The sequence below is a fragment of the Brachionichthys hirsutus genome, chromosome 7 (assembly GCF_040956055.1).
Source record: "Brachionichthys hirsutus isolate HB-005 chromosome 7, CSIRO-AGI_Bhir_v1, whole genome shotgun sequence".
NCBI lineage: Eukaryota > Metazoa > Chordata > Actinopteri > Lophiiformes > Brachionichthyidae > Brachionichthys > Brachionichthys hirsutus.
The window spans coordinates 11641603-11781129 of record NC_090903.1 but is presented as its reverse complement, the minus strand read 5'-3'; the positions used below and the strand labels follow the sequence as shown (position 1 = coordinate 11781129).

The following is a 139527-nucleotide window of genomic DNA, read 5'->3' as shown; positions in this document are numbered from 1 at the left end:
CCTCTACCAGTGTGTGTGTGTGCGTTTTATCCTGTTCATGTTTCCTCAGAATGAGTCTATTGGTGTGCACGTGTACATGTTTATAGGGGTATGTACTGTGCATGCCTGTGTGCTTTTGACATTCAGCGTTGCTGCAGAGTGTTTGTCCCCCTTTGCCTTCCCCACTTATCTTGACACGCAAACCCCTCTGTGTGGAGAGGCGAGTAGCGGCGTCTGACTGCGAGGAGATTTGAGCTGCAGTAATATTCAGGTTTGGGATCCCTCTCTGTCTGCAGGATTAACCTCAGATGGAAAAGATCTGGCCCACACACTGTCGAGAAAGCCACAGTCATGTATGATACAAGAGCTCAGCAATCGCATGCAATGCTGAGGTCAGGCCTCTCAGGTATATCAGAGACGCTGCATAGTCGACTTCATAGATCAATAACTGCACATCAGTAGTTTGTGGATAGGAACTGTATGAATGTTGCAGCTATTATTCTGTCAGAATAAGAAATTGACTTGAAATAATATCCTTTAGCTGTGCTTTAATATTTGCTCCTTCGGTTAAAGGTAGCAAAACAGCATACAGTCCCTCATTTATCACGACTTTACATTCCGGTTACGATCCAGGAATAAAATAATGAAATAATAAAAAATAATGGAAATGTAAACACTTATACGTACAGCAGAATTTCACGATATATGAATACATATATATTCCGCGATACAGTGAATCTGTGGAAAGTGAACCGCGATATAGCGAGGGACGATTGTATTTTTGAAAATGTGTTCCCAGGTGGAGACTTTGAAAACGCCACCCTGCTGTTGTTGCAAATCCCCAAGAGATGATGACGGCACTTATTATTGTTCTTCCTAACCTTATTTAGATAGATTTTAGTCACACCAATCCACCACCGCCTTGGCATAAATGCTACATACAATCTCTGTCTGTTGGGATTGCTTCAAAAATATTGCCGGGTGAACAAAAAGGTGAACAGTTGTTTTTTTTAATGCAAAGAAAAAACTTACAGTGGGGCCCAAGATTCCGTCTGAAAGAACTTGTGTTTGTTTTGTAACGTTCACACAACTTCTACACACTTACAAAGGAATGACAAAACCTCCCGAAACTGAATTTATGACATGAATTGTAACTGCACAAAGAGAGATGACAGAAAGAGAGAGCCAGGGAGAAGAATTATTAAAAGTAGGTAACAACTGTCCTGAACTTCATTCACTATCTTGAAGAAGCCCTGTGATTTATACAGTATATTGTGTGTGTGTTTGAGAGTGTATGCGAGAGAGCGAAAGAGAATGAATAGAAGGGGACCACTATGGGTCATCCGTCCATCTGTCCAGCCAATGGTCAATTTATAGCCAGAGAATAGAGATAAATGGGTGGCAAAACAGAAAGTCTGTGTGTATGAGAGCTGTACCGACGCCATCGCCGCGGATGAATAGGAACACCCATGGATGAACAGATGGAAAGAATAGGAGAGGGGATGCGGAGGAGGAAGAGTGGCAGGTGGAGGTTATCTGGCCACAGACAGAGAAGACGGCGGGCCCGCATGAGAGTAAGCTGCTGTGCATTATCAGCAAGAAAAACCTCATATATACACAAACACACAGAGAATGAGTCCATCGCGGCGGTTTCCATACAGCCGGCGTGAGGAAAGTCCTGCTCACCGTTTCCTGTTGAAACGGCACCTCGAAGCAGGTCGTGTCTGCGACTTCTTCTTCAGCCATTGTCTTAATATCACTCCTTATTTTTATGCAGTGAGCAAAACAATTCAGAAGTCAGCTTTTTTCAAACTATTTGCTCGCTCCTACTTCTTTATCATTTTATCATTCGGATATGCAAACAGTTTCTTCTGACACCACTTTAGGTGGAAGAAGACGAAAAAAGGCACCTGAATAGTGCGCTGTTAAAATGAGCAGCTACAAGATGGCTGCCAGGACAAAGAACAGAAGCAGCGCAAGGAAATCCAAGGAAGATAAATAATGATGAGGGTTTTGTTTTTCGCAATTCGGCCATTATTGGAGGAAACATTGTCGAGAGCGGAGTGGGACATGCAAAACAATTTTAAACCAAGTTTATTGAGACCTTCCTCTTAGAATCTTATATCTGCCCCATCCACACAAAAGAGATTTGAGGAGGAAACAACCATTAATGAGCACGATAAAAGATCCTTTGGTGTATAACCTGATAAGTATAAGGTCTGCCGTTAAGGCTGCTAGCAGAAACACATAGATATGATAGATGATCCCTCAGGTTCAACATGCTGTTTTACTGCATGCACATATAAACAAGTTCAGATAAGTATTGTGGCATGCATAAATATAGCATATATACACACAAATACCCCAAGGTGATTAAAACAGTCCTTGTTTCATTACGCTTCTCAGATAAACCCGAAAATAGACTTGCTTGCCATCTCTCCTGTTCATTATCTGCCTGGCATTTCTTTCAACAATTTGTGGCCCACGCTTGGATCTTCCTTCATTTCCTTCATCCCCTGCAGGGTACTAACTGTTCATCTCTGTCATCTCTCTCTCTCTTTCCGTCTCTCTTTTCATCACTCTCTCTCCCTTTCCCTCCCACCTCAGGGCCACTCCAGTCTAAATGGAGTGATTAGTCTAAAGTGGGTGCTGTCAGTGAGATCATCCCAAGATAGTGTCCTATCTGGAATGACCCGAGCCGACAGCAGACCAGCTCCAGAGAGACAGAAAGAACGAGGGACACTATTAAATGTTCTATTTGTGACAGCTGGCTCCAGGCTCCTCTCCTCTGCCTCCTCTCTTCAGAGCTCCGTCCAGATCCAGCTGAAGCTCTCGCTCCGAGCTGAATCTACGGAGGAGAGGAGGAGAGTTGAAGCGAGTTGAAGCGAGTTGAGGGTTAAACCAGCCTAACGCCCAGCAGATTAACTCAATAAATTCAGGCATATGATCTTAAATAAATATGATGGCTTAAAGATTGAAAAGCTTTGGCCTACACCTGTCTCTCTCTCTCTCTCTCTCTCTCTCTCTCTCTCTCTCTCTCTCTACTCCACGCACACAAGAACAAGGACAAAGCATTGCAATAAGCTGCAGAGGGCACCGACTGACAAAAGCCATTTCATAATGGGTCAACCTCATTCACGCATCAATCTGGCCCAATAGCTTCCTAATCACATAATCCACAGAAATTATACAGACAACACCTTTAAATTCTAATTGCACAGATGGAAAGAGGGGAGATTACCCAACAGGAACGAAAGGTGACCGTGTGCGTTTGTGAATGTGTGTGAGCTCACGCAACTGACGTAAAGCTGAGCGGCCGGCACGGAGCTGCTTCTTGATTTACCAAGTGAGCATCAAACGCTGCCTCTCAACATCCTTTGCGGGGTGCGTTGTTGTTATTGTGCATGTCGGTGGGTGCGAGTAAACAGCATTTTGTTTATGACATTTTAGAAATGGAAGTCATTCGCTCCCACTTGACAACTCATAATTGCACTAATCATGACGGTGTTAAAGCACTTCACATAACGTATGATCTGGAACACACACACATGCTGGGGCATGGACACAAACGCACACACACATCTGTGAAGCAGCCTGAATGATGAACAACTCGAGTGTTTTGTTAGACGGAAAAGCACCCCTGATTAAGGCTGTGTTACAAACAACAATTGACCTGCAGATGAGTGTGGTGCGTGGATGTGTATGTATGTGTGTGTGTGTGTGTGTGTGTGTGTGTGTGTGTAGCATGCATATACTGTATACAGTAATACAAAGACATAATGTAGTTGTGGATGAAAACTGAATCCTCAATATTTGTTGAACTGTTCTACTCCAAGTGGGCATAAATACAATATTAATGTGTGTGTGTGTGTGTGTGTGTGTGTGTGCGCGCGTGTGCATCTAGGCTCTTCAGTTAGAAAAGGTAGGATTAAGAAGAAGGGATAGACTTTCAGAGGGAGAGAGAGATGCTTCAGAGAGCCCATCATGTATGCATTGAAAATTTCTTCCCCACTGCAATTATTCAAGAGCTGATGTTTGCCAGAAAGGGATGTGGAACACGGAGAGGCAGAGGGGAAAGTCAGATGGTGGATTAACAGGAGGTTAGATGGTGTGGGTAGTTTATCTGAGCAATGAATTCGGAATGCTGGGATGACAATATGTGTGAGCGAACGTGGCGTAGGCGGATGAAGTGAGTAAAAGGCATGAAGATAAACAGAGACCCGGCCGCTCCGGCGGTAGGTAATGAAACACAACCGGAGAGACAGGAACAGAAAACAGGGTCATATTTCCTGTAAAGCACAAACTAATAATGTTCCACTTCATCTAAGACATGTATGTATGATAGCGTTCCACCGTTTTTGGGTTTGCTTCTGTCACCATGAAGCATCTCATCAGTTTACGCAGGATGAGAAGAGAATAAAATATTGTATATTCATTATATTTTTTATTTTTTATTATTTATACTCAAAGTTCATGCTGAATAAATTATAAAAACATTTTAGAACCAGACAAATCTGCCTTGATAGGTGTGTTTAAAGTACACAGAGAATAATGATATGCTTTAGAATTAACAACAAAGGTCTGGACCTATTGGCAAAGACTAAAACAATTAGCTGACATTAGGAGACGAGTATTTTAACGTTCTATTGAATAAACAATTAATCAACCAATTATTTTACACAAGAAAACATTACATATTTACTTGGAAATAATGAAGCCGAGGAGGTGAAAAATGGAGCAAAGAAGCGTATGAGGGTCCCTTCTTGGCACCATTTACGGCCAAAGCAAGAACACAATACTGCTTTGTCCACTTGAGTTGTCGTGTATGTATGTGTTTCTGTGTGTCACAGGTCTGTGCTATGCAACGTGTGTGTGTTTGTGTGTGTGTTTTAGAGGTGCTTCAGTTCCTGTGAGAATATCCAACCGAGCCTTACCTCCCAAACACTAGAGCATCTTTTGAGTCGGTGCTCGGAGTCACACTAGAGGATCAAAAATAAAAATCAAAACAGGAATCTAAAGAAGCACAAAAGTCTGTAACCCGAAGAGAAACACCAACGGCCGTCCTCAACACTCCCATTCAGCACATAATTACTGCACCATTTCTCACTTTTCACCCCCGTTCGGATGATTTGAAAAGCAGGGACGGATCTTTTATGATGCCACACATACACTTTAGACAGTATAAAGAGACAGACACACACAGGAGCGCACAAATAGCAGAGCAGTGAAAGCTCTTGCTTGTTGGATGATCAGATTGTTCTTGCTGCAGGCTTGCCTCTAAACATAAAGCTTGCACCGCCTCATGCTAAAAGCCTGACTTAGTCCTGCTGAATATTGCATGGCAGTAATGTTTCACAGCCTGGCACAGATTGGCAACACGAAGTCTCTCGGGTGAGGTGTGCCGGTACGGGAGGAAGAGGGAAGTAGTATGAAGGAAGAGGAATCTTATAGGTGTCTCACGTCCTGTTTCTTTGTCATTTTGTGTTTGTAGTCTTTTGATTTCATCTGTGGAGACTTTCTGTCATGGACTTTGGACCCTGCTGATCTTGTCTTGTTAGCATTATTTCTGCGCCAGATCTCTTTAGCCCATTGTGTGGTTGTCTGCCCCGAGAGTTAACAATGCATGACCGTTTACGTGCGCTACCAAATGTGTGCGTCAGTAGGAGAGAGAGAAAGTCACAGAGACAGTAAAAATAAAATGGTGTAAAAAATAAAAATGGTCCTGATTGGTTCAATTCACTGCGCAGTGTTTTAGAGGGAAACACCAGAGAGAGCGAGAGTCTCATCTCTGTATAATGGGACAGCGGGATCTTGACAACGTTGATTTGGACCCCACAGAGGGCTCCTGCGTTGAATACCCACAACTACACACGCGCACACACACAGACACACACACCCACAGACACCAGGGGGAGGCCCTCATCAGAGGAGGGTGTTTTACCAACACAAATCACATCAAGTGATTAGACACAGCAGACTCACAGTAGAGAGTTGGAGTGACAACAGATAATGAAACAGGGCTTCCATCAACAAGTAGGAAAACACACACACACACACACAGAGAAATCCTATATGCAAGAATGTAATAACAAACACGAAATACACAACATCGGCTCTTACACACACGGACACAACAGCACCATCAGGAAATCAGCAGCCAATCAGAATAATTTGACTGTGGTGATGACAGGTCTGTCCGTGGAACAATCTGTAGCTGATGTCACCGAGAGAGACATCATTATCCACACACACACACACACACACACACACTCGTCCTTGTACTGTATGTGTGACATTAAATCTGTGGGTTCAATATTTACGACGACTGGTGGACTTGACTGGACATTAGTCATCACCTAGCATATAGAATACTTACATTTTCTATGTGATAAATAAAACTAATTGCTGTCAATCAGTCGACAGGAATACAAATGACATTTGGGAATAATTCAAAAATAGTTTGATCATTTGAATTTTGTCCACTCAGCACAAGGAGACGACATCAGTAGTCAGTAGTGAACAGTGTTTCCATGTGTTAGTGTGACATGGTGACCGGAGGTGTGCATCGTTGTGGAACAGCGAAGATGATTCATGAAGAACGGCACGTGATTTCGAAGGCCGACTTGCAAAGCACATCGTTATTCCCACTGGCATCGATGTTTGTGTGTCCTTGTGTCAGATTTTCCAAGCACTTGGTAGTAATTTCATGTGGGAACGCCGCTTTTCCGTCTGCGTTTGTGTCGTGTTGTGTGGAGCCTGTGGCTGACCGCTCAAGTCTAGGGGAGTCATTTTTGCATGTGCAGGTTGCTCTTTCATTCTCCGAATACAAATCAAGCGGCGTGTCAGTCAAACATGGCAACATTGGTCTCCATGCCAATTTCCATGAGATTCGATTAGAGGGTTAATGTATAATAGGCCCTCAAAGGAAGGACGACAGAACTAATTGAGACGGACTGAGTGAGAAAGAGAGAGAGCGGGAGGAGGAGAGGAAGTGGCACAAGGAGACGGCTGCAGTGACTTTAAGCAGAGAGTGAACTCCAGTGGATGCTGTCACTCTCACAGACTTCACCACGCACACACACACACACACACACATTCTTACTGAAATTATTTTGGAAATTATTTTGCTGAATTTGGTCTCAAATGAGATGAAACAATGGAAATTCTTTGCGATACTGAGCAGGAATGTTGGTGATCTCTCTAAAAATAGTAAAAGGTGACTCGACGTTTGGCAAAAGGTTTTTTGAAAAAGCTTTCTAGGCAGCATCAGCAGCTCCTCCAGCTGTTTTTGGAAGTCTTTATATATATCTTCTCCTTAAATGAACATACAGCAGCCACTTACAATAGGAGAAGTGTTTGTTAATAAAGCAGCTAGGTTAAGGCAACGGAGCGTAGATGATCAATAAACAGTCAGAAAAATTGATCTGCAGCTATTTTGTTATTATTAAAGCCTCCTCTGTCTCCGCCCACTTCCATTTGTCATTTATAACATATTTAGATTTTTCACAATCTTTGGACATTTTATAGATCAAATTACTAACTGAGACTACAATCTCCAGAGGGATCAATAATGAAACTAATCATTAGTTGCAGCCTGAGGACCTTCCACCCTTCCAGAGGGGAGGTCACAGTTCAGGGTCGCAGACCAGCCATCACCACACCTGGCAGGGACTCAGGATCTTGCTAACGTCTTCACCAAAATTGTAACATTTAATTTAATTAAATTGATGGATGATCTATGTAGCGTTTAGGGGGCTCTAAGACAGACACAGAATGTAATATTAATATATAAGGGAATATAATACTGATAAGTATATAGTAACCAGACCAATCGCAAAAATATTAACAATTTTCAATTTTTTCTAGTTTGTGTTTAAGTTTATAACATAATTTTATACACACATGATGGTAAGAAATGGTTATGTTGCCGTGTTTCCATATTTAGTTCTGTAGTAACTGCATGGTGAGTCAATGACAGCGTCTTGCTTTCTATGATCATTGCCATTAAGGTTATTGTTTTATTTACTCTTTCGTTTCTGGTACTTCTTCTCCTCTGTGTGTGTGTGTGTGTGTGTGTGTGTGTCTCTGTGGGTCTGATCGTCCCTACGACCACTTTAATGCACTAAGATGTTGTCAAGCAGGAATGTTATTGATGTTTCTACGGCAACCTAGGGCTTTAGCAGAGGATTATGTTGGGAGAGAGGGACAGGAAGACAGCTAGTGAGACCAGGAGAGGAAAATACTAAACACATTGCAGACGGAAGTGACTGCTAGGAAGGCATGACAAAGAGATCATTTTCTTTTTGGGGGGTTTTGTGCACTCACAATGTCTTACTCAAAATATGTGATGGAATAATGGAATGATGGAGGATGGATAAGTAGGAGTTTAATGCAGGTTATTTGAATGGAGATTATTTGGGATAAAGAGAACAAAACTATCAAGTGCCATGATGATTTATTTGATGGTTCATTATTCCAAAATAATTCCAGAAATATATAGCTGGATATAGAAGACCATCGTCTGTTATGACCTGCAAAAACCTATATGAAACATATATATCTGACAGAAAATATTGATAAGCAGCATGTGAAACATTTATGAAACTATGTGATGCCATAGGTAACACGAAAAGGGATGCAAAATCAGGAAAATAGGAACATGTGATTGGCTAAATGAGAAACAAACAGAGAGAGGCTGAGGGATGGAGAAAAATCCCAGTTGGAGCATCATTTAGATTCCAGTTGGCACAAAATAATGTTCTGCATCATACATATCCTTTCAACTTCCTGCCTTCCTCTCTCTCTCACACACACATCTGCTTGAAAAATATAGACATTCTCCCTCTTTTTCTTGTTCTTTCTCTGCTTGCCCCACATCAATTAAATCGACTCCCATAATGATCATCTGTTTAAGGCAGATTATCTTAGGGAAAGCCATCGCTCGAGTTACAATAGCACTACTTTATCCACCTAGCCAGACATCATCCCAGGAGTGTGTGTGTGTGTCAGAACAATATCCACTGCCTCTATTTTTGTTTTGCATGCCAACATCCATGTGTACACACACACACACACCTCTGATTTTCCTTAAGCGTTTCTGCCAAATCATTGGTGTGCAGTTTGTTTTTAAGAGCGCATTAGCATAATTGTATGGTATCATTGGACTCTGGTTCAGGTTCACTCACTTTTCATATCAGAAAATATGTAGTTTCCCTCTGAAAACTCCGTGAAACCACAAATACAGACGCATACGAACGAGGGGTTCCCACAGGAGGCCTTACAGTTCTGCATCTCATATTAAATGGAAGGCTTTGAACAGAGTATTTAAATGTAAAGGCTGGACTAAAAGTCCCTGCATCTCACCTTGATTGTAAAACTGTGTGTGAGAAACAGTCAGGGTACAACATTCACTCAGTCTATGCTATTTTTATACTAAAGTGACAATGTGAATTTTACATCACTATGAAATCATCAGATCAATTAACTGAAGAAGCTCTGAGAACCGTGCAACTCGATGACACCCTTAGTAGCTAATTTCTTGTTCAAGTAATTTTCCACAAAACAACATCCGTATAGTTCGGCCTGAAGCTGATCAAGCCCCCAAAGACAAGACGCGTGTAAACCCAGATTAGTGGTATTGAGACATTAAGACATTCATTCTAAAGACAGAAACTTATTCTGACTAGTAATTAAAAGAATTTTCATTGCTGTTGCCAACACCACTTAATAAAAACCAGGGGAGAGCAAAGTGACTGGAAAGCAGCGAAGACTGAATGCAAAGACAAGCCTGTGTGTGTGTGTGTGTGTGTGTGTGTGTGTGTGTGTTTACACGCACGTCTCAGCCGAGGGGCCTTGTGCTGCCGGCACTCTCAGTGAACAATCAAAACAGCTCAATTTAGGCTTTATCTGCAGCTCAAGCATGCAAGCGCGTGCACGCAATCACACACACACACACAGATACACAGATACACATGGGCATGAGACAAAAGGACAGTGAAGTGGCAACGGCAGGAAGAAAGCAGAAGAGGAATGAACATCAGCACTGCGGTGATGATGCCATCAGTTTGGAAGGTCAGGCAAACTTGGGATTCAATGTGCACAGCGCCTGATCAATATTTTCCTCCTCTCTCTTTCTTTGCCCATCATTCTTCTTCTCTCCATCTCCCCCTAGCAAAACTAAGACTTGGCGGTATCGACTGGTGCCGACCACAAGGCGATCCATAACGACGGGTCAATCAATTAAGAGTATAAGAGTAGACAGAAAAGCGCACATCGAGTCAAGTCAAATTCATAGGAAGTGACAAGATGGGATAAACTGTTAGTATCGTTAATATAGAATAGAATAGAATAGGTTCCCTGAAAAACACAAATAAAAGAAATCACAGTCCATTACATCCATTGATATCTCACACCAAAAAACACACTGCAATAATAAATGCAGCATTTAATGCCCTTCATATCTGAAGAAGACTGTCGGGCTTTGTAATTCCCCCCCGCTGTTTGTTTTGTTTACTAAAACAAGAGAAGTAGATTGTTGTTCTGGGGCTGCACTGCGTGCTCTGGCGTTGCTGTCAAACTGCAGCCACTACTCCCACCTTCAGGCCGGAACAGGTACTGCAGGTCACCGGGGCAGCATTGTGGCCCTCTGTACTTGCACAAGGCCTCAAGTTGTTGTTTTCACATATATATCATAAAATGAATGCATTTATAATGATGTATGCATTGGGACAAGTTATTTTGTATTAGATAAATGTTTTATTTTTATTCGTGACCCATGACCTTTTGTGAAAAAAGTATTGTTTAAACTAAAGTTTATTCAAACAGATTATTATTAATCAATATTAAACGTGCATGTTTTAAGATCGACTAATAGAAAATGTATTTTGTACAACACTGATCAGACATTGCTTTATTATATTTTATTCTGACCATTTAAATTTCATTAAACAGCGGCAACCCTCAAAAGCCAGTTTCAGGGTTAATATTTCACATGCCAGTGCTTTCCTTCTAATATCATGTGTTTTAGCTGACAAAAAGTATGTTCTATAAAAATTAACACCAAATACATTCAACATTGTTACAGCATGAAGATGGAGGAGATATTTGTACAAGTTCAATTTGTATTCAGCAGAGAGAGAAATACATTAGAACTAGAAAATAAAGGTACATAGTATAAAAGTATAAAGGCGGCAAAGACACAAAGACAGACAAAGAATATACAATGGCTCAAATCCTTATATCAATAAACCAAGCCTATTGAGAGTTTAACACTAACAATAGTGTTATTGTGTGTGTTCCATGTTTGTGTAGCTCTGTATGTATTTTCGTTCTGTCTTGGCTGAAAGTAAGGGTTGTTATGGCGATGCTGGCATTTCTGGAGGCTCCTGGTCCGTTCCTGCGTGATTGTACTCTGCAGGAAGTGACATCACCTGTTTGTTCTTGTTCCCTCCCAGACACAGGAAGTGGACCAGAGAGGGATATCTGTCTCTCCGTCTTGTCAGCAGTCCAACGCTGCAGCGAGGATGAGTATCATCCTAGAAGGGTTCCTGGGTGTCTCTGAGGTAGCGGAGGGTCAAGAGCCTCAGTCTGATGGATCAGGATTCAATCAGATGTTTGTGCAAAAGATATGGTGCATGTGGTTGGATCAACCAATCAGACTGTTTGACACACTGATGTGATTAAAGACAGGTGGATGCATCGGTTTCTCTGACCTCCAACTTGCTTTTACATTCTCTAAAGAGGCATCACTCAAGTGTTAGAAAGAACCTCATTGTAAAAAAAAAAAGGAATCATGATCAAAAAAGTCTATAAAATATATACATAGTGCAAATAAAACTTAAAACACAAGCTGCGGTCAAACTAAGACAGAATATTTTTTTTCCTTGTAAAAAACATTTAATGACAAGATCAAGATGCTCCATGAAGTCTTTTGACATCATTTGCCTTTCAGAGGAAATTAACAGGCAATTGATTTTCAGATTTTACGTAAATATGCATTCTTTTGGGGTTTGGCTTCTTTTGCTTTCAACCATAAATGGATCCTAATTTCAGTGCATCTTTTTACAGCATTATATGAGACCGCTAATAATAAATTGAGCAAGGTAGGAACTGAGCAAAAAAAAACAAAACTTCACAATCACAGTAGCCACTCTGTGCCCTTTTGTATTTGTATGTGTGAGTTTGTGTTTTTGTGACGGGCTCAACAAATGACAGCGCTGTGGTTAACAAGCACTCCGGCCCATTTTGACTGGGCAACAAGGGCTTAATGACAAGTCACATAACAATAGAGAGGAGATCAGAGTACAGTAGAGCACTCTAGCCGAACTATCAGTATGTCAAACAATGGCTGGTAAACCCTCATCTTCTCTCCTCTCTCTTCTTGTTGTGTCGTGGATAAACAATTCAAAGACACACTTATGTGCTTATTTCTCTGCACAACCAGCCGACATGTACAAAGAAAAGAACACCCATGCTCAGCAATATGCATTAGCATACTTGACGATGTAAAAGCACAATAAAGCACAAACTCTTTGTCTCCCACAACCCCCCCCCCCTACACACTCAGGCAGTATAACTGTCTGTACAAGCAGGGTTTGATGACAGCTCTCATACAATGGGGAGCAGAACAGACTAACTATCTGCCTGTCACACAATGAAGGGGGTACTGCTGAAGAGGTTGTCACCACCTATACATGTAAACGCACACGCACAAACACAAACACACTGGGAAGAAGAAAAAAAAATCACAAAAATAAAAACAAGCTGCAGAGTATGGGATGTGTGCATGTCAGCAGGCACGCACACACACACAGATAGGGTAATTCAGAGCGCTGCCATTTATGTGAAGAGCGCTCTGTTTTCCAGACTGTGAGTGGAAGTGAATTTGCTTTTTCTGTCGAGTGCAAGTCAGTTCGGATTAAACAACACTTGGCCACTGCTGATGGGTTACCACTGTGTCTGTGTGTGCATGTTTTTTGCATGTGTGTGTGTGTGGATGTGGTGTGATGATGCCCACAGGCGCCTGGATTTGATGAAGGCGAATCTGTAGACGTTCCCTTCTCCTGTCAGGACCCATCGCTCTCTCTCTCAAGGTGTCCTCTGACTGTTTTCTCACTCATCGTTTTCATCTCTTCTTTCTGCGTTGCTCACATCCTCTGCTCCCCATCCCCGTGTTTTCGACTTTTCTTTGCTATTGTCTGGAGAGCAGGCTTCGTGAGCCATTTCATTGTTTTTAATCAATAGAGGAAGACATGGAGGCAAAAAGACAGAATGAGAACCTACATTTCTAAGAACTCTAATTATTCTTTTCATCTGAGGATATACTCCAAATACCCTCGAGAGCTTTTTCTGCAACTCGCCGTTTCCCCCTTATGTTATTATATTATGGGGCATTTGGATTCTCACAGCTCGAGAAATGAGTCGCTGTGCTGTATTGTGCTGAGTCAATCAAACGGGACGCAGTAGTAATTACTCGCTGTAATGAGAAATTCAGTTCAAATCCATCAATATTGGAACAAATCCAGACAAAAAAAAGAAAGAAAAAGGAAAATGTGATCATTTAAAAATTTCACACCATGTTTTTAACAAACGTATTAATGTAATTCAAACCGTGCTTGTTGGTAAATTGACAGTTTCTTGTCCACTCGAAGTTTGTAGCTACATTTATCTTGATCAACTAACCAATTGATCAATTAACAGCTCTATCATTGTGTGTCCAATGTTCGCTCATGTTAATTCTCCATTAAAGACATTATTCTCCGTACTTTTTTTTAAGGATGGCCAACCTGGACCCGACACACCTTTGAGTTCTAGAAGGCTAAAACGGTGCAGTGCTGTGAATAAAAATCCAGATTAAAATCTGCATCTAATTCATGTATTTGTGTTTGAGCCTGCAAGAGTGAGTGCACGATGTTTGTGTCCGTCCATCTGTGTCCCAGTGTGTATAATGGTCCCTGGAGGCAGGGCAGTGTCCATCGGCTGGTAGCAGGCATTAGCGCGACAGTGATGCCCCACCGATGTCGGATGAAAGGCTCCTCCCTACGGTCACAGGACAGGATGAGGATACGCATGGCGGCGAGTGCGTGCGTGTTTTCTATTGACAGAGAAAGCGTTTTTGATACGTGCAAAGTAGAAAGGGAGAAGTCTGTGTTTGTCTGACAGACAGATATGATGGAGTACGACCCCTGACCTCAGGGTACGTGTCATAGCCAACGGTGTGTGCTTATGTGCGTGTGGGAGTGTGGATGGGGGGCTGCCTGGCTGTCATCGATCTCACACACACCAGGCCAGCACTTAACACTTGGGCTGCAGCGACTAATACACTCACACCCTCTATTACTGCCCCACTGGAGGCACAGCGTGGCCTGCAGCCAAACTCATGCTGCTGCTGGATAATGGCAGCACAATAGATCGCACACATAGTGTAATGATATATCTCTACTAGAGATTAGTCTGAACCCATCCGTTTGCTGCGTTTGTTCACACATAGACCGGCATCTTTGTCACGTTCTTATTTATGTAACTGAAAGAACAGAAAAAAAGTCCAGAATTCAGGATTCAATGTATTTACTACCTGCTATAGTGGAAGGCTGAATCCCTGAAATGATCAGGGGTTAAAACATCCACTGATAAGAAGACACATAATGGAGCCTCATGTCACGCTAGTGCAGAAGAACACCTACGGGATACAGTAAAGGTGTATAATCAACTATAAAAATATAACATGACTAGTGGGACCAAGAGATTAAACATTATTAAGATAAAGGGCATCAATCGAAGACAAGAAACAAAACACAAGGTCATGACAATATTGATTAACGCAACAACATCAAGACCTCGCTGCAAAATTAAACTTACGCTGCTCATAATTATCTGGCTAAAACAATTCCAACATGACAAATTTCTCCAGAGGAAAAATAAATATAGGAGCGAAATCTACAAAGATCGGTTTAGCTTAAGCCTTGAAAACAATGTCGGCACTAAAGGAATCATTAGTGCTGCTTTGAAATGGGCTGAAGAAGACCGTCGGAAAAACAAAGAAAGTGAAAAGGCGAAGGATCTAAAGCACAAATTACTGTAAAATAACATGTGGAAGAATACATCCCAGATGCAACATGGATTCATGGAATCAGATTCAAGGTTTTTACAATCAAGCTCATCAGTATCACCGGGACCTTAAGGGGCTAAACTAAACTAAACCTACTCCGAGTCTCTGTGATAATGTTGTCATTCCAGAGCACGCATGGATTGGCAGTCCACTAAGTGTGTTGTCAGACTCAGAACTCTCACACACACACAGACACACACACACCAGGAATCTTGCATTACCCTCCTCCTCATTTTTTCCACCCCCATAATGGCTTGTCAAAGCAGCCGGCTAACTGAAGCTAGAAAATACCTTATATACACAATTGGGCATTATCCACAAGGCTGGCTAGCCTCTCGCTGCAGCTGCCCCGGGGCTAATGTCCAATGAGAAGGTTCAGTTCAGCTCTCTGTCTCTCTCTTGTCTGTGTTTATCGTCATGACCTTGTATTTATTTCCCTTCATGGAGGTAAAAGACAGAAGGCAGGAGCGGTAGAAAAGAGAAGGGACAGGGTAAAGAGAGAGACGATAAGGGGTGCTGGGGTTGAAGGGGGGCATAAAGGGAGAGAAAGAGAGAGAAAGAGAGAGATACAAGGAGACAGGCAGCTTTAGGCCACAGACCAGACGATCCAGTCTCTTAAGTCGTCTGATGACTGCGCTCAGAATGGTTACTGATAATGCACCTCTACTTAGAACGTCCCTGCAATCACACGCGTGGGACTCCCTGCACAGACACATGTACACGAGCACACAATGAAAGAGACACACAAACAAACTAAACAAAAACAACTAAACACACACAAAAGTCTAAAGAGAAACAGAGATTTAACATCCTGGCTCCGTCAGGCAGAAGTGAATGACACTTATTTTCAATTGATCAGCTAAGCATCGTGTGTGTGTGTGTGTGTGTAAAGCCTGAGAATGGGCTTAAATGACAACCATTGATTAGCTGTAAGCCTATGGCCCACTTAGGGCACGCCATGTGTTTGCACTCACACAGAGGTACACACACACACACACGCACACACAATAAGTGGATGGTGGACTGAGAGCTGGACATACATAGTAAGGCGGGAAAGTAAAAAAAAAGAGAATAGAATATATAGAAGTAAGAGGAAGCCATAGGAAGTGGATGAAAGAGCAGGTTCTGAGCGTGGCCAGTGGGCATTTGTTTTATTTGTTCCAATTTTTTTGACTTTTTGTTTCTCACTCTTTGACGAGAGATGTAGATCAAGGAAGAATCCACATAAAGCATCACAGCAAGGCGTCAGGGATTGAGAGGAACTCTGAATAGAATTTTACCTAGAAGATATTTGTGTTATATTTTGATGATGGTGGAGAGCACCGACTTAACAGCTCAGTCCTGAGCTCTCACAGACAGCCACAATGAAAACCGTTACTCCTGAATCTAAAACCTGCGTTTATGTAAAACACATCTGCGTGAGTTTAGTGTGTCTTTTTAAAAAACGGCCACATGCATTCCAGGATGCAGTATTACAACAGGGATATAAAAATAGCCAGGCATCCATACCCGCCCACGTACACACAGGCCATAAACCTGCAGTCGGGTAATACAAAGACTTAGAGCACCCCCAACTGGGGGACGAGACCATGCATAAAAAGAGAGGGAAGCAACGTACAGATACACGTTGGCACTGCAGAGTAGCTTATAGGCCCGCTATTCATGTTTTCTTCCTGTGCACTTAGACTTCACAACCCGTGTGTGTGTGTCATGCAGGGTTGTTTTTATAGTACAGTTATAGTAAAACCAATGTTTTCCCACACACAGCCCAAATAAAGGCCAGGTGACATTCCTGTTTGCACACACACAAACACACACACATCGTGAAAGAGGTGCAATTAGAGCATCCCACTCCAATTAACTAGCTCTCTAAGCAAATTCACATTAGGCCCTCCATTGTGGCTGCGCTGCAAAACAGCCACTTGGAAAAGCAGCATAAAAGCTCTAACTGTATTTCTCCTCCAGGAGGACGTGTGTGTGTTTAGTAGAGTTGCTAGATGGACGGATAGACAGACAAGTAGACCAATAGTTTTTCTGTATGTTGTGTTCACTTGGGTTTCCTTCGTTTTGTTTTTCTGTTTGACTTGTTTGTTAGAGTTTTTTTATTTGAAGATCTGACACGATGCAGTATTAAAGACACGAAGAGGCGGGATGATACGACAGTGTGGACAGCGCATCACCTCGGTATACTGGACTAGACGGTGAATTCAAACTACGAACCATCAACCTGCTGCTTCAGAGGAAACGGCACCACCATTAAGCCGACCTGCAACGTACCTTGAAATGTGTGCGTGTGTGTGAACGGGAGAATGCTCATTTGCTTGTAAAGGGCTTTCAGTCCATTCATCAAATACAGAAGTGTTATTGAAATTCTTTGTCCAGTAATAGTCTATAATGCAAGCGGCAGCACAATATGGCAACTGACAGCTAGAATAACTGGAGCTCCTTCAGTCCGGAGCCCAAGAGATGCTAGTTAATGATTGTGGCGGTCTCTCAGGGGGCCTCTTGAAAATCAGTTAGCATTCCCTTTGAGGGCCATGCTAGCTAACATAGGCATTTAGCAACCCCATTAGCGTCAACACCCATTTTAGCGTTAGCAGCGCCAGCTGACAGTTAAAGGCCCCCGTGGGGCTATTTAGGGAGTCTCTGGACACAGAGAGACTGACAGAGTGGGCCAGTGCCGTAGCAGTTATGCATTTAAGCTACTTTACAACGGATCACTAGGCAAATAATGGCTTAGCTAAATAGCAAACATATTAGCTGTTTCAGCAATGACATATTGGCAAGCTGAAGGCTGACAGGAATCTGTTCCACCTCTCTGCTGGGGTTATTTTATAGGATTTAATCCCAGGAATTAAGCATCAATTTATTGACAATTGAAAATGCAACACATATTTCCGATGTCTTCAAAAGAATATATGTTCAAATAAAAAGTTATGTGAATGCCACTTCCTGTGAACTGGCTACGCCACCATCCCGCTGTTAAAGTATGTCTTTATAATTAGCTGAGTATTAGCATTGGTGGCAAATTGCAATGCAAGAGCAGAGAGCAGGGAAGCACTCTCTCCTCATTTCCTGAACTTAATCCCCACCGCTTACTCATAATAGCACACATGCATGTGGACACACACACACACACACACACACACACACACACATACACACACAAATTCACATAATCAACTTCTGGCTTTAATGGGAAAAGACCCCTTGAGCAAAGCTACTCCCAACAGCTCACCTTTAATCCCCATTGTACTCAAAGTCATAATGGCAGTCTACTGCAGGGAACTTCAGCATGTGTGTGTGTGTACGTTTAATTCTTTAACTTAAAATTAGCTTCAAGTTGTAACTCGACTGTGGCGACTGTTCCAACACCCAACAACACTTGAGGCAAGTCGCTGTTTCTCGTTTCCTCCAGTGAATGGATGAAGGAGACAAGGCCACAGAAGCAAAAATCAATTACACTCAATTAAGTCAACCGGTAACTCAGAATGTGACCTAAGGCCTCTCAAGTCTCGCTGACACTACCGTCAACCCACAATCTTATACCACAAAGTGACACACAAACACAGGCTTTGCACACATTTGTGCGGCCGCTCTGAAAAGCCGCACCCACTCAATGTGTAACTGTCCTGTTGTGTTCAGTAGTAAAATTACTGACTTAGAAACAATTACTGTGGCAGCTACGGACTCATGTTTCATTGAACCTTTAAGAACGTGCAGAAATGATAGTTGTGGTTAAAATATAACCTCTATAACTGTTCCAGAGGGATAAACACTTAAAGTAATTTACAATCAACAAATTCATTAAAGTGTGTAGTAGTGGAAAAATTACAAAAAGAGTGAGAGCAGCCAGTAAAGGCCAAATTCACTGAGCTCTCTTTACCACTTAGCATATATTAATGAAAGAAAATACTTCATCGTAAAACCCACAAATAGCTTCTTCTTTTCTTTTACACAAGATCTAGGAGGCAAGTTTGTTTATTGTCAATAGTTTAAGCCTGAATTCATTACTTTAATGCGAAAACAGAAGCATTTCAGTTGATTTAAAATGTTTGCATTAATTCATGTGGTAACATTTCTTTGTGGGATCTGAGAAAACAAAGTACTGTGATCTAATATCTTGAAAACAACTACAAAAATCAGACAAATCCTCTATTATGATTAGTTTTATTATTAATAATTATTACCATTATTAGTTTTCATTCAATTAAACAGTGTCAGGATTAGTATGTGAATTTTTATAGGGATAACTGTTAGTGCATAAGAAAGAAAAACGTCTTTTTTGAAATGCAGGTTGACTGGCTCGAAGTCAAATAAAATCAAAGACAGTTGATAATCAAAATGTACAAGGATCAATAAGCAGAGGTTTGAGAAAAATAACAAACTGCTCCCAAGGACAAATTTACAAAAGCTTGTAAATACGAATACGAATATGAATACGAGCATGGACAAGGTTATCAGCTATAACAGGACCATTGAGGTGTATTCTTGTTCGTCATTGATTTCTGTTCCATTAGCTCAAATCCAAATCATAAAAGACACCTGAGCTCGGTGCAGAGCGTGCCGGTAGAGAACACTTTCTATGGAGAGCGTGCTAGAAATGGCGCAGAGGGGGATCGCAAAACTTGTCATTGACACAACAGTCTGAGAGTGTGTGTGTGTGTGTGCCAGCTCCCAGTCTATAGCTATTGTCTAACAAGGTCTAATTAGCACTAGGGCAAAATGAATTAGCATAATTATCCAAACAGAGCTCCGCTAAAGGCTTGGCACAAGGGGTGGCTGGGGGGGGGGCTTACAACACACACATGCATATGGTTCACATGTGCATGTACGCACATATGCATGGACAGATTAGAAACACTTGCATGACTGTGACAGATGCATAAAACACACTCACACACCTGTCCAACTCTGCAAGGCGGTCGTGGGTAACACTCAAATGTTCTGGCTTTATTGGATTTAGCAGCAGGGGTGAGGTTTATTGAAGATAATAGGGATGACTGAATGTTGAGAGGTGGGCAGCGATTCAAATAATGAAAGCTATACTGAACAAGGCTCTATTAGTTGTCATTAGGATGCCTGGCTCTTGATTGCACGCACACACACACACACACACACCACACACACAAAGACATACACTAAATTAAGGAGCAGGGGCATCATTGTTCGAAATGAGTCTGCTCTTAATCTATGGCGTCCAGACGAAAATTCTAAACCCAACAAGCAGCAAAGATCGATTGCTCCTGTTTGTATGACTGCACATTTTAATGTGTGTGCGTGCGTGTGGGTGTGCACAACAGTTAATCACTGCGACCTTTGTCTACAACGTGCACACAACAAGTAACCCTTCAACCCAACAAACCCACTCAACAAAGGTTCTGCAATGTCTACCTAAACCCACTCAAGCACACAACAACACACACTCGCTCGCACGCACACACACACACAAACACACACACACACACACACACCTCCTCTGCATTCTTAGTCACCCAACCCCAAGGTCCTGCATTGTGTCCTGAAATCCTTCTCCCTAGCAGGAAACAAGCACCCCTAGAGCCCCAAACAAAGGCAGCACAAAGCTCTCTTACAATGACAAACCCAGCTGCCATCCAAAGGACAAGGAAGGCCGGGCGTTCAGAGTTCAAACAGTTCAAAGTGATCCGGACCCGTCTGAAACAGGTCAGATCGTCACCGACAACATATAAAAGCTTACCAATGTGACTGCAGAGCCATGATTCTGGATGACAACAGTAGGGGGATGTTCTATTCTAGGCAAAGCATCTTTTAAATTCAGCACTTTCCTACAACAAAGTAATGTAAAGTGCTTGAACACGTCAAGACCAAACAGGTGAGGATGTCACTAATGTGTAAAAGATTCATTTATGGAAATAACAAAGATATTTTACTCCACTGTACCAACACTCATGCATTCTTTTAGCAGATGAGCAACAGACAGGCGGACTATACTAACACACCAGATTTATGTTTAGTATTATAATACAATAATGCAGAAAGATTTTACAAACTTTTATTCTGGTATAGTAAAATTCAGGGTTCTTCAATTCAGGGGAATTTTGATTAAAGTGTTAATTTTAAATTAGTTTCGTTGTTTTACTTTTACTTTACATTTTTTGTGATACACTTTATATTGGAATTTTTTTTTTTAATGTATAAAAAAAAACACTCATTGAATTTAGGCAGCAAATTTTCTGATGCCCTAGATTGTTCGTCTATGACGTCATATCTATGATAAATTCTCTATTACGTGAAACATCTTAATTGAGAGCTCTTTCCTGATCCTCTGGTCTTGAAATGAAACCATTGACTCCAGTTTATCATCACCAAAAGAAACAACATGTTGTTCACATATATGCACAGTGGTGGGACAAACACAATGGCGGCAAAAGAGAGTCATGCTGAGAGGGGGCAGCAATTTTAAGCTGAGTCCACACATTTTAGAGGTAGCAGGCTAATCCGGCCAGGCTTTTTAGCCCACTATTCAAGACGACAAGTACCCCTAGGATTTGGGCTTGTCGCCACCTCAGGGGTTGGGGATTAATGAGATTCCACGAACAGTGGAGAAGGTGTTATGGTAGGCAAAGTAAAATTAGCAAGACTAGATTTTTTTTTGTAAGCACGTCTACTCAGTTCTGTATGCTCTGTATACCTTGGTGAAGCGCACACCCAAGTAGGTGTGTGCATGTGTGTGTTTAGAGGGGTTGCTCTCTGAATAAGACCCCAAAAAATATACCCCAGAACTCTCTGACAGGGTCACCTCTGGGCCTTTCAAAGCATCCTCTCAACCAGTCCTAATTGATCTCACGCATTACTACTCCCATACAGAGGATGGAGGACAGAGGGGAGATGACTGGCTCCTTGTCTATAGTGGCTCCTCTCTGCTGAAACACACACACACACACACACACACACACACACACGCTACCTTTGGCATGCCCACCCACTGTCTCCCCTTCTCCTCTCCCCTCCTCTATGCTCTCACTTCCAGCTGTGCTAATCCACTGGCCAAGTCAGGAACTCAGTTACCCATCTGGCCAAGCATGACTCCAGCTGGGAGGAGAAAAGGACGGAGGGGCGGAACGAAGAAAGAGGAGACATTGTAATAGGAGTACACAGAGGCAAAAGGAACAGGGGTGTGTTCTGCCAGTAGTCTGGAGATGTCTGGCTTGGAGGACATTTTTAAACCATTGTTTATTTATTTAAACTTTATTTTACCCGCCAAGACATTAAAAATGATTTCTCATTTCCATTTATGCTCTGGTAATTGCCAGAAGACTCTTTTTTTCGGTCCCCGGATTTAAATGTATTGATCCTATTGTCTACTCGTAGAGAAAAGGGATTATCTATTCTAACTGCTAACAGTCATGATTTATATAGAGTGATCCCACCGTGCAATGAAGTACCCCCCCCCCCCCCCCCCCCCAGCCACAACCTCGACCCCTGAGCCTGACTCCTGTGGCCTTTTCTTGCTCAAACCCACAGCCTTTGTTTTACCCAATCACATGGCTGTTAGGGCAAACTTGTACAGCAGTTGCTAAATAAGTGTAAGGGTGTCTGTGCGGCAGGTCTCTCAATATCGTCAACACTCATCTGAGGAGGATGTTGTCTTCTACTGATTTGCAGTTATACTTGTACAGATGCCATTAACTTAACAATCTATACTGGTAATGGATGAAACGCACACGCAATATACAGGGGCGACGGTGGCGCAGTGGTTGAGATTGATCCTATGATCGAGAGGTTGGCGGTACGATCCCCGGCTCAGGCGCACGTACGCACTGTCGTGTCCAAGACGCTTCACATTGCCTGGGCGCTAGCCACGTCCTGTGACCAGCATGCGCACGCTGCGACCAGCGGCAGACTGAAAACCAAATTGCCCTCCGAGGGACAAATCTGTAAGTTAATTGGTATTACATCCACTTGATATAGAACACTTTAAAATACTCTTAGAAGAGTCCAGTTGTCTGCAATGTCATTACGAATCCTACTACTTTGCAGGATTGCCTCAAAGATAACAGATTGTACTATATTCACTCATGTATGACCCGACTAGCTGAAACACCTGCATGAATGGATTTATGTTGTTAGAAAGCTGGGCAAAACCCAAACTGAGAAAGAGTCAGTCGTGCCTGCATCCCCCCTCGACTAAAGGACATTTGAAGGAGGAGAAGCAACCATGAGACATTCTCCCATTCAAAGAGAATCAAGCTGCCTCCACCAAACCATCAATCAAACACTAATAGCAGTCAGCATGATGCCAAAGCAAAGGTGTGTGAACAGCAACATAGACACACACACACACACACGCACGCACACAAAGTCCCTGTTTGTACTTACAGACATTACCAGTGTTGTCAAAACTGTTGAGCACTTCATTAACTTTAAGAGGTCCCAGGTTATCCCTACATGACAAACAAAAACATCGAGGATTATACAGCAGTCTGGTAGAATGCTGTATTTGATCTTTTTGTTACAGACAATGAAACAAAGTAAATAATGTTGTTGTTTTTTATTCCACAAGGAAATGTCAGTCAAGCTGATGAAGGTTTATCAATGATCCACACCACAGATTCCATATACTTGAGAAAAGAAAATATCATCATCCATGTTTTATACCCAAGATGATAAAAGCAACCCGATACTGCAGACAACTGGACCGCATCCCATACTGACTTTTATCTAACTAATCTGATGTGCTGTGGCATAGAGGAATGGTCCTTTGTGAGATGCACTGTCACTCCACTATAGCCGTAAGTGAGTAAAGGCAGGTGTGCGTACCTGAGTAAGGCACTATACTCAGGAAAGAAGACGCTTCTGTACTCCACCCATTGGTCCTCTGAGGTATCGCTGGGATTTTGCATCACAAGCCGTTTCCTGCTGAAAAGGTTGAATGTGGCAAACCTGCGAACGGACGCCTGTTTGACCGCGGGACTGTGTGCCTGCTTGTGTTGCAACACCTGAGAGAATGAAGAGTGGAAATAAAATGGGGAAAAAAACATCACATAGTTGACTGGGAAATCTCACCGGCTGTAAATACTCAGCATTTGAATTAGTTGATTTTTTCTGTTACCATTATATGTTTTGAGCGCAACAGAGACAATGTCCTAGAGATTATAACATGTTAAAAAATAAATAAAAAAATTGAATTCAATAAATTGTAAATATTTAATTTCGGAAGGGTTGTGTTTTGGTATTCCACATACTGCAACAGTAAAAGTTAAATGTACCGGTTCTTTGCTGCGGTGACCAAAGTATCTCTTTAAATGTAAACATGAATTTGCATCAATTTATGTTGTTTCAAAACCTAAAAGAACTCAGGAAATTATACTAATTTGTTATTTATCCATTTGAAAAACAGCACCAGCATAGAGGTCATTATATTCTGGATGAAGAAATGTAGAAAACAAGCATGTCCCTGTTACAGGGAGCTTTTCATGTCAGCTGAGTGCAACAGAGGTGTTATAACCATGTTATAACCATCTATGGGAGAAACTAGAAGCTCCAGTTTGCAGGCGCTCCTCTACCGTTTCTTGTGTATGCGAGGCTAACCATGTCCTGTGACCAGAACACGATTGGTGACATACTGTTATAAATCTACGTCATGATAAAATGTAATAACGTAACGACTCAAGTTATACCCTATAATATTAAATGAGAGTATTAATGAATCAAGACTGCTCAGGAAACAGACCAAATTACAACAACAAGTTATCAAAATGTAATTACATCGACATAAATAGATTTCAAAGTCAAGTAAACAATACTTGTGCAGTTAAAATTAAGTAAAATGACAAAAACACAAGCTGATTCTAATGTCAACATCATTCTTACTGTTCTCAACGAAAAACAAATTATACATATTTCCAAAAAATATTTCAAAATAAATACAGCATATTTTGAAAATAATTTTTTGGGGGAAAACACTGTCCAAATTATAAGACGCTTGTACTTTAATTCGACTATTAATAATAATAATAATAATAGCAATACCGTTTTCAGTAGAGCCCACCTGGCTCTTGCGACACCCGAAGTACCGTTGCTCCCTTCCCGGGAGGTGTGAGAGTTACCTACGCAGGTGTCTTCATTAGTACCGTTGCTCCCTTCCCGGGAGGTGTGAGAGTTACCTACGCAGGTGTCTTCATTAATACTTTTCCTCGAAGACGAAATCTGCTCTGCGTTTTCGGTGGTTCCTTTACCGGCAGAGTGATTCTCCATTTTATCTTGGAATTTATGGGCGGAAACAAATGCGTAATCGATATTCCTGGCTATATGGTTGTCACAGCTGTGTCGCAATACAACAATTTTTTTTTTTACCTAAACAACACCATCGTAAATGTTTTCAACACGCCTTTTAATGCAGACACTTGTTAAGCTCCACAATAGAAACATGTTACTTCCGTACGTCCGCGGTCCTTCAGACATTAATATAAGATTATCGAGACAACCGTGTTCGATTTTCCTTTGCGGTACAGGCGTCTTCGTAAATCTGAATTTGATTACTTTAGCCTGGTGCAGCTCCTTACGTCATCTTCAGTGGGCTTTGTTTCGGAAGTGAACCGCCTGCGTGTAACGTTCTCGTGGCTGATTATGGATTGCTGTAAACATAATTACGAAACAATTCATGTTTTAATTAACGTTTTAATATAATGTTTCTGTGTGTAAAGGTTTCCTGTCGCGATGACCTGGTGTGATAAAACCAGGTTACAGCTATCTTGTTAATTGAGCGGATGCGTTTTATATCTCATTAATGGCCCTTTTCCTGTCCCTGCTGTCTCCCTCCGCTCGTCGCTTCGCACCATATCGATTGAAGGCATGGGCGCAGGTCGTTCGCAGACGGCTAACCCGTCTCTCCACAAACGCCCAGCGGTGCTACTCATCGGTAAGGATATCCGGTGAAAGTAGATATTATCTTGGGCTAAATACAAGACCATGTCTGTTAGCTTGTTTTACATGGTGTAGCTGACAAAGATAGTCTTTTAGAAAGGCCAAGGATCTGAGATTGATCCTCTGGATGTGGCTCACTGGGTGTTACAAAGAATGGGCACCGAGTTGCAACTTTAAAGATCCCATATTATACTCTTTTTTTTTTTCCACAAGGTATTGCAGTTCCCAGGCACTTATGAAATATCCGTAAAGGTTTTTGTCAAAATAGCAAACAGATGCTGCAAGACAGCGTCCATCTTTTCTGTCTCAAACAGCTCTGTCTGAAAATGCAAACATCTGTTATTTCAAGCTTTGATTTATTACAGATTTTTGTATTTTTTGACATTGCCAACCTAATAGCTTCACACCAGTTCAGAGAACGGTTGACTGACATCACTCAGGGGCGTCCAGTATTTTCTTTTTTGTTTCCAGTCTGGGTCTTTCTTTTTCAGGAGACGTCAGACTCATCCGTTGACAGTTTCATCTCTGGATTTGAGAGGTACAGGGACTTGAAGAAGTATTTCAACAGGACACTGAAGGCAACATACCGCCGGTTCTACAACACACCCGATCACTCGGAAGTAAGGCCTTTCTTCTGTTTTCGGTTGGAAACTACTTCACTATGATTGGAAACATTTCCTCGATGGATAAAAAATATTTGGCAGGAAAGTAGAGAGTTACATTTGAATGACATGACGCCTGCATGTCAGTTATTTGTTGGAAGTTACTTCCATTCAACAGGCATGTATGAATTTCCCTTTTTTTCTTTCATACAATTCACTATACCTCTTCTGGATGCAGGTCTGTGGACATCATCATGTATATTTCATTGAAAAGGATGGCATCTGCAGAATGGACAAGAGACAGAGTAAGAAGAAAACCTGAATTTTCCTCTCTTAGTTTAGATTCCAGACTGACTAAAGAAGCCTATTAGGACCAGTGTCTTCCTGCTTTAATGAAGGCTCCTTCCCTGTTTGTAGGTAAACCAGAGCCAGAGTTGGTGCTAAATCTAGAGCGCGTCTCTGAACTGGAGATGTCAGGACTTGAAAATGAAGCTTGGAGACATCAGTGGACTGTCCTGAGAATACGCCTGTCCCCACAGGAAAAGCATCTCGCTGCCACACTAAAAGCTGATAACAGCAAAGAGATGAGGTGAAAGACAGCAGATGTAAACATGCAGAATATCCCTTATGTAGCCGCTTTGTTTGCTCTTTTTGGTTCGGTTGTTGCAGTAAATACGCTGTCGTCCTATGACAACGCAGGTGTGTGGTTGTGAGGCTTGAAGAGGAAAGTTCCCCTCCTCTGGACCCCCATCACGTTTTACTCACTCTGGACAGCGTCTTCACCTTCGGTACATTTTACAACCTGTACATTGAAAACTATGTTTCAGCAACAATGAGATGATATAAGAAGAACACTGGCTAAAGACATGTCTGTGTCTGTGGTGAAGAGTGGGCCACAGACGAGGTCCTGTTTTACACCACCCTGGAGGGTTTACGCTGCCACAGAGTGTTCCGTCTGGACCTGACCTCTGGCAGGAGCGGCATCCGCTGTGTTTATGCAGGAACACGTCCTGAGTAAGTGTTACCAATGTGGCGTATGAGCGCTTCTCCAGCACCGTTCTAAGTTAGACACTGTCGCGCCATCAGCGTGTTTGTGGAGCTGTCCCTCTCCAGAGACCGACGGCTACTCGGCATCAACTGCAGCAGCAGAACCGCTTCAGAGGTGCTGCTAATTGACGCCTCGTCCCATCTAGAGCCGTTCCTGGTTCAGCCATTCCAGCCAGACCTCCTGTACCATGTGGAGCACTGGAGAGGGTGGCTGATCATACTGGCTAGTGCTGGGCCTGCTCGGGAATATCAGGTATGTAATGTAAAAATGTAATGTTAGTTACGTTTGCTGAATCCTGTTTTTTGTTGATGTTTTGTTCTGATTTAATTTGGTCCTTTATTAACTGCAATTTTATTTTAGCTGACAAGCTCATCAGTAACAAAAGCGGCATTAAAAATGTAGTCATAAATTTCCAAGGTGACTCAAATGAAGTATACAAAAGTTTTAAAAGCTAGGTAATTAGTACTTTATATCCCCCATTGATCACAGCAGGCCATTTGTGATTAATTTGAAAAAGATTATTGCGGCTGTTTCTTGAAAAACAAAATCAAACAATTTATAATTGAAAATAAATAATAGATGTGTATTTTTGTCGTTTTTATCTTAGAATGTGTGTATTGATTCTTCTATATGTTCACTAGGTTATGCGGACCCCTCTCTCAGAGCCAGCAATGGCCTCCTGGGATCCCTTGTTTGTTCCTGATCCTGGAACTATTGTCAAAGACATGGACGTGGTCGGAGATCACTGTGTGCTTGTTGCTACAGCAGCAGCTGGGGGTCTCTTCCTGATTGTATTCCCACTGACCCGTCCTGAAGACGTATACACGGTACAGGTGTGTGTACCAGACAACTATATGAGGATCGCCTTTGGGCTCCTGCTTTCTTCTGTTTTGCTTGCTGTTTGTCATGAAACTAAATCCCTCACCCTTTTGCTGTTCAGTCTTGTGTTGTCAGAAATCAGAAGTCCCCTTTAGAGATCTTTTTTAACTTGATATTTGCTAACCTTTCCTGGATTTTTATATATAAACCTTTACCATCATTCTTACTTTCATGAGTGCTGTTGACCACTAGGGCACAAAGATTATCTTCCGGTCATCTTTAATGTGGTTGAAACGGAGTCAGTTACACATTAACAAAAAACCCAAAGACACACACACTTGATCGCATCTACTTGTGTACGAATTACTCTATGATGTAATTATCTGTTGTACTTTTTATATTCCCAAGCTCCCCTGCTGGGCCTGCGCCATCAGAACCACGAAACCAAGCATGGCAGACCAACACAGTGTGTTCGACTTCTTGATTTCGTCACCAGTGCGTCCGCCGGAGCCTTACCGTCTACACCCCGAAGCTGGGCTGCTTTTATCTGGCGCCGGAGATGAGTGCTCCGTAGAACACCAGGGCAATTATATCACCTCTCGTCTGGAAGCCAGGAGCCAAGTAAGAACTCTTGACACAGAATCTCCGTCTACCCGTTATGGCAGGGGTCCCCAAACATTTTCCCTTCTCTGATGGAGGGCCGGGGTCAGTTTGTACAGGAAAAGTGTGACGATGGCAGGGGTGCCTAAACATTTATTGTTTTCCGGACAGCCACCAAATAACCCTTTCTTCACAGAAAAAAAGTCAGGAAATAAATAATAACACTATTAATAAAATAAATAATAACTAAATAACCCTTTCCGGGTTCGTCACAGAAAAAAAGTCCATGGAACATTAACTTTCTGGTCGTGTGTGATCATCATTAAAATCTTAAATGCACCCCATACCATTATTGATCCTCCACTGGCTACTGATGTTGTATGGAAAGGAAAATAATAATAATAAAAAAATATATATATTTATTTTGTCTCTGGTATTGTTCAGGGGGCGGGCCCAAATGTGGAGGCGGGCCGTAGTTTGGGGACCACTGCGTTACGGTTTCCAGTACAGACTTTCTGTCCCCTCTGCAGGACGGGGCCTCTGTTCCAGTGACGCTGTTTCATACGCTGCCTATAGAGGATCTGAGACGGGTGCCGCTGCTGGTCCATGTCTACGGAGCTTACGGCCGCGATCTCAACATGGAGTTCTGCCCAGAGAAAAGACTGCTGCTGGAGCGCGGCTGGGCGCTGGCCTACTGCCACATCAGGTAACCAATCACATCTGGTTTGATATTGTGGGGGGGGGAATGAACCGATGTCGTCTTTGCTCTAATTGGTCATGAAATACAAATTTGTGTTCCTTTTGCTCCTCCTAGAGGCGGCGCAGAGAGGGGTCTTTTCTGGCACAGGCAAGCTCGTGTGGAGGGGAAGCCAAGAGGAGTGGAGGACCTCCGATCGTGTCTGCATCGCCTCTCCTCTTCAGGGGTCTCCTCCCCCTCCCTCACCGCCCTGACAGCCTTCAGCGCCGGCGCCGTGCCAGTGGGAGCGCTGTGCAACACACACCCACACATGATGCGGGCCGTCACACTGCAGGTAAGATGTTACGTCACTGACGGCGTGCGTTTCTGTGAGTCTAAAGAGCAAAACCATAGAGAAGCAGAACGCTATTTAAGCTTTGAATATGGTTACCTTGCTCACTGCAGGAATGCAGATTACTTCCGGGTCTACACGCACGCACACACACACACACACACACACTCAAAGTCGTGTTGTTTTCCATCATCAGGCTCCTTTCCTGGATGTGTTAGGAACCATGGAGGATCCCAGCCTCCCTCTAACTTTGGAAGACAGAGAAGAATGGGGGGACCCAGTAGGAAACCCAAACCATAGACTCACCATCTCCTCCTACTGTCCCCTTCGCAACATTACTCCCCAGGTATGGAGAGGAGGAGTGTGTAAACATTTAAATGCAGTCTTTTTTTGTGTGCATGTTTTGCTCCTTTTAAAAATGGAAGCATTTTGGCTTTTGATTCCTCTGGTACCTCTGCTCGGATTAAGATCAGACTGCTGTGTCGTTTTCCTCAAAATAACTTTGACCTCGCACTGTGATTGTCCCTTACTTCTACTTGTCCCGTGAGCGGCCGCCACACAAATCAACGTTCTCCGCTTCACCCTGTCCTTTGCATCGTCCTCCCCACCAGCCGCTCTCATGTCCTCCCTCACTACGTCCATGTATCTTCTCCTGGGTCGTCCTCTAGTCCTGTTCCCTGGCAGTTCCATCCTCAGCATCCTTCTACCGATATAGTCCCCGTCTCTCCTCTGGACATGTCCAGACCATCAAAGTCTGTCCTCTCTGACCTTGTCTCCAAAACGTCTAACCTTCACTGTCCCTCTTATTGCCTCATTTCTAATCCTATCCAACCTGGTCACTCCGAAGGAGAACCTCAGCGTCTTCATCTCCGCCTCCTGTTTCTTATTAATAATTCAGACTGTGTTGAAAAGCTGTTTTTAATTCCCGTGGCACACACTTTGGTCCAGAGCCAGGACTTTGTTCTATTAGTGGCTTTCAGGCTCTCAAAACAAGTAGCTTAACATCCAACAGAGGCGAAAGCACTGCTCAGACCCGTGTGTGTGTTTTTGCCTTCAACGCCTCTCAGTGCTGCCGATGACCTTCCGCAGAGGCATTATGGTTTCACATTAAGGCAACGCTGACCCCATGAAACGCATTGGTGGCCATCGCTCAAAATTCTAATTAGGACATTTCTCAGCCGGGACACAAGTATCAGTATTATTCATCGCCAGAAGACGCCAATATTTAATCATTACGTTTGTTTGTTTGTTTATTTGTTTGTGCCAGTGTTACCCATCCATTCTGCTGACGGCCTACCGCGGCGATGCCAGGGTTCCCGTGTCCGGCGTCCTTGAATACACGGAGCGGTTGAACGATGCCATTCATACACACTTTGCCATGAAGCCAGAGACGGGTATGAGAACACACACATTGTCCCATATGTTCATCCCATCTGCTGAATTAGGCCGCTTTATTGTTTGACCATGTAGATGCATCTGTGCTGTCGTACAAGTGCACGCTATTGTTTTCATTGTGTGTGTGTGTGTGTTGCACCGAGGACTTCCCAATTGTCCCACATGTCATTGGAGGTTTTAATAGTTCGGGGTCAGTGTGTCTGTCTGGAAGCGCAGGAGTTAACGGACTGCCAGCCATCCGGCCGTCTGTCTCGACAGCATTTGAAGTTCACAGCTGAATCATAGGTCACCTTGTAGTCTTGCTCGTCTTCATGTGTCCGCTAATTGCACTCACCCCCCCCCCCGCCCCCGACCACTTTCTCCCTCACTTATAATCTGCCTTCAGCACATTAGTGTTACTCTTCTTTACACCCCTCTCTCTCTCTCTCTCTCTTCCTCTCCAGCAGTATATCTCCGCCACTCCGGTTTCAAACCCTCACACTATCTGTCATTCAACCACACATATAGAAGGCACTGTGTGTGTGTGTCTCCCTAATCTGTTTGTCTCTGCTCTCCAGAGCCTTTGATAAAAGTGCCGATGGCATAGACACATGCAAGCCCATTAGCGTGGTAAAGAGATAGTGTATCAGAGCACGAGATTACCGTGCCTGAGCCTGGGAGCTGTCAAGGTCAAGACCGCAATTGTGAAACAGGCCGTGCCAAGAGGGAGGAAGATACCGCATGAGAGCGAGAACATTACAATCCGTGTCAGAGAGGAAGAGAGATCTTCCTCTTCCCCTCCTCTGCTTCTGAACTGTTTTGTTTGTTTTTAAGGTGAACCGGCACCAAGAATAGTTCTGAACATCCAACCCGGATCGGATCACCTTGGACCGGAGGACTTTGACTCGAGGCTGGAGGAGGTAACACAATCTCATGCAAGGCTTTCCAACGATGGCAAATTAGCTCCATTTTGCTCAATGAGTAATTACCATCCAGTCTTAATTGAGTTCAAATGCATATATGCTGTTTACATTGTTTTTTAAATTAAACCTAAAGTTTATGCATCTATTTTTTTTCTTCAGACTTTTGAAGTTCAGGTCATCTGTTCCACAAAGGTTTCCTATAGAATGTGGTTTAACCCAAATCACATGAAATAAAGCATAGCTTTGTCAGTAGAGCTGAGAATGTTGTCCTCTGTTTCTTCTCCCCAACACAGGAAGCTCTTAAATTAGCATTTCTCTACGCTGAGCTGGGCTTGGATCGCCCTCGGCCTCCTCGAAAGAGGAGGCGATAGCGAGGCTGTGAGGAATCAAATGGCAGTGACCCAAAGATGCAGAACCAGGATGACAACATCTCCAGCAGCACCGGTGAAGGAGACTACCAGCTGCGAATGTGCTAGATTGTATTTAATCATTATTATTTGACAAATTCCCTGCAGAGGAGACAACAATCTTTATTGCGACTTTGATCTTGGACACCATTGACAGTCCATTTTAGCATTTATGAAGTATGTCCATGGCCTTCAGATAACAGGCCTTCTCAGAGACGTAGCACTGTCCGCGGTGCGTGGCGTGGAACCGTCTGTGGGTGGAGTACTGAATCACCAAGCCTTCACCTGCTTCGGTCGGAACATGAGACTTTTGCAACACCTTGCCGTCGTTGACCCGATTTGTGCTCATCAGCACCCTCAACTGGTCTGGCAACTCGAGGACAGAGGAGAGATCTGAGTCGGCAGATTCTCTACCAAAGTTGAGCACCATTAGGAAGGCTCGGTCAAGCCCGTCCATCTCCCTGAGGTAGGCGAAGACGGTGGCGTCGGCGTGGACGTGGCAGAACCACCCACGCTGGAAGGGGAGCTCTGACTGACGCAGGCCGCTCAGGAAACCGTACTGAGCCAGAACAGAGCCTCTGTCCTGCTTCTGGACCTAGAATAGAAAGATCGATGGGGCAAAACATTAAAAGGATCTAAAATAAGAAGAATGTGTGCCGGGTCAAAGTACCTCCACGTTGACGCTTCTGTAGTTGGGGTGTACAGGCAGCCATGTTGCGTTGGTTTTGTTGCTAAAGCCTGCGTTCGTGCCGTTGCTCCACTGCATCGGAGACCGCTGCGGATCCCGACCGGCGCTCTGCAGCGAAAGGAGAAGAATCGCTCCGACACTTCAGCGGCAATCAATTCTAATTCTGTTGAAACTGTCAGGAAAAAAAAGAAATAAAAAGCTGTGGTTTCATTTCCTAATCTCTTTCCAAGCTGTGTCGTGTTCTTTCTACACCTCCCTAAATGTTTCCTTTCAGTGCGTGCACTTTACTGACTGCATTGTATTTGCCGGCGGGGTCCTGCATCTGACTCTCTGTGACGTTAATGTTCTCCATGCCGATCTCCTCGCCGTAGTAAGTGGTGGGCGTGCCCGGAAGGGTCAGCAGCAGCATGTTGATGGCGCGAATGTAGGTCTGGCCGGCACTAGAGGCAATTCGAGGCTTATCGTGGTTCCCAGCCTGGCACCGAGGGATAGGGAAATAAACAAGAGGCGAGTGAAATCAGTTTGGAAGGAAGGAGGCAGGGTTGGCATAAAGCGCTGGGATCATGAAAGAGAAGCTGAAGGTACAAGGAGATGTGAGGGCGGGCGGCTCAACGTGGCTCATGAACACTCACCACCCAGTTGGCCCATCGTCCCTGGGGCATATTGGCCATCCACAGGTCGACCAGATGTTGAACCCACAAGCCGCTGGTGTTCTGAGGCAGGTCCAGCAGGTAGAAGTTGAAGGGGAAGTCACTTTCTTTGACCAGGGGGGTGCTGTAATACATCATGGTCTTGCCCACCTCTTGGTAATCGTACGACTCCGTCACCATGAGCCTGGAATGCAGCAAGAACTGATCATCCAAGCATCAGTATGGGAGATTCATACTTGGGGGAGGTATTTCGGATGTCTTGAGTAGATGAGAGCGTTACCGGTCCCAAAGTGCACGACATCGTGTCGCAGCAGGCCGTACCTGTGTCTGCCAGGCTCACGGCTGTAGGTGTCCATTTCAGCCCGCCATTCCCTCAGCAGGTCATGGAATCCCAGCTGGCTGGTGGTGTAGTCATGGTGGAGGTCCCATTCCGACGTTACAGACTCCTGGAGTGTTGCGAGTATGAAGACATGAGGATTCGTAGCTTAAGCGTTAGCGTGGGGTTTTCAAGTCAGTAATATAGTTGTCCACCCATCCATAGTCATTTTTAAAAAGGAGTATATCTCGTAATCTGTAGATTCTGGTGTCACCAAATGTTATAGATATATAGTTTTAGTCGTACCAAAGTACAGAGATGTACTGTGGAAAAAGAAAAAAAAAGGATACTACTGTAGCGATCTATTCGGACCCTTCCCCCCCTTCAGAGCATCATCTACAGTAGAGTAAATCAGTTTGGCTGCGTCTTTCTTTGCCCACAGGAAGGTAATGTGAGCATGGGGTGTTTGTGTGTGTGTGTGTGTGTGTGTTCTCCATTGTCAAACAGAACCACAAGGTCCGGTCACAGGCCAGGCATTTGGAAGGTAAGTAGAAATAGATACCCAGAGAACAGAGGCCCGGGGATAACGGACTGTACGGGTCAGTGTTCAGCGGGGTTACAGAACACAGTAAGAAGGTCCACAAGCAGAAACGCAAGTCGTCTTGGTTGGTTGGTTGGAACTGCTGGGCCGTAATGTGATGGCAAAAACCAGGAACCACTTTAAGTATCAGCTTGAATTCACACAGAACGGACCAGGTCATCAGCATAGCAACAAATGAGATAAGAGCAAACCCGCACAGCATGTAGCTCTAACCCACTCGACATTCCACGGTACGATTGGTGGGATCATTTTCAGGGTCTGGGGAAAAAAACCTCAATAAAACGCATGTGATTATCACGAGACCGCCATTCTACTTTTTCAGATATGCATTGTTGTCCTTAAAAATTATTCCAGTGGCGATAATAAATTCCAAATGCTTGATAATCCAACAAAATATGCCTTTTTTGTTCTAATCCTGTGAGAGAGAGAGAGAAAAGACGCTTCGGCCTCTTTGGAGTACAAATCCTTAACTTCTTTCCTTTAAACTCAGCTTGAATCAGGACCCGCTTGAATTCCAAGCCGCAGATAAGCGATTAATGAGACAACATGCGGGCAAAGAAGTCGCCCACTCAGCTGATGCTTTATCCTCCACAAGGTACACTGGAGATCACTGCTTTCTGCCCACAGTTCAGTTCCTCAGATCATTAAAATATGGACTCTGCCATGTGACACATTGGAGAGGTTATCAACAAAATAAAATCGTGTAATTATGTAAGTGGGTGTAAAAGCACAGGTTGTTAAACTGAGCTTTGGAGGTCAGAGGAGGTGGCGAGTTTATAGCCCTTGTATGTTTCTGATATGCTTTGTTCAGCTGCTAAAAGCAAACAGCTTGAGGGTATTGTCACATTATCAGCCAATCACCTGCCGGCTCCTCTGTCTAAATGAAATGAAGTTCAGGCGCATCCTCACCAAGACCTATTCTGAGATGGGGGGGGGATAAAAAAAAAAAAGTGCGGTTGTATCTTCGTGGCGAAAATAGGAAACTCACTGGAGGTTTCTCCGGGTCCACCTGTGGTTCGTCTCTCAAGTGTGCGGCCTCCAAAAGGTGCTTCACAGCATCCACCCGGAAGCCATCCACTCCTTTCTTCAGCCAGAAATGAATAATGTCCTAAAATAATGAACATCAGATATTTTATACTTGTATCAGTGTTAGTTAGGCCGGGAGCCATCTGTTCGATCTTACAATCATCTCTTTGCGGACGTGAGGGTTCCTGAAGTTCAGATCCGGTTGCTCTTTGAGGAACTGGTGCAGGTAGCATTGCCCTCTGACCTCATCATAAGTCCAGGATGAGTTCCCAAACACACTCACCTGACAGGAAGGAGGAGGGAAAACGCAGGATTAGGATGTGTGGGAAACTACCAGATGATGATTTCAGGTCAGGACGAACAGAAACTACCGACCCAGTTATTTGGTTTTGGCTCGGTCGCGTTGCAGTCAGCCCAGATGTAATAATCCTTATATTGAGAATCTCCAGTCCGGCTCAGATTGAACCAGCGGTGCCGGTCACTGGTATGATTGGGAATGAAATCCATGATGAGTTTCAAACCTGGTGGAAGCAGACCAAGGTATTAAACCATTTATCCCCCCCCCCCAAAAAATAAACAATGTGCTGATCCACCGTCACACCTTTGTTATGCATTTCAGCCAGGAGCTCTTCAAAATCTTGCATGGTCCCAAAGAGTGGGTCAATGGCCCGGAAATCTTCCACGTCATAGCCGAAGTCCCTCATGGGAGAGCGGTAGAAGGGACCGATCCAAACCGACTTGATGTTCAGATACTGGAAGTGATCCAGCTGCTCCTGAATCCCTGCCAAATATCGTCAAATCCTGGATACTATGACGAGGAAAACCAAACCGCACTGATGCTGTTCATGTATGCACCTTCAGAATATTCCACTTTTAACACAGGGTTATAAATCGCACGGTAAATTCTAGGTTAGCCGTAAAAGTTCTAATCAGAACTGATCCGATCCAGTCAAGAAATTCTGAAATGCACTTTTTGCATTTCTATTATTTCCGTTAACGCCTCGACTGGGTCACAGTGAAGAAACTTGTACAATAAAGCTGTAATAAATTACAAGTTTCATATTGATTTAACCTGTTTTAAGATTCATTTTTGACTCGCGTCTAAAAGCAGCACATTGTTGAGGAGTGTAACGTTTTGTTTTTGTCCAGTCATTCATTAAAATGTTGGCACCAGCATTTCTAAACGGCAAACTTTTGTCTTGTTTCATGAATTACAGATCATTGACTCGATTTACGGTGCATTCATGTAGTAAAAACTGTTGATCATCTATTGTGGTGACAAGAATCCGTGTTATCACTCACTAGATAATCTGATTACCTACGATGAGGAGGTTATCGCTGGCGTTGGTTTGTTTGTCTGTTTGCAAGATAACTCAAACAGTTACAGACAGATCTTGATTACATTTTCAGGAAATGTTGGGAATCTTACCAGGAACAGTTGTTTACATTTTAGTGATGGCCAGCGAGGGTCATCACTAAAAATCCTGGATTCTGGATCGCTTTGAAATTTTCGGTATCATTGCAGTCAATGGAGCTTCAAACTCTGTTCGTCAATATCTCGGTTGATTATTGACCAATGTTTACTGAATTTGACACAGCCGTGTAGGGTGGGGACCTCTATCTCATCACCAAATTCCATCTGGATCGGATCCAGAATGAGGTCAGGAAAAATATTAAATTTGACCGTTGAAAGCCTAATTTACGGATTTAAAAATCAGCGGATATATATATCTATATATAATATATATATATAATCCGAAGATACCAAGAACAATCTAGAACCTTTTGACGATGATCCAGATCACCATGTGGACGGTGTAAATCCAATCAGGAGGGGAATGAGCTGCTCGGCGGAGGTCTGCGCTCTCTGAGTGCTTTTCTAGTTTTTATATTAGTGGTTTTAAAATGATTATTAAATGTCATATTGCGCATGAAAGAATCAATTACTTAACTAAAAAGCACTAAAACAGGCCGATCGATGGAAACCGGAACCGGTCCGACGGATCTCACTGTACCTTTGAGGTCTCCGACCCCGTCTCCGTCCGAGTCTCTGAAGGACCGGGGGTACACCTGGTACACCGGGGACGCCTGCCACCAGCCCACGCACCGCGGCGAGAGCGCAATCAGCGTGACCGTGAGCGCCACCAGCGCCACGGCGCACGCCACCGTCAGCCAGAACAGGACCTCCCGGGGGATTCGGTACCGGGCCTGGGAGGAGTACATCAGCAGCACCTCCTTCGGCATCCCGGCGTATGGCTTGATCTGCGTGTACGGCTCGACCGGGTCCGGGGCCACCGGCACCGGGTGGGAGTCCTTGTCACCGGGCGAGGCGGTGCCGTCCGCCACCCCGTCGCCCTCCGGGTCTTGGAAGCCCGGGTTTGAGGTCCACTTCCCCAGATCCATGCCGTCAGGTTCGCTTATGACCTGGTCCCGAGCAGGAAGCACAGCGGGTTAGATCTTCTTCAGGAATACCGAGTCCGGGATTAAACCGCAGAGAGGATCAGAGTACACGAGATAATACCGCTCCTCGTTAACACACGCGCGCACACGCACGCACGCACACACGCACGCACACGCACCTGTGGAATGTAAGACACTGGATGGGACAGGAATGGCCAAAGATTAACATTTCTGCTGTCAGTCCTCCACGAGTGACCAGAACCCCCCCCCCCCCTACAATCAAACTCAATAACCCAGAACCCGGATTAGAGCTTCCAGGATTTGGAACAGCAAACTTCTTACATTTACCAAAGGGGGGGGGTAGCCTTTAACAAATCCAGTCAATTTAAATTACCGGCATGGGTTTTTTGCTTAGTTGAGATAAGTCATATGTTGGGGGGGGGGGTTGTTTATTTACCAACAATGAAAGTAAATGCAGAATAACTCTTCTTGCAACGTTGAGAAAAAGACATTTGTTCTGAATACACAAAACATTGTCGCAGTTTTCCTTCAGTCGCTGATCAGAGTCAGACTTCGATACTCGATATAGCAGTTATCATGCAGCGAAACATCTTAATCTTTAACCCACTGGGATAAAGACAATTCTACACACAAATATTATTAACAGGTCATTAAAAAAATAATAAAAATAAGGGTGCTATTATTGATGTTCCAGTCCAGACTGGTTAACGGAGCTCAAACCACCTCACTCCCCATTTCATTTAAATGTCATCATATTCAAATCCGTTACGTCTCGAGTTGCAACGCCTTTTTTCCCGCGAGGCCCGGTACAGAAAGTACCGAGCCGTCACCAGATAACGCCAGGGTCGTAGTGCGGAACTGAACAAGAAGTGTGTGTGAAGGAACGGAGAAAAAACAGGATGTTTCTCCAAGCTCAGCCTCCTTTATTTTTCTCAAAGCTTGAAGGTGAGTGGGCCGTACAGTACTCGCAAATCCACACCATTTCATCATCTCATCTTCAAAATACAGCACGGAAATAAATAAGAACGCGTTGAATCTACCACTGCCTTCGTACATCCATCTATAGTGGGAATACAGAGCAGACGGGGATTTAATCCCAGAGAAAACCCGACGCGGGAAAGTCAGCCGCGTTCGGTTTCCTCCCAGATTCTGTCCCGTCTTTTGGAGTCATCCGGGTCACGGCACCAAAGTCAGCCTCAATCAACTGACAGGGTTTAGGAGGACATACACGCTGGAGAATGACTTTTACTGAACGCGTCCTGAAATCAAAGCAAAAAAATAAAAAAATAAAAAGAGTCAGGGACCAAACGATTCAGCCATCAAAGCAAAACGGTCTTCAGGGCGAATTCTTCCATGTTCCGTCATTAAGCGGTGAATACGACGCCAACGTCCTCTTTGTCTTCAGTCCACGCAACAGGATCAGTGTGTGTAATGAAAAGACCCCACCCCCCAGTCTACATCCAAAGTACTGCCGAGGTGCCCTTGAGCAAGGCACCGTCCCACCCCCCGTCCCTCTCTGCATGCTAGGGTGTGTTTCAAGGGGCCGTTGTACTTGGGTGTAAACATAACCTCGTTGTGTGCTTGCAGTGTCGCAAAGTAACGCTTTCTTCCTTTGTTCTTCTGACTTTAACCTTCGTGACTCGGGTCCCACCACCTGTAGAGTCCATCTCCACCCCAGCAAAACAAATAAAGTCACTCCTTCCGTCCCAACAAGAGGTCCCCAACCCTCCCAATCAATCAACCACAAGGACAAATCGGCCAAAACAGATGCAAAATAGAAATAACACATTCAAGTACCTATTTGTCACATGGCACAAAGAGCCCACAGAGAGAGAGAGAGAGTACCAACAGAGAGATGAGCAAAACCACCTCTTAGCTCTGACCTGTGTCAATGCGGCTGAAGAGTACAAAGGAATCTGCCACTGACTGACTGCAAAATAAGTACATCACAGGTACTGAAGTGTGTGAAGCGTCACACTGTTAGTGTTCAGGACTTGACCCAGGAGTATCATCCACCTGGAACAGAACCACAGCACTCCGAGACGGCATGGCAAAACATTTACATAAAGCAACTCTAGTCCAACTGAACAAAAGGCATTTCCTTTATGAAGTACAGTACACAATTCTAGAGACGGAAGGGGGAACTCATTGCAGAAGCAGGATTCTGTGTGTGTGCATGTACCGAGGGGGAAGAAGAAGATGACGGTGAGGCCGGTTTTCCTTCTACCTCCAGTCATGTCTTTGGGAATCTGCTACTTTGGAGCATTTTGCATGCGACTCTCTTGTCTATACATGCAGACCTTGTGATTAAAGAGGTCAAAACACATACCATGGCTGGGAATTAAGATAAAACAAATAATATATATTTAATATACCATTTGTATCTTTCTATATCTGAAAACGACAGCAGGCTCAAAAGCTTATGGTTCTGGTGAAGTCTCTTCTGCCAAATGAACAAATGTAAAAAAAAGGGAGACAGACGGGAGAATGAGTGAGAAATCAAAAGTTTGGGAATATCTTTTAGGAATCAGGAGTACAAGAAGCCAGCAGGGACATGCAAGAGTCACCACATTTATTCTAAATGTTATTCCTGTCCACAACCCGGCCCACCGGTCCAACGTCCTGTCCTACATCTACCAACTGAAATCGGGCTTTGGAACGACTGGGTTTGTAAGAGCGCCACCTGTGTTCTCTGGCTCTGAATTGGAGGCATTAACGCAGAGGCCATTTTTTTGGCAGTGAGGAGGACTTTGAGTCAGTTCAAAAGATCGGCAAGTCACTTTCAGAGAGCCGGTTGCATGGCCAGACGACAGGTGAGGAGTTCGTTCCCCTTTTGAGTACAGGTAGTACTCCAAGTTCACCCGACACGGAGAGCACACTGCAGCTTTAGGGGCGTTGGAGTCGTCAGACGACTGTCAGAAAGTTCACACATCAAAAGAAAAAAAATCAATCGAACTATCTTGAGCCGACTCAGCACCTCATCCACGAGTGGCTTGGTTGGTACCTTCAGGCCGGACCACCCAGTCTCTGGGTTTGCGAGGAAGCGCTGACGGGGCGGAGCAGGGTTGGAACTCCGTCAGCCAAAAATCAAAAACAACCACCACGAAGACCGCGAGAAGACGGGCAAAAGGACAATGTGCTTCTTTGCTTCTCTCTCTGATGCATCTCCTGTATGTGGAGTTCTGTTCCGAGATCATCAATCCAGTTCTTCCCGTTTCAAGATGTACAAATCAACACAATCTGTTTTGTCGTCCTCCATGCCAGATCATCGGATTTTAAAAGATTTCTGCCTCCGTTGACGGAAACAAAAAAAGCAAACAGAAATCCCAAAGGAAACCAAAAAGCTATTATGGATGAGATCCTGGTCCTTATTCTTTTTTTTTTCCTTTTCCTTTTTTGATCAGATAGTTGTGATGGACAGCTACCAGTGGTACTCCACCTCAGGTTCACTCTGCAAAAGGAAAGACAATGAGAGGAGGAAGAGCAGAGCAGAGAGATGCAACAAGTCGAAATGAGGAAGAGGAAAACGAGTAAAAGGAAGAACGGCAGAGAGAATGGGAGGACAAAGAGAGAGAGAACAACATCAAATGCGTTACGATAAAAATAATACTGCAACATTTAAAGAAGTTATACTAGCACTGTAAACCAGGCTGTGGGGGTCTTTCTGCAATAATTCATTTGTCTCATACAGAAACAGAGGTTACTTTTGCATGCAGGTTGTGAATGAGACAGTAATACATGTATGTAAGGTCAGTGCATGCGTGTGCGTGCGTGCGTGTGACATGACAGAGGGAGAGTTAGGACCAGAAACAACCATTCATCCCCGACCTATCTGGACAGTCATGTCTGCACACACGCTCTGAACATTGCACAGAGTTCAACATGCTTGAAAGTAAATCAGAGCACAGATTTGGTGTGTGTGTGGGGGGGGGGTGAAGTTTGCTGCTTACATGCCTGCAAGAATGCATTGGAGTGGTGTGTGATCAGAGGTTAGAAAGGAAAATGGGGGGGGGGGGTGTAACAGTTATACATGAGATCACTTACCAAATGAAACAGGAGGGCTGCATTAATCAGAGGCGAACACACAATTAGACAAATCCATACAATCCTTCTCAGGTGTACTTAACCACACACCTTTATTAATCAGGTGTTGCTACGACAAGAGGGGGGGGGGGGGGGGGGGTTCACTTTAGTTCGGAGCTAGTTTCTTTATGCTACAGGTACACTGCTGTAGCAGAGTACAACTTAACCTTTGAATTTAGCCAAAAATGACCAGCGTGAAATTCATTCATCAGTTTCATCCCGAGTCAACAAATGTTTGATCCAAATATTAAGACATTTCCTAAAAAGGGGTTTTCAGGAATATAATGGTCCCGATAATGGAAAATACAGACACATTAACCCTCATGTATGTGGGAACCCACCACACTTCCCAGCCCCCCCCAATATCTCCAAAAACACAAACTGACAAAACAGACAGAAGAGAGGAGAATGATTTCACTTCATTTGGTTGAAAAGGGGAAACATTTCTCAGCTCCAGTAGAAAAATGTCTGACAAAGCTGAATTGCCATGCAGACGTAACCATGCAACCATGCATAGAAAGAAAAAGATGCTTATCCTAATCTGTGTGACTAATATTTCATCTGCTCTGTTTTTGAGTGAGAAAATAAATTCAAACAACACACAAGGCTAGATTACTAGATTGTGCTCAAAGACCGGCAACACCGTGTGTGAAAGTATAACTTAATAATACAGCTGATACCACAGCTGTATTATGTAGGTTAAGACTTGAAGCTTGAGATTTGGATACAGCTATTGTGTAAATGAACATAAACACCACATGTTCTGATACCCACCCCATCTTCCTCCTTGTACGGGTACAGACGGTTGTACACCGCTTCAATGACATTTTGTCTGCAGGGAGAATCAAATTATTATTATTTTTAAATGAAATTAGTCATAAAAGTCAGTACCAATCCACCTGATGTGTTCTGCACACGCATGAAAGATCATATCAATAAACATAGACTGGATAACTTAACACAACTGATATCAGTAGAGGAAATTAGAGACAAAGTATAGCTGGGTGTAGTTTTACTTCTATAGTCTTGTAGGTAATACTACAAGACTCTATATACTGTTTGCCAGTGTGGTGCATTTTAATTCATTATTATCATCATCCGGAGGATCAATGGACATATCCTCTGCAAAGAGAAGAAACTCTGGAAATCCTTACTTGCTGGCAAGACCTCCCCCTGGTGGCAAAGCGGGCATGCCGCTGTCCGTGGACAGGTTCCTCATCACCGTCACAAGGTCCGGAAACCCAACTTCCTCCGGCCGAGAGAGCATCTCTAAAACCACACACAGATACACAAGTTGGTACCAGCAGAGCCGGTGATGGCCAGCAGCAGCTGGTAAAAGACAGGAGCACGAGTGAATTTAGAAGAGCCGGTCTCTAAGCGAGATCGAGACCCAGACAGAGACAGAGGCCTGCAACTGAGACGAGAATGGCAAGAGGCCAGACCAATGTTCAGCCAGAGCATTCCTCTCGGTTTATTCTCCTATCTGCCCTGCAGACAGCGCCTGATGCCAAAGTTCGGCCTCGCTTCGCCCCAACTGTGCTCTTCCATTAATTTGACACGGTTGTTAATCCATCTCGGACTTCCTGTCAAGCCATCCAGCATAGATAATTTCATTACGTGCAACAACTTGTCATCCAAACAGGATTTTCCATTCTGTCAATACAAGCCCGCTTCCAGAGTTGTAAAAAAATAACACGAGGAACGATTCATTTTAATTAGTCTCAGAGTTCAAGAATGCACTCTTGAGCACTAACAAGGAACAACAAATTCATGAAAGAAACCGTAAAAGTAATGTTTTGCCCACATAACTAATAATAAAAATCACAAGCAACAATTAAACGCAACCGTTTAAAAGAATACTCGTAGGTTTATTGCCAGCTGCAATCCCTTCGGCAGAACATCCAACTTCAAGCTAACGTATCCTGTCAGAGAGCTCAAAGGACGAGCATGCACAATAACGTTGTGTTCTTCAGAATCCCATTCTGTGTGAGCAGACTGTCTCGGTCCACGAAACTCACCTTCCACTCGGGACTCCAGGTATTTGTTGAGCTCTTCATCCTTCTCCACAGCTTCTTCAGACACTTTGGGAGCGTTTGGCAAACACACTAGCACGACACTCATGTTATCACGACTCCCCTAAGATGGACAGAAAGAAAAAAAGAGATTCATTTCTGACAAACCAGCGTCTCAGAGGACTTCATTCCGCCACAGTGCACATCCTGTTTGAGTCCTCAAAGGCCCCATATTATGAAAATCTCACTTTTCCCATGTTTCCACACCATTATGGTGGTGTGTGCGCGCATGTGAAATGAGTCTCCCCCTTTTGCTACCATTTCTGAGCGAGGCTGTTTGAGACAGAAAAGAGGGACGCTGTCCTGCAGCATCCGTTTGCTATTTTGACCAAAAGACTGTCACACATATTTCATACAAGGGCCTGGGAAACACGTCAACTTGTGGGAAAAGGGTAGAATATGGGACCTTTAAAAGACCATTCATTAGCAATGGTGTTCATCAGAAGAAAAAGAAGTGTCATTGCTCAAGAGTATTTTTGTTCACACCTTGTGCAGGCAGGTGTCCACCACTTCATTGCAGATTCTCTCAAGGTCATCAGACACCTCGAGCCTGGATTTCACAAACTCGCACAGCTCCTCGTTGGACATGACATCCCAGATTCCATCACAGGCCAGGATCACAAACTGATCCTGTTCTGGGGCCCGAACCATCTCGCACACTGCAGGCTCGGGGCTCACCAGCTGCTCCGTCGGGCCCTTCCCATCCACACACTTGTAATCGTAGTCCCCCAAGGCCCTTGATACCGCTAGTGAGCCATTAACCCTCTGAATCATCACTGAGCCGCCAGCATTCTGGATGCGCTCCCTTTCGCGTGGATTGCAAGGCTTGTGGTCGAGCGTGGAGAAGCATACCTGTGAATTTCTGTATAAAACTGCTCGAGAATCGCCGCAGTTGAAAAAGAAAAAATGAACAGGCGACACAATGATTCCCACCGCTGTGGAACCGCTACGGTCCATTCCGTTTCTCAGGTCAGAGAAGCTGCGCATGTGTTCGTCGATCCTTAGGAAGCCTGTCCGGATGCCAGCTTTCACAGCCTCCACTATGGAAGGGACCGATGATGGGGGGTCAATGGCGGAGTCGTCAGAAACAGCCTGGGGTCCTCGTGTCCCTCCAGCCCCAAAGCCAGCGCCGATTATGTGTTCTAGAAGATGTTTGGCGCAATAGTTTGCAACCTTCGAGCCGGCATGGCCGTCGTACACGGCGAAAAAGGACCAGTCACTCATACCCGGGGGCGGAAGCCCCAACACAGCTGTGTGAGCGTCCTCCATCTCCACCCGCCAGCCCTGCATGGAGCTCAGTGCATAGCGCAGCTGGTTCCCTTCACCATGGAAGTTGTGCTTCTCGGTCTTGGGCTTGTCCAGAAATGCACCCATGGCTCTTCCCTCGAGAGACCTGTGGAGGAGAGAGGTGTGTGTGTTTGTTTCATAGGAATAACACAACCCAACATTGATTACTGCTGGTCATACGCAAGAATCGCACATGCACTTTGGTTTATGCTGAAAGAGCCCGAGGAGCAAGCTTAAAAGCCCGTTTTCCCCCAATCAAGGGCATTAACTGCCTCTGCATTAGGTCAATGAACAGCAGCATTAGGCTGCTTGATGAAAGAAAGTCTGTATCCAGCCCATGCTAACTGGTTACATAATGTGAGAACATGAATTTACAAAGTCTTATTGATTACCATATAACTTAATGTCCTCTTAGCATTGGAAGTTGCAATCGTAAGTCCCAAAGTTATCAATATATGCCACTTAAAATATATACCGGTAAGTTGCAGGAATATGCATAAGGTTCCGGTCTCTTAAGGTGGAGATGCTGAAGGCTGAATAAAATCCATGAAAATTAAACATCATTAGCTACGCAAGAATATCTTCGATCATTAGAACGCTACTGCAAATTACACTCGTAATTGAACAGTTTACTTTATATCAATGCAGGTAAGCATTCATGCAAAAAAAAATTCTTCTACTTATTATATTCTGCACCGGGTTAAGAAGGGTCTTCCAGGTGCCCCCCCCAACAACAGTTTCAAGCCCTTTCACGGGGACCCTAGGATTCCCAGGATAAATTAAATATATAATCCCTGCAGTGAGTTCTGGGTCTACCCCAGGGCCTCATCCCAAATTGGACTTTCGCTGAAAATTTTGAAGGACAGGCATCTGAACCAGGCGCCCAAACCACCTCAATGGGGTGGTTGCATTCGACGGAAAGAGACAGCACCTCTACCACGAACTCCCCCCCGTATGTCCCGTGCCCACAGAGAACCCACAACAGCACGGAAACAGGCTCTTCACCGCACCGCCTTTGTGTATGCTGAACACAATGCCAATCTGATGTGTGATTATAAATAGTGAAAGAGGTGGGACCTCCATCTGAAATCGGCTACGGGTAAGAGTTGGAATGTAGCCCAACCGGTAAATCAAGACGCTGGCCTTCTGTCTAAGTGGACTTTTTGCCTTTACGACTGCACCACTACTTTCATCGCTTGTGAACAAGACCCTGAAATACTAATGGGTATGAATTCATCAAATAAAGATTAAAAAACACAAATACAGCTGTCACCAACTCAACCTAATGTCAAAAAAAACATGGGCTATTGAGGAAACATGTACTTTAGGTTTCTGAAGGTCACACTGCCTTGTAGCACCAAGTGAGTCGGACAGAATCAGCCTAAACACACATTTTGTTGACTTTAACGTGTTTGATGACTTTCTGTCTCTCAGTTAATTTTAGATAAACACAATTGGCCGCTGCACACACACCTATTAAGGATTATTATCAAAACCGCACACCCAACCAGCAAATTTAATTTATAATCCATTTTAAAGCCCATTTTTGTCAGCTAACAGCAATAATACTCTATATCCTGTTGATTTTCTGAAGGAGGAAAACATGCCAACATGCATAACTTGTAAGCACTGAAAACTCTGGGGAGTGGATGTTACCCGGTCTGATGTCTCCATGGTTACTCAGCTTGCAAGAGAAGCAGTAGGCAGTGGTTGCAGGATGTGACAAGGGGACTGCGAAGCCATGCCACTGTGTGCATGTTTGCATACATTCATGGGGCATTAGGTCTCAACAATGGTGGCGAGACTGATCTCACTTTTACCCACACCTCATGTTTAATTTCTCTCACATGGCAAGATGAGAATGGCAGTTGCTGTTTGAGAGCGAATGGTGAAAGCTGCCAAACACACAAGCCCACAGGTTGCAGACTTCAAACATGCAGTGCAGCTTTAATAAGATAACTCAATTCAACAGTCAGTGGCTTATGGGATGTACACAGGCCCAGATTAGCTCATCAAATACAAACGACAGATTACACACAGCAGCGACCTACCGCTAACGCAACAGGCCCGTCTCTCCTGACCATCGCAGTTCATCGCAGGGCCACACGAAGACCAACAGTCACATTGCGTTTATTACTATTCGAACAGCGTTTGAATATCACAGAGTGAAGATCAAACGCCAATTTTGGTAGAAATGGCCATCCCTACTATTAACATCTGTCATCAATGATCCAAACACTAGTGAACTGCTCAAAGGACAGGTGGGAATGAAGCCAAGACCCACTGAGGATCTGACAACCGAGAGGCCAACCCGAAGGCCCACCTGCACAACCGACGTCCTCCGCCAAACAACATGTAGCCACAATAACAGGCACGAAGACACACATGCGGTCTGCTTTCAATTTGGTTCGCTCTAGCGCAGATTATGAACGGTTTGTCATAGGTTCTCCTACCTGCCAAGATCAGCAGCAGATGTTTGTGAGCTCACTGTTCAAGTATCCCTCAAGTCATTGTAATGCGATTCAGCTATAGAACACTACCAGTACTGCTGGCTAAGCGTACATCACATTGTCTCTTTCTTTGTGTCCATTTATCCCAAGGATGTGTGTGTGTGTTTTCCTCGGGGAAGCAACAGCAATGAACCAGCTCAGTGTGTAAAATCAACATGACAAATAGAGGATTCCACATCAAGGTGCCAACACAAATGTGAAATTAAGGACGTTGCCATTTCTGACACACACACACACACACACACACACAAATCTGCATTCTCATGAGCCACAAGAATGAACTCATCTCACTTGTACTTGATACACACCATGATGTAAATAATTATTTATCATTCTGAAGCAAACGTTCCATTACAATCGCAAATAAGTGACGCAAATGGCTGGCTCGACATGATTAGAAGCATCACAACCAAAATATACACACAACTATGCGCTGATCGTTCTTTTTCCGCGATAACCCCCAAATGATCAGCTGACAAGTCCTGACAATCCGGACGCTTGCTCGCTGGTTCACTAGTGAAGTTTACGCTTGCCCAAATGCTATCTGTACGTTAACGGGGGACTTTTAGTACGAGTCGATGCTACCAGTGACGTCGCTTAGGATCACACATGACTTACTCTGGATGAAAAGACCTATCGCGTTTTCTCCTTACGTCCCTCGGGTGTCCTGGAGCACGTCGGCTAGTTGCGATAGGCTTATCGCAGGTTGATGTTAGCCACTTTGGTCTCACGGCCCCTTCTCCTCAGCTAGCTTTGAGAAGACTAGCACGCATTTCACGCGATCGGCTGTCCGCTCAGTACGTCTCTGCATCGGAATAAGGCTTTTATAAACATGTTTGGCACCGTAACTTTTACAAATAAAGTATACCGAATAAATACGTCTTACCCAGGCTGCCCATTAACGAGAACAGCGATCGCTCCTGTAAGATACGCGAACGATTTGAGCACCGAGCTAATTTTGGTTTCAAGCTAATCGTACGAGGCGGATGACGTTCGTTTTTCAACCTCACAGTTTGTTGGAGGGGCAACCTCTTGTTGTCTTCTGTGATTGGACAAACCCTAATTCCAAGATGAGACATGATTGGTCAAATCACGAGTCATTCAAATTTCGCCTCTGACTTATTATTCCAGCAACTGTCCACATAAATGACTCCATAGGTTTATCACAGACGCCTTTATTCTTCCCTTTATGTAATAGAATAGAATAGAAGAGCACTTTATTGTCATTGCACACGGTGATGCAATGAAATTAAACAGTGCAAAAATCAGTCAAGGTGCAAAAGTACAATACAAAGGACAGATCAAGTATGAGAAATGAGTACAAACAGGGGTGACAGGTCCTCCCCTGTTTGGTAAACAGTTGGTTAGTGGCTCTAATCCCATTATTTTGATGACATTGCATTTCAATGCATATTTGCATCCTCAGTGCAATGGATTAATTGGCTGATGGGTTAACAACTCCTGCACCAGGCAATTGGTAACCTAGCAATTATTTTTTTTAAATGAGGTGAAACACACACGTTTATGAGCAAACAAGGCCGCGCATGGGTGGACACACTGAATGTTGGGTATCTTATGTCACCTGTTTAAGACACAAAGGAGATTTTTGTATTGTTATTGTTGTCTACAGATCTGTAAGTAAACACTGAGATAAGTATCGTTCCTGCTTTTGCACGGCATATGTGAAATCACTCCATTTCGGATCCTCTGCCGAGTGCAGCAATCACGCCTTGTCTGAGCCTCCGCACTTCAAACACAAGAGCACTCGAAAAGCTGATTTCCTGCTCCTCGGAGGGAGCAGGCTTCTGATGTCATCTGCAAAGCAAGGTCGAAACAATAATTCTCATCAAACAGCGCAAGAGAATGTGCAATAATGTATTTATTTGCCTTTTCTTTACATTTGGTGTTCCAGCCTCCTTAACAGATCATTGGCATTTTGTTGAATGTTTATGAGGGCAAGTCAGTTTCGTTTCCTCTGTATAACCTATAGAATATATGCCTGAGAGTGTGTGAAAGACAGAGTGAGACAGAAAGTGTACACCCCAACTACACCTTTACATATACATATTACTGCATGGCATGTGCATGGGATTAGAGCCACTAACCAACTGTTTACCAAACAGGGGAGGACCTTCTCTCTCTGTCTGTCTGTCTGTCTGTCTGTCTCGCTCTCTCCAACTTCACTTTTGTTCTCGCTCGTTTTGAGCCATAATCAATTAGAAAAGAACAAGCAGCTAATTCCCCTCCTAATTTGATTTACACTGTCCACATGGGGATCTGGATCATCATAAAAAGGTTATAAATTGTTCTTGGTATCTTTATACACCAATCATGAAAAGTAAAACTGAATCTGAGTTAATGTGTGTTCTTAACTGACTTTTGAATCCATAAATGGGCTTTTCAATGTTAAAATAATTCAATATTTTTTCCTGACCTCATTTTGGATGAGATCCAGAAGGCATTTTGCATGATAGTGAAAATCGGACCCCTTTATGACTGCAATTTTTGGTGATGGAATTCAGTGCATATTTTACAAGATGTTTTTGAAAATCCTCCAGTAGAAGTAAATCAGGAACCAGATTTTATCTTATTTTTATCCAGACGGGTATCCAGATCGCTCTCAATATTTAATGGCATCTAAATTAGACCAAGACCCATCTTCATTTTGTTTTTTTATCACGATCCATTCAGCAGTTTTTCCATAATCCTACTAAGAGACAGACAGGCAGACAGACAGACAAATGCTGTCAAAAACATAACCTCCTCAGTGGAGGTCCTAACAAGACATCTTAGAAGTGCCCGGGGGCTGAATATGAATGAGCACAAATGTCCAGTCTGAATTACTGTCACACACAGGCTTTCACTGGACGCACAGATTCACACATACACACATGCTTGCGCACCCACACACCCTTTTCATGGACATGTTTCAATCACATGCATGCCCAACACTTGCTGACACATTTATTTTCCAAGCATATGTCATACTATGAATACACTTCACACATGCATGGATACACACATGCTCAGAAAGCCACACACAGACTGTTCTGATCACAAGCCTGCAACATCCAGTAGCAGACATGTGCTGGGACACACCCAGAGGAACATGTGTGCACACGGCGGCTTGTATTTTAGGGTCGGGGAGATGTGCTGCAGCCATATGTCACCAAACATCACCAAGCAACACCGTGAGACCAGCTTTGTTTTGACGCACAAATGATGAGATGCATGTCATGATGGTGGAAAGAATTCTTGCAGTATATTTCATATCACTGAATTCTCATAATTTAACCACTATATAAATATATATATACTGTATTTACATATGACATATATTTACATTGTAATTTTTTTTAATCACGTGGTAAAGCACCAACTTTTTTATGTGGGGCGGGGTGGGGGTAGGGATCATTTTTGTATATGTGAGGAATCAATTCAAATATGTACGGGCTCATTTCTGCCACATGTCCAACCCTATAAATGTCATGAAAATCCATCAAATAGTTTTTTGTGTAATCCGTTTAAAAGACAACCATAAAGACAAGCAGGCAGAAAAACCCAACCACCTCGGTGGAGGTGATTACAGAGGTGTTAAAATGCCCTGCGAGAGGAAGGTTGGCCTGACTTGGTCATTTGGAGATCTGGCTGAGCGCACCCACTGCGTTGGGTCAGAGGTGAATGGCTGCTGGAGATAGTCAGTAGTATCCTATCGCCATCTAGTGGCAGTGAAAGGTACAGCTGGTTTGAGTAACTAGGGGAAAAAACTGGTTCTGGTTTTACAACCTAAAAAATGTTTGCGCAGTAATACCGCGACACACGAGCGTTCCGAGATACGAGCAGCCTGCGAGCACTATTTTGCTTTAAGATGTGAGTATAAATTTGACGTACGTCGCTAAATGGCAGAGCGCCATTTTTTCTATTATTTATATGGGAAAATTTGATTCTGACATACGAGTGATTTAAGTTACGAGCTCGATCCAAGAACGACTTATACTCGTATGTCAAGGAATTACTGTATACTGTTATCCCTCCATTTATGGTGAATCTGCTGATGAATTAGGTTATGTGTAGAGTCAGAAATCTAAGCTTTGTCCAACTTAGGGTCAAGTTGGAAAAATATCAAGGTCATTGTTGTATGAGAGTGAGACTGCAACTTTGTCGGTGCAAAGCACAGAGTCAAGAGCCATTGAAATGCCAATAAACGGATCGATTTACCAAGTGAGCTGTCTGCCAAGGTGACCCAAGGAACTCTGGGAATGCAATCTTTGTTTTCTCTGAGGTCTCTCACTGATCGCTCTTTTGACTGATATTGGGAGGAGAGTTCAACTGGAAGAAATCATTTAACAAAGCAAGGACGATCTTCTCCCTGAGGAAGCAGAGCGAAGGCTACTGCATCTGTTTTGACTTAACAAATCTACTTTATATCCTCCTGAGACCCAGCCCGTTGACATGTCCTCTGTAGTGGACATTTTGTCACCTACAGAGGACGCATGTCAACGGGCTGGGTCCCAGGAGGATAGTACAGCACTATAGTAAAAAAAGACCCACACATAAATGATTGAGGTGGTGATGTCTAGGGATGGAGCTCAGAACCAAAACACATTACTCTGTTTTGCATTGTCATGGAACCAGAGGGGAGTCAGAAATCAGTGGTAGAATAATCTTCACTATTAAGCTAATTTGATTTTTTTTTTTTTTTTTTTTTGCTGAAACTAATTATAGAGAGCATTTGTTCCAATCACAGTGAGGCTCATCATTAACAGGAAATTAGTTAATTAACATAACATGCAAGTGCATAACCATTAATTTCAAGACTTGAATTGAACTGACACACACACACACACACACACACACACACACACAGCTCAACAGAAGCCTGCTCCGTTAGCCTTTCTACATTTAACATGAGTAAAGTCTGCAGCCTCTTGATTTATTCATCCTCTTCACCTCATCCTCAGCCTTCTTTCCCCTCCACCAGGGATCAGCAACCTCTTTCATCACGCGCGCCACTTTTCCATATGCTCAAGCCCAGAGTGCCAACACTTACTTCTTTAATCAAATTATTTGTAAATGATCTGTTTTTACAGGTTTTTTTTGCAGTATTTAAACTGCAATACCGGCCCTGATCCATCCATCCATCCATCAGCCCTTTGGTATCTTGTCCATCCTTATATCCGTCTCCTGTTCTGCCTCGAGTCAGTTCTAGCCCAACCTCTGGACCATCAACCACTCTTCCTCACTATCCTTTTGACCTGCCTAAGTGTGTGTGTGTGTGTGTGTGTGTGTGTGTGTACAGTATATTGTGATAGGGGTGTGAAGCCAACTGTCAAATTGTCTTAGCATCATACGCTGACTGTCAGATATGCTGTTCAGAAACCCCAAAAACACAAACACACACACATTTTTTAAAGCTGTGTGGGGACGTCTGTGTGAACACTGACTTGGTGGTTACACTTGGAACCGCAACTTTCTAAATGAATCTAAGGTCTGGTTTTAGCTTGTAATTTTTTTTTAATTACCCTGGAACAATAAACAACAACTCTCTCTCTCTCTCTCTCTCTCTCTCTCAGCAGCATCACACAACTGTTTGCTTCATCAAGTCTCAGAACTAGTTTCTCCCACATCACCTCCAGGACAGATTTTCACAGGCAAACGCCCCACAATCCTCCCCTCAAGGAGAGCCTCTTGATTATTAATTTTTTTCGGGGGGAGAGGGAATAAGGTTAGGAGGTGGCTTCACTGGAGCGCGATGGTGTCTTCTTCACCTCTCCTTAATCTGATAAGACATGCCTGAAATTCCACACTCTATGAACCAAAAGGAAGCTCAAGTCTTTAGACAAAGACACAAACACATACACAGACGCAAACATACCAACACACACAAAAAGCATGACGAGACACACGTATGAATTCTCTCCCTCATTAGTTTGTTCTGCATCGTTTTGTTGTCCATTTTTGTCCTGTCACGGGCGAGCGAGCCCTATGGGTCTCGTCTGATGATGGCAGTCGTGTTGTTGACAAGGGAATTTAGTTATCTCCATTGTTTGTTTGTTTGTTTGTGTCTATCTGTCCTCCAGTCGGCAGAATGAAAATTGAGGAATATAAAACTTGATTGGATTTCATTTCCGCACAGCCAGAGCAAATAGAAGGTGAAGACAACAACAGATGGGGGTGAAAATAAACCGTCTGAGGTGGAAAAAAAACAAAAACTTGTGCTGCAATGCTGTGATGCAAATAAATAGGAGAGAAACGATGGGTTCCTTGTCTTCACATTTTTGTTTCTGGCATCAGCAGGCGCTTAAAAACAAGTATGCTTTAATTTCAACAAAGGTTACAACTCTGTGCTAAAACGACTCACGCATGGAGAAGCCATGCTGTGCTAGAGGGCAGGCTAAGCGGAGGGCTTTTCCCAAAGCAGAGGTGATGTGTCCTGGCCCACTAATGTCAATACAGCCAGCGCCGGAGCGCTGTCAAACACGCTAACGCACAACCTTTTCCATCTAACATTAACACAAGTGTGTGGCTGCGATGCTCCAAAATGCCAAGTCGCCCCCACCCCCCCCTTTTAAAATATTAGATAGCAGTCCTTATTGTTTTTTTTCCCTTGCCTTGCGTTGCCTCCGCTTTTGGTTTTTGCTCTCCTGTTGTTCGGGATGCTGTTAAAGGCTGGGCTGGTTTCACCATCGCTGCCAATTGTTGGACATTTAGCAAATAAGAACAGCCCGGTTTGCAGTGGATCTGGATAGAGGGTCTAGGATTCTTTTTTTTTTCTCTCTTAACATTCCAAGACAGAGCTTTTTTCAATGTCAATGACAAAATAATGGTCTGCACACATGTGTCTGCCCGATCACAAGAGCCTTGGCTTTGTTGATCTGCATGAGGATTCTGTGTGACTCACAGAGAGCAAATTAAAGGCAGATGGAGACAACAAGAGATAGATCGAGGTTGATAAATAAGAAAAGACAACAGCTCGTGTGTTGGCTTGACTATACTGTGAAGGCAGGAAGCACACAGTGAGCTGGCCTACATTCGTGTGGTTTCATATGTGACAGAAAGGGCTTGTGTCTGCATTAGGGTCCAGACAGAACAGGGGACACAGGTCAACTTAATGGCGTTTACTCTCCAAGGTTCTGAAAGTGGTATTAATCTCCATCAAATGTCCCAAAACACACAGCCGGCATATTACAGCACAGCCATCGCTGGCATTTCAGTGATTTAGAGCATCATCCCTGGTTGCCACTAGAGTGAAGCTGTGATCTTCACATACAGGCACCTCAGTGCAACAAGGTCTGCACACACGCACACACACACATGCACACACACACACACACACACTGAGAGGATGTCTGCCTCTCCTGCTGTCACGTTCTCACTTGCTGATTCACACGGATAGAAACCAATCCGTTGGGATGCAGACACACTTCTCTCTTTCACTCCCTTGCTCCTCACTCTATTCCTCCCCCTTTATTGATGCATTGCTCCATGTCATGGGGATGGAAGGAGGCGGGGCCTGACGTTAGCCAGATGGAGGTGGGTGATACTCCGATACAGTCACTCTCAGGTTTGCTCCTGTGGGGAATGGTGTGATGGCGACAAGGGCAGAGAAGAGGTGGAAAACATGGAAGCTTCACTTCCACTGTTCTTTTTTAGCAGCCATGACAAGACAAAGAGAGCTAAAGTTTAGTTAGTTAGTTAATTGGTTAGTTAGTTAGTTAGTTGGTTAGTTCGTTTTTTTGCCAAGATAAAATTAAGACACAAGATATGTTCGAAATCTTCCAAACAATCGTGAAAAACTTTAACAATAAAACTTGATCAAAGTTTTCACCCTTTAAAACGCGAAATGCACACCAAAACATCCAAGGTTCTGAAACCACCACCAGACGAATGAATATAAATAAAGAAAAAAGAACGAAGCTGCTTTAAATTCACCCAGTGAAAGCTTGCAATTTTAGATCTAATCTTCACAGTGCATCGTGCCTTTATGTTAGTATGTTGAATGGGGGAGAATGGAGCAGAGAAAGAAAAAGAAGAAACAAGCAACTAAGTCTGAAGGTGCAAAATAACATCATGGGTGTAGAAAACAAACGAGGAATAGATGTAGTAACTAGTTAAACTGCTTTGAACTGCTTGAACCTCTTTTTCCTCTGCAGTTTCTGCTTAATGTCACTGTCATTAACAGCCGTTTCAGGTCACCGAGAGGCTGCCGCTCCATCTACCTGGGCTTTAACATGTCACATGTTGCACTGAACCAGGCACCCACTCAGAGAGACAAACCTACTGCTCAGAGTGCTGCAGAGGAAATAGGTTTGTTTACATGGACTGAGTGATATCCCAAAGGTTGTTGTTTGAAAGGAGGAGGACAGAGTGGTGGCAAAAGGAGGAGACAGTATGAGATGCCTTTCCTGAAGAAGACATGGAAATAATAGGTAAATAATACATCCTGGACATTAATTATTGAAGGTTTACATTGATGCTTTCGTGCCGGGGAGCTGACCATACAGTTGTTGGTTCATTGATAAAAAAAAAAACGCACAAGAAAGGAAGCAGGGTAAGAGGGTTAGGAGGAAAAAGGATGCTGTTGCCATGCTGGGTTGAGTTTGGTGCTTCCATCACCACAGACAATCTAACATGCACTGACTCAATGGTGCATCAGCACATCCATTTTGATTGTACATGTTTTTATTTCATTATTCCAACTAATGTTGAGAGTCAAATTGTTATTATATTGTTCTCCTCCTTTTCCATCCACTGAATTGATACTGAATCCACATCGGCTCGACACGAGACACTGATAAGACATTACACACACACACACAGTTTCCCTTTAGTTTTGTAACATCAGATTGTTTTGAGGTGACAGGTGACAGAACAGTGAACATCAACATAGGTCTACTCTCTGTTGCTGCACCCCCCCCCCCCCCCCCCCCCCCCCGCTGCTATACAGTAGGCAGCACCAGACATACCAGGGGTGGACATGCCCAAAAGGCAGAGCCTGTTCGCTGTCACCTATCAGCTGGTGGCAGACAGCAGGATGTATACATGCCGTGTGTGTTGTGCGTGTGTGTGTCTCTGTGTGTATCTGTGTGCGTTCATGCTTATTCTGTGTCAAGCAAATGTCATTATGTCTTTAGCTTACCATTCTTGTAGGTGTGTTTGTGTGTCTAAGGATGCCACGTGGAACATTGGAAGATATATGATCAGCTAGATGTGGTAATTGTTAGTGAATAAATATGATAAAAATACAAAAGACAGTAATTAATCCACGGAAGTTTGTAAATGTCAGTGTTTACAGCAAGGAATTGTTTCATTCCTGGTGGTTATGACGTGCCATGTACTGCACACTTAGACTCACGCAAGGAGGACAAAGGCATTTTCAAACCTTCCCTTGCAGGATGAGACGGCTGACACGGCAGCCAGGGATGGGGCAAAGACAGCATGGTACACGTCAACCTCAGACCCCTCTCTTCCACTCCTTTTCCCCACAGGCGCTGACAGGCAGCACAGGAAACCCTTGTCCCAGTCAGGGGTGGACAGCCATCTGACATCCCCCCACCTGCGTGACCTTTACCATGCTTGACCCCCTGCAGGAGATACTCACATCATAGGAAACAGCCACAGGAGACACAGACACAGACACACAGCACAACCTGGATAACAGACAAATTGATAGATAGATGGAGGGACAAGTAGACTGTTATATGCATACATGCTTGTCATGAATTATAAAACAAATAAACAAACAAACTGGTTATCATTATGAGGATTATTTCTATATGATTATTATGATTATTATTATTAGTAGTAGTGTTAGTAGTATCAGTATCATTAGGACTAGTAGTTGTAGTAACAGTGGTTATAATATTAATAGATTATTTTACAGTCACATGAACTCGGACTAGTAGACTATACTTTTGTCAATTTTATTAAATGTGAAAGTGAATAGTAACAACAAAGACAGTCTTTACATACAAAACAGTAAATTAATGATGCCAGGGGAGAAGACAAATACAGTAAAGATAAAGACATCCATCTATAAATACAAATAAATTACAAAAAAGTATTGAAAAGCAATATTTATTTAGCAGGAAATGGAGGCGATGAATGTTTCTCATCAACAGAGTTTAATAAACGCAAGCGTTTTATTTTGAAATTTTGATTTATGATTGTGATACTTGGTTAAAATAATAATCGCATTTATTAAATATAACTTAGAGGTGAGGCTTTTATCATGTTAACAAAACCAAAAAGGACATTTTCCGATTTCAGTGTAACCAGTAGAGTACTCGAGTACGAAAGGTACAGATCATAAAAACGCGACTTTCCGTCGCCGTTACGTCATCGAGAATCGACACGGTCTCTTGACTGACGACAGGCGTGCGACATTGGTTCCGCATATGTGCAGATTCTTGGAAGTAAGTGCAGTTTATCATTTAAGATATAAATCCCGGTAGAAGTTAGATGATTTTTGTTTCGTTGTATCATTAAATGAAGGCTAATGTGTAAAGTGCACGCTATTTGTGTTTATAGCAAACGTTTGCCCTTCGAACCTATTTAAAAAACCATAACATAATTGTGTTCCCGTAACTTTCAGGTCTTCGGTTGTACTCGAAAGATCAAGTTTTATTTTACTATCTCGTGCTTTGGACCAATTCAGCTGCTCCATGAATATTCGACGGAAAATTCCGCCTTCATTGAGGAGTCTGCTGACGGACATCGGCCCAAAGGAGGAATGGACCGACACCGAGCCTGATGCAATGACCAGAGATGGCATTAAGCTCCCAACCAAAGGAGCAGCTTCTGGACAGGAGGCGTATCTTAGTCCAGCCGAGACGCGAGAGAAAGAAATAGCGCTGCATTCTCGTAAAACACAGAGGAGTGCAGCCTGCATGTTCTGTAAATGCAGTCCCTCTTGTTACACTTGCCCTCGTTGCAACCTGCATTACTGCAGCCTGGCTTGTTACCGGAGCCCAGATCACTCGCTGTGCTCTGAGGGGTTTTACAAGGAGGCAGTTCTGCAGGAGCTAAAGGCTATAGGGACGACAGAAAGTGAGGGAAGAAAGAAAATGCAGGAGGTTCTTATGAGACTCAAACGAACGGCGGACGAGACCGATGGTGGCATGGAAAGTTTGCTAAAAGAGGCTGGCATTGTGTCAAATGACACAGATGAGGAGAAGGGAGAGGCAACAGGGAAGGTACAGGTTTTGGATTACCTCTCTAAATTAGCAGAGCTTCAGCAGTCTGGAGAAGGGAGTACAACAGAGATGGAGGCTATTTTGAGAAAGCTTGAGGAGATTGGAGGTGGGGAGTCAGTTTCTGGGGAGCGAGATCAGGATGGTGAAGGTGCAGAAGAGGAGCTGGATGTGACCGATTGGCTTTCAGGGCTGGATATTGACAAACTTTCAGAAGATGAGCTGTGGGACTTGCTTAACGGTGAAGAAAAGGAGTTGTTTAAGGGTATGATGAAGGGCGGCACTCTCGGTGGGCTTGTGCCCCTCTGGAAGCCGTGGTGGGAGGACCATGACGAGGGAGGGAGAGCACTGGTTGAAGTGCTTGAGGAGGAAGTGGAAGGAGGGAATTCAACAACTACTGAGGGCCTGGATGTTAGTAGGGTGAAGACATCACAAGAAGCGGTTCAGTGTCAGAGTGAATCGGCGTCAAATTTGAAAGAGGTGAAAGGACGAAAAATAAATGAAATAATCAAGGGCAAAGGATTCTCAGCTGTTTCCAGTGTTCCTCAAATCTCTGCAAAAATTCCAACATTGAATTCCTTGTGTGCAGAAACATCTCCGCTGGTATGCTATGGTTTGATCAATGCACTTTATGCTTACGCATTTACTCTCTGCTATTTAAACAATGACACTGCTTCACTGATGTTTGAGTTCTGTGACATTATTCTTGCTCTGTCTGAGTCTCTGAACTCAAACAGGGTCTTCAACTCTGTCCAAGAAGCTTTAGACTGTGGAGAAACTCTCATTTTGCGTGGAGGTTACCTAGACGGAGAGGATCGGCTCGCCCCGGCCAGAGCGCTGGAAGCGGTGGCTCACATCATGACTGGCAGAGGGAGGAAGGATGCTGTGGGATACTGCCTGGCAGCCTTGAGCCAGCTCCGCTCGGTGCTCTCTCGGGCCAGGAAAGCCCTGTCGAAAGAGGCAGGGGAAGGGGAAAGGAGACAGAAGTTCTTCTTGGCAAGCAAGAAGTGTGAATTCTTTCAAGCCTGGACGCTGGACAATGGACACCGAATTTGCACACTTGCTATCGAGTTGTGGCATGAAAAAAGTAAAAGAGAGAGATTAAGGAGCGACATGCAGAAAGCCAAGACTGTTGTGGGGGAGAACATAATCAAAGAGAAGAACAAAGGGAAATTAATTCAAGAACTGTGCTAATTGACATTTTGTAAAGTGATATAATAAAAATATATGGATACCTAAATTGTTGCACTCATTGTGAAATTCATCTTGTTACTGGCTTGGTCTTTATATACTGACTGTTTGAGGTGAGCTGAGTAATATGAATAAGTAAAATAAAATAAAAAATTGATGCCTCCTTAGGTTAAAGACATCTTACATTAAATATTTAAATTGTATTGTAAGCATTTGATAATGACAGAAGATAGTAATGAGCATTCTAATAAATTGGATCAAGGAAAAATGTAAAAGTTAAACTTTATAGAAAAGAACAAAGATGGAAAAAAAAAACAAGGAGGTATAAGTATGATATAACTGGGACAGTAATCTTTCATTGGGCGTTGTGGGTTTTTGCTTATGAGAAATGAGATATGAATAGTTCTTAGGAGTTTTAAGATCCTTATTGGGTGTCTCCTGGACTTCTATGACCTTGTGGGCCCCCTCCATAGATATCATGGGGTGATGTCAATAATAGATTATAAATGCTTATTCCAATAGTCCACCTGAGGACAACCGTATCGGGAAGGCATAGACAAATCGTGAAGTGGATATTTTTTTAGAACCAATGTTGTGAAGGTCAGTAAAGAATTCACAAAAAACACACCATACATGACATATTTTGTCATTTTAATATTTTTAAAAATTACTTTGATGAATTTACATCGTGTACCAAAGTCTCAAAAAACCCTTGATTCAATGATGTTAATTGTATTATCGCTGTGAAAGGTGAAGCAACCAAACGCAGACATTAAAACAACATCTCGCGGTATTCTCGCGATGCTTTCTGTAACCGGGTCACGTGTTGCGGAAGCGCTTCTGGTTCTGGTGTGCGACGGAAAACATGGCGGCGCTGTTGAGGTCGGCTCGTTTACTCAAGTTTTCGCCTTCGGGCTCGCTCCAGATCACGGGAACCAGCAGGAGCGGACCTCCGCTCAGCCGGCTCTTTAGCAGGGTTCTCTGTGGCAGCAGGAACGGAGTTCGTCCTCGACAAATAACTCCTGGTTCCGAAAACGCGCTCAGGTATCATGTCTGCTAGCCGCTTTAGCTGTGGTCCACGCGTGGACGGGCGCACGGGTGTCATTGCTCAATGACGAGCAGAGACACAAGTGTTGACGCTGATATAAGCTTTGCCTGTGTGTCTGCTGGCGTTAGAATCACGACTCGAGTCGTTAACGGGCTCTTAGATTGTGTAACATCGACACAGACGTTTCATAACCATCAGCCGAGAGTTCCGTCATCACAGTTAAAACAAATAGCTCAAAGTCAATCATGAATTGTTAGCGATGAATGCTGACATCTTGTGAATGTTCCCAGTAATTTAATATTCGCTCATCTAAAGTTTCGTCTTTGGAGACTGAATAAAATGTTACCTTGTAGTATTATATGTTTATTTGATTTGTATCAGCTGCTTTTAATTTTATAATGTGAATTACTGCAGAAACTCTGACCTTATTTAATGAGAAATTGACTGATACCAGACATGTGCTTCTCCTCAAGGTCACGCCTGTTGACAAAGTGCAATATGGAGATGAAGCTTCTGCCATTGTGCATTAAACATATTCTACGCCAGCCGGGCAGTTTCCTCTCAGACACATCCTCGTTTACGCTTCTTCGGCTTCGGCTTCACTGTTCCTCTCCGTTTCTGCCCCTCTGACAGCCGAGTGTGGCCGTGTACGGTGGGGTGTGTGCGCACCTACACCAATGCCACGGAGCAGAAGGATGAGACCAGCGTTGTGGAGTCCAAGCAGGCCGAGATGTTTGACAAGGCTCTGTCCCTGCTGGACAACTCTGCGAAGAGAACCGGTCGCATCACCCGAACCCTGCTGCTCCGCGTCTTCCAAGATATCTGCAGGACAGGCAGGCAGACCGGCTCACTCTTGGACGCTGTTCTATGTGTTTTTCTCAGCTATTCTCACCTTTTACCCCCCCCCCCCCCCCCCCTCCCCCTTGTAGATTACCCCAGTAGTAATCATGCTCTGTTACTGCTGCGGAGCTGTGGGTCCCTTCTGTCAGAGGTGCCCCTGGAGGAGCGGACGGAACTGGCTCATCGTATGTGGAATAAGCTAAAGGAGATGGGTAAGAGGAGCAATGACAACAACCTAACCGACTTAACTGTCTAACTCAGACATGGGCAAACTAAGGCCCGGGGGCCATATACTGCCCGTTAGGCTTTATAATACGGCCCCCCAAATAATATCATTAAATAAAATGTTATTATAAACCTCATTAATTTTCCCTTTTCCCTGTAATGCTACCTGGAAAAGGCCAAATCCTTTCATGTAATGGCTTTAACATGTCATTTATATTAGTTCACGCAAATACTCCATTCATCTGTTCCTGGCCCGGCCTCTCTGTCAAATTTTAGGACCCATTGTGGCCCGCAAGTAAAAACTGTTCACTGATGCTGAACTCAAAAGGGTTTGACCTTGGTTAGGTATATTTAAAGTATTAGAAGTGTCTGATTCACGTCAGTTTAGAACCAAACTGTTGCTTCTGTGTTATATTTGATACGTTTCATGATAATTACCAGAAGCTGTGCCACAGTATTAACATCCTGGTGGTTTTTTGCAGAGGAATTGCTCCGTTTCAGTTTGTTAGTTTGCACATCATCGTGTTGATGTCTTCTCCAGGTGTTCGCTATGATGTTAGTCATTACAATGCCTTGCTGAAGGTTTACCTGCAGAATGAGTTCAAGTTCTCCCCCACTGAATTCCTGGCCAAGCTGGAAGCAAACGATGTCCAGCCCAATCGAGTAAGTGCTGCCAGTGCTGGGTGCTGTAATGGGACACAACGCACGAGTAGATCTGTTTGCTTGAACCCATGCATTGCCATGGGAACAGGAATATGAACGTTTTTGCTAATAGATGTTGTTTACTACAGTTGATGGAACGTCAATTCTTCACACACTCGCCTGTCTCATCCAATCGATTTCATTTCCATTTACGCATGTGCATAGGTGACCTACGAGAGACTCATGGAAGCCTACTGTGACAGTGGCGATATCGAAGGAGCCAGGTGAACAAATGCTTTATCCTGTCCATGAATTACCCGATGGCGAACAGAGTGCTGGTGTCCAACTGGCGTCCATAATGACTATTCATCGTTTTTGACAACACAAAATGTGATGCCTTTGGATGTGCTTTTTTTTTTTTTTCTCTGCTTTCTCAGTAAAATATTGAATTTCATCAAGAGCAAAGATATGCCCATCACTGAGCGTGTATTCAACTCTCTGGTGACAGGCCATGCTCGTGCAGGGTGAGTCGCTGCATCTGTTCTTGCAGCATGTTATTTAGTCACGTAAAGTAACAAGTATTGTTGTTTAAACAATTGTTGTTTAAACCCAGCCATTATCTGTCACTGCAGGGACATGGAGAGTGCAAAGAACATCCTGAGTGTCATGACAGAAGCGGGAATTTTACCTGGTCCTGACACTTACCTAATGCTGTTGAACGCCCATGCTGAGAGGGGAGATATAGATAGTTTGAAAGAGGTATTCATTGTTGCTCATCGAGACTATGCAGATACTTTGTTGTTGTTTCTATCCATAGAATTATTACCCGTTTAATTTAACGTCCTCTCTCCTCATCCTTCTCTTTCCTTAATTTTTCCTCCCCTCTGTCCCAATTTTTATTTTATTTTCTTACCACTACCACGCATTACACCGTCTTATTTTTGTTTTCCATTTATCCCTCCTCTTTTCCTCCGACAGACTCTCCAGACAGCAAATGATAAGAACTATCTCATGAAGCACAAGGACACCATGCAGGTCATATTGTCTCTCGCCAAGGCTGGACACCAGCAGCATGTCCCAGAGATGATGACGTACATGAAGCCTGAGAGGGGATATAGAACAGGTACGCGACACATTTCAACATTACCGTTGTGCGCTGTGAGACTAAACGGATTCAGAACCTGTTGTTTGTCTTTTAGATACCACAAGCTTGTGTCTGACCCTCCTCAGCCAGGGTTTGGAGGACGCAGCTTTTCAAGTCTTGAAGACATGCTCTTATTTTCAGTATCATGCTGGTAGTGGCAACTTCTTCCTCAGACACTGTATTCACATGGATGTGGTATGTGGACATAAAAATCACCCATTGCTCCACTTCTAATAAATCAGAATTCAGATTAGGCAGCATTTTGCTGAAATCCGCTGCCAACGTTTTTGAAATGTATTTTGAAAAAAGGAATTGATTTTTTTTTTTTAAACTCATTCAGTGCCAGCAGTTCTCACTCATTTTGCCCTGTTTTTCAAGACCCACAGAATATTATCTACTATGACCATGCAAGCACTGAATCTACCACATGGAAGATTCAAGTCACTTCTTTCATTAGGAAAAATAAGTGTGTTCTTACCATTTTTCATTCTGGAGTTGTTGGCCATTGAGAGGCAGAATTCAATTTCAAACCCAATTGACGTCTTTAGATCTCAATTGGAAATGTTTGGATTTTGATTGACATTTTTAGATGTCAATGGCATTTAATGAGTTAAATATGATATAAAAAAAAATACTTTTCTTTAAGTAATGATTTTAATTATATCAGAACTAGCATTGCTTGTATGTAATGGTGTAAATCAATATTAATTAGCAACTACAACAGCAGTGTTTTAATGAAAGCATTATTAGACTGTAATATTCCAAATTAAATGTAGAATAAATAAGTTGGCATGTGCACTGGTGGATTGTTAATGACATACTGCAAGGTTATTTGAACTGTTTGTTGAGTTGTGGATTTTCTGTGTGCTCTGCAGTCCCTGGAGAAGTTGGTCTTCTACTGCAAGGAACTCAATGAGTTAAATTTGTGTTCAACTCCTCTCACCTTCAGTCTGTCCTGCGCCCTGTCCGCCAAGAAGACCGGTACGGCATGTTCTCATTTAAACGCTTTGCTTTGATGAAAGACTATTCCATCCATTTGTGCACAGATGATTCCTCATACATATTGATAGTCTTATTGTGCTTTTGCAGAGATGTCTCTCAAGCTGATGAAGCTGATGCAGGAGCAAAACCTTCCCATTAGGCCTCACTACTTTTGGCCCCTCTTCCCTAAGGCTGTGGATGACGAAGCTGGTACGCGCACTAATACTCGGGTGTTTTATAGCTATCTGGGGTTTAACTTCATACTATTTTGGTGAGTATTTCTTTTTGGAACTTCCAAAGAAAAGTGTCTATTCATTTTTTGCAGACGAGCGCTAGAGAAGATTTTCGGAAAGTACACAGCTTCCGAATTTGGATCTCCAGATTCAGGAATTTTGATCTGATGGCCTTTGACCCAGGGTGCACATGGGGGCTCGGTGGCACAAACTATTTCCATTGCACATGCAAACGCAGACATGAGGATGTGCAAACAGGTCTTGGCTGAGCAGTCAGTTTATTTTCAGTTTATGGAGTTCTATACAGCAGTCCTTTTTCCCGATCCCTTGATCTTGTGTCAGACATTTCTTCTCACTTCTTATTGTGATCCATGACGGATAAATTGTCTCCGTGACGGATGAGTGGCATTCGGCGACAAGTACGATCTTACAGCCCGTGAACGATGCGCCTGGTCGAATGTGTTTGACGCATTGCTTTGGCTTTTAAGTGCTTTATTTATGCCGAGATCTGGCTCTCTCTTTGGGGTTTTTTAGAGCGATTAATAAATGATTTATTTCCCCCCTGTCGGCTTATTGACAGTATCTGAGCTGGCAGTTAGGAGAACCAGCGATGTAGGTTGGCTCGTCTGTGCGGTCCAGACAGATGCTCAGTTTGAATGGTGAGATGCTTCAGCGCCTGACTTGGCAGCATGAAGAAGAGGACCAGACATGAGTTTAAACATGCACAACCGCGCACACACACACACACACACACACACACACTTAACACGTTATTACTTAAATCTTCCGACCGCTCTGTGTCAAAGCGACACACTCGGATGGCTTCCATTTAGTCATCGCTGCGCCGACGGGGAAGGCGTGAAGGAAAGCGGAGAAACTTCTCTGCTCAAACAGGAATGTTTCCGGTTCCGTTAGCCTTAACTCTCATGAATGATGCAGACTCCCCCCCCCCCCCTCCCTCCCTCCCTCGTGATCTCTCTTTCACACTCACTGGCTGCAGGAGGTGTGTGCGCGTATCCCCATTTGTAGTGAGGGGGTGGGGGTAGATTTGGGAGGGCAGTGCAGGTGATGTGACTGATGCGGACTGACTTGATTTCATGTAAATGCAAGTGCTCTGAGGGAATTCACTTTGGATTACGCGCCCCACTGTGCACAGCCCATGAAATATTAAGCACCGTGTCACTTTTTGTCCACAGGTGTCACTAGCGGGCAGAGAGGCCGGTGCCATGGAATCGTAGGGGAGAGACGGTTGGAAATAAGGAGGGAGGGAGAAAAAAAACTCTCCTCTGCTTTTTGATGCGGTGTAGATTTGGCGGGTTTAGCGGAAGCATATGCTGGCCCATACTTCCCACCTGCCGCCAGCTAGTCACTGCTTGTCAGTCCTCACGACAGAGTGCAGTGTTATCGCTTCTGACATGGCAGAGCAAGAAAAAAAAAGAACTAAACTTCAAAGGAAGGACCAGTTTTTGGCCTTGTCTGTTTTGGGTGGAAAGAAAGAAACATGCAAAGCCTCTCCTTTTAATTTTCATCCGAGCCTACCCTTTGCAACATTATCTTCAACCCTTTTCTCTTTGTCTTTAATGCGACCATATCTGTCAGTTGCTGCAGGAAGAATTGGCATGTTTGCTTTTTTCAATTAATATTTTTTGAAATTGAAATACTGTGTTCTCTTTCGAACCACAAACTGTCAAAAGTCTAGCTTTTGAGAGTCGCAAACATGTAGAAACGGAGAGACGGATGGTGTTGGAGAAGGAAAAGAGGAAGTGACAGGTACTCCTGTCTAAGGACAGGATGGGATGACGGCAACCGGTTCACTCCACTCCTCTCTGTCTCCCTTTTCTTCGGCCTCACTTCTCGTCTCTGACAGTTAACCTGGAGACATGAATCTGATGATGATATCTTGTGACCACTGCCATGCTGAACTCACTACTTTGATACCTCGTGCCCGTATGGTGCGTCAGGCTTTATGCAGACCAACCTGGAGCGCTTCCTCTCGTCTTCGCAGGCGTCCTTTGTGCCTGGTCTTTACAAGAATTGTTCAGACAGGGGAGGAAGGGAAAGGGGTTACTCGCATGACATTTATGTCGTGAAAAGTGAAAGACCTGGAGGGGAAGGAGTACAAATGACACCACGTATATCACATTTGTTTTTCCTATCGGGTCTTATCTGATGTTTGTTTTGAACTCATTTGGCGGTGTAGGTATACACGCTTTAAGTTATTCAAAGTTGTTCAATACAGACACGCTTGTTGGACGTCCAAAAAGTGCTGACGATCATGAAAGCTCATGGACGGAAGCCAGAAAGCACACGTATGAGCGAAAAGCCCGGCTTATGTATTTATACCTCGAGCTCTCCATTCACTTATTTTCTGTCTGGACCACCGTGAAATCAACCATGGATTATTCAGGAGAAAAGCAGGTTATTGCTCTTTCCTTTCATAAAAAAACCCCCGACTGGATGAAAGTGATTAGGGGGGTAAGAATGGACGGGTGGATGGATCTTCCATTGAGAAGAAGGAAGATCGCCTGCGTGCTTTCCCCCCTGAAAGTAGGTTGGAAGGATAGTGAGAGGGGTAGATGAATGACTGATGTGGACAGGGGGGGAAGGCTGGATGGACGGAGTGGTTCAGGTAGCCTTACCTGGGATAATGCGGTCCCAGCCGCAGGGTTTAATGGCATATAAAAGCCTGGAGCTCATCTTTTATTCAGCTGACGAGAGAGACTGCCAGGTGAACACGCATGTCCCGAGAGGATGCAGAAACACAGAGCTGTGTGTGTGTTCCAGAACCTGAGTGGGGAATGAATTCACATGGAGTCCTGAGGTGTGTCAGCTAAAGGAAGCACTTTAGGGGAGTTTGCTGAAGTCCGCATGGGATCAAAAAGTATCGGCACGATGGATTCCATTATGTATATATAGCATATAGATGCACCTAAATCCGCATGGCAACACACAGAGAAGCAACTCGCGGCTGTGTCTGCATTCATTCGGGCCCGCGTCCTTCGTGGGCACGCTCCCAGAAATATGCAAAGTGCTTCTGTCCCTCCTCCATGTACACACGGACACACACACAGACGGGCATATTAAGAGAGTGTGAGGAGCTGATCCATATGCATATGGCAGTTTTTGACTTTTGTCCTGGGGCAGGACCTCAGGGGTCTGCTGGAGAGCAGGGTGATGGTGCAAGATTCCACTGGAGTCCAAGTGTGTGTTAATGCACTTGTATCCTGAAGTCTAGGGTTGAGAGGGAAGAGGACATTAGCATTTGCCCAGTGCTTGTGTGTTGCTGCTCTTGCGCAGGCGGGGGGTCACAGCTCCAGGCCCTTTTTACATGCGAGTCAATAAAATCATGCATCTGTACTTCTTTTTTGCTCTAACACAGTTCAATAAACACAAACTTTTCTTGTTTTGATTCGAATGTGGCACTTTTAAACTAATTTACATGTGTCGTCGTAGCAACACACAACAACCTCTTTAATCTGTGTTCTACTTCAATAAAGCTAAAATAAGATACACAATACAAATAACATGCAGGGGGTTGAATCAAATGAGTAAGTTCCAAAATTGGATTTACATTTTGTAAAATTCTTTTTTTTTTTTCCTTTTCCAATCGTAGATTTATTGATCGTTACTTTGATAAGAACAAGTTAATCCACGTGAAAAGCCTAAAATGTTGTTGTTTTGTAGGTGTGATCAAGGTGTTATCGGCCATGCAGGAGCTCAGGGTGTCCCCTGACATTGATACTGTTGAAAACTACGTAGTCCCTGTTTTCAAGACATTGGAAAAGGTTCAACAGGCGCTGAAGGTAACCCGTGTGTGTGTGTGTGTGTGTGTGTTTTAACGTGTGCTATGAAATATGTTTGTGGTCTAAAGGAGATTGTTTATTTTACTCAATTCTGCTCAGGATTCAGGTGTGTCTTTGACTTTGGAGACGCTATTGGTTCCAGTGGTTCGCAGGGCAGCTGGGAACCTGGGAAAACTCCACAGCATATGTAAGCACGCACACACACACACCTACTGTCTTTTAGCACATTCCAAAGAAGCTCTACAACATCTTGAGCAGCCATCATAAAAATTGCTGCTTTGCCTGCAGGCTAATTAGACACACACACACACACACACACACACACACTTCCCCGCATACTCCTCTGTACTCATCAGGCCTTTTAAGAGATTAGTCTGTGAATATGTAAAGAACAGAAGGAGAGGCGCCTCAGCAGCAGAGGGACAGGATGGAGAGGGCCGATGCATAATGGATGACTCCGCTCCTCGTTTTCACGTTCTTCCCGGTCTTTCCTTTACATGTATTTCAGAACATTCCGATGCATTTCCCCCTGATATGTCAAAGGTTTTTTCCAAGTCTTTTGCTGTTGTCAGCGTCTTAGATTTCCTGCTGTTGAATAAGATCTGAAAAGTCTTAAGTCTTTGACTATTTTTTACACGATAAAAGAGAAGTAATAAACTTGTTTATTACTTTTCTGTTTACCTATAAGACTACCCTGTATAACTGCGAGTTGAATGGTACATGGAGCCACAAGACTGCATGGGGAGGGGTAATTATTTCTCGTACGTCTCCTCTCTTTTCCAGTGTCGGATCCGTCCTTCCCAGGCTTAAAATTGCAAACTTTCCGCAGCAACCTGTTCCAACCCTTCATAAAGTGAGTCCATTATGCTGTGGTCTGTGTTTGCCTTCACGTATTCATCATTCAGTAGTCCACGTTTCTCCACATCTTGCCTGAAAACTCCTGACTGGCGTCTCCGGGGAGGAACGTGGCATTATGAAGGTCACCGCAGCATATGCTGTAACTATGACATGTGCAGCCGATCACACAGTCCTCAGCATCTGCGTGTGTGTTTGCGCAGGCAGCTGCAGGGAAAAACACTCCACTCACACATGAACTCGGGCGCCTCATGCATATGGAGGGCGTCATCCTTCAGCTCTCACCCCCAAAGCACCGTGGGAGATATGTAAATTAACAGATGCCCACTACTGCCCCTTGTACCCCAGATTGCCACACCGGTCTTACCCTGTTTAATTCTCACACACACATGCCGTCTGAGCCCCGGGACTGTGGTGTGACCCCTCGGGTCCTCTTTTGAAGGGGCGTTTATGAATATTTACAGTTTAGCTCCGCACAGCTGCACGAAAACACCGCGAGCTGTGCTTGAAGTGAGATAAAGGGAAAAGCAGCGACTCCTCTGCAGGGACCAAACTCGTGTTCTCCAATTAAAAGCAAAAAAAACCCAAAAAAGGTTCAGTTGAGTTTAACTTTGTACTTTCCATTTAGCAAATATTGTTCTGAAACAGTCAATTATGTATATATTAATCATTTAACTGCTAAAATAAGGAGAGTATGAATGCAACATGTCCCTTTTGAGACATTTTAAGTCTTTTTAAAGACTTGGGTTCTTGCAAAATGATCAAGAACATGTGAAAATGAAAGTAATTTTAAAAGGAATTAGCCTCCACCAGATACACAATCCCAGCCGGAGAGGTTTATTCGCTTGCTTCAAAATCACATTCATTTTTCTTACCACTTTCTTTCATGCAGCATTTTTCGTGTTTTCCTTTTGTTTGTGTAATTGTTGTTTTTGTTTAGATATTCAAAATCAGAGCATCTTCTAATTGTTTGTCCGGCTTTCCCTGAATCCGATTCCGTTATCCCATTTGCGCTTTGCTTTCATGGAATTAGCACACACCTACACACTTTTCTGAACGTTAAGTTGCCTGACAGGATCATAATTGAGCTTGTCACAGGCGAGTGTGTGTAACTGTGTGTGTGTGTGTGTGTTCGCACACGAGAGTGCCGTGTCATTGTAATGTGGGACCTGCCCCTGTCAAAGACAAGGTCAGGGGATAATTTAATCATTAAAGACCTCTTCTTCTCTTCTCGTCTCTCATCTCCCACCTTCTTTTTTTTTTTCTCAACCAACTAGCTGACGGTGCCAGAATTGTCACACGTGTGTGTGTGTGTGCGTGATCTGCTGCTCTCCTTTACCGTATTGCATTCTACTACTCTGTCGGTTCTTTGTCAGCGTCAGAATGATCGTTATATAAATAATAGTTAAGTTGTCAGAGCACTATGGATTTATCATTATTTATTTTACTGTATATGTTCAGGAAAATTTACATTCCAAATTTGTGGGGGATAACTCGGTAGCGGGATCAAAATGGGCTTATTATCATTTTGAATATAGTGTTACAGACTTAAAGCAAGGTTTACATACCATGTCTACCAGAACAACTTCTTTGTGGTAGCTAATAATTGCAGCGGCAAATTAAGATTAAATAATCTAGTGCACGGTTTGGAAACATTTTGCCAGGTTGTACTTTTACGGCGTTCACTTCACAAGCTTCAAACGATCATTGCCGGGTTTAAATGAGGAGCTATAGAGTGTGTGTGTGGGGAGGGGGGGGGGGGGGGATGCTCCTTTTAGAGACGCACAGTAACCCTGAGAGGTTTGGAATCTTGTCGACCCACTGGTCGTTCATGTCTTGTCCTGTGCTGCCCCCTACAGGTGTGATGATCTGGAGAACATGGTGAAGGTAAGACCTTCTGCAGATGCAGTCCCAGTCAGATGTTGTAGCGACCTTTAGCTGCTACTCGATATGCAGTGTGTACATAGACCAAATATGTTCGCACCTCTGCAGATAAACAGGATTAGTAATGTGGAAAACCGTTTGTAATCTCTAAAGTAGTGCACTCATTACGGTGAACTGAATTCAACTGGAATTGGGAATCTTCAAGCTGCCTAAATAATGTTTTAATCCTCACAGCACATTGGTTATGATAACAAATGTACCCACCATCTGCTCCCTCAATGAACCACATGCTCATTTAGTAGCAAGCGGAGCACCGCCAAAGCCCAGCAGAACAATCCTGGAGCTGGTCCTAACTTTGAGGGGTCTTTCTGCATCACATGTAAAACCCACTCGCCAAGTTTCATCCAAATGGGTTGAGCAGGTTTCTTTTTTTTTAACCCTGCTGACAGACAGACCCAACAGATATAATTCTATCTAGCAACCCTCTGCAAGATGGCAAATAATAGCATCTGTTGCCTTGTATAGAGATCTTTATCGACAGACGTTTAGGGTGAATATTTTATTCACACACGGTGCAATCTTTACAGTTTCTGCTGCTGCTGCAACATACAGAAGGAAGAATTTAACCAAAATCTGACAGAGAATGTTTATTGGTGACCAAAATGAGAGAATTAAACTCTATATTGTGATGCTTGTATTCTTAAAGAGTATGTGTTTGGGTTTATTTAATTTGTTCTCTTTTCTAGATTACCGAGCTCTTTCACGTAGATCATCGTTTCTCGGGCAAGCCTGGTTACTCCGGTAAATACATATTTATTCACATAGGTGTGTGTGTGTGTGTGTGTGTGAGAGAGAGAGAGAGACCTGCTCTCTCCGTCCGAGGAAATATAGCCTGGCTGCTGACACAGCGCTGAGTAGTTATAAGTGCATATGTGTCACTACTGAGCAGCAGCTTTAGTGTGTGCGGGTGCGCGTATGCGGAGCATTCGTGTCAGTCCGTGTCAGTGTGTGTGTGTGTCACAAAGGATGTCCAGCAGTGAGACTGTTTTGTGTGTGCTGGTGGTAGCGATGGAGACTGTTATCCATGTCACATCCCGTTAGACGACAATCTGTGTGTGAGAGTTGGAAGTGGGAGGAAGCTGTCACTGCCAACCGCGGCACGTTCACTCACGCTTCAGCCCAAAAGCAGCCTCTGTCAGCAGGAATGAAACGCAAACACACACACACACACACACACACACACCCTGCAGAGGTTACAGGAAAAGAGGATGAACAGAGAAATAGATGCAGTGATTGACACGGCGGCCAATGAAATGTATTCCTAAAACAACTGCTCACTCTGTGTGTGTGTGTGTGTGTGTGTGTGTGTGTGTGTGACTGTCTCCAGGTCCAAGCCAGCTGGATTATTTCATGTACCTTCTGTTTGGGAAAATGACAGAACATGAGGTGAAAACACAGGAGGCCACTTTGAGGAAATACCTTCAACAGCTACATGCTCTGGTACACACACACACACACACACACACACACACACACACACACACACACACACACGGCGACTGTTGCCTCCGCGACCCGGCGCCGGATGAGCGGTGGAAGATGGATGGATGGAAGTTTTCAGTTGAGGGCTGCAGATAGGGAGATGAGATCAAGCTTTTCTCTTGGGGTTTAAAGGTTAAATCTCAACCTGGCCTTTGGGGGTCAATAAATGACATCACATTAAACATCATCCTTGGGTGTACCAATAGATATTTCAGGACCTGGCAACCTGTTTTGAATCATAAAATAGGTAGATCCCTCACTTATTCCCGAATAGTCTTATTGGTACTAATCTGTGGCTAATTTCTGTGTCATTTTATTCTAGTTATTTATTTTTCATTCTTTGGTGCGACAGGGTGGGAATGTTCATGGGGTTGGGTATAAAAAAAAGTGACTGTTTTTGCGGATGATTTGAAACATCATCCTTCTCCATCCGACTCAGGATATTGCGGATTGAGTATTTTGAGAGTAAAAGACTAACACCTTTTCAGTGATGGTTAGAATTGAATTCTCTCAATCTTCAACGCAAGCTTTAGCTATTTTAGCTCCTGTTGTTCTTCTAAGAGCTGATGGTGATGTGTCTTTGCAGAACATAACCATTCATGCCAACATCTACAGAGGAATCAGGAACATCCTGCTCTCCTATAATGTCCCAAAGCTCACCCAGGTACGGGACCCTCTTGGATGCGCAGCATTGTTGCCCCCGCCAAGGAGGTTATGTTTTCACCAGCGTTGGTTTGTCTGTCTGTCTGTTAGCAAGATAACTCAAACGGTTACAGAAGGATCGTGCTTACATTTTCAGGGAATGTAGGGAATGTTACCAGGAACAGATTATTATATTTTGGTGAAGTTCCAGGAGAGATCCTGGATTCTAGATCAGTTTGAAATCGTCTCTAACATTGCGGTCAATGGAGCTTCAAAATGTGTTCCTCAATATCTCGTTTGATAATTGGCCGATGTTTATGGAATTTGAAACAATCGTGTAGGGTTAGCGCCTCTCTCTCACCAACGAATCTCATCTGGATCTGATCCAGGGGGACGTTAGGTAAAAATTATTAACATTGACAACTCAATTTACGGATTCTAAAATCAGGTAAAAATACACATGAACTCCGATTCACTTTTACTTTTCATGGTTGGCGTATAAAGATACCAAGAACAATCTCAACATGTGGACGGTGTAAATCCAATTAGGCGGGGAATGCGCTGCGTGGCGGAGGACTGCTCTCTGTGCTTTTTGAGCTCGTGATGTTTTTTGAGGAGTCCTTTTGAAATGGCAGCGGTGAAAGTATACAAAATTCAACAGTGAAAAACGCACGGCCTTATTGAGACCATTGCGCTGTTGTTGTTTTTTGTTGTTGGTGATGCCTCCAAGGATGTCATTTTGAACTGTATGTGTGTTTTTGTTTTGTGCCAGGATGTGCTGGCCTTGGTGGACCCCAATGATCCAAACTCCAAAGGCTTAAGTATTCCCCAAGGCTTGGTCAGTAGGACGGTGTAAAATAAGAACGAGTTCACACACCAGACTTGAAACTTTAACCTTTGTGACGCTCATGGTTACCTCCTGATTTTTCGCATCTGTTTCTCCGTCAGGTCACTGAAACGCCGGCTGAGCTCGAGAAAAGATTGGAGCTGTTGAAAAGGGACAAGAAACCGTTTAGCATTCTTCTCAGACTACTCTTAGACGCTGTATTGGCTGAAGATGTAGGAATTTTTTTTATATATATATATTATTTGGTTCAATCTTTTCCTTGAAATTATTCAAAAAAAAAAAAATGCTGTCTGTCTGGTCAGAACCTGCAGCGCGCCCTTGAACTGAAGACGATGCACAAGGAGGAAATGACCGCGATATGCTACATTGTCCTCATCAGCGCTTGCTGTCGCCTAAACAACACAGAGGAAGCACTCAACCTGAAGAGAGAATTGTGAGTGCTGCAGGCTTTTATAGTTCTTGAATAACTCCCAAACCCTTTGCACCGTCCAGCTGAGCTGCTTTAAACTCTCATGTCGTCCTCTCTTGTTTCATTCTCTTCACACACCGCGAGTTGCATTACTTTACCAGACGGCCTCTCTTCCTCTCTTCCTACAGGAACGAAAAGAAGTCATTACTATGGTTGGACAGCAATAAATACATGGAACTGGTGAAAGTCCTCTCCAGTAATGGGCAGGTTGAGGGTAGGTTTTTCACAAGCTGATACTCATGCTCACTTTCATGATTGACTCTTTACCAATTTACAGATTAATCACTCTTGCTCATTGCGTCACAACATTCTAAGTCAAAGTAATGTCTTCACACTGATTGTTTTGGACAACATCTAAATATGAGGCATACATCTTTTTTTTGTCTGGATCGATGTCGGGTCATGCTTCAGAGTCCGAAGCCTGCAAGTGTGTGTGCGCGGTTGGGTGTGTGTGTGTGTGTGTCACCAACCCTGTCACAATCTGTCCCTCGCTCCCTCCCTCAACCCCGCATTAGCCGTCCTTTTTCAGAATGCTACGGTGGGTTTCCTTCAGCCCATTGAAGACCCAATTACCATCAATTTTGCCGCTGTGCTTTTTTGCACACAGTGACAGGCAAAATGTTTCCCTTGTCTGTCGTCAACTCCCCTTTCCGCCCGTTCGCTCTCTCTCGCCGTCTTCTCCTCCATCTCTTTATCTGACCGTCTCTCCCACAGCTCTGTCTCGAAGCGTGTCAGTCTCCCCTTCTCCGCCCCTTGCACACATCCGCGTCACCGATAAATGAGGGGGGGGGGATTACAGGACTGTCTTTTTCCACAATGACTGAAATCCGCCTTTATGCTAATGGAAGATCATGTCCGGCGAAGTGCTTGAGCATTTCACGTACACACAAACACACACGGGGATGTGCAAATTTGCATGTGAATTCAAGCAAAACACATTTGGTGGGCACGGTTGGTGTGTGTGTGTGTGTGTGTGTGTGTGTGTGTGTGTGTCTCTCTCTCTGGGTGTGTATAGGCAGCGCTAACGCATTTGCCATTAGCCAGAGTGTGCATATGGAGGGAAGGCTTGTCACCCACATTAGCACACATGGCTAACCTTGATGTTAGCCTGTCCCCACCCAGACGCTGGTCCGCCGAGCACCCAGCGCGCACCAGGCCCAAATGAAGATCATGTTTCTTGGCATCTTGCTGTATTTTGCAGCTCTAATGCGTTTGTTGTTTTTGCCCTTGGTTCAAAGCATCCCATCCCACCTCGGCAGGCGGCATTCTTTTCGTTTTTGCTTTTCATCCTTCTTTCTGACTTCTTTCCTCATTGGCGTTTTACTGTTCTTTTTAATTCCCTCCTCTTGTCCTAAATAATTACTTTCCTCGATGACGATTTCTATACAGGACCCCCCAAAAAAGCTATTTAAACATACATTTTTAAAGCACATCTGTTTCCGAAACTGTGTAAAATGGCCACTTATTTAGTATTTAATATCGTCTGTCTTTAAAATGTAAAAGATAATCATTTTCAATCACTTTTACACCTACCAGAATAAATCAGTGTATCAATCATGTGAACCTGAAATATGCATCGACATGGACTTGAACAGCCTGATCACCCTTTTGACCTCCCGTTACCTTTGCCCTCTCCATGCATTTTTGCGGTTACTCCTGTACCTCAGTGCCTCTTGACCAGCCCTTGCACTTTTGCCTCCATCTTCCCGCTTTGGTAAACACACGTTGTTCTAGCCTTGGATGGTCCTGAACTCAGCTTTGATGCTTGTGTGTGTGTTTTGGAGAAGAGACAACAGGAGCAGTCAAGTCATGCAAGCATTAGATGAACCATTGGGCTGTGTGATGTTTGTTTACCTGGCCTGTCTACCCCCCTCCATCTCTTCATGCTTGTGTGTGTGCTCTGGCTCGCTTTGCTGGCCGCGATGCTCGGCTGGGCTGATGGATATGCATCCTGGCTAAACGGACGGATAAAGCGAGCGGTGGGGGAGGAACCAGAGGGGAGGGTTTGGATGGTGGATGAATGGATGCTCGCTGGTGTAGCTCCATTTGGGCGGATCAACTCCGAGCCATTGGTCTCGGTGATTAGCGGGTCTGTCAGAGCCTGATGAGAGCAGCGTGGATAGAAAGTCCGACATGGAGAAAGACGAAGAGTCAGAGTGCGAGAATAAGTTACACTTCAATTGACAGCGTTTCAGACTTGACAGCAGGCAGATCATTATAGGCCGGTTGCTTAATGTTGATACTGCCATCTCTTTGTAACCTTCTTCTGTCTAAATTTCACTTTAGTTTTTCAGTTTCTTTTACCTGTTTTTACAATTGTCTTAAAAATGATCTTAGATATTTGATTAACCCTGTTGTATGAATGCAATAATTCCCTATAAAATTTTTATTATTTTTACATTTTCATTTAAAGACTCAATATGGTTTGAAAGAAAATATCCCACAGTAAAGCTGCAAGTATTGTCAGGGCGATTTGGGCTTCTTAGTTCGTCTTCAGAAGCTACCGAGCTGCCAACTGGCATTCCTGAAGTATGGTAGGTTTTCAAACTAATGGAGTCGTACTGTGAGTGCCAAGATTTTGCGGGACCGTTGCTTTCAGGTGCAAAACGCTCCCTGAGTGCGGTCTAGACTTGAATTGTCATCTTCAGTCTGATTGTGATACATTCAGTTAAAGTGTCGTAGAAAGGGGAGAAAGGAGGCGTGGCTACTTTTTTCACGGATATCCATTGTTCTAAAATCTAAAATGCATGGTCACGGTTATGAAAGACCCATTTCTATTGGTCATCGCTCTTGTCTGTCAAACCCTCGTCCAGCTGACCAAATTTACGCCGCTGACCACAATGCGCCCCCCGGCCGTTGAGGTCCCTTCAATTTTCTCCCACTCCCTATTTAGCACCGTCTCCTCCATTGCCAGCTACCCCTTTCCCTCCCCTATTTTCCCTTGTCTCTTTAAATCTGTGACAGCCTTTGGTTCCCATCGTCCTAAAACTGGCGCAGAGAGGTGGAGCGATGCAGAGACGGACTGAAATTAGGATGCCAAAGCACTCACCAGTGGCCCCGTCTCTCACCTTGCAAGAGTGTGTTTCTGTGTGTCTCTGGGTTTCCCTGGTGGAGAGTGACACTTCTGTTTGAGGCGTTTGTTATATTACCAGTTGTGTCGCTGTTTTGACCAACTTTTGTTCTCTTAATTTGTTCTTTTTATTATGTTTCTGTTTGTGTTGGCTGTAAACATGTAAGACGCTTTAAGCTGGGCCTCAGTATATTGCCCCGCAATTAGGAGAGCAGACATTCACGCATGTCGTGTTTCTCCATCTGTGTAGATTAGTGTCTGTGGTGGGAGCGTGCCTGTATCACTGTCAGCCCATTAGCAGCTGTCCAAATAGACAGTAAATGCATTTTGATTACCTTACCCTAAAATGCATGCATACTCCCACCCTTTTCACCGCTTCACCCGTAGTGTCGGCCAGATGGGCACGTGCATCACACCAGTAAGAAGCCCTCCATTACTGACTGGACTAGACCGAACCGATCCACCCCTCATGCTTCTCACTGGGGCCTCAGCAGGCCCTTGTTGCCACATACCTATAATTTACCCCCCCCCCCCTCCCACCAAGTGCTTTCCACATGACCACAGTAAAAAGCTGGCCTTTATTGTAGGGGTCTAGTAATTGTAGTCTCGTTTAGAAACTGCAAGTAGCAATTAGCGCAGAGTTGGCATTATATGGGGTTGGATTTGTATCCCCGCTGTGTGCACAATGCCGTTTTAATACGGGTTTGTTTTCCCGACATGGAATTAGCTAAAGGGGCCCTTTATCATATTCACGTATCCTTCTCTTCTCCCTGCCCGCCTCGCTCTTTCTCCTCCTCTTTTCATCTCTGCATTCGTCCTTTACCTCTAAGCGACGCTCACCGTCACTTCTCGTTTTCACACCCTCACCTCGGCACAAAACATCACACTTGGTGGGAGTTGCAGGAAGTGCGTGTTAGCAGTTGGTTTCTTCACGTTTGACTTTACCTCCAGTAATGTGACGCTCTCTTTCTTTGCAGAGGCCATCGACCTCCTGAAGGAGATGAAGGAGAGGGAGGTGACTTTGGACAACAATGTGTCTTTGTTTCACTTGTTAAACGCTATCGCGCTCACTGGGGACGCCGCAACTGTGAAACGGCTACTGGACACCATATTCTCTCTCGGGTTGACCAAGCCCAAATCCAATCTGTGCTCAAATCTTGTTATTGCTCACCTGAAGAGGTAAAGTACAACTGGACTGTTTTTGAATCACAAAAACATTGGTTCATACACACAAAGGCCTTTTTATCCATGTAGATGCACAGTATATTTAACTCTGAAATATTCAGTTACTTTATGTAATTTGTATATTACTTCTGTGGGTGTTGTCAGACCGGTGGTGATACTTGCCAGGTGTGTGTATGTATGTGCGACTCACTGAGCCACTCATCCCTCCCTATGATCATAGCTGAGGTCACTTTCTGGGTCAGCGTTTCAGACAGACGATGTGGAAATCGCTCATTTTTTCTGCGTGTGTGTGTACCGCGTTCTGGCCAGGTTTTGTTTTTGGGGATTCGCCAGCTGCAGCCTCTCCCGTGAGCCCCCCGTCCTCGATCTTTTGAAATACCCACCGCTATACTCAAAGTTGCAAGACGCGTGCGGGGCGAGACGTAGCCAATGAGGCCTCGTCTTGCAATGCACGTATGCAAATCAGTGTTTCCAAACCCTTGCTGTGGGGGGTCACTGGTATTGCCCCACCCCTCGACTCTATTTAGTGCTTTATAAAGTGTATGTGTGTGCTCTATTTGTCAGAGCAGCTTTTAAGTAGATCATCTCATTAGCATGTTAATTATGTACGTTCCACTAATTGCTGGATTTACCGCACAGTGCACTGGCGGGGGGCTAACCGCTGCACACTCATGCAGGCCCTGCACACGCTTTCATACAACACAGTTTGCCTGCAGCACTTACACTACAGGTGGAGGTAAAACTCGTGTGTGTGTGTGTGTGTGTGTGTGTGTGTGTGTGTGCGCGCGTGTACACACACACACCAGTGCTCCCCTTCCTCTGGCACGGATTCCAGGTTCACTTGTTAAGCACTGCTGCTGTGAGATTAGCAAGCTAATTTAGTCCTGGGTCATCAGCAAGCAGCTGAATCACAAAACACACATGCTGGTGCGCACACACACCATCCTCACATGTTCCTGTTTACTGGCTGGTCTTCAGGACAAAAGAAGCCATCACTCTGCCTGCGCCCGTTTCATCGCCGCGTCGGCGCTAATGACTTAATGAACACTTCTCTGGCAGATTAACCCATGACAGCCCGTCCTACGCACCCCCCTGTTAGCTTTCATGCCCAACAATTCAGTGTTTTCTATGCCATCTCTCCGGCACATTGGCTAGGTGGGTTGATCAGATTTCGACACCTTTATGGAAGCGATTAGCGACAGGGAACGTTAATGAGTTGAAGAAAACGCAGAGGTGGCAGGCCGTGTATGAAAGACGCAAAGTAGTAGAAGTACATGCAATTTGGGGGATTCCAGAGCTGATGGGAGATAAACAGAGATGGCTCGCCGTGTCATCAGTCTCATTTACAATTCGTCACACAGACGCCGTCCTACCACGTGCAAGGACAGCGGCTTGATGACGAGCCTACCGATCTCCTTGACAAAAGAGGGTGTGGGCGAGAGGGATGAGAAGGGGGGTGGGGGGCGGTCTCTGTGAGATGAGGCAAAATGAGCTTCCCTGGCTAAGCCTTCAGGTTTCCATTGAGCACGGCACTTTTTTTTTTCTTTCAGCGCTTAATTGGCTGGAAAGTGTCTGACATGCAAAGTTGAGGACATTAACAGGGCTGTGCGCCACAGTAAATGGCAATGCAAAGTGACAGTTAAATTGTACCTAGGGGAAATTAACCATCTTAGCTCCTTTTTGGGGAGGGGGGTGGAGAATCAGTGGGCGGAAAGAGGGGACAGGAGAGGAAGGTAGAGGGGGTGTAATTGTTTTTTAGGTTTTTTTAAAGATGTCTTATCTGGAAGGAGGGATTATAAGTAGATGGCAGACAGAAAGAAGAAACCTCTGAATTTGTAGAAGGGGGTTTTGGAACATTCAGCAAAACGGCGTGGCTCCAGCGTAAAAAGCCGCACGCACCACATCACAACCGCTAAGATAGTTGTGCATATAAGCCATGTTGCACTTTTGAGCCATTACCTCATTTTTGGGCTCGAATGCCCCCACGTGGCTCCGCTCGTCTCTTTCAAAGATCTGTTGTGCTGTTTGACGAGACTGCTGTGCGCTCGAACAGCTTCTTGACCAACGCGGCTGAGTAAATGTTGTCCCTCTTCTAATTAGCACACCTCTTTACTGTCCACTCCCATCACCCCATACATCCTCCTACCTTCTCTTTCACCTCGCAGAAACTGAACCGAAGGTCAAACCTTTTCCTGTTTGGGTTTTTTATCCCAGCTTTTGTTGGCCTTTTTGGCCATATTTCTTTTATCCACTTGTCTAGTTGATTAGAAGAGAAAACACTCCAGAAATTATACCTGTTGACTCTCGGTCAGTCCCTCTCACACTCAATCTGTCTCTCTTTCACTCACTTGCGTTGCCCCCTGCCTCCTCCATAGGTGCCTTGTCTGCTTTGACCTCTATGTGATTGACATGGAAATTATCCAATCAACAGATTGATGGCAGTCCTGTCATAATAGAGGGGCTGAAGGGGTCTCCTCTCTCACAGCTTCTTTGCTCTTTCCTTTCCCATCCCCTACTCGCTCCAATCATTGCCACTCCATCAGGTGCAGTCATTCTCCCCTTCTTTTTTTTTTTTTTTTTTTTTTTGCTCGTCCTCTCAGGAAGAATAGGAGGATGGATCGAGCAAGCGGAGAAAGCATCTGTTTTGGTGGGGAGGGTCTAATGTTGTTACTATATTGCTGCTAAATTACGCAGTCAGGGGGGCCGGAGGTCGTCAGAGTGAGAGCTGAAAGCATGAAGTCAAACAAAGGTGGTTAGGCGGAAAAGAAGAGAGGATGGGATGAGAGGTGGAGAAAAGGGATTGGGAAGAAAGGGAAAGGAGAGGGTGAAGAATTGAAGGGAGGTGAAAAGAAGTTGGAGCAGACAAAAGAGCAGAAAGACCAGGAGGAGCAGAGAGTAAATATCATCGCAGCTCTTTCTGTCTAATCCATTGCATTGCCTCTAAAAGTCTCCAGAGAGACATTAGCCCGTCTGTGTGCCTGATTGCACGAGAACGATCTATCGGGGCCAAAAGGCTTCATCACCCACAGTCGTGCTGTCAGGAATTTAAAGGCTTGCATTGTTGCAGTCGGTCAGAGTGCACTAACGGAAGGGCATGGGGTTAACACTCCACGATATACTCTGTTCTCTACCAACGCAATCCCGTGCATAACCGATTGGTCTAACTCAGGTTCTACTTCCTCTTAGTGGCGACGTGGGCGCCGCGATGCAAGCATCAATGGATTTCATGAAGGATTACGGATTGCTGACCGGCATACACGACCTGATGATTCACCTGTTGGAGAATAGAGACACCGAGGAGCTGCAGAACGGTTGTGAAAATGTCTGAAATGTCCAGTTTTCATCACCAGTTTTGGTCATTAAGATGCTCACCCAGCTGGTTCTGTTTCTTTATCAATTTATTGCGTAAGATAACAGTCGGCATCAGTAATCATTAAATCCAAGTCCCTACAGCATCCCCGCATGCTTTTTAATTGGACCAATCTTAGTTAGTTAATCATACATAAAGAATTGCACACAAATTGCTTTACACAATAAAATCAATCAATTCCCTATAATCCATTATTCATTACTGTGTGTGAGGAAGCAAAGCAAATACGCTCAGACATTTTAACAGGTGTAACAAACACCAAGAATTCGTTTTTGAAAAAGGGGGTGGGGTCCAGAGTTTTTAGCTGTCTCGCTGTATGGCGACAGCAACTTCATGAAAAGGTCAAGTTCAATGTGCTGCTGGAGCAAGAGGCTCTGGAGGGGTGGAGCACCTCTCCACCTTCCCCGCTCCGCTTTCACCCACTCCTTCATCCCCATAAAAGGTGACCGACCCTCATGGTCTGTTGCTGCACTCTTTAAAAAAGAGTCAACTTTAGAACATCATGACAGGTTTTTTGGCACAGAATGGATAAAAAAAAATGTATGAATATCAACCGCCGACATGCCTTTTAATTTGAAGGTTTCAGTCACAGAAGAGTCTAAATTGTGGACTTGGGTAAGTACTAATAAGCAAAATCGCAGCACGTTGATTTTAAATTGAAACAAGAGGGATTATTATTCCAGCTCTGCCTTGCTGAATTGGCAGGTCCATTTGGATCGCTTGGAGTCTCCAATGTGTGTGTGTGTGTGGGGTACCTGTTCTGAAGCTGCTGGCCAGAGATAGTACCGTACTTGATGCTGAGCAGAGCACTTAAGCAAGTAAAGCACGAGAGCTTAGGTTTCCATTTGGGACTCGATATGGTTGCTTTGTGCCCGAGACATCCTACCAAACAGAGGATGAAGTACAGGCCCTGCTTATTCACCTTGAAGGCATTTTTACTTACAAACTTTCTCTGTGCCTCTGTGTTTCCTCTTCAGCCATGGACTTTGTGAATGAATCTCGAGGAGAGCTGGCCATGCTGTATAATCTGTTCTTTGCATTGCTGGATACCGGCCGCATCACTGAGGCTCGTAAGATCATTGAGGTAAACAAACACACAACTTGAATAAGAGAAGTCTTGACTTGTGTGATGGCGTCGATGCCTGCAAGTTCCTAATTTTAATCAAGTGGGACCAGAAATCCAATTCCGCTACTTTATTATTATTATTAATATGGTGGTGGTAATAAAATCTGTTTACTTGTCTTTTAGTGCAACGTCCCACTCCGACTCGCTGCATATGTCAATTTTGTTGTTCTGGAGCATGTAAGGTAAACACGAGGCTAATTTAGCTAAAGTCTTTAACTGAGCTGAAATAGTCTTCCACATTTTTTAATTGTGAGAAGTCTGGTTCAGTGAACCGCGTATAGACCAGCAGACGAGAGGGACTATTCGATTTGATTTACCACAATTAGTAATAAATAGCCTATTAACGGTGACGGCTCTGATTCTCAAATCACAGTGAAGTCAAGTTATTAAGTGGATGGAATGGAATAAAAAGTCTTTAGTCTTGATTGATTTATTAAGTAGTAGAAAATGCAAGTATACTCAAGATGTCTGTGAAGATTCTGTCATCCAGGTTGTGGTAGATTTTGCCACACCTTCTATACCAATACCTCCATGGCATCAGTTGTGGAAAACAAAGGGAATAGATTTGTGTTATTTGTGTCTATGTTGTGATGTTTGTCCGCGGCTGCACGGTCTTTCTTAGCGGATCTACATGACTAATACGATTTGAATAATAATCAGGATGACCTCTGGTCTTCCGTCAGGAATCTCGGAGGACACACCGGGATGCAATTCCCAAACTCTCTGTTCTTGTAGCTCATCTGACCTGAATACTGACCCGAATATTTCATGAATATTTATATCGTTGTCATCTTATGTCCCACTTTAAGCCTTGTAGATGAGGAAAAGAGAAGAGATATAGCAAGCTGATAAGAAGTGATTTTCAAATGGATAAAGCAGACGGGTGGCTGTGGGATGGAGAGAGTGATGAATAAATAAGTACAGGGATGAGCCTGACATCAGAGGAAGGGAAACAGTGTTATTATGTTGTCTGATCAGGATGAGAACAAAAGTGAGGGGGGGGGGGGGCATAACTCTTCGGTGGTGTGGACATAAAATAGGGATTTGTCCCTCTTGAGGATTTCCAAGTCCTCTTAAATATTATCTGCATGTTATTATGGCTCTCGTTCCCCTTCTGCGAGATTGTTTGGCCGTCATCCTTTCCCGTGACAGGACGCCAGCTGCATGGCTGTGATGTGTGACACTGGCAATAGCGAGAAAAGGACAACAGACTGATGTCGGCTTTTTGTTCTGAACGTTTGATTGTCATGTACATTAAACTAGAGGGTCAACCTTCAGATCATTATATTCAGTAGATTCTTTAGTATTTACAAGTAACATTGTGCCGTCTTTAACAGTTTAACCAGGAAAAAATAAATCTCTAGAACAAAACGGAAAGTTCACTTCTGAACTGTTGCTCTGCCTGCATGACAATGGGTTTGGTGCCGATGTAAAATAGAACGGACCCAGGCCCATCACTCAAATATGCATCCCCTCAAAGAGCGTCAAGTGGTGTGGCAGAGTGGTGTCTCTCTTTAGGCTGTGTTTGGTATAATTGGCAGCTGATTAAGCACAGCTAATTAAATGTAATGATGGAGAAAGGTGGCCAATTTCGTGCTAAATGGTCAAGGTTAGGCGGAGGATTGTCAGGTGGCCGGGCCTATTATTGTGGCACGCGTGTGTGTGTGGGATGGTCAAGGTTGGGTAGCATTGCAAAAGAGCGGTGAGCCATTATTGCTGTGTGTCTGCCTGTGTGTGCGCTAAATGGCCGGATGATTAGTGGCATTAGAACATGAGGAATTGAGATGGAGAGCGTTTGTAAAGTGGAGGTGAGATAAGGTTGTCGCTGTCTGTTTTTGGGTTGTTTTTTTAAACCATTCGTGTATGTAAGGATGAGAGTGACCTGGGAAGACGTTTTCACTCCTAAAGGCCACACAAGACTCCAAACGAGGCAGAGTGGTGGAGTTTACTACACTCTAGTGCAGGTATGGGCAAACCCAGGCCCGGGGGCCATATGCGGCCCGTTGGTCTTTTTAATCCGGCCCGCCAAACTTGCCCAAATTATATCATTAAATTAAATTTCATTATAATTAAAGCTCATTCATTTGACCTTTTTGCTGTAATGCTACCTGTAAAAGGCCAAATCCTTTCATGCAATAGCTTTCATGTGTTATTTATATTAGCTCACACAAATACTCCATCCATCTGTTCTTGGTCCGGCCCCTCTGTCAAATTTTAGAACCTATTGTGGCCCGCGAGTCAAAAGGTTTGCCCACCCCTGCTCTAGTGTGTGTGTGTGTGTGTGTGTGTGTGTGTGTGTGTGTCGGAGGATTGTCTTGATAATATGACCTGATTTTTTTTCCCCCATTGTCTCTGTATGAAAGTGAGTGTTTTTTTTTGTTGTTTGCATTTGCTTTGTATTCGTTCGGCTCACTCATGCATGTTTTGAGTTACGTGCCGTCTTATTTCAGAGGATTTCGTTTTCTCCCCAGATTAGGGAGATTTGTCCACGACGCATTCAAAATCCCAAAACACATTTGTGTTTGTGTGTACGGGATTGTGAGTAGATGTGCAAAGGCTGCTTTGAGCCTGCAAGACTTTAGCAAGTAAAGGGAATCAGAGGCAAAAAGACGGTGCACTTGCACTGGGCCTTAGTCTCTAAGAAGATTAGACAGACGGAGAGAGAGAGAGAAACGCATTTTAATTTGTCCCTTTGGCTGGTTGGGTAAGAACATAATGCCTTTGCCTGCGCCGGATGGCGCCAAGATGAGGCAGGGAAAGAGACCGAGCAGGAGCAGGGGGAGATTTGTAGGAAGAGGGAGAGATTTGGGAGAAGTGGGGATTGAAAGAGGAAAGGATGAAGGCTGCCTTCTTCCGGTACGATGGAGTCCCACCAAAGAGGCCAGCAGGGATTGAACACTGTTGATCCCTTTTCAGATTAATGTCCTGGCTGATCACTCTGGCTGAGGGAGAAAAAAGAAATACAGATTACCAGGAAGAGAGAGGGGGGGTGATATTTCTCAGTCCCAGTCTGATTCAGATTTTATCAAAGCCCCACGAGACGGATGAAATCCTCACCGCTGTTATTCCATGATAATAATCATCTAGTCACTCTGCATATCAGGCTAAATCGCAGCAACACGGTCCTGCAGATCAATCTATGTCAGCCCCCGTTTGACAGCAGCCCCCCACACTCTGCGTATCACTGGTGTCCGAAAAAAAATCACAAATCTCCCAAAACTATTTATGTCTGCTGGGACGTTGCAGTTCGGTAGACATTAATCCCCAAATCTTCTATTTTGTTCTACTAACCAGTAATTTGGGATTTTGAAGTCTATTGAACAGTTTCATTTTTCTCCCCCCTGTGACCCAACAAACTCGACAATCAGGAATACATCCCTGCAAATGGAACATGTCCATAACTCATCCCGTTGTTTGACTTATTTGTGGTTCCGATGGATCAGATCCAGAAGACATTTTGCATGATAGTGCACCTCGGACTCCCTTTATGATAATAATCTGAAGGCACATCGTGATGATTCATAAACCGCTGCGCTCCCGGAATGTTCAAGAGCTCCTTTTGCAGAAAGGTTTCACTTCTTAAAGCGGTGACGCATCTAACCTCCCAGTTTTATTCATCCACCTTCTGACTGGCGGTTTTAAATGAATTGATTTATCAATATTGGATTGACATTAAATACTAAACGCATGAAATGCAGTTTAGGATTGTTGCATCCATCCTCTGATTGCTTGTCCTTTTTATATAGACCCCTGGAATGAGAGCGAAGGATACACGCCTGCAGTGGTATGCAGAGAAGTGCATTGCCAACAATGAGGTAACGCGCTAACAAACGACAGGTCGATCTAATGTAGCCCAAAAAGATGAAATAAATGCAAGCACGGCATCTTAATTTATGTCTGCGTGTATAGATGGAGCCCTTGGAGCAGATGGTTGACTTGACGCGCAAACTGTTTGACTGCGACAGAGATGAAATGTACTTCTACGTCCTCCGTCTCTGCCGTGAGTCTTTCTCTCCCTCGTGTGTGTTTGTTCATTCATATTATCTAAATATGCTGCATATTAGACGTCAGTCCTGTAGGTGCTGTCTTGGTGCAATGTTGGGTTTTAAATGCATTGAATTGTTCATGAACCGCCTCTAGTATTAGGTCTCCAGGAAATCCGTGCAAAGACGCACACCACTTGTTTGTGTGTTTGTCTGTAAGCCCGGACGTGTGTTGTCGCCACATTTCACTGCTTCGTTGTCGTCTTTTAGAGAAGAGACAAAACTGGCAGAAGGCGACATCCGTGTGGACAAAGATGCAGGAGGAGAGCCTCATTCCCAGAGACAGGACCCTTCATCTGCTAGCAGGCATCCTGCGCAGTAATGGCCAGGAGGTTCCCTTTGAAATGAGCAAGGTAAGAAAGCACAAGATCTTCTTCCCACAATTGTAAGGTGGGTTCCTGAGGGAATTGAAAGGTAAAGCAAGCTGTGAACAGTGCCTGAGGTCAGACGTGACCTGCAACCATGCAGCAAAGCTTGTGCAGACATGTCTGTCATAAATCTTGGAAGAAAGTGGGATAATAATCAAGAAAAAAACTGAATTGAATATTCTCTGGGTCATTTCTACAATGTTCAAGAAATGCCTTTCATTGTTTTATATAGATTATGCAATTAATTATTCGGTGCTGCACAGATAAGTATGGCTCATCAGAGTATTTATCACACACACACAATCTCATTTATTTTCACACTACAAGGATTAACCAAAGAGCAAACTCCACCCCAACCTTTGATTGTAAGAACTAACCCCAAAAACCTCTGACAGCACTTAGCAGCTGTTCTCTCCACGCAGGACCCCCGCCCCTCTGACCCTGCCCGGCTCCACATTAAGCTTCTGTTCATTACATGTAGATTTGACGTGTGGTCAATCAGACAGGCTGGCTGAAGGAAGGAATTACTGCTTGATCTGTCTGTAAATCTGTAAGGCCAGACTAATTTGGCCAGCAGCTAAATGCCACCATATGGCTGCCACTGGATTCTCGGTTAATGTGAGGCCGTGACGGCCTTTTGACAAGAAGACAGAACTTTAATTACACGTACATGTATATTAAGGAATGAAGTGGTAAAGCCTGCGATTCTCTTCAAATATCTTAGCATTCTGTTGCTCCGTTTTTCCACGCTTTGGCTTTGCACATGCTCCAATGCCCTGAAGCGTGATGAGACGGGAAGTGATCGCCGTTGCCTGGAGCGAGGAACTTGGTGACCCCTGGGGGCTCTTGAGTTGCCACCCTTGCTTCATCGCGAACACACACATTCTGCCCCTGGGGTACCTGACCTAATATGCCTCTATCCTACACAGCTTAACCCCCTCCCCTCGCTGCTACACGGGTGACCAAACATTCGAGGAGCCCTTCTGTATGCAAAGGCGCACATGCATGCACCGGTTAGTGCTAAAGCACATAGTTCATCCACCGTCTCTGTTGCTTGTGTGTCATTTCCAGTCCCGGTACCTGCGAGATGAAGAAATTTCTGCATCCAACCGCCCCACAAAGGACAGAGTTCATCAATACATGTCCCGTATATTTTCTCTCATTAAAAAGCAGGATAAGCAAGGTAAGCAGCAGGAGGTCGCCGTGATTTTGACATAACATGCAGATTACTTGAATGTTCCGTTATCATTTGTATTTTATGCTGTTTTTAGACACCAGACGGAGCAGCACTCCTAATCTCATTGTGTAGCTACTATGCCATGACAATAAAGGCTTTCTATCCTATTCTATGTAAGAAGTTACTTTGGAAATTATCTGGGAATGTCGAATTGCCATAAAGAAAATAGAACATTAGAGGAATATCCTGCGTTTGACTTGCTGTCTCACCCGAAGCACTTAAAGGTTTGATGTGAAGCGAAACAGCATTTTCTGTCTGTCTGGTATCCGATCCCAGCGAGACTTCTCTGATCACGTAGTCCTGCTAAGTGTTTATTGCTTGCCGTCATCTTGGTGAAAGCAGGTTCTCCTGCTAATGCGATAAAACCCTATCAAAGGCTGCTTTTCTTTTTCACGCCCTGCCTTTGACTTAAATTTAGGTTTGCTCATCTTCTTCCTCTGCAGAAGCCTACGAGATGGTGCAGCAAGCCAAGGACATGGGTTACTATTTGACTGCTCAAACTTACAATGTTGTGATCCGTGCCTTGTTGGCTGGAGGCTCCTATGACAATGCCATGAGAGTCAAGGACATGTAAGTTAGGCAAAGCACGTTTAACAATCGGTGTTAAATCTGTGGGGAATCGTGATCTTGTTTCCTTTCATTTGTGATAATGGCCATTCTGTCCTTCTCAGGTAATCACATTCATAGTGAATAAGAATATTGTGACATGTTCACAGTTCTCTGCTTCTTTCCCCGTCGTCTGGGTCACTAAAACGGCCTCTCTAATAGACGTGAGGATTATACACTGATTGTGTGGCAGCACACTCGACCTTGCTGGATATGAGCAATGGGTCTTACTAAACACCAAGACACACACTTGGTCATGTGACTTTTTTACACAAACATCACTCTTCTTCCCCCAAAAAGAGAGATAGTAATATAACACGATACAAGAGGAAATTATTGTATTCATTTGTAGGGCACGATATGTATAAACATCAAAGAATCGGTTGTTCTTGTTTTTCAGCTCGCTACATTGTTTGTTCTTATTATATGAGGAATAATTGTATCGTCTTAGAGTTAGACGCTCCGAACAAGCGCTCGATACCGGTGATAACCCGTCTCCACTTTAAGGCATCCTTGCCCGGGTAAAAGCTTTGTTTATCTGCGCCAGATAAATGAGAATGGAAATGAGTCGAGAGCAGAAGCACAGGAACAAGACAAAAAAAAAAAAGAAATGCAAAGGAGGAGACTCGGATTGAACCGCGTACGAGGTTAATGAAGATGCTGCAGCCAGTAATTCTCTGTGCATGTGAGTGTTTGTTTTGGGTAATCTGTATGGAATTGAGTGGGGGGGGGGGGGCTAGTAGTGAGATCAAGGGATTGGAAGCGAGTGATGTTGATGAGAGAAGAGGCAAATGAAGGCACAACACCTCTAGAAGGGGGAGGCATGTGATCTGTAGTGTGTGTGTGTGTGTGTTGGAAAAAGGTGAGTGGGAGACTTCCTCGGGAGCTTTCCTTCCACTCGATGAGAAGAATTCTGACCCCCACTGTTCCATCTTCCTGTGCCCAACGACCCTGTTACAGCGCCAATCCCCTGCCTTGACCGGTCCCGGCGGCGGCTGGATAGTGCTTGGCCTGGTGTAGCCGTGGCGATAAGGATTGCCAGCCTGATGCTCAATTGAGTGGAGGGATTAATCTGGTTGCGGGACCATAATAAGAAATGGAAAGACGGGTGGGCAGACTTGATTAAGGATTTAGCAGCAAAGCAATGAAAAGGAGGAGGGTTGAAAAGAAGCACAAGTAGATGAGTAGGCGGAGAGAGGGAAGCAAAGTTTGGAGGAAGAGGTGATGAGCCGTGGGGGGGGGGGGGGGGGGTCTGCTCGACTTGATAACACACACGGATATACGAACGTGCGTGTCACAGCTCGGCAGGAAGTCTTCAGCTGTGTTTTCAGGCTCTTCCAAGGAATCAACCATGTTGTGTTTTCTGTCTTCTGTCCTTCTTCACTTCATCGCTGCCGAGTCTAAAGTTCTAAGAATAAGATTCCAAAGTGATGCCAGAGGTCCCAAATTTTTATTTTGTATGTGATGGTGCCCTCTGTTATTGACAACCAACAAAAAAAACAAAATATATATATAGATACATGTTACAAATGTCTTTCTAATAGATTCGACAAATAAAATATAACCAGAACGTCTGTTGTGGTATTCATAACCTTTCATTGTGTTAATAAAATATCTGTCAAAGTATTTGCACTTATTTATGTACTTTCCTCATGTGTAGTTTAAAACCAAAGAACTGCTTTGTGTCTCTCAGCGCCGAATCCATGATCCCAGGCTTCAAGCTGCAGGATCGCGCCCTAAACCTGCTCATCATCACGCAGAGCAAGAAAGGCCAGACCCAAGGTAAGAGACGGGCGTGTGCTAGAAAACAAACCCCCAAACCCCCAAACGCACACACAGCCACTTCAGAGACACGTGTGGCTGCTCCCGCTCCTCCACAGATGCCCTCGAGACCCTGAAGTCCGTTCTGTCAAAGAACATCATGCCCTCCCTACTTGCCACCTCAGCGTTGGTTCAGGCCCAGGCAAAAGACGGCGATGAGGAGGGGATTCAGGAGGTGGTCCAGCTGGTCGCGGAGAATGGCCTGAGCAAGAACCTGCCCACAGCTTTGGTCGACAGCAGCATAATACTGGCACGTTTCAAGAGGTAAGACAGCTGGGGAGTCTGCGTGGCTGAGATCAGAAGACGTTTTGAGTTCAGGAGGGAATTAAACTCTGTATGATTTTTCTGCAATTAATAATGTTGAGTTTTCCGACCAAGTTGTTTTGTCCCTTTGGGATTAATAAAGTCATCTGAATTTCACTTTAGCTTCTCGCAGAAACGCGTCCAGATGAACTTAAAACCTCCGTTGGCTTCGCTGCGCGGTATAATGCAGCACCAGCAGCAGAGTGTGACAAAAGCCAGGTTGACACACACTTATCGTAAAAGCACACAGCGCCAGCGGGGCGTCGAGTACAAATGGGAAACACAGGTCTAACAGGATTATTCATGGTTTCCTGTTAATGTCACTAAAGCACCCATCTTCCACTGCTGCTTCCCAAAACAACAGAGAACAAAATTGAAAGCACGTGTGCATCAAACTTTCATTGCACCACTTGCCGCATTAGCGCTGTCCTCCGGCTCCGGCTGCGGCGTCCCAACGCCAGCTCGGAGGGACAGCAGGAAGTGATGAATAGCAAGACGGTCTCACGCCCGATTGGCCATCGCAGCGTGGGCCTGTCAACTTGAACCTTGACCTCTGGGAGCTCCGCTGAGCGGCTCTGACACGTGCGTCCCCGCTGTATCTGAGTCAAGCTGACTGGTTAAGAGCCGGGGCGGGAAAAGCAAGCCGGCCCGGAAAGCGTAGCGCCGCATTTAGAGGGGCCCGCTGTTGAATTATTCAGAACGGCCCCAGTCGTAATAATCAGCACAGGATACGCTGCCCCCACAACACCGCCACCGGACCCTCACATATACATACACAAAGACGTGCGCGCACCCCGTGTGTTAAATATTCATCGCGAATGGTGATGGTGGGGAGTCCGGCTTGCCAGATTGAGTTGTATGTTTGAATGCGCTTGTTTGGTTGTTGCGACGTCCGCAGGAAAACGTCCTGTGTTTTCCAAAGAAACATTTAAATACCTCAACTGTTAATGCGTTTTGAAATCTAAAAAACGGCGTCTTATGTCAGATTAATGTCATGCAGCTTGAACCTTAAAACCTTTTTGTTTCCCCATTCTGTGTTGAGCTGAATCATGAGCAGCTTTCCTTCCAGCGCGCTCATCACTTCTTACCCTTTTCAGCGGTAACGGGGCCGCGGCAGTGGAGCTGCTGGAGGAAGTCTTGACAAACCCAGACATCAAACACAACGACGTTTTCCCGCTCTTCGCGAAGATCTTGGATCTAAACGACGAGGAGGCCTTCGATAAATGTAAGACGCAAATGACGATGAAGCCGAGTGGGGAAAAAAGACAAACACACAATGATAACAAAAATGTGTGCGCTGCGTTGCAGTGAACGTTTTGGTCGAGCGCCAAGCCAACCATTTTGCTGACTACAAACCGGTGACGATCCTTTTCCTCAAGCTGCTGGAAAACTACCGAGTCGATGAGGCCAAGTTGATTCTGGACGTGAGTATGAGTGCGTTACGCGTGTTCCTGCAAAGCAGACGACGTGTTCGCCAAAGCTTCTTCAGGAGAACCGATATTGTGTGCTTGATATGTTTGTTTGTCCACAGATGACGGCTGAGATGCACTGAATTAATACTGAAAAGAAATAGACAAGCATTCGTGCAAACGTGATAAAGATAAATTAGCGGCTGCTCTGACTCACTTCTCTTCATCAATATTTAAATGTTTTGTTTTTTTAAATGGTCAGACCGTGTTCCTCATCACCCAGGCATTTATTGCACTCCGTTTTCCTTTCGCTAAGATGCTAAGGATGCTTTGAAAGAAAAACATGACTCCCTTCCAAAATTATCTGCTATTGTGGAAGGTAATTGAGTGTAATTGTGAGTTTTAAATTACCAGGTGCAGGTACTCGAGCCAAAGCAAAACAAGAGCAAAATACCATGAAGACATTTTGTGTGTGTGTGTGTGTGTGTGCGACCACTTTAATTAAATTTTGAGTCATCTGGAGCGTTGCTTCTCAGTGCACGCTGCTCCATTTGAGTGTTTTGCACTTGGCTGCTTTTTAAATTATTATATCCAAGTAATTAGAATCTAAAATGTATATAGATGGATGTATAATAAAAAAAAATCAACAAGGGAACTGGAGATGAAACTCGGTCCATCACATCTCCCAGGATGCACCAGTCCAGCTGTCAGACCCCGGTGAAGTCGGAGAAGTCTCCCACCACAGTCGTTGACTTATTTATCTCTCCTCACATTTATGACAGGAAGCGCCCGCCCGCCATTCCACAGCTCGGCCCCGGCGGTCTGAGACCGGCCGCCGACTCCCTGACTTATTGAACACGGTTCCTACATTACAGCTCGGTGGCTTCGCATTGAGCCTGGGGACATGAATCCGTAGCGAGCAGAAAAGTAGAGGGAAGAATCCTGAGCTAGCGAGCGTTAGCTCGCTCGAACTGTGCTGCAGTGACATGCAACACACACATTCAACTTTGGCTACTCTTCAATCGCTAAGGTGTAATAATGTAGCTGTGTTCGTTTTCAGTGTTGCATTTCAAAATATTTCCATCCATCCATTTTCTTTTTTCAGCTTTGCGGCTTTGCTGGATCTTCTCCCAGCTTGCTTATGGGCGAGAGTTGGGGTACACCCCGAATGTGTCGCCAGTGCGGGGCCACACAGAGACAAACACACACCCATACACTATGAGCAATTTAGAGTACCGGTAATCGATTCACTTAAATTTCATGTTTTTGGAAACCGGAGAAAACCCACGCGGACACAGGGAGAACACAAACTGCACAGATAGGATAAGAACTCTGTACCTTCTTGCTGTAAGGCTGCAGCGCTAACCGCTACACCACCGTGCCACCCTATTTCAAAAATATTTCCACTTTAAATTATTTCTGAAACCTTAAATTCCTTAAAAAAGTGGAAATCTCGTGTTTCGTATGGGAGAGAGGCTTAATTTGGTTCTGAGTTTATTTACCAAGTGGGTCAGTCAGAACCAGATGAACTGAGAGAATCGGGCACAGATCCACTCAGACGTGGAGCCGAGACGTCTGCTCTTCAATCCTTCATGACATCTTCAGTGATTATCCCTCTCAATTTTTAAACATGTCCGCCTAGCATGCATGTTAATGAACAGATACATTTCTCACTACTCTCCTCTTCATCACTATTTAAAAAAAGAAAATATGATTGCATGATTCTTCAGCTAAAATACGCGCCTGGCATGAGGTTTAATTTGACTCGATTTACAGAAGGGAGAAATTAAACACATTTTTTAACCATCTCTTTCTCTTAATCCATTGCAGTCATTTAAGTTTATAAAATAATCAGAAACTGGCATTAACTCTATGCGTGCCATTCGCGTCTAAAGACGTTTTTTTGAAACCCAAACATTCATTGAAATCTGCCTCTTCAACGGCAATAACTCCGGAACGTAAAATGCTAGCAACACACTTCTTTTTTTATAATGAAATAAGAGACTTTAATCTTTTATTTGGTAGGTTCGGTGTTTGCATAGTCATAGTAGATATTCTGTGGGGCTTGGAAAAGTGGCGAAGATAGTCAAAATACTGCCTGATATCGGAAATGGGTCGATGACGGCACTTCAAAAATTACAATTCAGAATCCAAAGTCCAAATAAAAGGTCCTAAAACTGCATACTTTAAAAAAAACAGCCCTAGTTTGTGATCGGCTTGTAGTTTGGAGTTCAGACTCCAGCGAAGGGACCCAGGCCACGCCCATGTTCTCCTTTTTCCTCGCCGCATCGGGGTAGCAACTGGAGTAAAGCAGGCCGCTAACTCCGAAAAGCTCTTAAGCAGGCAAGCCGACTGTAATGACGACGAAGGCCGTCAGGAGAGAGGAAGAGGAGAGGGGATGGGGTTGGTCATTAGGAGCTCTGTGGCCGCTTGTGTGTGGGATGGGAGGAACGGAGCATTCCCTGGACATCCAGAGCTTTTAGGCTGGTCTGTGTGAGGAGCAGGGGCATCAGGAGGCCCGGCTGGTTGCGGCGCCGCCTTTGGGAGCGGCTGGTGTAGCGAGGGGGAGAAACAAACGAGGGAGGGGAGCGAGAGCACGGAGCAAAGTTGAGTGAAGTGGAGCAGCGTTGCTCTAATTGCCATATTGTACTGAAGCCATGCTGCCGAGTGAAGACACGTTAATGCATCTGTACACACACACACACACACACACAGGTAGACGCGCATACTGTAAATCCCATGTTTGCTTGCATGCCGTGCACAGGTTGAACGTTCTACAACGGGAGTCGTTCACCCCCCGCCCCTTGTCGTCTCTCGTCTGTGTCCCGGGCTTGATTTCTCCTGTCCTCTCCGTCTCTAGCGCTGCAGCGCTGTGGCTGAGCAGAAAGATTTGCTCGAGTACTTCATTGTTCACAAGACGTACGTTCCTGGACAGGTAAAAATCACGATGGCCATTTAATGCTACGTCTTTCATGTTCTCTCCTGTGAAAATGAATGTCGCCGTTTGACAGGTGGACAAGATCAAGTCCCTCATGAGCCTGATTCCAGACTTCGCTGACAAGATGTGGCTGAGCGCTAACTTGATGAAATGCCATTGTAAGCCTCACACACCGACGCACGCATGCAACACACACGTGCGTGCGTTCAGGGGTTACGAGAACACATGTCCTCCATTGAGGTAGCTGTCCTGGCTAGCCTAGCGTGCTAATTGAAACACGGCCCACCACTCGGCTTTCCCCCCCTCTCATTTTCTTGACTCCTCTCCCTTCTACTTTGTCTTTTTGTCTTCATTCGTTTGTCCTCCCATCAATTCCTTCGCCGACACCCTCCCCTCGCTTTTCGACTGACCGCCTTACCCTCCCCGTCTCCCCTTCTTCGTAGCGTGTCGCACCAGAGACGAGCAGACATGACTATTTAATTAGCGTTAGCCAAGCTGGTCGGTCAAGACGTCCACAGGGGACACAATTAGCGATGCTCTACTCCCCTCGGTTCTCTGCCCCGTCCTTCCACTTTCATCGTTTCGTTCTTTGCGAGTTTTTTGTTTTTCTTCCTCCGTGCGTCGCTCGTCGTCGTGTCCGTCTGTCTCTTCGTGCCTCACATTTATCGGCATTCACTCACAGCAACAGAAAGAAAGAACCGAAAGGTGCCGATTGAAGCTCTGCATTATTGTAAGGATTTGATATTTAAGAGTTTTGAATCATCGTACAGATCAATCTCGAATGCGCACACACACACACACACAAACACACACACATATTCCAAGATGTCTGCATTCAAATAAGACATTTGCATGCAGACTTTTTCTGACTTTTAGTTTCTTATTCCCTCTGGTCTGACAGATGTGGATAATGATTTAACGTCAGCCAAGGTGCTGTACAATCAGATGCAGGAGGAAGGGACGCCCGTCGACGATCTGTCCCTCAAACGGCTCGCTGTCCTCTACAAAAATGCGGGGGAGGACCTGCCCTTCACCGAACCCACTGTGAGTCCCACGAAGACAAATCTGACTGGATCCGGCTTCTAAAGTGTGAGTATTTGTGTATTCTGCACCGCCTCTCGTGCGACAGAATAAAGTGTAGTGAAATCAGAGAATCATTTACTTCATTCTAGAACGGGACTCGTTTGTCTTTACCTCCCAAACATATTTGGATCTGCTCATTGACAGGAGAAATCAAGTTCTCCGGTCTGTGTCCCAGCCTCGCCACAAGTTTCACTCAGATCCGAGATCTTTGCGTGACCCTGTTGTCAATTGCAAACCTTGCAAACATTATTTTAAAAAAAAAACCCATCGCGTTTTCTGTCAAGAGAAAAGGCAAAGAGTCGGTAATGATGGTTCCGGTCTTTCACCTTCAAATGTTTAACATCGCGATATGGCAGACGGGCCTGCAGCCAGCTTCCGTAATTGTAATTCGGGTGAGCTGAACCTTTGAAGGCGTTTTAAACTCCTGCCAGGATCTCGTGTTCTTTCCCTCCCCTTCCGAAGTGAACGCGACTGTTTAGGAGCATTAATTACTCCATTAATGAGCGTACAAAGTGAGAAGCTAGTGTAATCTGCTAAAAGAAAAAGAAACAAATGGCCCCCCCACAGCCGTGGATCAAAACACCGATTAATTAGCTGGGAGTGGCAGCGTGTTTGAGTGTTCGGGGAGTTTGCTGCAAATCCCTTATTTGTGTATTAATGGGGGGGTTTAAAGATGAAACGATGCAACCTGGTTGGAAGGTGGAGAATATTTAGACGGACCCAAGAGGGCTCCAGTGCTGCTTTGTTTTGGGGGGGGGGGGCAGAGCACCGTTTCTCTGATGGACGATTGTCTTTCCTTGTCTTTTAAATTTTATGCAGCTATCCTGAGAAATAACCTGAGAGAAGAGGAAGACGGAGGCATAAACACCCGCTCCCCTCCTCTTCATCTTTGCATCCATCCGGATTCCACTGCGATCTTTTTTTTTTTTTTTTTTTACAGTAGTTGTTTAATCTTAATTGTGCTTTAGTGACGATGTTGCTGTTGAGCTGTGTTCCATTCCGACTGCTGCGCTGCTGATAATGTTCCTGAAGATGATGTTGAAAATACACAGAAGTATTTATCATAATAAAAGATGTCAGGGATCCACATTTGGTGTGCCTGGGGTGTTTTGTGTGGCTTGACTGTTGGGTATGTGATGGTAAAAATGATCAGAAGGCAAAGCACAAGTGCGATCATTACGTTAACGACGGCTGAGTTCCATTTAGATGCTCCGGTTAGGCTGCGTGTCAACACTGGAGGAGGATCTGAACCTGCTTAAAGTTGGTGTGTAGTCTGAATATCCATATCAGAAATTACCGAGTGAATAAAAAGATCCCTCCACTGTTTTTATGAAGGTTTTGTGTGATGCTGAAATGTCAATCAGAAGACTGCAGGGTTACAACTCGCTGTACCGTGTAACCGAGTAAAGAAGCCGACAAAGTAAACACGATCAAGTGGAGCAGTTTGATTTAATACTTTAGTCAGTTGGACTCAAACCATGTCTGCAAAATATTTATCAGGCTTTTGCACCAGTGCAAAAATACACAGATTATGTAATCTTCAATCTGAGGACTCTTCCCCCCCCCCCCCCCCTGTACTCCCTATACTGTTAAGCTTAATAACCGTACATATACAAAGAAGATAAAGCTGTGGGGGGGGGAAAGATTGTAAAAGCTGCAGAGGGATATCAGAGGATTCTACAGTGCTCTGCTGACACCCAGCGGCAGACGGCGGTACTGTAATCAAGGACCACAACAAGTGGGCAATTTCTATCTTCATGAATTTACATTTATCCTCAAATCCTAGTTTGGTTCTGGGATTATATCATGATTTCCTTTGAACAAGCCTGAGAAGAAAGGGGGTGCAAGTCTATAAATAAGGTTCCTTTTAATACACCGAGGGAAAACTCAAGGTCACTTCATGTATCGAGGGCTGGAGTTTCTGAAGTTGAAATTGTTATGAGGCTTTGACATCCTCAAACGAAACGCCGCTTAAAGGCACGTGGTAATAAGGGTGTGGCTTATTGTCGAACCAGCCGAACTAGGGCCCAAATCCCAGTATGTCCTTCCTCGCGCCGTACAAAAAGCGTCCCCCCGATGTTGTGTGATAGAAGGCAGCACACGACCTAATGGTTAAAAGCGGCCCAGACAGATGTTCACCAGTCCTGACTGGACTTCTGTTTGATAAATTTTAGGCACAAGTAGTAAAGCATCATGAAGCTCAGGCAGACGGCCAGCAGGACCAGGTAGCACGAGTACAGCGGGTACTGGTTCATGTACATGATGTCCAACACCTGAGAGGAAACCCGAGAGCACTTTGGTTGTAGATATTTTTCTGATTTTGAATGAGTCGTTTCTAACTCACGTGTATGCCATCCACATTGATGGTGGCGTTTGCGATGGTGAAGGGGTACTCGTTGCCCCTGAACTGCACCTGCAGCATGCCCTCGAAGCCCCAGCGCATGAAGGAGGTGTGGGAAATCCACGACGCCACTGTGGAGTCAAAGTTATAAGCGTCACGTACTGGCCAGCGTCTTTTCCACAATGTTCCTCCTCGTGTGCTCCTCGAACTCCGTCTCCTCACCCAGCCACATGTTCTCCAGGCTGATGACGAAGCCGCCGGTCAAGTAGAAGACGGTGAACAAGGCGTTGCCCATGAAGGCCGAGGTCTGCAGGGTGGGCAGCGCAGCGGCGACAAACAGAGCCATGGCTCTGCTGCAGTAAACCATCAGCCACACCAGCAGGAAGTTGAGCAGGAAACGCTCGGGGGCCTCGTTGAGCCCGGCCAGCCAGTAGATGGGCAGGCCGTACACCAAGGTGAACACGCAGTGCTCTGGCAGCTCCCCCAGGACCTGAATGTGGAGCACACACACACACACACACCATCACGTGTTGCAGTACCGTGCACCACACTGGAGCTGCTTTGCCGCCTGCTAGGTGTAGGACGGTTACCTTAGCGAAGAAGTAGGAGGTGGCGGAGTACATGCCGTCCTCCAGCTCGTGGTAGAGCATGGCTCTCTCTGTGTGACCTGCAGCGAGCATGAAGTTCATGAGGGGCGGAAAAGCCAGAAAATCTTGGATCAATTTGACTCGATTTGCCAGTAGCAAAAGCCTCTCCAAGGATTTCTCGCAAGTATTACATTAGAATAGTGTATTTGATTTGTGTTTCCTTCCCATCTTTTTAGTTCCTGTGTGCACGATACGCTGTGATGTTTGTCAAAACAGATATCCTTCTGGAAACTGCTTCACAATAATGGTAAAAAAAAAAATACGTGTAATTTTTTTATTTCGAACGTTTTGCTCATATTTCCCATCATATTCAGGAGACAAGTCTGCTGTGGCTGTAGGAGAATCTAAAGACAATCACAAAGGGATCAGGTCGATGAAACAAGCTGCACACGTCAGAGAAATCCACCGTCTCTACTCTCCCGGTGTCGTTTTTGATCACCTTTATTCACTAACGCCTGACCTTGTGTGCCTTTGAAGCCCACCCACACCCACTCCCACTCTCACCCTCGCCCACAGCTGCCGTGACTCACATTTGGCTATGACGTCCAGCACCACAGCGAACGGGGTGAGAGCCCCGATCATGTAGAGGAGGGCGACGGTGTCCTGAATGGACAGACGCTGCTCTCCTGCCCCGTAGTAGAGACAGCCGACCAGCAGTGACATGAGGAGAGCCTCGAAGCCGTGAACCAATAGCGTGACCAGATCTCTGTAGTCGTTGTACATGTGACGCCTGAGGGGCGTTGCCCAGACGATAATAGATAACAAAATACAAGTTAGCATGCAGATTAACAACACTTTAAGTATTGCAGGTCGTCCGCTGACCTGATGAGGATCATGAATTGCTGCAGTTTGCCAGGTAGTCGGCGTCTTTGCTTGGCGATGGCGATGACTTCCTCTTCATCGCCTGCCTCCACCTGCTGGGAACTGAAGACGAGACTCCGATAAACCGCTTCGCAAGAGATGGCGGTAAATAAGTGAGCGTAAAAAGAAGGACTCTCTAGAAAGGAATATTCACGTCACACACGTGTCAGACTGTCCCCCGTCCGTCCCAGCTGGTCTCCACATGTGATCCTCCGTGTCCCTGACCTTTTCCATGAACTGCTCGGACAGGATTCTGGCCTGCTCCAAACACTCGGCTTCCCGGTCCAAACTGCGCCGGTCGATGCTGATCAGATCGACTGGACAGAGCAGAGGCGGGGGGGGGGGGGGGCAGGGGGGGTTACAGTCCCACAACACATCTGGTGGTATGAGCCATGAACGGGACAGACGGATCTACCGTAGAAGTCTGACGGGTTGCAGTATCGTGGGCAGGGGTACCCCAGGGCAGTGAAGTACGGCACCATGTCGCGAGCGCCGCCGCAGTAAATGGCCGAACCCGATGACATCAGGACAACGAGGTCGAAGAGCTGGAAGATGTCCGAGCGGGGCTGGTGGACCGACAGCAGGACCAGCCGATTGCCCCGGGCCAGGCGGGACAGCGTGATCACCAGATTATGGGCCGTGAAGCTGTCCAGACCCGACGTGGGCTCATCCAGAATCAGAATGCCTGCGGCGTGACGGTCAGCTGATCGGTGATCAATGAACATTGGATTGATTCCCATTCGGGGACTCACCGGGGTTCCAGAGCAGCTGGACAGCGATGCTGACTCTCCTCCGCTCCCCGCCGGACACCCCCCTCACGTAGTCATTCCCCACCCGGGTGTTTGCACACTGTCTCAGCCGCAGCTCGGCGATGACATCATCAACCTGAGACGCAGCGGAGACACGCGTGTATATCTTACATCCCTTGCTGGTGGACACTGCTGTCCCATCTAAATGAAGATGGCATGTCCCGCCTCACCCTCTGGTCCCTCTGAGCCTGGGCGAAGTGGGTGGGGAGCCTCAGCTTGGCGACGAAGGCGAGGGTCTCACGGACGGTGAGGTGAGGAAGGAGGCGGTCATCCTGGCGGACGTGAGCGATGCTCTTCTTCACCAGCTGGGGCGTGTTGGGCTTCCGGTTGATCAGGATCTGACCAGACGTCATCGTCCCGCCCTCATCGCGGCATGTGATGATGTCCAGTAGAGACGTTTTACCACAACCTGGGAGAAGGACATTTAAGAATAGGAAAGATCAAAATGATTCAACTCTATAGAAATCAAAGGCAGGTCCAGGAAGTAGACCGATCCCTCTCCTGCTGCTGCTGCTGGAGTCTCAGGGTGTGCATGCTTTTTATCCGATGATCTTATTTCCAGGAACTTTTAGCTTTTAGGTGCATGTCCCTTGTGCCCCCCCCCCTCCGGGTCTCACCTGAGCTGCCGATGAGCGCCAGCATCTGTCCGCTGTGGACCCGGAGGCTGAGGTTGTTGATGGCCTTCTGCTTGTTTCCCTTTATCTCCCACGGCAATTTGAACTCCGACAACCTCTCGTACCAGGGGATCTGAGCCGCCGTGTCCACCTGGGGACGCGTTCAGACACGCTTATAGTTGGGCCGACCTTTGACAGGTAAAACAGGAGAGCCGATAGCCGACCTCATAATGCAGGTCGTTGACCTCCAGCTCATTGCATCCTCCGCTGTAGGTGAAGTAGAGACTGCTGTCTTCCTCGGCTGAGAACAGCTCCGTGTCCTGGTGCTGTCAAGCGGAGGACTTTTTTAAAATCATTTGTATTTTCTGACGCCGCTTTAGCATCTGCACGTTACATTTGAATTTCTGCAAACAAGTGTGTCGCGCATTTGTGCAAATATTTACTGCAGCCCAGCTGTGGCTCCAGAGTCCACCTGAAAATCATATTTTAAGGCCAGCTTCAAAATACTCAATTATTCTAAAATGGAAGTAGACATTCCCAAATGAAATCACATTCACATATATTAAAATATATTTGACACATTAAACATGAGTTATCTGATCTGTGGGCATTTTGAACAGATGTTACGGCATGTCTTTGACTTTTCTCTCAGTGGAGGTGAAGTCATAAACGATGCCTTGCTTTATCGAGGGATCGGCGGCAGCTCTTCCCGATGTTTACCTGATCTCACCGCTCACCTGCGTCGAGCCATTTGTGTCCATGATGATGCAAGATGCTGGTTGAGCGGACGGTTAAAGGGTCAATGCCCCTCTTTTCCTTCCTGTGCCCAGTTCCAGTCTCTCTCCTACTACCAGGGTCTGCTTTATTCCCGTCCGTCCTGCTTCTTCGTCTCGTCTCCTGCCACACTCCTCCTCGTCTCCGGATTCATGTCGTGCCAACCCTTGACCTGTTCTCCTCCGGCAGTCGTATCGTTTCTGATCGCCACGCACAATTTGAGGACAGAGGTGAAAGTGACAACTGTCAGTGGACTCGGCATCTGCGTTTGTTTCCCCTCCGTCTTCTTTATACGGCTCCAGATCAAAGTTCTCTGAGATAGCGCAACCTTCGCCGTGTGTTTATGGCTCCTGGGAGACATCGCTGTCCTCACACTGCTGCGTTTGACAGGGAATGTGTGCAGAGAAAGCGACCTGTGGGACACGTGGACATGAGGGGACCGGTTTAAGGGAGACTCGATACGGCACTGGTTGGAGACATGGACAGATCTTACTCGATACGGTCGAGCCAAGAGGACAGAAGCAAAGCCACAGAGTCCTTTAAGTTTGTGTCGGAGGTGAGGAGGGACGTGTGGAGAGACGGAGGAGAGGAGCGAACCGAGCCCTCCAGCTGTCTCAGTGTCAGCAAGATCTCCTACACGGTCAGGTAAATGGACAGGAGGTGGCTGAGAGACAGATGGGAGGACTCAAATCCACCAAAGGACCGTAAACATATTCTGTTATTACATATCCGTCAGGTCTGCGTTCAAACCCAGTCGTGTGTGTGTGTGTTGCAGCGAGCATGTAGGTCCATGGTGGGACTTACCGTCCTACAGGAAGCGATGGACTCGCCAGATCCTCAACGATGTCTCCTTCCATGTGGACGGTGGACAGATCATGGGTATCCTGGGGAATTCAGGTGCGTCCTCAGCTCGGTCCAGAAAGCAAAGAAACGGCATGTTTTCAGGAGCTTTAAGGTTTAAAGGATCTAAAAACTTTGTCTGGAAAAAGAAATACTGAAGACTATTTGAGATCCACCCGGGAAATGAAATCTAAGTCTAAGTCCAACTTGTAACCAAGGAAACCACCAAACGTGTGCAAAACACAAAACGTGACAGCCCAATGATGCAGAAACGGATGCAACCCCTTCCTACATCCCTCTCTTCACTTCTTGGAGGAAGATAATGCCCATTTTTAATCAGGAATAAACCCACATGGAACCAGATATATCCTGTATTTGTTTTCTTGTGTCTCTCAGGCTCAGGAAAGACCACCTTGTTGGATGCCATTGCAGGGAGGATCGGGAACAGCGGAACGCTGCTGGGCGAGGTCTTCATTAATGGCAGGAAGATGAAGAGGGAGGAGTATCAGGACTGCTTCTCCTACGTGCTGCAGGTGAAGGAACGCCGAGCGCTTCGGCGTCGACACTGATCATAAGCATTAAATAAATGAGCTGCTTGGCGGAGGTCTGCGCTCTCTGAGTGCTTTTCTAGTTTACAGATATTTCAATCTGAAAGAACGAACTGATCTCAAATGTGAAAACAAAATGCTTTGGAGGAGGCGAGCCGTGGGCCTCGGGTTGAACTCGGGATGCATGTAGGGAAGTTCCTCGTGTCCAAGCGTCATTAGGACCAAACTACAGATTGAATGAACACACACCGTTTCACACAAACTCCTGAAACACTCCTCTGGTCTGTGGCAGAAACGAACCGCGGACCCTCGCTGGCCTCCTCATACATGTCATCTCTCAATGAGAGGTGCTGGAGTGTGTCCAAACCCTGAATTATAAACGCTGCCTCTCAAATCGTCTCCCTCTTCCAGCTGATAGCAGCCCCCCCCCCCCCCCCTCTGCTCCCTAAGCCTCGTCATTAACTTCCCCCCGCTAAGCTGCAGATGAGCCCGGCGATATGAGCTCCTGATATTAAAGCCATTCGGATGAGAGACCGAGGAGAGGTGGGATTGGTGAACGAGGGTTCAGCGGGTCCGTGTGAGGAAGGCGTGCGTCTATCTGGGGGCGCGCATGCATCCTATACGGAGGGACACAATGTATGGCAAAAAGCGTATCTGCTGCAGCACCAGCGTTTAAAGAATCATTCTAGATCAGGGGTGGGCAAACCTTTTGACTCGCGGGCCACAATGGGCTCTAAGGGGGCGGGGCCAGGAACCGATGTTGGCGCGTTTGTGTGAATATAAAGACACGACAGGAACAGACTTAGCCTTTTACAGGGAAAAGGGAAAAGGAATGAGGTATAATTATAATAAAATGTAATTTAATTATATATTTTGGACAAGTTTGGTGGGCCGGATTAAGAAGCCCCCCGGGCCGTAGTTTGCCCATGACTGTTCTAGATAGTTTGATTGCTGACGGATGCTGTCGCTTATCTCCCCTCCGAGTCGAGACGTTGAAGACGGCTTCGGCCTCAAGGAGCGCAGAAGCAATTATAGAATGTATTCCCAGTAGAAATAAAACATCCGTGAGATCGTAGTTTCCTATCCGTGAGATCGTAGTTTCCTATCCGTGAGATTGTAGTTTCCTATCCGTGAGATCGTAGTTCCCTATCCTTGAGATCGTAGTTTCCTATCCGTGAGATCGTAGTTTCCTATCCGTGAGATCGTAGTTTCCTATCCGTGAGATCGTAGTTCCCTATCAGCGCCTGTTCTTCCTCCAGAGCGATAACCTGCTGAGCTACCTGACGGTGGAGGAGACGCTGACCTACACGGCCCAGCTGGCCCTGCGGAAACACTCGGCCGAAGCCATCAAGAAGAAGGTGCGTTCCAAACAGGCGCTCCGGTTTAAAGAGGCTTTGGGATTATGAAGGTCTGTAAATCTAATCTGCAGGTGTCGGCGGTGATGGCCGAGCTGAGTCTGACCCATGTGGCCCACAACGTTATCGGAGGCCGGGTTTTCCCAGGGATCTCTGGTGGCGAGAGGAGGAGGGTCTCCATCGCCAGTCAGCTCCTTCAGGACCCGAGTGAGTCTCTCCCCTACGGAGGGTTCGTCTCTCGATCTTCACCGACGTCAGACATTCAAAGGGGCGCTCATGCCGCAACGTCGTCATGATGATGACCCAGAAGAAGAGAGGGGAGGTTTTGAGGCATGTTGTACGCAGTAATATTCCGTACGTATACCGCAGGAAGCGACAGAACTGGAGGCAGGACCGAGTTCTCCACATGTCTCCTCCGAGTTTTAGAAGTTCCACAGTGGAACACAAAGGGATTTATGCGAGTGAGGAATAAGGAGAGGAGTGAGAAAGGGACAGAGGGAAAGACGGAGAAGAGTAATAAAAGGGTGGGTTATCGTCACGCCACCAGGAGAATGAGCAGAGACCATCATCTGGCTGAGTGTGTCTCATCCCAGGTGTGGTTTATCAGGTCTGGGGTCCTCCAGGGAGGACGAAGGGTCTCAGTCCTCATTGAGGATTAGAATGGCCGCGGACACACACACACACACACACACGCAGTCACACACTTTGTTCCTATTTGCTGCCTCGCCAATCAACCAGGAAATGAATTAATCTTGCAATTAAAGCATCGGCTAATTCCACTCTGCTTTTCATAAAGCAAAGAGGCAATCTTTTAATTGTCCTAATTAGAGCAATTAACTAAAAAAAAGAGCGAGAGAACTAATTTATCTTCACAAGTGGAGTTGGCCCCGCTGAGAGCCGCTGCGTGCGTCAAAGAGCGTTTAAAAGTTTCCAACTAAAAGGAGGAAAAAGAAGTTCTCGTTTCTTTCCTTTGTTCTCTGCGCTTCAATGAGTGACAGGCCTGAAGGAGGAGGAGGGTGATGATGATGATGATGATGATGATGATGATGATGATGTCATTTGCAGGGGTGATCCTATTGGACGAGCCGACCACCGGCTTGGACAGCATGACGGCCAATCAGATTGTGGTGCTGCTGGCCGAGCTGGCCAAGAGGAACCGTATCGTCATAGTAACCATCCACCAACCACGCTCCGAGCTCTTCAAGGTGAGCTCGGAGCCGAAGTGACGTTAAAAAGAGAAACTTTCTTCAAACAGATTTACACGTTTTCCCGCCCTATTTTAAAACAACGTGCACATGATGAACGACGTTCCGCCCATTTCCGGTTCCCTTTGTTCATAATATACAAACATTGATCCATAAACGTCCTGAAAACAATTCACCTTCCAGGTGTTCAGCAGAATAGCGATCATGAGTGGAGGGGAGCTGGTGTTCTGCGGGCAGCCGGGGGAGATGGTGGACTTCTTCGGCCAATGCGGCTACGAGTGTCCGGAATACTGCAACCCGTTTGACATCTACGGTACCGGACGACGGCCCGCGCCCGTGCATTCACACGAAACGAACTGTGTGGCGTGACCTTAAAGCCGCTGTCGTGTGTCACACAGTCGACTTCACCTCGGTGGACACTCGCAACAGCGAGAGGGAGGCGGCGACCTTCAGCCGCATGCACGAGATCGCCTCGTCCTACCGGAGGTCCGCCGTGTACCGGAGCATGCTGGGACAGATGGAGCGGAGCCTGCAGAGGACGGACAAGCCGGAAGTGCCCTTCAAGAGCAAGGAGTCGCCCAGCGGGGCCGCCAAACTGCAGGTTCTGCTCAGGTCAGTGTTGAGCAAGGCTTTTTATTTTTATTTTATTGGAACAAATGAAAATACAGATTTTCAATGAGGATAGGAAATATAGAAACAGAATGTAACGATACTGAGGGGATAACTTAGCATATGTACAAACAGGAAGGAAAAAAAACTTTCATTCAAATACTGTATGTTACAAAAAAACTTTCATTCAAATACTGTACATTACAATGTCCAGCCCGGTCCCTGTCCAGCCCGTTTATGTGAAGTTCATTGACTTTTATTTACTGTGTTTTTTGCTTGTAGACGGACAACCAGAAACCTCTCCAGAGACAGGATTGGGGTTCTGATGCGCCTGTCCCAGAACCTGATCTACGGCCTCTTCGTGGCCTTCTTCGTGATCCATTTAGACATGGACGTCAGCAAGGGCGCCGTGCAGGACCGCATCGGCATCATCTACCAGTGCATCGGGGCCTCTCCCTACACCGGCATGCTGAACGCCGTGGCTCTGTGTGAGTCCGTCCAACACACATCTACACTCTGCTTTCTGTCAACTTACACTTACACGCGGTTTCTGTTCAAGTTATGTAAAGTTCAGTTCTGATCTTGTCAGTCTGTGTTTTGTGTTTGTAACTTGGTATTTGTGTGGCCCAAACACAAGCCGTTTTCCTTTTTCATCTGAGAACTTCCCACATTAAGGTCAAAGATCGTTTGTTACCTACATTATGATGACATGTATCACCTCTTAAAGCCCATCTCCACATTTACTTGATGCCTTAGGTCAGAGTTGGGCAAACGTTTTGACTCGCGGGCCACAATTGGTTCTAAAATTTGACAGAGGGGCCGGGTCGGGAACAGATGGATTGAGTATTTGTGTGAACTAATATAAATGACATGTAAAAGACATTACATGAAAGGATTTGGCCTTTTACAGGCAGCATTACAGGGAAAAGGTCAAATTAATGGGGTTTAATTATAATACAATTTAATTTAATGATATAATTTAGACAAGTTCGGCGGGCCGGATTAAAAAGACCAACGGGCCGTATATGGCCCCCGGGCCTTGGTTTGCCCATGCCTGCCTTAGGTTATGTTAAAAGATTATATCGACAACGACGTGTGTTATTAACGCGCATGAGGTGATGATCTGTTTCCTGTTCCGTGCGCACGCAGCCGAGTGAGCTGTGCTTTTAGAGTTCTGTGTTTCATAGACACTGTGGATAAGAAGTGTGATAAAACACTGACTGGAGCAGAAGTCACGGCAGAATTAAAAGCACCCAGACAGCTGGGGGGGGGGGGGGGGGGGGGGGTCAATAAAGACTGATAGGATCAAGGTGAAATGAGGCCTCCAAGAACACTGGGTTGCACAATGAAAGAGAAATGATCCATTCCCTGCTCAACAAATCTGTAGCGAGCAAGTAAAATAAATACTATATTTATACACATTATGTATATAAATATATATGTATACACCCCTGATTCTTTCAATTAGGTGAGTATAGTGTGTAGAATACAGAATAAAGGTTGACATCGTCACCCAGCAGGTCCTCGGTTCTGACTTCCTCCTCTCTGCTCCTGCTCCCCGTGTTCTGTGCTTCCTCTCTCTCCCCCCGTCCGACTCTCCCCCGGTTTTCCCGAACAGTCCCGGTGCTACGAGCCATCGGTGATCAGGAGAGTCAGGATGGGCTTTACAGTAAATGGCAAATGTTCCTGGCCTACATCTTCCACATCCTGCCCTTCAGCATCATCAGCGTTTTCATCTTTTCCTCTTTCCTTTACTGGTGGGTACCTGGAGCGCCACGTTCATCTCCCTTTAGGCTTTCATTGATTTCATGCTCCTAATCCGTAACATTTAAACCATTAGCACTAACTCTGTTGTTTTCCACCCAGGACCGTGGGGATGCATCCCGACAGCTTACGCTTCCTGTGTTTCAGCGCCGTCGTCCAGGTGCCACACATCGTAGGTGAGCTGATGGGCAGATGGCTGTCACGTTTACACCCTTTTTATTTTAGCTTTAGCAGTGTGTCTTGGTGCCCCCCCCCCCTTCAGGTGAGCTGCTGACTGTGGTGCTGTTAGGAGTGGTCCAAGACCCCAACATGGTCAACAGTGGAGTGGCTCTGCTAAACATCGCAGGGATCTTGGTGGGATCTGGCTTCCTGAGGTGAGACAGCAAACAATTCCACGGAGGCGGCGTCTCCTCCTCGTCCTGCGGTACCCTCCCGAGCGGCCGCAGAGGTCGTCTCCTTGAATCGGACTTGATGTCAAGGCTTTTATTCAGGAAACGTGCCCACCGAAGACACCTTCCTCTTCCTCTTCCTCTCATCCTCTCATCAGAAGCACCCAGCAGATGCCGCAGATCTTCCAGTGGCTCAGCTACCTGACCTTCCAGAAGTACAGCTGTGAGCTGCTCATCGTCACCGAGTTCCAGGGACTCGACTTCACATGCAGTGAGTCGCTTTCGCCACGGGACCGCGTTCCGAGTCCGCCCACCTCTAGGTCTTATTTAGAGCAGTCGGCCTGCGACTCGGCATTAATAGAACACCACACCTTCCACTTGAGACAGCGTTATGATGGAGGTGGCCATTTGTGGCATCAATATTATGTTTTTATGAGGTTTGAAGTTGTAAAAGTTCAAATACTTGGCTTTGACTTTTGTGCCTGTGGAGGACGACGGGAATATTTTCCCTCACGGCCGAATCAGCAGCATCTTGAAACGCTTACGCTGACGGAACGGGAGATTTTAACCGTGCCTCTCCGTGTTTTGGCAGATGTTTCCAGTGTTTTTCCAGCAGCCTGTCTGATCACTTCAGGTGATCAGATCATCGACGAAGGCTATCCCGGGGCGCCCTCACGATACACACTCGACTTTGTGCTCCTCTACTCCTTCCTCCCCGCCCTCCTGCTTCTGGGCATGATCAGCTTCAAGGTTAGAGACAAACTAGTACGCCATTAAAACCACAAACATGGAGGTTTGTATTTTAATTCTGAAGATCCAAAGCAGGGAATTAAATAGCCGTTTAAACTGGTTCTGCTACTGAATGCTGCTTTAAACGACGACCCAAACAGACGCCACCTTAAGACCTGCATAGATGACACAGGCGGTTTCTGGGTGAAGCACATATTTGCACTACCGTCAATGTTTCAAATGTAGCTATTGCTAATGTAAATGTTGATCTTACACTGAATGATGGACTGTTTATGCACATTCTAGTGTGAAATGTTTCATGCCGTTCTTACTTTTTATTTGTTTGGATGTGCTGATTGTGAAACGTCATGAACAGGAAGTGATGTCTGTAAAATTCTTTATTTTATCCTCTGTATACAAATGTTTTTTCTATAGATTTATCTAGAACTACAAATATCAAAACGACAAAAAACCAAATAAATAAATTGCTGTATTTGCTGAATGTGTCACCACAAAGCCGATTTTCATTTCCATGTCTTGGCTGCGTTCCTTTTACACTGATCCAACTCCTGAAAAGCAGAGAGCAGAGAATGGGATGAAGAACACAATACGAACCCCTCCTGGTAAAGAAGGTGTTGTTCTTGCGTGCAGACAGTCGTGTAGATATATTACACAGATAACACTGTTTATAACACCAACAAACCATGATCAACACTGCAGCAGATAGAAAATGTTCAAGGACACTAAATATCAAACATGAATTGAGGCGCGCTGTTCCATCCTGCAGGTCGGGAAACTCTCGGGGTGACTTTTGTGCTTCTCAAGTAAGTTTTTATTTTTACATAAAACAGTAACAGAATAAAGTTGAATCCAGATTTTATTCCTATCACTGAAAGACGTCCGTTTCCAGTCTGCTCTAAATGCACATAAAGTTGTTTCTGTATTCAGGTGCAGTAAACCTTTAGCACATTTCTCTTATTGGTTACTCAGACCAACGACTATGGCAGAGCGCCATTACTGTAGACAGACAGGTTACTGCAGTTCAGATGCACCGAGGACGGTCAGCGGCGAGGCTGCTAATCTCTGAGGTTATAACTGCAGGTAGATTATAGGCTGTTAATGACATAATGGAAGAAACACTACTTGCTTACAGCTTATGGAGGCCTGGAGGTTACTATGGAGCATTGCACCTGTTTAAGACGGGTGTGGCGCCGACTACTTTTAAAGTACTTTATGGTGGAAGTGTATTTATGGGGTTTCTGTCCAGCTCCCATCACTGATGAGGACGATAATAACAATAATAATAATATCTGCAGCATTCCTCCAGTAGCATGATGTGCCAATACTATCCCAATACTTCACAGATACACGGATTACCTCCGCCGATGATGTTATGTTTTCGCCTGCGTTGGTTTGTCCGTCTGTTTGTTTTATTTGTCCGTTAGCAAGACAACTCAAAACGTCCTGGACGGATCTTGATTTTTCATTTCATAATTAAAAACCCCCATTTACAGATTCAAACATCAATTAGAATGCAGCTTCCAAAGTTACTTCCTCACTGGCTGGATGGGTACTTCAAGTACTGAAACCTGTTGAGCCCGTCCAGAGGATGAAACAAACTCTGTGCTAATTACATTTATAGAACCCAGAGCGGGAGAGAGCCGGCAGCTAATAGAGCATGCGTTTCAGTAAACCTGTTTGTGTGACGGAAACGAGCATGTGCCCGGTCTCAATGTATCACCTGGTCCTTCTGGGCTCTCATGGCATCGATCTGAGGCTCACTGTACTGAGGATCTTTGGCTGGATCCTTTAGTTCCTTCTGCTCACTGGCCTTCTGAAAACACAAAGTCAGAAAGAGGTTTAGCCAAAATACACATCTAGAAAAAGAACACAGTGCGTGTACATTATTTTGCAGAGTGAGGACGTTCGTTTCAGTGGCCAGTAACCGAACTACCTCTGGGGGGAAGACGCACTCGTAGATTTTCCTCCAGAGGTCCTTTGGGTTTTTGGCGTGCAGAGAAGGGATGTCCACATCAGTTGTAGGTGGAGCACCTAGAGTCAAGTAAAGAAACATCACAAACATCAGCCCAGCCTGCACATGTCATCCGAAGTCAAGACATACAGAGTACAATTCAGTTGCATTTCCGCCATTGGCCACGAGACGGTGATGTGCTCACCTATTTGACTGAAAGAGTCAGAGCCGGCTGGAATGATGAGAGGCTTGGTTGAGTCACAGGACATAGTTTTGCTAATCACAACACAAAATAAAAAAACACACACAAATAAAAATAAAGCCTTAGACATACAATCATTTATTTTTGATTACTAAATAGGTGTGGAATACATTTTCTCATCATCTCTAGACTCGAGAATAAAAGTATTTTGAGCTATCACTTTAGAAATAGTTGTGTATCGAGTGTGAATTACACAAATCTCATTATTCACAAACTTTTTTTTTTTTTAACAACACTTTTAAACCATGAAGGAGAATTGCAAATGGGTGATGTGGTATGTACCGGTACTCGGTAATGTACTCCTCACCTTTTGTCCACACCAAAAGCCAGATGGGAGAAGAAGCTCTTGGTTTTGGACATGAGGCTCTCAGACTTGATGCTGGTTAACTGAAAGAATAAAAAAAAAGAGACCAGGAATAACAGCAGCTAAAGAAATGGAGGTCATGCTGAATGGGAATCGTCTACAGATTCAAAAGCACACTCACAATAAGAGACGCTGCGTAGTAGTGGGCAACAAAACGCAGGGTTTTACTGACCACTTTCCTCTTGTCAGAGTCAAGTTCCTGCAACACAGACGGAGAAGAAAGTTAAGACAGGAAACTCTTCTGGTAACATTGAGGCTGTGTTTCACCTGAAAGATGTCGTATTTGCTGCCAATGATGAGCAGAGGAACAGGAAAAGGACTAATCAGCTCTCTGTCCTGTTGACAGAGTCACAGTTAAATCAGGATACGTCACATTTTATACTGAAGCGCAATCATACATCTTATTTCCCCACCATGTGGTAAGATTTGAGTTTTTTTCTTTGTATTATTACTGGTCATATTTTAATTTGTTTAGAGCCTGGCGCATGAGCGTGAGTCATATAGTTAACCTAGACTGAACAAAATCATCACAAAGCATGTAATTAGCTAAAGGCCTTACGGGGTAGTCTTTCGGTAAGACGCGTGCCGCTGAGTGGAAAAGCTGGTGTCGGGCTCCGGGTTTGGACTTCTGCTGCTGCTGCTGCGCCTTGGAAAAGACTTTCTCCAACTGAGATCGTGCCACCTCCAGCAGCTTCTCCGTGGTTCCCCACAAAGCGTTGGGTTTCGACAGGTCCAGAATGAGGATGACAGAGAGAGACCTGAGAAGATACAGGCAGGACTGAGTGTTCTCACGGCGTTACGCTCGAGAAACCCACTCCTAAATCCAAACGGATTCTTCGGAGACGTCGTCATAATATAAATAGAACACACAGCGAGAAAACGGTGAACTAGCGAAGGAGGCAAGACTTCAGGAATCTGTAAGTGACCTACGCCACGCTGACGGGAGTGATGGGGATCTGGACCAGGTCCGACAGGGAGCTCCCTCCTCCTAGCTCCCATACGTGGGCTATGTCTTTAGGCTGAAGGAGGAAACCAGGGCGGCATTATCTTATTGGAAGATACAGAATACGCACAGAAATATGTCTAAAAGCACTTCTGCAGGATTTACTACAACTAAAACACGGTACAATAATTAGTGTAAATATCACATGTGATATAAACGCCTACGCTGGAGTACTGCAAGTCATGATGAATGAATGTTTACAATCAATTACATTGTCATTTGCGGCTCTTTACAAGGGATAGCTCCTTCAATAATAACTGAAATGAAACTTTTGTGGATTAGTCGATGTGTTTGTCCCAAAAACGAGGTCAATAAAAGCTTCCTTACTGTATTGTGTCCCCTGGCTCTTCTTCCAAAAGTGTACTCCAATGCAAGAGTAGGTTTGGATGCTTCATCCCTGGTGGATAAAAAGAAAATAGAATGTCTAATGATAGAATTATTATTATTTTCATTATTATTGAACGGACTGGTTTCACGCTCGATTCGTTCATTTTCACGCTCATATTAAAACACTCTCACCTGTCAAGGCATCGCAGCAGAATAGACGTTTTACCCTGGAGAAGACGAAGGTGTGTTTACCCTGCGTCATTATGGCCGATACACAGTTATCCGGCACGGTAATAAACGTACCCCTGCTTTGCTCCCCATCAGAAACACGGTCCTCTCAACCAGCGTCCCACCGCTTTCTTCCTCGCCGTCTTCAGCCTCCCGACTGCGGACCTCCTCCGCAGCTAGCTCCCATAGCGTGTCGGAGCTAACGAAGCAACAAAAGCGACACGCTGTTCATAAATGTATGTTATTATTTATGTCATAGTTTAAAAAGTTTAAATATTAAACTGTTCCCTACCTTACTTTCGGCATTTCATTACATATTTTACAAACCAAGTTGACAAACTAGCTAAGCGGCTAAAGTCGTTACCGGAGCAACAGCGCATTTTGATGATGCAATGTTTTACGGCTCAAAAGGCATTGTGGGAAATGTAATGCTGAGAACTGATACTTTTGAAACGCAAATAAACATTACTTAAAGGATCTAGAATACACTTCTTTTTGCATGAAAAGCAAAGCAAAATTAAAGCATGTTATGTTTGTCATATCTGGTCGCAAATTGGACTTCTGTAATGCACTTAGAGTAGAGTAGGCACTTCAGTAGCTATGCTATTCCCTGCGAACTACCAGGAGAAGATACATGGACGCAGTGAGGGAGGACATGAGATGATGTGATGGACTGAAATGTGTTACATTACAGAGTCATCATCTTAGTGGTTTGAACAATAAAAGAACTCCAGACAGTATGGGCATAGTATAATTAAATATTTTAAGTTCAAATATAAGTAACAAAGACAAACTTTCAAATCAAACAAAGTTCATTCCCATCTAATCTAACACAATACATTTAAAAACAACTAATTATCCATCTTCCACCACTTATCCGGGGCCAGGTCGTGAAGGCAACATCTCAGCAGAGGTTTAGCATTCGGTTTAGAGCATAGATTTCTTCTTATAGCAAAACAGGTGAAACTTCAGAGAGGAAGAAAAAAAAAAAAAAATTCCACTTAGCGGAGGTCTTTAAGTGGGTATTTTTCAGGAGATCCTAAAACAAGAGTACGGTAGGTTTACTTTGAATCATGGATGAACAGTAATGGCAGTATCTTGTTTTTGATCATGACTTTTTCCAAGGCTGGTCACAATATGGTACATTTTCTAGTAAAAGGTCCTCTCTGGGTCGAAGCACTGTGTATGAGAGAGAACACATCAGGTAATATCAAATCCAAGTACTCACTCGTTTATATTTTTATTTACATAAATATTACTTTCTAAAATGGGGAGAAAATACATACAAAGTCTGCTTTCTCCAACATGTTCCATTTGTAGCACAGTCTGTCGAAGACAAATTTCCACATCTAATCCCATTTTGATCATCTGTAAAAAAACAAAAAAAACAAAACAAATGATTTAATGACATCCAAAACTTGTGTGCAAAATACAATACTGTATACAATACAAAGGAATTGTGTTACATCCTGTTGCCACTCTTATTGTACCTTTTGAATATTATCTTCAGAAGTTTCATTCTTATTTTTCCGGAACTCCTCGTTGACCTTTAATCTTGCAGCTTAGAGGGGAACAATAATCGATGCATTCTGTTGATTTGTTTGGTCAGAATTTCTTGATAAACATCATCCAACACCCAAACGAGAAACTAAATCCACTTTAATATTCACCTGTAAGTCCATTGACATCATCTTTGAACACAGCCATCCTTGTTCGATGCAACTTTTTAAACACGCCCAGGACCTACGTTTACACAAACATTTAGCTTTCACAACACGCATTTTAAAGTCGGACTAGATACAACATCAAAGCCATGTTGTTTAAAATGGTCCTTTTCACAAATAACAGAACCTCACCTTCGATCGTGTGCCCATCTTGCTGACTCCGGCTCGCACTTCCGCTATCAGAGGAAGTCCCACCCACCCAGTGAACGCTATTCTCTAGCGACCAATCACTGCAGCTCTTAAGATGACGCTTTTTTGTAACCAATCAGCGGTCGTTGTATTTTTTTACGCAACCGAAAGCAAAGCAGAGCACCCAGCCGGAGGACTTCTTGCGCCAACAACATGGCTGATGAAACGGACAGAGCGCAGTGTGCCAAGCCGGGGGGAGACACGCTATTTGGAAAGATCATACGCGGAGAGATACCGACAAACTTCATCTTTCAAGATGATCGGGTACGCTGCGCAACTTTCATTCATGAATGCGTTGAAGGGCGGACCTGTAGCGCGAGCTTATTGCAAGTGACGTTGAGCTAATGCTATCTCTGCGCTAGCTTTGCAGAAAGTGCTGCTTCGTTGTAATTTGGTAAATTATTGTAACTTCTCTCTCTCTCGCAGTGACGTGATTTTACTAGAAATGTTACTTTACTTACTTGGCTTCTGTAAACACATCTTTATATATTAGTAAGGGAAGTCAACGTAATTCCTTTTAGTGCAAATAAAGCTGTCAAATTGTGGAATTTGTCTGTGTAACCAGTTTATCCACTGTACGGCGCCCCCTAGTGTCAGAAAGTGATACCGACATGCCCCCGGTTCACTCATTCAGGCACCGGAATTGACCGTTTTGTGGTCTTCCACGTGTTGGTTGGTTGTCTCAATATTTTGCACAGGTAACTTGCGATACTATAATACCGTATGTATTTTTAGGTATACAGTACTGTACTTGTTTTAGCCATCATACTGCAAGTCCACATTTAAACCATTACAAAACGTGGCACTAAAACCCTTAAAGCTGCTTAAACAGCTACGTGGAGGTCATAATACAAAGTATTTACTGTCATTTTCTGAACTTGCACCACATCTGTCTGCGTGGCCTAAACGGCTCCTCTTCATTCGTGTTTTCTGTTTCAGTGCGTGGCCTTCAATGATATTAACCCCCAGGCCCCCGTGCATTTCCTCGTTGTCCCCAAAAAGCCAATTGTTCAGCTGTCACAAGCAGAAGAAGGTGACGCTTCAGTAAGTGTGTGTGTGTGTGGTTTTTTTCTTTTACCTTTTTGCAGGTTTCTCAAACTCTCTCTGTCTCATAGTTGTTGGGCCACCTTTTGTTAGTAGCAAAGAAGTGTGCTGAAGAGAACCACCTGTCTGACGGCTACAGGGTTGTCATCAATGATGGACGGGATGGAGGCCAGTCTGTGTACCACCTCCACATCCACGTCCTTGGCAAGCGCCAAATGGCGTGGCCTCCTGGTTAACCTCCACCTTCCAGCACAGACCGTCCATCCATCAATATTGACTTCTGTTGTCTGACGACTGCCACAGTCCAGCTTGGACTTTAAGTCTGCTTCATGTGAACCATGCATCAAACAAAAACCTGAAAATGTGTCCATAATAAAATGGTCTGAGTCTAAATGACACGGCAGAGTCTTCTTTGTGTTTTATCTAAAATTCCTCCCGACAGACTCATAAGAAATGCACGTTAATAAAGTACATATATAAATACAATTACAGTATTACAGTACAGCAATTACAGAGCATTCTTAATGACAATGTTACTGTTAAAAAAATCAAATTAGTCTTTGAAGATTGCTTTTCACGTTGTCTGGAATAAAAGGGGGAACAAAGCATTTTCAGAGCGTCTGTTGGTCTCAATGGCAGCAATACCTTTTCACAAATGTTGGTGTATAAATTTAATCCGATAGACATAAATGATTGATGCAGGGTCAAACAGAACAAACGGCTGAATGGCTCTCTTTTATTAACGGTAAGAAACAATGCAGGTAGTTGAAGAAATATAAAATGCATGAAATGTTCACAAAATATTAAACAAATAAATAAAATGGCGTTTGTTTCTTTACAAAAATAACAAGATGACACTTAGATTTCAAAAATAAACATGTACCTATCATTCACAGTCCCCTAACTTCAATTGTTTGATAAAATAAGGTAAAAAACCCAAAACATTATTTGTACTGAGAGAATAGTTCCAAAGAGACAAAGGCAGTCGCTTCCGCTATCGGGTGAAGCGAGATTCAAACCACGTGACGTATGACGCAGCCTTTCTCTGCTTCTGTTTGACGAAGCACAATTTGATTTGCAAAAGAAAAGAACAAGATCTTTTTCTTTAAATCTCTGCCTCCACTGTCAAAATGGGCACTTTGAGACATGATGCAGTGCACTATGAAGTACACTATCAAGAGAAGGAAATGAACCGGTCTGGTACCTAAATCCACTACTGCAAGAGTGTCTAAGTACTAGAATATTTAAGTCTGTCTGAAAACCATCCTACTCTAGAATGCGGACTATAAACAGAAGAGAAAATGGCTTACTCGAATAAGTCGGTGAGAAAGCCGTCTATTCAGTCGACCGGGACAGGAAGCCTTACCAGCAAAATTCATGAAAAGAGGAGCGTTTCTGATATGTTTATACTTTTCTGAGAAAACCCCCCCCCATCTTTCCTCAAAAGTTTTCACATTGAGGTATGTGTTCAGGAGTATAGAAATTGATTTTGGAAATGTCATTTACTTTTAAAAAGAGATGAGAAAACGTTTCATTTTATCGGGTCTTTTCTCTGCTCATTGTTGCTAAAATCTAATTCACACGACCCAGAATCGACCTCAAACCCAATTCATTTTGTACTGCAAAAAAAAGGGATGGGACGTGAATCTCAAAGGCCAAGTTACACGAGCCAAGAAAGTTGAATGAAGATTAAAAAAAAAGAATTCGGGGGGGGTAGAAAAAAAAAACTTGGGACATTCAGAGAAAAAGGTGAAAGGTGTAGACGAGGTGCAATGAGGTGGATCAACTGCTCGAAAATGACAAGTCAAATAGATTTGTGATTATTGGGGAAGAAATGATCGACGGTTTCCCAAACGCTGTTAATATTATTTAAAACTACCATTCAGTATTAGTACGATCAGCACGGACAGCAACTTGCAGGAAGACGGCGCTCTCCTCCTGTACACGCTACTGGAGTAACACTTTTACCACTACTGAGAAAAGACGGGAAGGAAAGAGCGAAACGAAACGGGTGAAGACAGATGTGGGGAGGCACTACAAATCAGTTTTAACAGTGTCGGCTTGAAAGACGCATCGATGGACGGTTAGAGTTCTGAAATATCTACAGATGCAATCCTGCATGGTTTGTGAAATGCGTCCGGCGTAAAGCGTGCGTGGTTCGCCAGCGTAGCTACTTAAGGCCGCTGAAATATATTTATAATGACGAGAGTTGATAAGTCATCGGGTTGTGTTATATTTCGACATTGTGTTAATAAATGTTACTTTACAATGCATTCTGCTTGTCTGAAACTGTAATAAAGTCTTAAAAGTCGTAGATTATTTGAGGGTGAAGGGGCTGCTACCGTCGGGGATGTGTATTAAGGCATGTCCTTAGCTTCGGTAGGGTCCAGACACATGGAGAAGGCAAGAGGAGGGTACGACCACAGAGATCTGTCCGTTGGGAGAGCAGCCAAGGCAGCCTTCGGTCCGTCAGGAAGTCAGTCTGGCTAACGAGAACGACAAGCTGCAACATGAAAATCTCAAAGCGAGTCCGTCCAGATCATTCGTGAGGGACTTCCTACTCAGTGGCTCCTCCATGATGTGTCAGATGAGATTGAACATGTTTTCTGCAGGTCGTTTGTAGCGCTTCATTCTCACCTGACTGAATTCATCTGCATTCTGATCACATCTCGCCAACAATCCTTCACTTTGCTTCACTGTTGTGAATGGGGATAACCAGCTACCCAAACTCCACTCATGTTTATTCACATAATACTGATCTCAGGGAGACTTGCCGTTCACTTCTGCGCGATAGCCTCCTTTCCAGTTGGCCGCATGCGGTTGAAGGGCAGTCCTCCCATCCCCGGTAAGCTGAGACCCGGACCGGGGTCTTGTGCAGTCTCTGCAGAGGAAGCCGGAACCCTGGCTGTTGATCCTCCGGGCCCAGGAAGGATCTCTGGCAGTGGCTGTTTGGCTGGAGGTGCAGATCCTGGACTCATAACAGAGGGGGGAGTGCTTTGGGCGGTTTTGGGCTTTGTGGGGGTCGCAGGGCTGGTCAGGCCGAGATTAGCCAGGGCGTCCAGAGTCCCGTCTGGGTCTACCATCGCATTGATCACTGGGACGGAAGCAGGGAGAGAATCAATGTGAGGAAGGCTTTGTGTAAAGTTCATGTGGATTTAATGAACAAATTGAATTAGGAATACTCGTGACTGAAACAGCAAAGCTTGTTTCGTGTTTCTTTATTCGAGGGTCACGTGACTCTACCTTGAAGCTGCTTCTCTACCCTCTTCAGATCCAGCAGGACTGAGGAAATCTCCTGAAGAGAGGATGAGGGAAAACAATAAAATAGCATCTCCAGATAATCCTCCACATGTCCTGTCATCAAATGTCGTTCAGAGGGACGCGCTCCTGTACCTTGTTGGACGTTTTCAGGAGAGGCATTTCACTTTCAAATCGTAGTTGATTCTCAATTTCATCCCATTTTCTGTCCTTGTCCTTAAACAAGATCCTGGATAGAAACACACCACAGCACGCACACTTTCAAACCACGGCGGTGCTGGGAACACTGGTCCACTTGGATGATATATCAATGATGATTAATACCTGATTTTTCCTGCTGTTTTGTCGACGCCATGTCTAATCTTGGTGGACAGCTGAGAGACTGAATGGAGCATCAGGCTGTCCAGTACAGCCTGAAAACACAGAGAAGAAGAAGTGACGTTTGATACATGTTGTTCAGGAGGTGATGGTTGATGAGTCAGGACTCACCTCCTCTCGGTTCCAGGTGCGTCGCCTTAGAGCTCGGGGCTCGTGACCCTCGGGAGCGCGGGGCCGGAGCTCTGGCGGCTTACCGTTGATCTCTGGCACCTTATTGGTTGAAATCACAGGTGGGATCTTCCTGAAGTTTAGACTCTCATCAAACACCCGATCCACCAGCTGGGCAAAAACAGGGAGAGGTGAAACTCAAAAAAACCCTTCAGGGATGATTTTCAGCCATCAAAGAACAAGTAAGGATTTTAGACAAATGGAGGAATTAGGAAGTGTCAGAAAACGAAGCAGCTCTAAATCTGTAACTGTCCAGCCCACAAAAGTTAAATATTAACTGCATTAATCCCCTCGTGTCAAAAAAATAGATGAAAGTGGAGCCTGTGAGTGTGGAATAAATTAATACCTCTCACAATAGATGAAAGCAATAGACAGGAAGTCATTTTTATCCAAGCAACACAGAAGGGATGGCCAAGGCACAATGGAGGCGCAATGATAGACAACGATAGAAGAAGAAGAAGAAGAAAAACGGGCACCTTTTTCATGCTCTCCTGTATGTCCGCCTGCGTGGGACGTGCAGCGCCTACCTCTTCCCGGGTGTCGATGGCCGATCCCGGGGTGGTGGCGGCGGTGCTGACGGTGGTGCTGGGCGCCGTGCCAGATGAGCTGACGGAGTCGATTTCGCCAGCCACATCGTGGATCTCGCGGGCCAAGACGGCCAAGTCCTTAGCCAAGTCCTGGCTGATCCTGCGCACACATGGGAATAACCTGTTAACCGTCAGACAGATGGAGGAATTCTTTAGGACAGGCAGGAACACATGCAGCTTGCATCAGCAACAACAACAACAACATACATATCAAAATAAAAGCTCTTAATAAATATAGCTTTAAAGCATCATGTTCAAACATTTGAGTAATAAATATCAATGCCATCTGTACCTGGCTATCTCCTCGCTGTGTGCCGTCCAATCCCTGATGTACTCATCTTGCTCTTTCATGCGGTGTTTGATCCCCGCCCCGCCCGGACCCATCGCGCCGCTGCAACCCGGGCTCGCGGTGGCGCCGAGCCTCGAGCTGCGATGTGGTACGAGGTGATGAGGCCGGACGTGGGAGCGCCCGCCGTGCCTCTGGGCGTTCTGGCTGGAACCGAACTCCTCCTCTGACGTGGAGCCGTATTCGGGCGGCAGACGTCTCCACCTGCTGCTACTGGATACTGCAATGTAAGAATTAATAGAAATAAGATTCATATAATGAATATTTCTGCGGTTATTTAATTGCATTTGTTATTAATTAATTGTTAAGTAAAAAATAAAATAATGAGCAGGTGGCGATTAGTGGCTTCATATGTTGATTACACGTCGATGGTGCATTTATGTAATGGAGGCGTTCAAGGAAGTGCTAACATATAATATTATTCTCTGTTTATTCAAGCAAACAAATAAAGATCAAGCACACTGAAAGCAGCGGGAGCAGAACCATCGATACTATCAGCCACCAAACAAAGGGATCAGTCACGCTGCTTCCCGACGGTCACGCGCCACACACATGATGAGACCGCTTCATGCTCTCTGAGGCTCGAGGGTAAATGATGAATAAAAGCCTCTACAGGGGGGGGGGGGGGCAGTGCTACACAGCTGTTTACTAGCTGGTTTTGAGGCTGGAGCTTTTGTGTTTTTCTAAGTTCAGACCGAAGTAATGTTGCGAGTCGAGTCACAGCCTTTCTACACGCAACATGTTCTCTCCCCGTTAACGCCTCGGGTCCAGAATTGGCTGCAAAAGAGTCCAAAATGAGTGTATGGAACTATCGATAAAGCATTCGGGTCTTCATCACAGCCTCATTCGAAGGATGGCATTGTTCACATGATAAAATATGCTAGAGCTGGGCCACGGTACGTCGACTTAATAAGAATAACTGGAATTTATTTATGTGACGAACTTAAACAAACAACCACATTTTAAAAAATCTGCAAATTGGGAATGTGCCTTCAGAAATAACTGACGGTTCACGGTTTCTTTGACTGTGACCCAGGTCTGACACACACACACACACACACACACAAGGCTTAATCAACGTTCTCCAGCTCTGGTACAGTACCCATCAGCTCCTCCTCTGCACCAACGCCCTCGGGTTCTGGCAGAAAGCTCTCTGGACGATGACAATCAACGCACATGTTTTTCACAACACAGCGGAAACGTTCACAGACAAATGTTTGCGCGCCACACCGACGCAAAATGAGGCGTGTTGCACACCTTTTTGAAATTCCTAAATAAAGTAAACCTTGATGGAAAACGTACGTTTCTCTTCTTACTTTTCCTACAAACCCGGATGTGCGGCTCACCTGTGGGCGAGCAGTATCCGGACGCAGTGGTCTTCGTCTTGCCCTCGTTCAGCTTGGACACGCTGTTAGCCCTCATCCTGGGAGCCAGCTTGTTCTCCGTTGGCGTTGATGAGCGCAATCCCAGCCGCAGAGCGGTCTCGGCAGAGAGGCGGGGCGAGGAGGTGGAGCTACGTGCCATTGTGCACTCGGAGTCGCTGCGGGCCGAGATGGAGCCCAAACGGTTTCTGCGCGGCTGCGCCAGCATGTCCAGCCGCGACAGCCCCCTCCTGCCGGGTGGCGGCTTAGAGGTGGAGCTGGTGGTGGAGACCTCAGAGGCAACAGACACTCGATCTGCATCAGCCAGGTCTGTGTCAGATGTGTCCCCCAGCCGGGCGCGGCGAAGCAGGGACGCCCTCGTGGGCCGCGGCTGAGGCAGCGAGGCCTGCTTGTTCAGGGAGGAAGTCGTGGCGGCCTGGAGAGTGCGGCTACTCCTGGAGGATCCGCCGATGGAGGTTTTAGTGGACCTGCTGTTCCCCAAAGGTCCGGAGTATGTCTCCTGGTCTGACGAGAGAATGTCAGAGATGGGAAAGGAAGACGTCTGGTCATCGTCTGTCAGATCCAGAGAAGGCTGGCGAGCTCTGGAGGAAGCAGGCGATGGCTGAACGGACCGCCGTGCCTCAGTCCGGCTTGCCCCCTCGCCAGTTGTCGTTTTAGACTTCCTCTCCAAGCGTTCCCGGGTGCTAGCTTTAGCGACCTTGGAAGCTGTGCTCATGTTGCTCTTCTCCCGGTGCATGCTGCTGAGGGAACGCCGTTTGTGCTCACCGCCACTCGATGCCTTCCTCTCTGCCTCCCCAGCCAGGTGACTCGCTGCGCTGGCCGTGTCGACATCTGACTCGGGAGAGACGGAGTTGGTCCGCGGAGCGAAGCCAGACGCTAAGCCCCGATTGGTGGTGGCTGCTCTACCACTTTTCTGGTCCAACTTGTTTTCATCCCTGAGTTTGGCCTCTAGAAAAGCCATGACCGCCTCAGTGTCCTTCAGGAGCGTAGCCGTGTCCATGCTGCCCACCGAGTCGCTGCGCTCACGCCCATTGCTGCCTCTGTTAATGCGGGGGATGAGCTCTGATGGGACATTAGCGCTGGGCTTTTCTACAGTGAAGCTGTCCTGGCGCACAAGAGGCTTCCCGGATGTGTCTCCTCCTTCACCTGCTCCTCCTCCTTTCCGCTCCTCTGACCTCTTCCTATGCTCAGAGCTACCAGTGCTCAGAGCTGCCTTGGATGGAGAAGAAGTGGAGCTTCGCTTTTGATTACTGCTCATCTTCCCGTCCTTCGTGGGAGTCGGCGACTGCCCGTCTCCCTTGTTCTCTTTTTCCTGTGGCTCAGTGTCTTGCTTCTCCCCGATCTCGGATCGCAGTCCTGGTGCTTTGGTGACGGGTTTAGCCCGGGGGTCATCCACGGGGAGCTGGGGGAGGGTTCTGCGCTTATGGTCGGTCAGGCTGGAGGAGGATTCATCTCTGCTCAGGGATGCTCCGGACTCAAAGGCATCAGCTACAAGAGAGAGAAGAACAATTAGCTAGCATTCATTTACAGTACATTTCAGTTCATAAAGTCGTACCATCTACCCAAGCGTAAAGGTTAATTCTTAAAGTGAATGTGTACCGGTACCTCTCTCTTTGTGGAGGAAGGCTGCTGTCTCTGCTCCTGAGCCCTCTGGGTCTGTCCTGGTGTGATTGGCAGCTAGACTGGCCCACTGGGAGACCCAACTGGGGTCACCAGGATGAGCCTGAGGGGAGCATGCGAGGAGGTGGGGGTGATAAGAACAAGAAAGGACATTCAGATCAGTCGATTAGTAACCACAATAATCTTAAAGAACAAAAACCGGCGCCGTTTCCTTATTTTACTTTACACACTAACCTAAATGATATAAAAGACTCGACAGAAACGCTGCACTGTGGACACACTCTTATGGTTTAGCCTGGAGGGGCGAGGATGTCTCTCCTCATCTTAGTATGAACTAGGTCAATCTCAGGAGGACAAGTCTCCTCGCATGAACAAGCTGGAGGAGGAGCGCGCTGAAGTCATGAGTTACTATGACTCAGAAACGCTGTCATGATTCTAATAAACGAGAAATACAACGAAACAGGAAGTCAAAGGGCGATTTAATCTGAACTAGCAACACTTCCCATCTGCATTCCAGTAATCTGCACTTGTGTGTGGGTGAGCATGAAGAGAAAAGGAGGAAGACGGAAGAACCAAAAGTCCAAACCCTAAAAGCTTTAGGGTTTTCTACCTCTTTCCCCGTCTCCCTTGCCTCCTTTGCTTTTCCTTCTTTCAGGTCTGACAGAAAAGAGGGGTCCAGGTTCTGCTGCACACCAAATACCTGCAAAGATAGGAAGATACAAAAAGGGAGGAATTGATGCCAATGTGGGAAAAGATGGGCATTTAATGCAGGCAGATCATGTTACATTATGAATTGAGGTACTGCCATACACACCAATCAGCCTTTATCATGTATTAGAGAGAAGTAGTGTGTTAATAATGATATTCCACAGAACTCTTAAAGAGGAAAGCAGCTAAAGCACCAATCGGCATTTAAAAGTTAAGTGCCATGGCAACAATCAGAAGTAACACAAGCATACGCCACCAAAAGGCAGAGCGGGTGGCAGCAGATCGTCTATGAGCAATGTGCTAATTAGCGTGTCAGCTAATTACAGGAATTAGCATAACAACACTTGCAGTTTGGAGTGTGATGCCCGCTGAACAAGTTCACTAACTATATCGCTGCTCTTCCTCAGATAATACCTGCACACAACAATTAAAATCTCCTTAAGCTGTCCTTTGTGTCACCGTAGCAACCTTAACAGGCAGGAATGTCATCATATCAGCAAAATAATCTACATGTTGTCTGTGCCATGAACTTAGTCCTGGAGGCTTGGGGGCATTATGGAGTTGTATTTAGCTCTGTTGCCCCAAAGGAAAGACGGTATCTTGTTAGAATCGTGACTGAGATGAACATTTTGCGATGGCTGAAGCAGAAAGACCAAACAAATCTCTCTGAACACTCGTGCCTTATCTATCAGGCGCCGGGCCTCCTCTTCCTCTGGGTTCCTGTTCTCCAGTTCAATAGTATATGTCCCCTTATCACTGTGGTCGTCTTCGGCCTCCCCTCCAGCAGTTCCTGCGTCTCTCCCCACGACAGAGGCTTCCTCGCTGGGGCTGGTGGGGCTGCCTGTCGCCAGTCCGGTGCTTGCTGAGCTGCGGCCGATGCTCGTGTCCTCTGACCTCTGCTTGAGGAGGACGCGTGCAGCCGTGGGAGCGCCGGCCGTCACCGTGGCCGGTATGGGAGCTGGGACCTTACCTGAAGGTGCCCAGAAACAGAGCTGTTACACAAACACGCGAACATATCGTGCTTTCGTGGAGCACTAAGACACGGACCGGATTTGTTTGACTTAATTCGAAACTTGAAGACATAATCAAACTTTTATCACCTGACTCTGAAGCTGTAGCAGCAGAGGTGGAAATGCTGAACACCTTGGGGTGACAGGGGGGCTGAGGACACAGTCCCTCCACACCAGATCCTCCCCCTAGTAGAGGTGCAGTCTGGGAAAAGGAGTACGAACGGCGCTTCCGAGGGTTTTCCTCATCGATGAACTCGATCATAAAGGCGGTGCGTGAGCCGGCCGGTCTTGTCCCACTCACTGTGATGCTCCCTCCTCCTGCCGCTCCCCCCGCGTGACCGTGTGCCGCTTTTAGGCGCTCCTCAAGGGCGTGGCGACGGTTGGCGAAACGCAATCCCAGTCCATTTTCTGAGTCACTCTGGGTGCCGTCCTCGTGTTTACTGCCTAGCAGGATACAAAACAGAGTGGAGCTGGATATTTATATATATACAACATTTTATATATATACAGCTTTACTGTAACGTGCACTGAATGCCACATTCTGAACATCAATGCTGGGTTTGATCCGTTTACATGGACTGTTTAGGGTCACCAAGCTGTTTAAACATCACCAATGTAGAGTACAGAACTTGAAAGACAGGGAGACTTCAATGAAAGACAATTGCGATTTGCATTCTGGGAATTGTAGTGTTTGTTTTTGCACTTTTACAGATTTATTTCTTCATCATTTACTTCTACGGCCTTGCAGCTCATCACGTTCCTCCAGCCACCTCTTCCACCTTTACAGCCTTCTATCAGTGTTTGAAATGTAACCAAGCATGCATTTCATTCAGAAGAGGACCCCCCCCCCCCCCCCCCACGGGTCTTTGAAGCTGAGTGGCCCAGACAAAGAAGCCGTTGGCAGGGCCAGAGAACAGAGGCATCTGTGAGAGTCCAGCGCTCTGCCCCGGTTGCCCCGACGTGACTCCCGGCGGCGCTTCCTCCGCCTGCTCAGCCGCACACACAAACGCACCACGCACACTAACGCAAACATCAATACGCGGAATTCAAATATTGAATAAATTGAACTTGTGTGTGAGTTTACAATACGCAAACACGATGGAAGTTAACAGAGCTTATACTACGCCTCAAGGAATTCAAACAGTGCATTAAATACTGATCTTGAATCCCAATAAAGAGCAGATTGCACATTTACAGTCTGGTATTGAACAGCATGCATAGAGCTGTAGAGCGGTACACACAGCAGTTAAACTATCAGCACAATTCACAGAATCAAAATGCATCCTCAACAGAGAGAAAGAAAATACTCACCTCAATGTTTACACATCAAAAGCTTGGCTCCAGTTGCCTCCTCTCAGTTTCCTCGCTAGAACCGTCTCTGCCTCGCAACTACGACACACCCTGAGCACATCTAACACGCCTCCTCTCGCGCATGCTGCACTGCGTGTCTCAAACACACGCATGCAGCAAACACAGACACAATGGCCTTCCGCCACGCTCACCTCGTTCAGCACTGACATGCATTTCTCACACACAGAGAGACGTTTGCTGCTTGTGCTTACACATCCACGTGAACTCTTTGTTTGCATCATTAACACGACCGCCTGCCCCCTAACTGCTCCCTCTCTCTCTTTTTCCTGTTGTTGTGCAATCATTTTTGCTGGTGCTGCTGAAAATGCTGCTCTGGGCGCTACCGTGAAGTTGTTCCACCTTCCTCCTCCTCTCCCTCATCTATTCATCGTGTCCGTTTTTCCACATCAGCACCGTTATTTTCCTCCTGTGACTCGTGTCAGGCGTGCAGCTCCATCAGCACAGCTGCCAAGCATGTCGCGCTAATGTCGTCTAATGAATTAGCCTCCCTGCTTTTCACTCCTGCGTGAAGCACTTCCACTTTCATGACCTCCAGTCTTCTGGTCCCTCCCTCCCCCCACACATGTCAGCATCATCATAAATTGACCTCCATTTAATTAACCAGCATGCTACAGCCTAGCTTAGCACGTCAACTCGAAGTCTTCGTACTGGCAGCACGTAGCGTTTCCTGGTGTTCCACAAAAACTCCTGGCAGCGGGACGAGGACAAAGAATTGCAGTGAAGCATGAAATGTACTCAAACCTTCCACAAAGGATGCAGTTAATCGACACAGTTAATCAGATTATTTTTTGATTTCCATCCCAGCAAAGCAAAACAAAAACAAAAAGACTTCCAAAGAAGCACAGATTGAAAACAACGTAATAAATAAATGCATTGATATGCCCTCCTCACAGGATAATATAAATTCTGCTCTAAATCCACTGAGGGATGGGGGTGAGGGAGATTCTACTGGGGCTCTTGCTAAGCCATATGATTGGTTTTCAGACCAGTAGCTAGTAGTTTAAATGTTTCTGCTGGCTGTAAATGAAGCTGGTTCAGAGGCGGGCCTTCCTATTGGGTGATCTCTGTGAAAAGAGGGCGACGTAATTATAACGAGAAGGAAACCTCCACCTTTTAGCCGCTTGAGATGGACCGGCACGTCGCTCTTGATGCTCTTGCTGTCGTCCTCTGTCGACTCGCTGCGTACCAGAGTGGGATCGTTCTGGGCCAGCCAGTCGGCCACCTTGCTCTCAGACGCCATCATAGCAGCTTGCAGCGTGCTCAGGTCCTTCCCACCGGCTGTTCCGCTTCCTGCGCCGCTCTTTCTGGAGTGAGGCCGGTGTTGGTCGGGTGTGAATTTCGACACATGGTCTTTAATTTTGACTTTCCCAGGAGAAGTGTTGTCGAACTCTATGGTGAAGGAGGCGTGGCCTTGAGCTGTGGAGCAGATGTTGCTTTTTTAATGTTAAATAAATACCATCGAACTTTTTAACACATGTTGGTTTGACATCTACAATAATTACTATGTAAATACACAAGTATTAGTGCCACAGGTCAATGCAATAGTGGTGTATTTATTAAGTGGAATGAGTCCTTCACCTGCAGCACTGTGAGAGGCCGTGTCCTCTGTGTCCTTGGTGGGAATCTCATGGATGCCATTGCTGGCCATGTGACCCTCCTTGGTAGGGATCTCAAAGTAACTGGAATCATGGGTGGAGGAGGCGTGAAGGACGTCGTCTTTGGCTCTCTCCCCTCTGCGGGCGTCTTTGCTGTCTGAGGTTGATAAATATGAGGAAGAAGAGAATGCTCAGACACGCAGTTCGACCTTTGTCAGTTTAAAGCTGTACAATCAGGTGTGAGCTTCTTATGTAAAGCAGCATGAAAGCTGCGTATGACGTGATGTCTGACTTTTCAAAAGCCTGTCAATGCATCGGGCTCTGATACGGTGTCACTAACGGTAACTCTAACAAAAGCTGAAACGTTAAAAGGTCAAACTGAGCTCAAATTGGATCAGTTCAATCTTGCTCCTCTCTTCAGCGAAGATGGTTCAGCGTTTATGGAATTTAATCTCATCTTCTGGGGAAAAATGTTGCCCCACAAACTACAAAATCATTAAGAGCTACAAACAAACACATAAATCATGTTACAAAGGACAATAAATGCTTGTACAGCTATTTAAAACCTTTTCTACATAAAGCATTTTGTTTTCTCATGCATTCACATTAACAAGCGGCGTCTCTGCGGGATCTGACAATGATAAATGATACTTCCAGAACTTAAATGGGGCCATCTGCTTCTTTCTGGAGAGCACATGTAGGAGCATAAGGCAACCAATTAGGTGTAAGAAGTAAGACACAGAAACTGACTTTGCAGAATATAATTGCTAGAGAAATAGTGGAATCTTATTAATAATATATTCAATAAATGTGGTAGGAGTAGCTTCACATAAACACAAACTCTGAAGTAAAAGCTTAACTTCAAATTAAGTATTAAAAAAATTCTCTTTTGCTTGAGCTGCTCTGCTGGTTTAGTGACATTAAATAGGACACAGACAGGCTGTATCTCTAGTATGTCATGCTACATTGACTATACCTGTATTTCACACTCATTGTAAGTGTGTCTAGATGCTAACTCAGCTCCCAGTGATGTCACCATGAAGTCACGAGACCCGTCTGGGAAGAAGCTACAGATTTAGCACGAGGAACAACATTTCTAATTAATGAAGCGCTGACTTTAAACGACTGAGGCAAAAACTGAAAGCAACAATCGATCCGTTTGTAACCTGCAGCGCTTCTCACTTCTAATTCTAATGCACTTTAGAGTGAAACAATGACAACTGGTCAAATGCTGCAATGTCTAAAAGAACAACGGGTCATAAGGCAAGAACAAGTGGACGTCAAAGCACCCTTAACATTAGCATGTCTGAATTTAGAACAACACTTACCGGAGAACGAGAGACTGGCTAGCTTATGGATGCCGCAGTATGGAGTGAAAGAGTGGTCTGTTTGCTGTGTGTGTGTATGTATGGGGGGGAGCTGGTGAAATGGCGTAACCCAATCGGCATCAGGGACAATGCACAGGGGAGGGGGGGGAGGGGGGGGTCTGAATACACAGTCTATTCACTAGGAAGGAGAAAAGGACACGCTCCCTGAATCTCTCCTCATCGCTTTCACTTCTGTTTTCCTTCACTGCTTTCTGAAGTTCGGTGTTTATTAGATCGGACACGGAAGGAGCGGCAGAAACACACCGCTCAGCATCTGCTTCACAAAACAACAACACAAGGACGCTTAAAGAGGGGCAAAGCGCTGTCCACGCACCGATTTCCATGACTTTTCCAATCTCCCATAAGGGAACAAAATCTAGAATCCTCAGAAAAATCTGCATGATTCCATACAGGAAGCGTTCACATAGCTACATATGAAAGCAGCTGCAATGAGCCAAATATTTCTGTTCGGGCTGGTCGAGACGCCCCCAGACGATCCATCCAGATGTGGCGAGAGATGCTCCAGTGTGTGTGTGTGTGTGTGTGATTAACCTCCCCCCACTCAACACTGGTCACGCTAAACCAGCCCGACACAGGCCGATTGTGCATCACTGAGCTTTTTACTATTGGTGTGGGCCGCCAGATGAGGGGTTCCCGTGTCCGATGGTCGCTATATGCACCTGTTTGAGCTAAACCGGAGTGCATGCGGGCTCTTAATAAAAGCCTTTGCGTGCCTTTCAGTACAGATTGTTACACGAACAAGCCCTTAGCCAGTCATCACAGAGCAAATGGAGAAATGATTTTTCCCACAAAATGGTTTTAGAACTTTTACCTTGAGAAAAAGCTACTCAGACAAACACTGAAGCATCACCTGAAAACCAACTGATGACACTCACACCCATGAATCCATTATTATCTGCACTGCGTATTTGAAACATAGTCAGAATTTGTCCCACCTGAAACGGCACCGTCGTGCTTTTTGCCGGATGACTTGCTTTCCTGTTTGAAGGAGTTCTCGTCATCTGCGTCCCCGTCCCCCCACCAAGACGGTTGGCCGTAGAGGGGAGTCCCACGAGGCAGTGCTGCGGCGTCCCCTGTAATCGATGCACCAATGCAGATGCATTTTAACAAAGCCTCCCTAAAAGTGCACAACTTTATGAAGCTTTTGAAAACACGGCATGAGCTCAGCTGCTCCTTTGTGTGTGTGTGTGTGTGTGTGTGTGTGTGTGTGTGGGGGGGCATTAAGGCCCCTCGGGGCTGATCTTGAACCACTGACCTATTTTCACATATGTGTGTGTGCGCGCTGTGTGTGCTTGTTCTCCCAGTTTTTCTCATGGACACAAGAGATTTAAACAAAAAAGGGACTTTCCGCTTGCTTCTCTGCCTCCATTCAAATCTGAGATGGAAGAGGGACCCTGTGTTAAATCAGATTGCACAGTGGAGACCTGATAGAAAACACGGCAGAGAGAGAGGTCTTTACCTTCTCCTCCTTTAAGTTCCCCGTGTGGGTTTGATATATCTGGGTAATTACAGACACTCTAAGCAGGAAGAAGAGGCCTACTGAGCGTGTGCTAACTCGGTGCTATAATGTCTGGGTGTGGCCTGGTTTTACGGTACTAGCATCGCAGGATTATATGCGTAGAACCACGTACATGAAGAAGGAAGTCATTAAACATAAAAGCAGTAGATGAGGGGGGGCTTGCAGCACTCAATGTTCATGTGTGATCGTCTGTGTGTGTTCCTGCAAAAGTGATCCCCCCCACTGGAACCTCGGCCTGGTCGGTGAATGCAACTATCATGGACGCCCTTAGACCTCAACCGCCTGTATCCTAAAACAGAACACATGTTGAATCGGTCTCCCTGGTGACCGTGCCCACCCCCTACTGGCCGGAGATAAAACACGACTAACTTCATCAGCCTCTTAATTCAAATGTTTTTTTTTACCCCCTTGGGGATAGAAATCCATCCTAAAGTAGTGACAGATACCCAAAAAGCAGTATGTGACGTACCCTCTACTTCACTGTGCCAGATAAGGCCCCTGAAATGTCTTAGAATGCTTGTGCATGAGTTAGTGAACATAAATGTAGCTGCCATCACCTCCTATCCTCTCCTCTGACTTGTGAGCGTCTGCCGGTTTGCTCTGTGGCTCTTTGGAGGCGGCGACCCCATCAGTCGCTCTACTCTCCGCTGGTTTTCCGCTGGAGGACTTGAGGGTCTTTGTTGGGGTCTTAGCCGTGAACTTGATTGTGGCCGCGGCGGATTCACCATTCGATGGCTTCTTGGTGAGCTGGAGGCCGCTGGTGAACTTTTCGTGCTAATGGAAGGATATGAAACAGAGCATAGTAGTAGTAGTAGTGAAATACACACACTGTATATTGTTATATGTGTGTGATTTTTTACCTTCAGAGCCTCCTCGGGCACGGTGAGCTCTCCTCTCACCACCGTGAACAGGTTGGTATGTGAGACAGAAAGGTTAAGGGAACACTGGTAAAAAAACGCTGGGTCACTGTTGCATGGATGGTGGATGCGTGGGGGGGCAGCAGACATCAGACACATGAAAGGATATCATATCCAAACCTCAGCTTGTCCTCCAACTTCAGGGTGATGTATATCTGCTCCTGGATACGCACATCGTTTACGAAGGTCTGCAAAGGGACGAAGAGGCAACGCCGCCACGTCAAAGCTAATCTAGAACAATAATTATCAGTGGAATGATTCCTGATCGCTGTCTGGTGTTCCACTTCCTGATCAATGAACTAATGGCTTCAGCTCCAGAGGAACTAGCATCTCTTGTTAAGATGTTATTCACCTGCTTTCTGTAATAGCTAATACTAATGTACTTAATACTTGTGTGAGTGTATGATTTGATTACGTGAGATAATTTCATAGTGACACGGGGCAGGGTTAAATAAATGTTTTCTTCATCCTGCTCCTTTTCAAATGGAGTACTGTTTTAAATAGTATGATTTTGTTTTTGTTTTGTTTTTTTTGTTTTTTCTGAATATCCTTTGTTTGATCTCATTTATGATCTGTTTTCTTTCCCACCTCTGTTTTCCCTCCTTCATCCCTCCATTTAATCCACACAACTGTGTTTCTGATGTAATAAACACTGTCTGCTAGTGTTTTCCCGAGTGTTATACAAAACTACCGCCTCCAGTTGGACAGGGAGCGGGGGGCGCTCTGTTTATCCACTGACTCAGCAGGAAAAAAAAAGGTTAGGTGGTTAATGACACAGCAGGAAGTGAGTCTGACTTCCTGTCTGAGAGTTGCAGAGGATGTGAAGGATACTCTACACATGTGTCCAACATGAGGCATCAGGAACAGCCTGCCGACGCTGTAACCAGAGTTCATTGTATCCCCCACTGGAGTTTATCCGGTTATGATTTGATCTTTTAAGTTACTGATAAAAATAACAACTCATTTTCAGTCGAGGATTCGCTGAACAGCCAATTTGGGGATTTCTTTTCCCGAAATAATTTACAAAATAGAGTAATGTCAGTCTCTATGTTGATTTAATTGGCGCTTCCATCACCATAGTTGGATCCGGACTGTGTCCTTAAGTCCCAATTTGCATAATTAGGTTTGACCTTTGCAAGTCTTCATTGACAGAGAGATCGATTAGTAGTGGAAAAATCGAAGCGTTTATTGAGCGGCAAAAAAATGTGTTAACCTCTGACCACACATAATCTCAGCTAGGGAGTTTTTCACCTTGAATGGCTTTGATTTTCTTCCTTTTTATCTCTGTATTTTCTCTCCATGTTCCTCCACCCATCATGCAGCCCCCTCCTCTTCGCTCTATTCCCTCCCGTCTCCACTCACTCATTCTTTTATCTTGATCCATACCCCTTGCCTTTTGTTTTTGCCTGCCGGTAATTCTATACCTGTACTCACCCCATTCAGGCTGCCGAGGTCCTTGACCTTGTGCTCATCAGCCCCAGCATCGTAGTTGATAACGGCGTGCTGCTTATCCACGCTGCGGGACTTCAAACAAAAGAGCAAAGCAGACAAAGCATCGATCAGCTTCACATTCAAGCCGCCCCCCCCCAAAAAAAGAGATCCTTGATTTACAAGAATTCCCATATTTTTTCTCATTCCAATCCAAAGTCAGTAAAAGAGCAGGCATGCAAGGGCACAGCAGATAGACAAGTCATCAGAGAATGTGTCTTGTGCAAGACTATGATGCTCATTACTTCCTCATCACAGGAGGATGAGAAACTAATGCAAGCAAAGACTATAAGAATAAAATAAATGAGCATTTTCACAATTCAGATTGAAAGCACAAATAAATGAACAAAACAAAGGGTAAATAAAAAATCCTTTGGTGGGCACACAAACATGAAAGCTATAAAGATAAATGAACAGGCTCCACTCGCCCATGGTTACCTGGCGACAATAAGGTTCAAGTAAACCTGGATCGGTTTCTTTGTCAAGTTTGACAGAAATCTGTTCAGTAATTTTTGCTTAACTCCGCCGACAAACCAAACAAGAACAAAAAAAAAACATCGAATACGGGGGACAAAGCAACCTCCTTGATTGAATGAACAAACATCAGTTAGCGTGGTGCGTGGATACTGACAGTCACGCACTCAGACGGACGCCGGCGCCTGTGAAACGCCTTCCGGCGGCAGAGCCCGGCTGCCATGGATGCGCCCTCCACACATGGCAACAGACTCAGCTAGATAAGATCTAACTCAGGCGGTATCTGGCCCACTTTCTATTAATAGTGCAGTCACCAGAGAGGTGCACATGTGCACAAGCATGGTCTTATTGCATGTATGCACGGCTACACCTTAGTACAAAATACACAAACGTAAAGGCCTATAAACACATTATGTATACTCAACTCAGTGTGTGATCTCTTGACTTGTGCAGTTGTGAATCAGACTGATCAGCAGTCAGCAGACTCGGCAGGCTATTAATAGCACCGAAGATCCCTCAATGACTGTCAGGCATTTATTTTTTATTATCTTCTGAAAGCCAAAAAACAACCTCCCAGACCAAAAGCCTGACGGTGGTTGTCTGATGAAGGCAGCGTCACTGACATGCTGTCGCTGTAAGTGGAAGGTTTGGTGGTTCAGGTCTGCTCACCTGCAGCATGAGCTCACAGTCGTCCCGGCCCACAAAGATCATTTCCCTGGGGAGTCGGTGACGCGTCCCCCCGCTGCTCACCAGGAACCACGAGGTCACACTCATCTCTGCAACCTGCTGCAAACTCTGGTGACACGCCGAGCAGGACAGAAGCATATTAGAACTACATTTGTAGTTCAACAAACAGAGCTGACATTCAGTTGATGTGAAAACAAAGAATGTAAAATGAAAGAATTTTAATCAATTCCTTTACCCGACTGTAAAAGAAAATCAATTACAGGTTCGCAAGTAAGAGCATTTTTTTTTTTTTATATTTCACAAATGTGGTGGTGACGACGAAAGCCCGCTCGCGTGTTGCATCTTAGCATTAAGCTAAGCTAGGTGTGTCACACACCTCTGGTGCAGGTAGCTCCACGCTGATAGGCTGCAGGTAGCACCACGCAGCTATGCCATCCTGAGAGCGGAAGGAGGAAAGAGATTATTTCATTCATATTTGTTTCTTTGCAAGTGTGTAAAGTACGAATGGAAGACAGCAACGTCGCAGAAATGTTTGCGGGATCAAATCACTCCATGGTTCATGTTGTTTTGTTGGTAGGGGGGTGGGGGGGGTGAGGTTGAGTGGGTGGTCCTGCAATGTGTCACGCCTCATCGTCTACGCCTGGATACCAGCACCGAGCCACTGGCCGCCCTGATGATTACCAGATGTTAGAGGAGGAAGTGATGTAGGAATGTTGGCCCGGCTCCCCGGCAGGACATTTATTTTCCCTCGTGCTTACCTCCTCCCCTCGCTTTCCTTCAGATGAGCTGGAAAGGAGGTCAAAGCCAACCGCTCTAACGTTCTAACCGTCCCGGCCCGGAAGACTGACACGCAGCAGAACTTACAGACGGCCATTTGATCCGTGGAGCTGGGATATAAGCCGCAGCACGGATCGGAGAGAAGAGAATCTGTTGCTTGTATTATTTCGAGATTGTCGTATTTAATGTCCACGTTATCACAGAGGTTTATACAATTTTAATATTCTTCACAATTAATTACAAACAGGCTTCAAAGTGAAGCTTTTTATGGTAATTTTAAGCAGCGCTGAAATCACTGGAACTCTCTTGTGTGTAGAAAACGCCAAGGGAAGCCCACCAGAGAAGGAATTAAAGGTTATTGAGCTAAGCTCTCACTCGCTTGAACTTTTAAGTACTCAGTATACCCACTAACTAATCCTCTTGGTAAAACCTTAATGAACGACACACCTCTTAATACGACAGTGAAAAGGGATTTTCATACAGTGACGAGAAGTAATTTGCATGATGTGATTTACTGAGGAACTTAACGACAGCTCAAATGTATGATTTTGTCATTTATGCCAAAATGGTGTTGTCGTTCAAGAGAAGGGAGAACTTCTGAGCAGACGACTGACTTAGTTTCATAAATACTCCGAACAGGAAGTACTAAAATTAGACCAAATAAACCATTAGTGAAACCCAATAGATATTATTCAGCCCGTTCTTTTTTAG

At 45.0% G+C, this 139527-nt stretch overlaps 12 protein-coding genes and 1 long non-coding RNA gene across 14 annotated transcripts in view; 6 read left to right on the top strand and 7 right to left on the bottom strand.

Moving 5' to 3' along the window:
• The window catches only part of camkmt (calmodulin-lysine N-methyltransferase), a 62790-nt gene extending 37466 nt beyond the window's left edge, over positions 1-25324 (bottom strand). The window contains exons 1-4 of the mRNA XM_068741699.1: positions 25234-25324; positions 25100-25176; positions 23888-24066; positions 23447-23511 (exon numbers count right to left, since the gene is read on the bottom strand). Coding sequence (XP_068597800.1) covers positions 23447-23511; positions 23888-24066; positions 25100-25176; positions 25234-25324 — 412 coding nt within the window. The remainder of the gene's footprint in view (positions 1-23446; positions 23512-23887; positions 24067-25099; positions 25177-25233) is intronic.
• Positions 25325-25696: 372 nt separating this feature from the next.
• prepl (prolyl endopeptidase like) lies at positions 25697-32758 on the top strand. Its single transcript, XM_068741639.1, has 17 exons — positions 25697-25706; positions 25834-25988; positions 26485-26613; positions 26834-26900; positions 27013-27184; positions 27295-27383; positions 27483-27609; positions 27682-27895; positions 28285-28476; positions 28871-29083; positions 29593-29768; positions 29877-30093; positions 30287-30436; positions 31358-31484; positions 32103-32105; positions 32299-32384; positions 32681-32758. Exons 1-17 carry the CDS (start codon positions 25697-25699, stop codon positions 32756-32758), a joined length of 2205 nt encoding a protein of 734 aa, XP_068597740.1.
• A 199-nt stretch (positions 32759-32957) lies between these two features.
• Positions 32958-38346, bottom strand: slc3a1 (solute carrier family 3 member 1). Its single transcript, XM_068741543.1, has 10 exons — positions 38091-38346; positions 36677-36856; positions 36451-36596; positions 36233-36358; positions 36038-36157; positions 34454-34578; positions 34115-34316; positions 33775-33957; positions 33465-33569; positions 32958-33389 (listed from the first exon to the last, which is right to left on the bottom strand). Exons 1-10 carry the CDS (start codon positions 38317-38319, stop codon positions 32958-32960), a joined length of 1848 nt encoding a protein of 615 aa, XP_068597644.1. The 5' UTR covers positions 38320-38346.
• A 1056-nt stretch (positions 38347-39402) lies between these two features.
• On the bottom strand, positions 39403-46025 carry ppm1ba (protein phosphatase, Mg2+/Mn2+ dependent, 1Ba). Its single transcript, XM_068741541.1, has 5 exons — positions 45138-46025; positions 44598-44715; positions 43734-43848; positions 43354-43411; positions 39403-41947 (listed from the first exon to the last, which is right to left on the bottom strand). Exons 1-5 carry the CDS (start codon positions 46023-46025, stop codon positions 41918-41920), a joined length of 1209 nt encoding a protein of 402 aa, XP_068597642.1. The 3' UTR covers positions 39403-41917.
• Positions 46026-59112: 13087 nt separating this feature from the next.
• znhit2 (zinc finger, HIT-type containing 2) lies at positions 59113-60842 on the top strand. The gene has a single exon (XM_068741694.1). It carries the CDS (start codon positions 59113-59115, stop codon positions 60832-60834), a length of 1722 nt encoding a protein of 573 aa, XP_068597795.1. The 3' UTR covers positions 60835-60842.
• An 854-nt stretch (positions 60843-61696) lies between these two features.
• lrpprc (leucine-rich pentatricopeptide repeat containing) lies at positions 61697-99860 on the top strand. The gene is made up of 36 exons (XM_068741638.1): positions 61697-61875; positions 62513-62712; positions 62809-62931; positions 63486-63607; positions 63812-63870; positions 64024-64110; positions 64219-64345; positions 64565-64709; positions 64786-64925; positions 65606-65711; positions 65820-65921; positions 69629-69747; positions 69847-69934; positions 70531-70551; positions 73922-73986; positions 74615-74692; positions 75443-75508; positions 75619-75729; positions 75820-75950; positions 76115-76200; positions 80034-80235; positions 83428-83552; positions 84589-84695; positions 88484-88552; positions 88647-88737; positions 88991-89133; positions 90220-90331; positions 90829-90955; positions 92685-92773; positions 92872-93076; positions 94213-94340; positions 94424-94539; positions 97385-97459; positions 97536-97620; positions 98364-98551; positions 99365-99860. Exons 1-35 carry the CDS (start codon positions 61697-61699, stop codon positions 98546-98548), a joined length of 4014 nt encoding a protein of 1337 aa, XP_068597739.1. The 3' UTR covers positions 98549-98551; positions 99365-99860.
• Positions 70581-73920, top strand: LOC137895610 (uncharacterized). Its single transcript, XR_011105557.1, has 4 exons — positions 70581-70600; positions 72462-72489; positions 73233-73287; positions 73874-73920. It is a non-coding gene; the product is annotated as an uncharacterized lncRNA (long non-coding RNA).
• An 820-nt stretch (positions 99861-100680) lies between the features above and the next one.
• Positions 100681-104578, bottom strand: abcg8 (ATP-binding cassette, sub-family G (WHITE), member 8). Its single transcript, XM_068741637.1, has 13 exons — positions 104555-104578; positions 104042-104143; positions 103821-103968; positions 103374-103612; positions 103147-103279; positions 102810-103079; positions 102558-102711; positions 102356-102457; positions 102064-102263; positions 101477-101553; positions 101109-101376; positions 100890-101017; positions 100681-100818 (listed from the first exon to the last, which is right to left on the bottom strand). Exons 1-13 carry the CDS (start codon positions 104576-104578, stop codon positions 100681-100683), a joined length of 1983 nt encoding a protein of 660 aa, XP_068597738.1.
• A 491-nt stretch (positions 104579-105069) lies between these two features.
• Positions 105070-112078, top strand: abcg5 (ATP-binding cassette, sub-family G (WHITE), member 5). The gene is made up of 14 exons (XM_068741192.1): positions 105070-105236; positions 105367-105488; positions 105828-105964; positions 107239-107337; positions 107409-107541; positions 108400-108539; positions 108723-108852; positions 108938-109151; positions 109431-109636; positions 110767-110905; positions 111015-111088; positions 111175-111286; positions 111460-111572; positions 111894-112078. The coding sequence occupies exons 1-14, from the start codon at positions 105070-105072 to the stop codon at positions 112076-112078; spliced, it is 1971 nt and encodes a 656-aa protein (XP_068597293.1).
• Positions 112079-112087: 9 nt separating this feature from the next.
• dync2li1 (dynein, cytoplasmic 2, light intermediate chain 1) lies at positions 112088-116501 on the bottom strand. Its single transcript, XM_068741191.1, has 13 exons — positions 116479-116501; positions 116262-116385; positions 116151-116185; positions 115959-116028; positions 115559-115647; positions 115188-115386; positions 114896-114964; positions 114750-114827; positions 114572-114651; positions 114208-114278; positions 113985-114082; positions 113772-113864; positions 112088-112599 (listed from the first exon to the last, which is right to left on the bottom strand). Exons 1-13 carry the CDS (start codon positions 116490-116492, stop codon positions 112555-112557), a joined length of 1065 nt encoding a protein of 354 aa, XP_068597292.1. The 5' UTR covers positions 116493-116501; the 3' UTR covers positions 112088-112554.
• A 432-nt stretch (positions 116502-116933) lies between these two features.
• On the bottom strand, positions 116934-118081 carry lyrm7 (LYR motif containing 7). 2 transcript variants are annotated; one of them, XM_068741458.1, is made up of 6 exons: positions 118043-118081; positions 117857-117929; positions 117677-117747; positions 117473-117554; positions 117252-117365; positions 116934-117152 (listed from the first exon to the last, which is right to left on the bottom strand). In XM_068741458.1, the coding sequence occupies exons 1-5, from the start codon at positions 118058-118060 to the stop codon at positions 117295-117297; spliced, it is 315 nt and encodes a 104-aa protein (XP_068597559.1). In that variant the 5' UTR covers positions 118061-118081; the 3' UTR covers positions 116934-117152; positions 117252-117294. The 2 variants fall into 2 exon arrangements, with proteins under 2 accessions (XP_068597559.1, XP_068597558.1); XM_068741457.1 differs by having other exon boundaries at positions 116934-117365.
• Positions 118082-118215: 134 nt separating this feature from the next.
• hint1 (histidine triad nucleotide binding protein 1) lies at positions 118216-119569 on the top strand. The gene is made up of 3 exons (XM_068741134.1): positions 118216-118363; positions 119039-119143; positions 119215-119569. The coding sequence occupies exons 1-3, from the start codon at positions 118253-118255 to the stop codon at positions 119377-119379; spliced, it is 381 nt and encodes a 126-aa protein (XP_068597235.1). The 5' UTR covers positions 118216-118252; the 3' UTR covers positions 119380-119569.
• Positions 119570-121920: 2351 nt separating this feature from the next.
• On the bottom strand, positions 121921-138126 carry cep170aa (centrosomal protein 170Aa). Its single transcript, XM_068741085.1, has 21 exons — positions 138022-138126; positions 136825-136914; positions 135500-135578; positions 135334-135392; positions 135031-135247; positions 133890-134027; positions 131550-131723; positions 131082-131387; positions 128691-129044; positions 128271-128560; positions 127493-127582; positions 126868-126985; positions 125227-126750; positions 124983-125033; positions 123827-124100; positions 123424-123655; positions 122891-123058; positions 122726-122814; positions 122537-122630; positions 122387-122438; positions 121921-122237 (listed from the first exon to the last, which is right to left on the bottom strand). The coding sequence occupies exons 1-21, from the start codon at positions 138124-138126 to the stop codon at positions 121921-121923; spliced, it is 4821 nt and encodes a 1606-aa protein (XP_068597186.1).
• Between the last annotated feature and the right edge of the window lie 1401 nt (positions 138127-139527).

What these genes read in the sequence shown, in the direction of transcription:
- hint1 (XM_068741134.1), top strand. Translation starts at nt 118,253, where the DNA reads ATGGCTGATGAAACGGACAGAGCGCAGTGTGCCAAGCCGGGGGGAGAC. An exon ending in TCATCTTTCAAGATGATCGG is followed by an intron (nt 118,364 to 119,038) that starts GTACGCTGCGCA and finishes TTTCTGTTTCAG; the next exon opens with TGCGTGGCCTTCAATGATAT. An exon ending in CAGAAGAAGGTGACGCTTCA is followed by an intron (nt 119,144 to 119,214) that starts GTAAGTGTGTGT and finishes TCTGTCTCATAG; the next exon opens with TTGTTGGGCCACCTTTTGTT.
- prepl (XM_068741639.1), top strand. An exon ending in ACACACCCGATCACTCGGAA is followed by an intron (nt 26,614 to 26,833) that starts GTAAGGCCTTTC and finishes TTCTGGATGCAG; the next exon opens with GTCTGTGGACATCATCATGT. An exon ending in GTCTGGAAGCCAGGAGCCAA is followed by an intron (nt 29,084 to 29,592) that starts GTAAGAACTCTT and finishes TCCCCTCTGCAG; the next exon opens with GACGGGGCCTCTGTTCCAGT.
- lrpprc (XM_068741638.1), top strand. Translation starts at nt 61,697, where the DNA reads ATGGCGGCGCTGTTGAGGTCGGCTCGTTTACTCAAGTTTTCGCCTTCG. An exon ending in GAATAAGCTAAAGGAGATGG is followed by an intron (nt 62,932 to 63,485) that starts GTAAGAGGAGCA and finishes TGTCTTCTCCAG; the next exon opens with GTGTTCGCTATGATGTTAGT. An exon ending in GCCATGAGAGTCAAGGACAT is followed by an intron (nt 90,956 to 92,684) that starts GTAAGTTAGGCA and finishes TGTGTCTCTCAG; the next exon opens with CGCCGAATCCATGATCCCAG.
- cep170aa (XM_068741085.1), bottom strand. Translation starts at nt 138,126, where the DNA reads ATGAGTGTGACCTCGTGGTTCCTGGTGAGCAGCGGGGGGACGCGTCAC. An exon ending in GGCCTCTCACAGTGCTGCAG is followed by an intron (nt 131,388 to 131,549) that starts GTGAAGGACTCA and finishes TCTGCTCCACAG; the next exon opens with CTCAAGGCCACGCCTCCTTC. An exon ending in CGGATACTGCTCGCCCACAG is followed by an intron (nt 125,034 to 125,226) that starts GTGAGCCGCACA and finishes GTCATCGTCCAG; the next exon opens with AGAGCTTTCTGCCAGAACCC.
- znhit2 (XM_068741694.1), top strand. Translation starts at nt 59,113, where the DNA reads ATGAATATTCGACGGAAAATTCCGCCTTCATTGAGGAGTCTGCTGACG.
- slc3a1 (XM_068741543.1), bottom strand. Translation starts at nt 38,319, where the DNA reads ATGCCGAAGGAGGTGCTGCTGATGTACTCCTCCCAGGCCCGGTACCGA. An exon ending in GGCTGAAATGCATAACAAAG is followed by an intron (nt 36,597 to 36,676) that starts GTGTGACGGTGG and finishes TGCTTCCACCAG; the next exon opens with GTTTGAAACTCATCATGGAT. An exon ending in ACGTCCGCAAAGAGATGATT is followed by an intron (nt 36,158 to 36,232) that starts GTAAGATCGAAC and finishes TCATTATTTTAG; the next exon opens with GACATTATTCATTTCTGGCT.
- ppm1ba (XM_068741541.1), bottom strand. Translation starts at nt 46,025, where the DNA reads ATGGGTGCATTTCTGGACAAGCCCAAGACCGAGAAGCACAACTTCCAT. An exon ending in TGGACACCTGCCTGCACAAG is followed by an intron (nt 44,716 to 45,137) that starts GTGTGAACAAAA and finishes TGTCCATCTTAG; the next exon opens with GGGAGTCGTGATAACATGAG. An exon ending in GGGGGAGGTCTTGCCAGCAA is followed by an intron (nt 43,412 to 43,733) that starts GTAAGGATTTCC and finishes TTCTCCCTGCAG; the next exon opens with ACAAAATGTCATTGAAGCGG.
- lyrm7 (XM_068741457.1), bottom strand. An exon ending in TGATGTCAATGGACTTACAG is followed by an intron (nt 117,748 to 117,856) that starts GTGAATATTAAA and finishes TTCCCCTCTAAG; the next exon opens with CTGCAAGATTAAAGGTCAAC. An exon ending in CTGAAGATAATATTCAAAAG is followed by an intron (nt 117,555 to 117,676) that starts GTACAATAAGAG and finishes GTTTTTTTACAG; the next exon opens with ATGATCAAAATGGGATTAGA.
- abcg8 (XM_068741637.1), bottom strand. Translation starts at nt 104,578, where the DNA reads ATGGACACAAATGGCTCGACGCAG. An exon ending in CAACCCGTCAGACTTCTACG is followed by an intron (nt 102,712 to 102,809) that starts GTAGATCCGTCT and finishes TGCTCTGTCCAG; the next exon opens with TCGATCTGATCAGCATCGAC. An exon ending in CCTCCTACTTCTTCGCTAAG is followed by an intron (nt 101,377 to 101,476) that starts GTAACCGTCCTA and finishes CTCCACATTCAG; the next exon opens with GTCCTGGGGGAGCTGCCAGA.
- dync2li1 (XM_068741191.1), bottom strand. An exon ending in GAGCCAGGGGACACAATACA is followed by an intron (nt 115,648 to 115,958) that starts GTAAGGAAGCTT and finishes TTCCTCCTTCAG; the next exon opens with CCTAAAGACATAGCCCACGT. An exon ending in TGACTCTTTCAGTCAAATAG is followed by an intron (nt 114,083 to 114,207) that starts GTGAGCACATCA and finishes ACTTGACTCTAG; the next exon opens with GTGCTCCACCTACAACTGAT.
- abcg5 (XM_068741192.1), top strand. Translation starts at nt 105,070, where the DNA reads ATGGACAGATCTTACTCGATACGGTCGAGCCAAGAGGACAGAAGCAAA. An exon ending in CAACCCGTTTGACATCTACG is followed by an intron (nt 108,853 to 108,937) that starts GTACCGGACGAC and finishes TGTGTCACACAG; the next exon opens with TCGACTTCACCTCGGTGGAC. An exon ending in GTGGGATCTGGCTTCCTGAG is followed by an intron (nt 111,287 to 111,459) that starts GTGAGACAGCAA and finishes TCCTCTCATCAG; the next exon opens with AAGCACCCAGCAGATGCCGC.